General features: G+C 46.0%; 2 protein-coding genes across 4 annotated transcripts; one reads left to right on the plus strand and one right to left on the minus strand.

Annotated features, from left to right (window-relative positions):
* The first annotated feature begins 19,985 nt into the window (after positions 1 to 19,985).
* Positions 19,986 to 46,225, plus strand: LOC141047974 (uncharacterized). The gene is made up of 7 exons (XM_073543348.1): positions 19,986 to 20,062; positions 20,501 to 20,785; positions 21,801 to 21,955; positions 24,055 to 24,337; positions 44,204 to 44,358; positions 44,669 to 44,951; positions 45,886 to 46,225. The coding sequence occupies exons 1-7, from the start codon at positions 19,986 to 19,988 to the stop codon at positions 46,058 to 46,060; spliced, it is 1,413 nt and encodes a 470-aa protein (XP_073399449.1). The 3' UTR covers positions 46,061 to 46,225.
* A 9,387-nt stretch (positions 46,226 to 55,612) lies between these two features.
* LOC141047919 (uncharacterized) lies at positions 55,613 to 61,564 on the minus strand. 3 transcript variants are annotated; one of them, XM_073543240.1, is made up of 2 exons: positions 61,410 to 61,564; positions 55,613 to 57,090 (listed from the first exon to the last, which is right to left on the minus strand). In XM_073543240.1, exon 2 carries the CDS (start codon positions 57,034 to 57,036, stop codon positions 55,840 to 55,842), a length of 1,197 nt encoding a protein of 398 aa, XP_073399341.1. In that variant the 5' UTR covers positions 57,037 to 57,090; positions 61,410 to 61,564; the 3' UTR covers positions 55,613 to 55,839. The 3 variants fall into 3 exon arrangements, with proteins under 3 accessions (XP_073399341.1, XP_073399342.1, XP_073399343.1); XM_073543241.1 differs by having other exon boundaries at positions 61,297 to 61,410; XM_073543242.1 differs by lacking the exon at positions 61,410 to 61,564 and adding an exon at positions 59,640 to 59,661.
* Positions 61,565 to 120,737: the final 59,173 nt, after the last annotated feature.

Below are 120,737 nucleotides of genomic sequence, written 5' to 3' on the forward strand. Positions count from 1 at the left end.
AATCAGAGCAAATACCCTTATAGACACCCTCCACCTTGTCATACACCATCCAATTTCAGCCTGTTACATTGAGGTGTAATCTCTCCTGGGCCTGAGACAATAGTTCTGCGTCCTCAAATCTATAGTGAGATTCAAATTCTCACCAATCCTATAGACACCCTCCACCTTGTCATACACTTCCAATTTCAGCCTGTTACATTGAGGTGTAATCTCCGATGGTGGTGGTGGTGTTGCATCTGTTGGTAGTGGCAAAAGCACAATAGCACCTAAGGCAGGAGGTGTTGAGCCTGTGTCATCGTCTGGCTCCACAAGGCCTCGAAGGCTCTCTTTTCTGGGAGTAGGTAAACCACTAAGCCGGAGCTTCAGGAACAAGTGTTGGCTTACATTGCTGACTCAGCCTCCAGCTCTATCACCTCCTCTTCTGAAGTTTCAAAAAATAAAATCACTGAGTCGTCAGTGGAGGCTCCTGGTCAGTAACAACACCTTTCCTTGTGTCCTTCACCCCTACCAAAAGTGAAGGATGTAGCAGGCCACATTACAGATTACTCCATGGAGCTCTTTTCACATACCACGCCTGGGTTATCAAGTCAAATCGTGAATTCCCCAGTCTAAGCTGAATCTGACATGGAGTGTGGGTGACCAGCCAGGGCAGTGGGGTTAATCAGTACTGGGCCGGTGTCTCAGAGGGATGTGTCATGTTGGTGGTGATGACCCGTTCCGTGGCCTTGGGCGTCCATGCAAAGGGGTGAATAACGTTTATAGGTGAATGATACGTGACGCCACCTGTGGTTTCTGATCAGATTGACCAGCGCTGCAGTTTCGCTTCTCTGGGACAGATGTTGTGGTGCGGCTAAGATGTAGAAGCCCTGCACAGGTAGGGCCGTAGTCGCAGGGCGGATGAAAGAGTTGGTAGATGGTGTGTAGTGCAGGATGTAGCAGAGCCATGCGCCAGGCGCAGGAGAAAGAGGACAGACACAGTCGTGCAATTCCTTTACCTGTACTTGGTAAGTGCCATCCAGGACCCAGAGTACAGATGGAGGAGTTAGTCAGCCTGGAAGCCAATTTGGAATTCTCTCTCTGCAGATAGGTAGTGTGGCCTCCGTTCTAGCGCTTATCTGAGGTACTCGCAGTGCTGAGTTCACTGGAGTTCCCCCTGTTGACTCTCTTTTGGAACTTTCTCGTATGGCAGGCAGCCGTAGCCTTTTCCTTCTGGCTCACACACGTCGCTGCTGGGGCCTCCGAGCCTTAGTTGGGAACAGAGCATTTACAGCTGCTACTTCCTCCGGTTCCTGCTGCAGGACCGTCAGTGTCCCTACAAACTCGGAGACCGGAATACGGACCGTGCGCTCCAGCAGGGAGTGAGCCTTAACTCTGCTCATCCTCCAGCTCCCCTTCTCACTTCCACACACTTCCCCTTTCCTTCACAGAGTGCCCTAACTTACCTCCTCCCGACCACAGAGAGCAGCTCCTCAGCAGTCAGGTTCAGAGGTCTCCCTGCTGGAGTGGGAAATGTGTTGTGTGTTGGTTTAACTGCTAGAGAGATCCTTCGTTGCTCCCAAGTGCACTGATGCCCAGCCACTGCTAGATGATGCTGCTGGTACATTGACCCAGAGCACTACATTCCCCTGGCACGCTACACAGCCTGAATCTGACCCTGATGAAACTCAGGTTACCCTTCCCGCACACTATACCACCATACACGGTGACAAAGAGGAAGCTGCAGATGAACGTGCAGGTTCCTTGAGTAGGTGGGGGGGCATACTCGTGGGTGACGGCACTGGCACAGGGCCTCTCATAGTACGCAAAAGTGTCTCTGCCGGTGGGTGAAGGGCCCTCCCGCCGTCAGAGACAGTGCCGTACTATGAGGGGCCCTGTGCCAGTGCCGTCGCCAATGAGTGCCCCCCCACCTGCTTGCTCAGGATCACAGCACTTGCAAAGTTGAAATACTTACCTCTCCCTGCTCCACCGCCGTGATGTCTTCCGCGTTTCCTGACAGTGACATTCTGTTCAGAGAGCGCAATGACATCACGTCTGTACACCCTCTGCCTAAACAGCCAAGTGCAGTGAGATGGAAGATGGGGACGACGAGGAGTTCAGAGTAGTGCAGGGATTCCCTAGCGAGGAGACTTATTTCATTGTTTTCAATGTTGGGACAGCAATTTTTGGGGAGCACTATACTCTGGAGAATGATAGATGGGGCCCACCATACACTGGAACATTCCAAAGGTGGACATCAGACACTGGAGCAGCATTTACAGGCCCCTTATACACTAGAGCATTAGAAATGGGGCCCATTATATATGTAGCATTATTTGGGCCCATAAGACAGTGGAGCTTCATCCATTTGGACCAACATATACTGTAGCATTATGTGGAGCTCATCATATACTGTATGGAGTAATATACTGTCCGGTTTGGGAGCTATTAAAATGGATATCAGTCATGAGATGTAAGAAGTGAAGTATTTTTCATTGTACTATACCGCTATTTCTCTGCCGTATCGGAGCATCATGAGTTGTGGTATGTGTTAAAGGAGCCCAGTGACACTCTTTGGCCCTGGGCCCACCACAATCTGGAACCTGCCCTACCCCCCCACAACTTTAGCAAAATAACCCCTAGTTTCCAATTATAAAGTAAATTAAGGTTGACAAGCTTCAGTAATAAGAATTGATGTTTTTGGCATTAACATGGGCACTGTAGGTGTGTTTCCTGTCCTCCTCTCACTGCCGACTTTTCTTCCCCATTGACTTACATTGGGTGTTGTGTTTCAGTCGGCCTTCGAATTTTCACGATAATCGGCCGATAGGGATCGACCCGCCTTTTGAGAAAGTCGGGTTTCATGAAACCCGACTCAACCCGAAAAAAGGCAAAGTCGCTCATCTTTTGTTGTCAGCTGTTTACAGGAAAATCCTCCGAGAGCAGCGACTAGTGTTGAGCATTCCGATACCGCAAGTATCGGGTATCGGCCGATACTTGCTGTATCGGAATTCCGATACCGACTTCCGATATTTTTTCAATATCGGAAGTCGGCATCGGAATCGGAAGTTCAAAGTTGATTGACAGCCTGACGTCATCATGATGCGCGGTGTGTGCGCATCATGATGCGCCGTCATTTCGGGCCTTCCTGGGGTCTCTGCCGGCCTGCCGGGGGGCTGTGTGGACTGCCCGGGGTCTGTACCGGCCTGCCGGGGGGCTGTGCCGGCCTGCCGGGGGGCTGTGTGGACTGCCCGGGGTCTGTACCGGCCTGCCGGGGGGCTGTGCACCCTGTGGGGGTCTGTACCGGCCTGCCGGGGGGCTGTGCTGATGTCCGGGGGTCTGTGCAAGCATCGTCCGATGGGACTATAAGTCCCATCTGGCGATGCCTGCTACCATGACAGTGATTGACACATTAGCCAATGATGGGACAGTAGTAGTCCCATCATCCGGCTAATGTGTTAAATGTTAGAAAAAAAAAAAAAAATACTACATACATACTACATACATACTACATGCTACATACATACTACATGCTACATACATACTACATATATACTACATGCATGCTACATACATACTACATGCTACATACATACTACATATATACTACATGCATGCTGCATACATACTGCATGCTACATACATACTACATACATACCACATATATACTACATACATACTACATGCATGCTACATGCATGCTACATACATACTACATGCTACATACATACCACATACATACTACATATATACTACATGCATGCTACATACATACTGCATGCTACATGCATGCTACATACATACTACATACATACTACATGCTACATACATACCACATATATACTACATACATACTAAATACAATACATTCATACAATACATACATAGACATACAGTACATATAACATAGAGTAACATACTTACCAATACTTGTCACATTGTTCCCCGAAGCCATTGTCTTTTACGGAATAAATATTAACATAACAAACCACAAAAATACTCACGATCCGAAGCAGTCCACGAGTGTATCCCACGACGATCTTGGGTAGAGAACTGCAGCATCAGCTGATGCTGCCGTTCTCTACGGGCTGCAGGAATCCAATGACGGAAGGTAGGTATCCTTCCGCACTGTATTCCTCCGCCACTTAAAAAAAAAAAAGTCCCTAGTCTCACTTTATGCCATTGCTGCGTGGGAAATTCCCACACATATGTAGTATGTATGTAGTATATATGTAGTATGTATGTAGCATGTAGTATGTATGTAGTATATATGTAGTATGTATGTAGCATGTAGCATGCATGTAGTATATATGTAGCATATATGTAGTATGTATGTAGCATGTAGTATATATGTAGTATGCATGTTGCATGCATGTAGTATATATGTAGTATGTATGTTGCATGTAGTATATATGTAGTATGTATGTTGCATGTAGTATATATGTAGCATGTATGTAGTATGTAGTATGAATGTAGCATGTATGTAGCATGTAATTTTTTTTTTTTTTTATATTCAACACATTAGCCGGATGATGGGACTACTACTGTCTAGAGTTGAGCGATACCAGCCGATACTTGAAAATATCGGATCGGAATGGATCGGCCGATCTTAAAAAAAAGTATCGGTATCGCCGATTCCGATACCGGGAACCAATGCAAGTCAATGGGGCCAAAATATCGGAATTAAAAAAAACCCTTTCTTTCCTTGTAGGTTAATTCTACATGAAGAAAAACAACTAAGAATAATGTAGAATGTATTGTGGGAGGTGGAGGAGACATTAAAGCCATAGAGGTTTAGCCCAATCAAATGGAATAGCAGGAATTAAACTTTTTTTTTAAAGATGTTAGGAGTTACAAAGATATTGACTATGTTAGCCTCATTTATATTTTGCCAGACATGTATGTCTTCTTCTTCTTTCTTCTTTCTTCTTCTTTCTTATTCTTCTTCCTTTTTTTACCTTCTTCTTCTTCTTCTTATTCCTTTTTTTACATTCTTCTTCTTCTTCTTCCTTTTTTTACATTCTTCTACTTCCTTTTTTTACATTCTTCTTCTTCTTCCTTTTTTTACATTCTTCTTCTTATTCCTTTTTTTACATTCTTCTTCTTCTTCCTTTTTTAAATTCTTCTACTTCCTTTTTTTACATTCTTCTTCTTTCATTATGGGAATGTGGACAGAGCAGGCGACATTGCCGGACACACATCAGGGGATTAACTGACCGGACTGAACACCTGTAACACAGGAACAAGTGTGGATTGTGCAGACGCCACTTCGGAGCTGTAACTGGCAGGGTTGGAGGACAGGGGAAATACGAGAGACAGTGGAGCCACAGGCCTAATTGGAGCACGGTTAAAAATCAGTAGTGGTACGACTGTGTAGGCAGCAGGAGACTTTGCCATCTACACAGCAGGGGATCAGCTGACGTTACTGAACCCCACTGAGACACGGGAGCAAGTATCTCTTTCCGTGTGGAGGGCACTTCCGAACTACAACTGGCTGTGTTGAAGCCCAGGAAATAGGAGGGTGTAGGCAGAGGCCTACTGTATTTTGAATGAGGTGACAGCAGGAGAGACTGCCATCCACACAGCAGGGGATCAGCTGACGTTACTGAACCCCACTGAGACACGGGAGCAAGTATCTCTTTCCGTGTGGACGGCACTTCCGAACTACAACTGGCTGTGTTGAAGCCCAGGAAATAGGAGGGTGTAGGCAGAGGCCTACTGTATTTTGAATGAGGTGACAGCAGGAGAGACTGCCATCCACACAGCAGGGGAACAGCTGGCAGTGCTGAACCCCACTGAGACACGGGAGCAAGTATCTCTTTCCGTGTGGACGGCACTTCCGAACTACAACTGGCTGTGTTGAAGCCCAGGAAATAGGAGGGTGTAGGCAGAGGCCTACTGTATTTTGAATGAGGTGACAGCAGGAGAGACTGCCATCCACACAGCAGGGGATCAGCTGACGTTACTGAACCCCACTGAGACACGGGAGCAAGTATCTCTTTCCGTGTGGACGGCACTTCCGAACTACAACTGGCTGTGTTGAAGCCCAGGAAATAGGAGGGTGTAGGCAGAGGCCTAATGTATTTTGAATGAGGTGACAGCAGGAGAGACTGCCATCCACACAGCAGGGGATCAGCTGACGTTACTGAACCCCACTGAGACACGGGAGCAAGTATCTCTTTCCGTGTGGACTGCACTTCCGAACTACAACTGGCTGTGTTGAAGCCCAGGAAATAGGAGGGTGTAGGCAGAGGCCTACAGTATTTTGAATGAGGTGACAGCAGGAGAGACTGCCATCCACACAGCAGGGGATCAGCTGACGTTACTGAACCCCACTGAGACACGGGAGCAAGTATCTCTTTCCGTGTGGACGGCACTTCCGAACTACAACTGGCTGTGTTGAAGCCCAGGAAATAGGAGGGTGTAGGCAGAGGCCTAATGTATTTTGAATGAGGTGACAGCAGGAGAGACTGCCATCCACACAGCAGGGGATCAGCTGACGTTACTGAACCCCACTGAGACACGGGAGCAAGTGTCTCTTTCCGTGTGGACGGCACTTCCGAACTACAACTGGCTGTGTTGAAGCCCAGGAAATAGGAGGGTGTAGGCAGAGGCCTACTGTATTTTGAATGAGGTGACAGCAGGAGAGACTGCCATCCACACAGCAGGGGATCAGCTGACGTTACTGAACCCCACTGAGACACGGGAGCAAGTATCTCTTTCCGTGTGGACGGCACTTCCGAACTACAACTGGCTGTGTTGAAGCCCAGGAAATAGGAGGGTGTAGGCAGAGGCCTAATGTATTTTGAATGAGGTGACAGCAGGAGAGACTGCCATCAACACAGCAGGGGATCAGCTGACATTACTGAACCCCACTGAGACACGGGAGCAAGTATCTCTTTCCGTGTGGACAGCACTTCCGAATTACAACTGGCTGTGTTGAAGCCCAGGAAATAGGAGGGTGTAGGCAGAGGCCTACTGTATTTTGAATGAGGTGACAGCAGGAGAGACTGCCATCCACACAGCAGGGGATCAGCTGACGTTACTGAACCCCACTGAGACACGGGAGCAAGTATCTCTTTCCGTGTGGACGGCACTTCCGAACTACAACTGGCTGTGTTGAAGCCCAGGAAATAGGAGGGTGTAGGCAGAGGCCTAATGTATTTTGAATGAGGTGACAGCAGGAGAGACTGCCATCCACACAGCAGGGGATCAGCTGACGTTACTGAACCCCACTGAGACACGGGAGCAAGTATCTCTTTCCGTGTGGACGGCACTTCCGAACTACAACTGGCTGTGTTGAAGCCCAGGAAATAGGAGGGTGTAGGCAGAGGCCTACTGTATTTTGAATGAGGTGACAGCAGGAGAGACTGCCATCCACACAGCAGGGGATCAGCTGACGTTACTGAACCCCACTGAGACACGGGAGCAAGTATCTCTTTCCGTGTGGGCGGCACTTCCGAACTACAACTGGCTGTGTTGAAGCCCAGGAAATAGGAGGGTGTAGGCAGAGGCCTACTGTATTTTGAATGAGGTGACAGCAGGAGAGACTGCCATCCACACAGCAGGGGACCAGCTGACGTTACTGAACCCCACTGAGACACGGGAGCAAGTATCTCTTTCCGTGTGGACGGCACTTCCGAACTACAACTGGCTGTGTTGAAGCCCAGGAAATAGGAGGGTGTAGGCAGAGGCCTACTGTATTTTGAATGAGGTGACAGCAGGAGAGACTGCCATCCACACAGCAGGGGATCAGCTGACATTACTGAACCCCACTGAGACACGGGAGCAAGTATCTCTTTCCGTGTGGACGGCACTTCCGAACTACAACTGGCTGTGTTGAAGCCCAGGAAATAGGAGGGTGTAGGCAGAGGCCTACTGTATTTTGAATGAGGTGACAGCAGGAGAGACTGCCATCCACACAGCAGGGGATCAGCTGACATTACTGAACCCCACTGAGACACGGGAGCAAGTATCTCTTTCCGTGTGGACGGCACTTCCGAACTAGAACTGGCTGTGTTGAAGCCCAGGAAATAGGAGGGTGTAGGCAGAGGCCTACTGTATTTTGAATGAGGTGACAGCAGGAGAGACTGCCATCCACACAGCAGGGGATCAGCTGACGTTACTGAACCCCACTGAGACACGGGAGCAAGTATCTCTTTCCGTGTGGACGGCACTTCCGAACTACAACTGGCTGTGTTGAAGCCCAGGAAATAGGAGGGTGTAGGCAGAGGCCTACTGTATTTTGAATGAGGTGACAGCAGGAGAGACTGCCATCCACACAGCAGGGGATCAGCTGACGTTACTGAACCCCACTGAGACACGGGAGCAAGTATCTCTTTCCGTGTGGACGGCACTTCCGAACTACAACTGGCTGTGTTGAAGCCCAGGAAATAGGAGGGTGTAGGCAGAGGCCTACTGTCTTTGGAATGCGGAGACAGCAGGAGAGACTGCCATCTCCACAGCAGGGGATCAGCTGGCAATGATGAACCCCACTAACACTTGAACGAATGTTTTTGGCTCTGTGGAGACGACACTTCTGAACACCAACTGACGCTGTTGGAGCCCAGGATTAGGCGTGGAGCAGGCTGGGGCCTACTGGATTTTGGCAGGTGAAGGCAGCAGGAGACTTGCCATCTCCACAGCAGGGGAACAGCTTGCAGTGCTGAAACCCACTAACACACTAACGAATGTGTTTGGCTCTGTGGAGACGACACTTCTGAACACCAACTGACGCTGTTGGAGCCCAGGATTAGGCGAGGAGCAGGCTGGGGCCTACTGGATTTTGGCAGGTGAAGGCAGCAGGAGACTTGCCATCTCCACAGCAGGGGAACAGCTGGCAGTGCTGAAACCCACTAACACTTGAACGAATGTGTTTGGCTCTGTGGAGACGACACTTCTGAACACCAACTGACGCTGTTGGAGCCCAGGATTAGGCGAGGAGCAGGCTGGGGCCTACTGGATTTTGGCAGGTGAAGGCAGCAGGAGACTTGCCATCTCCACAGCAGGGGAACAGCTGGCAGTGCTGAACCCCACTAACACTCTAACGAATGTGTTTGGCTCTGTGGAGACGACACTTCTGAACACCAACTGACGCTGTTGGAGCCCAGGATTAGGCGAGGAGCAGGCTGGGGCCTACTGGATTTTGGCAGGTGAAGGCAGCAGGAGACTTGCCATCTCCACAGCAGGGGAACAGCTGGCAGTGCTGAACCCCACTAACACTTGAACGAATGTGTTTGGCTCTGTGGAGACGACACTTCTGAACACCAACTGACGCTGTTGGAGCCCAGGATTAGGCGAGGAGCAGGCTGGGGCCTACTGGATTTTGGCAGGTGAAGGCAGCAGGAGACATGCCATCTCCACAGCAGGGGAACAGCTGGCAGTGCTGAAACCCACTAACACTTGAACGAATGTGTTTGGCTCTGTGGAGACGACACTTCTGAACACCAACTGACGCTGTTGGAGCCCAGGATTAGGCGAGGAGCAGGCTGGGGCCTACTGGATTTTGGCAGGTGAAGGCAGCAGGAGACTTGCCATCTCCACAGCAGGGGAACAGCTGGCAGTGCTGAACCCCACTTACACTCTAACTAATGTGTTTGGCTCTGTGGAGACGACACTTCTGAACACCAACTGACGCTGTTGGAGCCCAGGATTAGGCGAGGAGCAGGCTGGGGCCTACTGGATTTTGGCAGGTGAAGGCAGCAGGAGACTTGCCATCTCCACAGCAGGGGAACAGCTGGCAGTGCTGAACCCCACTAACACTCTAACGAATGTGTTTGGCTCTGTGGAGACGACACTTCTGAACACCAACTGACGCTGTTGGAGCCCAGGATTAGGCGAGGAGCAGGCTGGGGCCTACTGGATTTTGGCAGGTGAAGGCAGCAGGAGACTTGCCATCTCCACAGCAGGGGAACAGCTGGCAGTGCTGAAACCCACTAACACTCTAACGAATGTGTTTGGCTCTGTGGAGACGACACTTCTGAACACCAACTGACGCTGTTGGAGCCCAGGATTACGCATGCCGCATGCAGAGGACAATGGGCAGCGGTTTTTATGGAGGTTGTGGACTACTACTGATTCTAACCATGCTCCACTTAGGCCTCTGGCTCCACTGTCTCTACTATTTACCCTGGCCTCCAACCCCGCCAGCTACATCTCTGAAGTGGCGTCAGCACAATCTACACTTGTTCCTGTGTTACTGGTGCTCAGTCCCGTCAGTTGATCCCCTGATGTTTGTCCGGCAAGTTCGCCAGCTCTGTCCTCATTCCCACTACTGGTTATGGGAATGTGGACAGAGCAGGAGACCTTGCCGGACACACATCAGGGGATAAACTGATGGGACTGAGCCACAGGAACACAGGAACAAGTGTAGATTGTGCTGACGCCACTTCAGAGATGTAGATGGCGGGGTTGGAGGTCAGGGGAAATAGTAGAGACAGTGGAGCCAGAGACCTAAGTTGAGCACGGTTAAAAATCAGTAGTGGTTTGAATGTTGATGGAGCTGGTGACTTTGCCGTCCACACAGCAGGGGATCAGCTGGCATTACTGAACCCCACTAACACAGGAGCTAGTGTGTTTCTCTGTGCAGACGACACATCTGAGCGACAACTGGCTGTGTTGAAGCACAGGGATTATAGTTCAGGTGGTAGAAAAATGAACACACCAGCAGACCTGGATACAGTTGCCAACCACTAATTTAGTCTGTAAGAGGAATGGCAAAGTCTTTGGAGATCCAGGCCTTGTTCATTTTCAGAAAAGTCAGCCGGTCAACATTATCGGAAGATAGTCGCGTGCGACGGTCTGTTAGTACACCACCTGCGGCACTAAAGACACGTTCCGATAATACACTGGCAGCAGGGCAAGCCAGCACCTCCAATGCATACTGGCTAAGCTCTGGCCATGTATCCAGCTTAGAGACCCAAAACTTGAAGGGGGAAGAGCCATCTGGGAGTACAGCGACAGGGCAAGACATGTGGTCTGACACCATCTGACGGAAGCGTTGCCTCCTGCTGACTCGAGGCGTCGCTGATGGTGTAGACAATTGTGGTGGACACACAAAACTTTGCCACATTTGGGCCATAGTGGTCTTGCCTTGTGCTGCGGCGCTGCCTCTGCTCCCTCTTTGTGCAGAGTTTCCTCCACTGCCTCGACGCACAGAGCTGCTTTGTAAAGCACTAGCAACAATGCTGTCGGGTGGAATGGAAAACATTATGGACTGCACCAGTGACTCTTCGTACTCCCGCATTTTACGCTCCCGGTTCAACGTTGGTATGAGCCTTTGTACGCTGTCCCGGTAGCGAGGATCTAGGAGGGTGTACACCCAATAATCAGCCGAGACGAGAATGTGGGCGATGCGGCGGTCGTTTCTCAGGCACTGCAGCATGAAATCAACCATGTGCTGCAGACTCCCAACTGCCAAAGAACCGCTGTCCCCTGTTTGAGGCGTGACCTCGGCCTGCTCTGCATCACCCCACCCTCGCTGTACATACTGAGTAGAGGTTTGTGTACCTCCCTCCTCTGGAGAGATGTCTTCCTCCTCCATCGACTCCTCCTCATCCTCCTCACAAAGTGTCCCCTGCCTAGGCCTTTGTGAGGAAACACGTAGCGCAGACTGTCCAGAAGCAGATGGCATTTGGGACTCCTCATCCTCCACCTCTTCTGAAACCTCATCCCTTAGTGCTTGCAGTGTTTGTTGAAGCAGGCAGATAAGGGGGACAGTCATGCTGACTAGTGCATTATCTGCACTCGCCATCCGCGTGGATTCATCGAAGGCACGCAAAACGAGGCAGATGTCCTTCATAGAGGCCCACTCAATGGTGCTGAAGTGTGAACGGCGCACAGTGCGACTTGTTTGCGCCTGATGCAGCTGGTACTCCATGACTGCTGCCTGCTGCTCACACAACCGCTCCAACATATGTAACGTTGAATTCCACCGGGTGGGTAGGTCACATATGATGCGATGTTCCGGAAGGCCAAATCGTCGCTGCAGAGCAGCGAGGCGCGATCTTGCCGTGCTGGAACGTCGCAAGTGAGCGCACTCTATGCGGACCTTGTGCAACAGTGCAGCAAGATCCGGATAGTCCCTCAGAAAGCTCTGCACGACCAAGTTAAGAACATGTGCCAGACATGGGATGTGTGTGAGGTTGCCTAGGCCAAGAGCTGCCACCAGATTTCGGCCATTGTCACACACTACCAAGCCCGGCTGGAGATTCGCTGGCCCAAACCACACATCGCTCTCCAGCTTGATAGCATTCCAGAGCTCCTGCGCTGTGTGGCTTCGATTCCCCAAAGAAATTAATTTGAGTACAGCCTGTTGACGTTTGGCCACGGCTGTGCTCATATCGGTCGTAACAGGCTCCTGCTCTGCTGTTTCTGAGGAACTTGAGTAGGAGGAGGAGTCTATGTGTACAGACTGGAGTCCTGCAATCCGTGGCGTTGGAAGAACACGTACAGCGCCACTCTCCAGATCCGTACCCGGCTCCACAACATTGACCCAGTGGGCAGTGAGGGAAAGGTATCGTCCCTGTCCATGGTTACTGGTCCACGCATCGGTGGTCAGGTGGACCTTGCTACTAACGGCGTTTAGTAGCGCATGTTTTATTTTGCCCTCAACATGTTTCTGCAGGGCAGGGACGGCTCGCCTGCTGAAATAAAAGCGGCTGGGCACGTTGTATTGGGGGACTGCCAATGCCATTAAGTCCCGGAAGGTGTCAGTGTCCACCAGCCTGAATGACAGCATTTCAATTGCCAGAAGTTTGGCAATGCCAGCATTCAGAGACTGTGCTCGGGGATGGTTTGCCGAGTAAGGGCGCCTTTTATCCCATGCCTGTGCTACCGATGGCTGTGATGGATGGGAACGTGCTGCTATGGGTGTAATCTGACAGGGTCTCCGGACAACAGTGGCAGAGGTTCTTCCTTGGCGATCCTGTGAGGAAGCCGAACCAGCAGTGTGTGAGCTGGAGGAAGAGGGCCCAACACGAACTGAAGAGGTGGTAGGTGGTGCTGTACGTTGGCCTACGTCTTCAGGGTGTCTCTGCAACTCCAACTCGTGCTTGGTGCGCACATGTTTCCACATATTTGTGGTATTGAGGTTGCTGACATTTCTCCCTCTTTTGACTCTCTGATGACACAGCTTGCATTTGACAAAGCAAATGTCATCTGCAACTGTGTCAAAAAAGGACCACGCACTGCAACTCTTGTGAGCGCCCGGTTTGCCTTTGGAAGGAGGAATGCTCCTAACGGGTGCCGAAGTGGAGGGTACAGGCAACCAAGTCTTCCCCCTCCCTCTGCCTCCTGTTTTGGCCGGTAGGGGAATCTCTTCCTCCGAGCTGCTCCCACCACCTTCCTGTTGCTCACGCCATGATGGGTCAAGGACCTCATCATCTTCCCTCCCCTCTTCAAACAGCTGCTTCTCCGGGGTTGTCTCGCCAGCACCGTACACACCAGAAAGTGGCAACTGAGTCTCGTCATCATCTGATGCGTACTGAGGTGTGCTGACCATAGGCACTGGCCCACTCGCCTCTTCAGATTCAGAGGGACAAAGAAGTTGCGCATCACTGCATACTCCCTCTTCTTCACATTCAGGAATGCTGCTTGGCTGGCCCCCTCTTTCCAAGCCAACAGATTCCGAGAACAGAAGTAGAGACTGTGATGGCTCCTGTCCATGTCTCTCTGACTGCCTGGGCACTTTGGCAGGTGGTGAAGAGACAGATGGTTGCTCTTCGGTGCTCTGACCCTGAGAGGATGCGGAAGTAATTGAAGTCGATGCGTTAGCTGCCATCCATCCGACAACGGCTTCAATTTGTTCCTCCCGCAGCAGTGGGGTACGTTGAGGTCCTACAAAGCTGCGCATAAAGGACTGTTGCCTGCTAAAACTGGGGGATGCTGATCCACTGGTGCCCGCAGCAGGCCCAGAATCCCCACGTCCTCTACCTGTAGAATCCCCACGTCCTCTCCCTGCAGAATCCCCACGTCCTCTCCCTGCTGAAACTCCACGCCCACGCGCCTTACTCCCTGCCTTCTTCATCTTGCAAGACTGCTTAAGATAGGCAAAAAAGTACAAAGGGGGGCCTTAGTGTGCTTATTCCTGAACAGCTGGTTACAGGTACAAGAAACACTAATTTTATGAAGTGTGTGTGTGTGGACTAGACTTTAATAGGAGCTGATGTGGCCTACACAAGTTCCAAATGTAGTGTTTGGTGAACTTTTTTTGTGGTTTCTTTGTTGGAAACAAACTCAAAGTATGTGAACAAAGAATTGAAACTGATAGTATCACCAACTTTTTGGAGCTATTACAATGCAGGCAGGTAACCTACAATGCAAAAGATGAGGCTCCAAAAAAATTGGGTAATACTAATCTGGCTGCGCCGGCAGGGCACAAGCCAGAAAAAAAGGCTCCTCTATCTACTCCTATATAGTGTTTGCAACCAACCAATGTTGATGGATACGGATGGATGCACACTAATAGGAGAAGAAAAAATGAGCTGCACTCAAAGACAAATATGTGTGAGGCAGTGACGCACGTTGAGCGTCCTACAACCAGACGTAGCTGCAGGACACTCTACTCAGCGTGAGCTGCACTCACACACAGTCAGAGACCTCTCAGACAGCCGTGAACAGTGCAGCTAAGTGGGCACTGGCACTGACAGGCTGCAGAAAGGCTCCGCTGTGTACTCCTATATAGTGTTTGCAACCACCGTAGATGGAGACGGATGGATGCACACTAATAGAAGAAAAAATGAGCTGCACTCAAATAAAAATATGTGTGAGGCACTGACGCACGCTGAGCGTCCTACAGCCAGACGTAGCTGCAGGACACACTACTCAGCGTGAGCTGCACTCACACACAGTCAGAGACCTCTCAGACAGCCGTGAACAGTGCAGCAAAGTGGACACTAGCACTGAAAGGCTGCAGAAAGGCTCCGCTGTCTACTACTAGTGTTTGCAACCAACGTATATGGATACGGATGGAAGCACACTAGATTGAAATTATGTAAAAAATGCAGCTCAAAAAATAAAAGATGTATGAGGCAGCAGTGATCACACTGGGTGGCCTACAGCCTGACGTGGCTGCAGGACCCACTCCACAGCGTGAGCTGCACTCACACAGCCCTTGCAGACAGCTGTGAACACTGCTGCTAGGGCAAAGAAGGCTACAGTGGTGGTTTATGTAGCCTGGGTAAAGCACTAGAAGTTTGGTGGAATCGCTATTTCTAACTGTCCCTCACAGTCTTCTACAGCAGCCTGTCCCTAACTGAATTCACAGCAGAGTGACCAGAAATGGCGGCTGCGGTGGCTTTTATAGTGCATCATGACATCATTTCGCCAGCCAATCACAGCCATGCCAATAGTTAACATGCCTACATGCCTAACAGGATGTGCCCACACTTCGGAGGATTCCCATTGGCTTAATCAAAGCAAGCAGGCTCATAGCATGATGGGAACTTCCGATTCCGATTCCGGAATCCGATATGACAAAAGTATCGGAACTAAGTATCGGAATTCCGATACAGCTAATATCGGCCGATACCCGATACTTGCGGTATCGGAATGCTCAACACTACTACTGTCCCATCATTGGCTAATGTGTCAATCACTGTCATGGTAGCAGGCATCGCCCGATGGGACTTGTAGTCCCATCGGACAATGCCTGCACAGACCCCCGGCAGGCCGGCACAGCCCACCGAAGCCTGCACAGACCACCGGCAGGCCGGCACAGCCCCCCGGCAGGCCGGCACAGCCCACCGGAGCCTGCACAGACCACCGGCAGGCCGGCACAGCCCCCCGGCAGGCCGGCACAGACCACCGGAGCCTGCACAGACCCCCTGGCAGGCCGGCACAGCCCCCCGAAAGGCCCGTACAGACCCCAGAGAGGCTGTACAAGGCAAAAACAGGGTTTTTCTTATTCCGATACCGGAAGTCCCATAGACTTGAATGGGACTTCCGGTATCGGAATCGGCGATACCGATACTTTTTTTTAAGATCGGCCGATCCATTCCGATCCGATACTTTGAAGTATCGGACGGTATCGCTCAACTCTAGCAGCGACACTTTCTCTGGGGTCAATCAGAATTGCTGGAAATGACGGCGGCCGAGTGCTGACTGCTGTGTAACATGGGAGGAAATGTGACCGGCTGATTCTGAGCACAACCACAGGCCGGTTATAGGAGGGTGTGCATACTTATGCAATCATATTATTGTTGTTTTATTTTTATTTCTTCCTCAAAATAATTTCAATTTGTTTCTGTGGGTTTGTGCAGTTTATGTCCAACATTCAGCCTGGGTTCACATCACATTTGCCTTTCTGTTCAGGGCCTCTGTCATGACTTACATCTGGAACCCTGAAAAATGGAATTCCGGAATGTACGCTGTTGGGGCCATTGATTATAATAGCAATGCAGACGGCATCAGTGCGCTTTGCCTTGCATCATTTTCCGATGTATACACCTAGTTGAAGTGGGCAGCAGGACGCAGTGGCACACGTCTTGCTTGCCCCTCTGATAGGCGTTCACACCTGAGCTTGACACACACATGCCTTCTCCTTTGGAGTATGTAGTGCTGTCCGGTACACGGTTCTGGAGGGTGTGCATAGTACAGCACCAGAAGTAATCCGTACTTAGCGTAACTCTATACCGCGGGCACTGTAGTGAGGGTGCGCTGTATCCACGTGGGCACCCCAACACTGACACCACAAACCCTGCTGAGAACATTGCAGAACTGTCTGATATTGGCTACAGATGGGTCAGGAGGATATATGGATAATAATCCCCCAAGGAACGCAGACAGGAAAGTTCCCAGGGCGTTCTTTACCTAGAGATGATTTTCCTTGACTTTCCGCACCCCATGTGATGCCGACATTCTGCACGATTGGGTTTCTGGTGTCTTATTTTGAATTGTTTCTTTTTTTTTCAGCAGTATTGTCGTTGTGATCCACAACTTTCCCTGTAACTTATTGTCTGAGGTTTTTTGTCTTTGTAATGAAAAGATCGTGGAGCTGGACATTCCTTTCTTTTTTGTCTTTGCCCCATTTATTAGAAGAGCGGACATTACGGTCGGGGCCGAGGGCGCGCTTCTCGGACGTCTTGCTTTGTGCTCTTGTGCGTAGCCCTTATCGTTTCTTGTTTGTTTTTGGATGATTTTTTTATGGGGTCGGAGGCTCCTGTGAATGAAGTGACAACATCTGAATAAGAGATGAATCCATAATGATAAAACAGAGCGTGCCCCCGACAGTAACAGTGACACGTCGTGCCTCCATTACTCACCAAACCGCATTTCCATGTTCTGTAGGCTACAACCTTCTCATGACGTGGCCTTACGAGGTGGAGGTGAGCATGATCCAGGAATGTGCCCTGGAAGATCAGGCCACTCTTGGGATAATTGAGGCCCTTCTAGCGTCTGCTTTGTGTCATGAGACGTCGTCAGTCCTGTCTCAGGAATGCTGCTATAGGTCTCCTCAGGTTGGACCATAAATTCATCATCTTACATGCTGGAAAAATCCTGCTCCAAAAATGGCTTCACTGAACCCAGTAGAGAACTGAGCGTGAGGGGTCCCCCAACTGAACGCACATGTGGCCGCACACAATACACCAATGAGACAGTCCCACCATTAAAGATGCCAGTATGGTCAGCACCCTCCCGCTCTCGCCTGATGAAGACCACAGGGTTATGACCTCCCAATAAGAAGATTCCTACAGCAGGCGGACGAGTCTGGTTAGTTTTACAAGTGGTCCAAATTTGCTTTGTCTGTCAATTCACTGGAAAATCCACATTTTAAAGTCAAAGTGGGAGTAGGGGGGACTGGAGCATACTGAGGTATAAATGTCCAGCTCTGAGAGCACTCTGGTCACAGAACCTGAAGGACCTGCTCATGTGAGTATTGTACTGTATATGAATCCTAGAATCCTAGAATGTTAGCGTTGGAAGGGACCTCCACAGTCATCGTGTCCAACCCCCTGCTCAATGCAGGAGTCACTAAACCATCTCAGACAGATGTCTGTCCAGCCTCTGTTTGAAGACTTCCATTGAAGGAGAACTCACCACCTCTCATGGCCACCTGTTCCACTCATTGATCTCCCTGTCAAAAAGTTTTTTCTAATATGAAATCTGTGTCTCCTCCCATTCAGTTTCATCCCATTGCTTCTCGTGTTTCCTTGCGTAATTCAGAACAATGATGATCCTTCTACAATGTGACAGCCCTTGAGATATTTGTAGACAGCTATTAAGTCTCCTCTCAGTCTTCTCTTTTGCAGCTAAAAATTCCCAGATCTTGCAGCCGTTCTTCATAGGACATACTTTGCTTTGCAGTCCACTCACCATCCTGGTAGCTTATCTCTGAATTTGCTCCAGTCAATATCTTTTGTATAATGTGGTGCCCAGAACTGGACACAGTATTCCAGACGAGGCCAGAACAAGGCAGAGCAGAGAGGGATAACGACTTCATGTGATCTAGACTCTATGCTTCTGATAATACATCCTACAACTGTTTGCTTTTCTTGCTGCTGTATCACGCTGTTAACTCCTGTGCAGTCTGTAATCTATTAGTATACCCAAGTCTTTATCACACGTGCTGTTGCTTAGTTCTATTCCTCCCATTCTGTAGATGTAATTTTCATTTTTCTTGCCTAGATGTAGACTCTTACATTTCTCTCTGATAAATACCATTCTATTAGTTGTTGCCCATTGTTACAGCTTATCTAGATCCTCCTGAAACCTCTCTCTCTCTCTCTTCTGTAGTGTCAGCTATCCCTCCTAGCTTTACATCATCTGCAAATTTATTTAGTTTACCTTCACTTCCCTGGAGGAAACAGTGTAGGAATTAGTTGCTGACTGTGAGAAGGTCTCCATCATTCATGGTCATAGGAACTTCCCCTACAATTCACCCCTGTCTAATATATGGGCAAAGAAAAGCTATTATCCTCTGTTATCAGTCACTCCAGACTGAGGGCATGATAACATTACATCAGATGATTGCAGATTATTGCTCCCTGTTATCAGCTGGAGGGGCTAAATGTAAGATGGGGCCACAAGCGGAGACATTATAGGGTTCAGACTCTTTTCTCTCTCTTTCTTGCTGTTTTTGGTCCATAAATCTGATGTAACAGCAACAAAGATGAAATCTCCGTATGACTGAGTAACAAGGAGAATCCTTCACCTTACCTATTACTAGAGCAGAGATAATAGGGGACAGCAGAGATAACAGAGGATGGCAGAGATAATAAAGAACAGCAGAGATAATAAGGGACAGCAGAGATAATAGGGGACAGCAGAGATAATAGGAGACAGCAGATATAATAGAGGGCAGCAGAGATAAGAGGGGACAGCACAGATAATAGGGGAAAGCAGAGATAAGAGGGGACATCAGAGATAATAGGGGACAGCAGATATAATAGGGGAAAACAGAGAAAAGAGAGATAAAAGGGGACAACACAGATAATAGGGAACAACAGAGATAAGAGGGGACAGCAGAGATAATAGAGAACAGCAGAGATAAGAGGGGACAGCAGAGATAATAGAGAACAGCAGAGATAAGAGGGGACAGCAGAGATAATAGGAGACAGCAGATATAATAGAGGGCAGCAGAGATAAGAGGGGACAGCACAGATAATAGGGGAAAGCAGAGATAAGAGGGGACATCAGAGATAATAGGGGACAGCAGATATAATAGGGGAAAACAGAGAAAAGAGAGATAAAAGGGGACAACACAGATAATAGGGAACAACAGAGATAAGAGGGGACAGCAGAGATAATAGAGAACAGCAGAGATAAGAGGGGACAGCAGAGATAATAGAGAACAGCAGAGATAAGAGGGGCTATAACAACTAGTAGAGGTGCACCTGTCATTACATTAGTAACTTATTTTTTGCAACAATTTCTAGCCAAGAAAATGCTGCTCTGGTTGTGACTGGAGTACACAATATAAATCAAGATCAGCAAAAGAAAAGATTTACAAAATGTCTCTTCTCCGGATGTGAGATGACTTTTTCCATGTCTGTTCCTCTTCTTCCCCCAGGATGAATCTTCTGCGGTCTCTGATTCTGCTGGGATCTGTGGCTCTTACTCTGGGTCTGGGATGTGACTCTGCACCTGGAGATGAGATCCTGTCCACACCCCAGACTACAGGTTGGTCATTTATCTGGTCTGAAGGGTTGGATGTAGACACACCATGATGCTGGGCCAGGGTCACCACCACTCTGCATCCACCAAGGGCAAACACTGAAGGACAATACTAATTCTATACCGTTACTATTGGCATTCTAGTAGCGTGAATTGTGCTCTAGATGTTCCCATGAGGACGCGGTTATGTAGACACAATATAGTGTGTTCTTTTAGTTTGGGGAGAGTGAAGGACACAGCAGTAGACACCTTTTCATCTTGGATGAAACACCTCCACCTCTTACATTTCTCTGTCCACATTATTTCTCTTTGTGACTTCTTTTGAGTTTGGAAGGACAGGAGCACCAGAAGGGACAGCAGGACTCACATATCAGCTCCATATGATTGAAACCTCTTCTGTTCTTATTTCCTCAGTCTTCAATATAGCAAAAAAGGGAGAAGCCTCTCAGGTGTCTGACTTCCAACATGAGATAATGGGATATGCCAAAAATGCCATAGATGGTGGCAAAGACACCAATTACTTCATGGGCTCCTGCACTTACACCAATAAAGTGAACGATCCGTGGTGGAAGCTGGACCTGAAACAGGCCTACAAGATATTATATGTCGTTCTAACAAACAGGATGGACTATGGTACAGAGAGGCTTTTGGGGGCTGAAGTCCGAATCGGGAACTCCTCCGACAACAACAACCCTTTGTAAGTTTGTTTTAGATGTCAATAACTCATTTTCCACAATCAAGAAACAATGTCCTATCTTTTGTTCCCCCATAATGCCCCACCTTGTGCTTCTCCACAATATCCTATCTTGTGTTCTTTTATAATGTCCTATGTTATCTTTCTCCACAATGTCCTATCTCGTGTATTTGTACAATGTTTCATCTTGGGTTCTTTCACAATCTCCCATCTTGTATTCCTCCACAATATCCCTTCTTGGGTTCATCCAAAATGTCCCATCTTGTGATTCTCCACAATATCCCATCTTGTGATTCTCCATATTGTCCCATCCTGTGATTCTCCGTATTGTCCCATCCTGTGATTCTCCATAATGTCCCATCTTGTGATTCTCCATAATGTCCCATCTTGTGATTCTCCACAATATCCCATCTTGTGATTCTCCATATTGTCCCATCTTGTGATTCTCCATAATGTCCCATCTTGTGATTCTCCACAATATCCCATCTTGTGATTCTCCACAATGTCCCATCTTGTGATTCTCCACAATGTCCCATCTTGTGATTCTCCACAATGTCCCATCTTGTGATTCTCCATAATGTCCCATCTTGTGATTCTCCATAATGTCCCATCTTGTGATTCTCCACAATATCCCATCTTGTGATTCTCCATAATGTCCCATCTTGTGATTCTCCATAATGTCCCATCTTGTGATTCTCCATAATGTCCCATCTTGTGATTATCCACAATATCCCATCTTGTGATTCTCCATAATGTCCCATCTTGAGATTCTCCATAATGTCCCATCTTGTGATTCTCCATAATGTCCCATCTTGTGTTTGTCTAGAACGTCTCCAGACATTGTTCAAAACCCTCTGTCAAATGTCTTTCCACAGTGTACTTTCCATATTTCACATATGTTTGCATAATGTACATTTTTTTTATGGTCAATTGACTTTTTACTCGTTTTCCTAAGCATGAGAACTGTGGTGGAACGTGCAACTGATCATCACAAGGTTTTGCTGGTTTTCTCCTCCAGATGCGGTACGGTCAGAAATGTTACATCTGCCACCTTGTCCTTTTGCTGTAACGGGATGATAGGTCGATATGTCAGTGTGGTGATCCCCGGACGCTCCGAGTACCTTTCGCTGTGCGAGGTCGAGGTTTATACTGACTTAGACTGCACCCCAACAGGTCTGAACATTGTAATAAAATTATATGTCTTTATCTTTGGACACTACACTGCTGTTGCTTTGGCTCTATGTGTTCTCCGAACGGCACTGTTATGTTGGCATGATTATTATTATTATTTATTATTATAGCGCCATTTATTCCATGTGAGGAGGGGTATACATAATAAAAAACAAGTACAACAATCTTAATACAAGTGATGACTGGCACAGGAGGAGAGAGGACCCTGCCTGCGAGGGCTCCCAATCTACAAGGGATGGGTGAGGATTCAGTAGGCGAGGGTAGAGCTGGTCGTGCAGCGGTTTGGTGGATCGGTGGTTACTGCAGGTTCTAGGCTTGTCGGAAGAGGTAGGTCTTCAGATTCTTTTTGAAGGTTTCCATGGTAGGCGGGAGTCTGATATGTTGGGGTAGAGAGTTCCAGTCTTGTATTCGATTGTGGTAAGAAGAGATAAGAGGGGAGCAGAGAAGGAGATCTTGTGAGGATCGGAGGTTGCGTGCAGGTAAGTACCGGGAGACGAGGTCATAGATGTATGGAGGAGACAGGTTGTGGATGGCTTTGTATGTCATGGTTAGGGTTTTGAACTGGAGTTTTTGGGTAATGGGGAGCCAGTGCAGGATTGACAGAGGGGAGAGGCCGGGGAATAGCGGAGGGACAGGTGGATTAGTCGAGCAGCAGAGTTTAAGATAGATTGGAGGGGCACAAGAGTGTTAGAGGGAAGGCCACAGAGCAGGAGGTAGCAGTAGTGAAGACAGGAGATGATGAGGGCATGGACTAGGGTTTTTGCAGATTCTAGGTTGAGGAATGTATGGATCCGAGAGATGTTTTTGAGTTGAAGTCGGCAGGAAGTGGAAAGGGCTTGGAAATGTGGTTTGAAGGAGACAACAGAGACAAGAATTACACTGAGGCAGCAAGCTTGTGGGCCTGGGGAGAGTGGGCAGCCATTTACTTTAATGGATAGGTTTGTTGGGAGAGTCGAGTGAGATGGGGGAAAGATGATAAATTATGTTTTGTCCGTGTAAAGTTTCAGAAATCTAGCGGAGAAGGATGAAATAACGGACAGACATTGAGGGATTTTGGTTAGTAGGCAGGTGATATCTGGTCCAGAGATGTAGATCTGTGTCATCAGCATAGAGATGATACTGAAAGCTGTGAGATTCTATGAGCTGTCCCAGATCGAAGGTGTAAATGGAGAAGAGCAGGGGCCCTAGGACTGAACCTTGCGGGACTCCAACAGATAGGGGGTGAGGTGAGGAGGTGGTGTGTGAGGGGGAGACGCTGAATGTCCAGTCTGTTAGGTATGATGTGATCCAAGATAGGGCCGTGTCAGTGATACCAAGAGATGAGAGGGTCTGTAGTAATAAGGAATGGTCCACTGGGTCAAAGGCAGAGGACAGGTCCAGGAGGAGGAGGACAGAGTAGTGTCAGTGTCACTTGGCTTTGGCAGTCAGCAGGTCATTGGTGACCTTAGAGCAGTTTCAGTAGAGTCATGCAGCCAGAAGCCAGATTGTAAGGGGTCAAAGAAGGAGCAGGAAAAGAGGTGGGAGGACAGTTTGAAATGGACACGTTGTTCCAGTAGTTTTGAGGCAAAGGGGAGAAGTGATATAGGGCGATAGCTAGATACAAAGGATGGGTCAAGAGAGGGCTTTTTGAGGATGGGTGTCAGGCATGTTTGAAGCATGAGGGGAAAGCACCAGTTGTTAGTGACAGGTTGAAGAGATGGGTTAGAGTTGGGATGAAGACTGTGGTGAGGTTGGAGTTAAAGTGGGATGGGATCGGGTCAAGGGCACAGGTGGTGAGATGTGATCTCGAGAGTAGGGCGGAAAGTTGGTCTCCTATAATGGTGGAGATAGATAGATGATAGATGGTAAGCTTTTTCTTTTTGGTGGAATAAAGGACACAACAGATGGCATCATGAGTTACTGGATCTGAAAGTGGATCCTTACTTTTTATTAAAAAACACCTCTCCCTGTTCATACATCCACTTTTCAGGCCATATGTCTTCTCCTTGTGACTTCTTTTGGGTGTAGATTAAAAACAATGGGCATCATAACTCCCATGTCAGCTCCATATGATTAAGCCTACTCTGGACTTATTTCCGCAGGTTCAAATATAGCAATAAATGGAGAAGCCTCGCAGGAGTCTGACTTACAAAATCCGATAATGGGATACGCCAAAAATGCCATAGATGGCGGCAAAGACACCGATTACCAAAAAGGCTCCTGCACTCACACCAATCAGACCAGAAGTGCCTGGTGGAAGCTGGACCTGAAGCAGATCTACAAGATCTCAAATGTCGTCCTAACAAACAGGATGGACTGTTGTAAAGAGAGGCTGATGGGGGCCGAGGTCCGAATCGGGAACTCCCCCAACAACGTCAACCCGGTGTAAGTTTGTGTTAGGCGCCAGTAATTCACTCTACACAATGAAACAACCAGTATGTTTAGGTTTGTGCTTCTGCAATGTGAGTGTCTCGAGAATTGGCCTGGCCTTTATTTTTTCACTATGTCCTGTCTTCCATTTCAAAAGAATGGCCTGTCTTATTTCTATAGAATACATGCAGTATGTGCCAAGCCGCACACGGGCTGTGATCGGCGTCCTGTACGTTTAGCATTTCACTATTGTTTCCTTGTGCATGAGCTCTATACAGTAGGTCAGTGTTCCTTTATATTCAATGCTCATGCTTGTGTATGTCATCAATGCTGCGCATAAGCGTGGGCCATTTTACAAGAGTGAAATTTAGAGAGGCAATTCTTCTAGGGCTGATATTGACATCCATCCCTTTAAGTATTTCCTTTGCACATGCGTCAACCACAAGTAACCTGTTATTCTTTTGCTCTGCTGGTTTATTATCATGCAGTATATAATGGTATAATCCTCAAAGCTGTGTTTACCCCTGATGAAGCTGCACTGTTTTGCTGTGCCAGTTGTTTCAGAGCACCAGGTTCCTTGTTCTGTCCTCACTGCATAAGGCAGACTTTATTTGCAGCTTATACAGACAGCTAAACCGCTATACCGGGGTCCAATAAGGAGACTGTAGGTTGAGTCTCCACAGTATTCACGGTAGAAAATGAAATGCCGAGAGACAAAGAAAACCCGATATTAAGGGTCACCAATCTAACCCAAGAAGAGGGGCGAAACCGGCTACATAAGATTACAATAGATAAATCTCCGGGTCCGGATGGCATACACCCACGAGTAGTGTTGAGCATTCCGATACTGCAAATATCGGGTATCGGCCGATATTCGCTGTATCGGAATTCCGCTACAGAGTACCGATATTTTTTCTATATCGGATACCGGAATCGGAAGTTCCCATAATGCAATGAGCCCGCTCAATTTGATTCAGCCAATGAGAATCCTCAGAAGTGTGGGCACATCCTGTTAGGCATGTAGGCATGTTGGCATGGCTGTGATTGGCTGCGGAAATGATGTCATCATGATGCGTGGTCTGTGCGGGCCTGCCGGTGGTCTGTACGGGCCTCTCGGGAGCCTGTGCGGGCTGTCGGTGGTCTGTGCCGGCTGCCGGTGGTCTGTGCGGGCCTGCCGGTGGTCTTGTGTGTGTGTGCAGGCATCGTCCGATGGGACTACAAGTCCCATCGGGCGATGCCTGCTGCACTGACAGTGTTTGACACATTAGCCAATGATGGGACAGTAGTAGTCCCATCATCCGGCTAATGTGTTGAATGTAAAAAAAAATATATATATATATATATACATACTTCATATATACTACATACATAACATACATACTACATTCATACAACATACATATATACTACATACTACATACATGCTACATATATACTACATTCATACAACATACATACTACATGCTACATACATACTACATACATACATACTACATATATACTACATTCATACTACATTCATACATACTACATATATACTACATTCATACACCATACATATATACTACATACATACTACATTCATACTACATTCATACATACTACATATATACTACATTCATACACCATACATACATGCTACATACATACTACATTCATACAACATACAATATTCATACAACATACATATATACTACATATATACTACATTCATACATACTACATACATGCTACATACATACTACATACATACTACATACATACTACATACATACATACTACATACATACTACATTCATACTACATTCATACATACTACATATATACTACATTCATACACCATACATACATACTACATACATACTACATTCATACAACATACAATATTCATACAACATACATATATACTACATATATACTACATTCATACATACTACATACATACATACTACATATATACTACATTCATACAACATACATATATACTACATACATACTACATTCATACATACTACATACATACTACATACATACATACTACATACATACTACATTCATACTACATTCATACATACTACATATATACTACATTCATACATACTACATACATACTACATACATACTACATACATACTACATACATACATACTACATACATACTACATTCATACTACATTCATACATACTACATATATACTACATTCATACACCATACATACATACTACATACATACTACATTCATACAACATACAATATTCATACAACATACATATATACTACATATATACTACATTCATACATACTACATACATACTACATACATACATACTACATATATACTACATTCATACAACATACATATATACTACATACATACTACATTCATACTACATTCATACATACTACATATATACTACATTCATACAACATACATATATACTACATACATACTACATTCATACTACATTCATACATACTACATACATACTACATACATACATACTACATATATACTACATTCATACAACATACATATATACTACATACATACTACATTCATACTACATTCATACATACTACATATATACTACATTCATACACCGTACATACATGCTACATACATACTACATTCATACAACATACAATATTCATACAACATACATATATACTACATATATACTACATTCATACATACTACATACATACTACATACATACTACATACATACATACTACATATATACTACATTCATACATACTACATACATACTACATACATACTACATACATACTACATACATACTACATACATACATACTACATTCATACATACTACATATATACTACATTCATACACCATACATACATACTACATACATACTACATTCATACAACATACAATATTCATACAACATACATATATACTACATATATACTACATTCATACATACTACATACATACTACATACATACATACTACATATATACTACATTCATACAACATACATATATACTACATACATACTACATTCATACTACATTCATACATACTACATATATACTACATTCATACACCATACATATATACTACATACATACTACATACATGCTACATACATACTACATACATACATACTACATATATACATTCATACACCATACATACATGCTACATACATACTACATACATACTACATACATACATACATACTACATATATACTACATTCATACAACATACATATATACTACATACATACTACATTCATACTACATTCATACATACTACATACATACAACATACATACATACTACATACATACTACATTCATACAACATACAATATTCATACAACATACATATATACTACATATATACTACACTCATACATACTACATACATACTACATACATACTACATACATACTACATACATACATACTACATATATACTACATTCATACAACATACATATATACTACATACATACTACATTCATACTACATTCATACATACTACATATATACTACATTCATACACCATACATATATACTACATACATACTACATACATACTACATACATACATACTACATACATACTACATTCATACATACTACATATATACTACATTCATACACCATACATACATACTACATACATACTACATTCATACAACATACAATATTCATACAACATACATATATACTACATATATACTACATTCATACATACTACATACATACTACATACATACATACTACATATATACTACATTCATACAACATACATATATACTACATATATACTACACTCATACATACTACATACATACTACATACATACTACATACATACTACATACATACTACATATATACTACATTCATACAACATACATATATACTACATACATACTACATACATACTACATACATACATACTACATATATACTACATTCATACACCATACATATATACTACATACATACTACATACATACTACATACATACATACTACATACATACTACATTCATACTACATTCATACATACTACATATATACTACATTCATACACCATACATACATACTACATACATACTACATTCATACAACATACAATATTCATACAACATACATATATACTACATATATACTACATTCATACATACTACATACATACTACATACATACTACATACATACATACTACATATATACTACATTCATACAACATACATATATACTACATACATACTACATTCATACTACATTCATACATACTACATATATACTACATTCATACACCATACATATATACTACATACATACTACATACATACTACATTCATACATACTACATATATACTACATTCATACACCATACATACATGCTACATACAACATACATACTACATACATACTACATTCATACAACATACAATATTCATACAACATACATATATACTACATATACACTACATTCATAAATACTACATACATACTACATTCATACAACATACAACATTCATACAACATACATATATATACAACATACATATATACTACATACATACAACATTCATACAACATACATATATACAACATACATATATACTACATACATACTACATTCATACAACATACATACTACATACATGCTACATATATACAACATTCATACAGCATATATACAACATTCATACAACATACATGCTACATATATACTACATTCATACAACATACATACTACATATATACAACATTCATACTACATACATACCACATACATGCTACATATATACTACATTCATACAACATACATACTACATACATGCTACATATATACAACATTTATACAGCATACATACTACATACATACTACATACATACTTCATATATACTACATTCATGCAACATATATACAACATTCATACAACATACATACATACTACATATATACTACATTCATACTACATGCATACAACATATATACTACATTCATACAACATACAGTGGGGAAAAAAAGTATTTAGTCAGTCAGCAATAGTGCAAGTTCCACCACTTAAAAAGATGAGAGGCGTCTGTAATTTACATCATAGGTAGACCTCAACTATGGGAGACAAACTGAGAAAAAAAAATCCAGAAAATCACATTGTCTGTTTTTTTTTTCATTTTATTTGCATATTATGGTGGAAAATAAGTATTTGGTCACAAACAAAATTTCATCTCAATACTTTGTGATATATCCTTTGTTGGCAATGACAGAGGTCAAACGTTTTCTGTAAGTCTTCACAAGGTTGCCACACACTGTTGTTGGTATGTTGGCCCATTCCTCCATGCAGATCTCCTCTAGAGCAGTGATGTTTTTGGCTTTTCGCTTGGCAACACGGACTTTCAACTCCCTCCAAAGGTTTTCTATAGGGTTGAGATCTGGAGACTGGCTAGGCCACTCCAGGACCTTGAAATGCTTCTTACGAAGCCACTCCTTCGTTGCCCTGGCGGTGTGCTTTGGATCATTGTCATGTTGAAAGACCCAGCCACGTTTCATCTTCAATGCCCTTGCTGATGGAAGGAGGTTTGCACTCAAAATCTCACGATACATGGCCCCATTCATTCTTTCATGTACCCGGATCAGTCGTCCTGGCCCCTTTGCAGAGAAACAGCCCCAAAGCATGATGTTTCCACCACCATGCTTTACAGTAGGTATGGTGTTTGATGGATGCAACTCAGTATTCTTTTTCCTCCAAACACGACAAGTTGTGTTTCTACCAAACAGTTCCAGTTTGGTTTCATCAGACCATAGGACATTCTCCCAAAACTCCTCTGGATCATCCAAATGCTCTCTAGCAAACTTCAGACGGGCCCGGACATGTACAGGCTTAAGCAGTGGGACAAGTCTGGCACTGCAGGATCTGAGTCCATGGTGGCGTAGTGTGTTACTTATGGTAGGCCTTGTTACATTGGTCCCAGCTCTCTGCAGTTCATTCACTAGGTCCCCCCGCGTGGTTCTGGGATTTTTGCTCACCGTTCTTGTGATCATTCTGACCCCACGGGGTGGGATTTTGCGTGGAGCACCAGATCGAGGGAGATTATCAGTGGTCTTGTATGTCTTCCATTTTCTAATTATTGCTCCCACAGTTGATTTCTTCACTCCAAGCTGGTTGGCTATTGCAGATTCAGTCTTCCCAGCCTGGTGCAGGGCTACAATTTTGTTTCTGGAGTCCTTTGACAGCTCTTTGGTCTTCACCATAGTGGAGTTTGGAGTCAGACTGTTTGAGGGTGTGCACAGGTGTCTTTTTATACTGATAACAAGTTTAAACAGGTGCCATTACTACAGGTAATGAGTGGAGGAAAGAGGAGACTCTTAAAGAAGAAGTTACAGGTCTGTGAGAGCCAGAAATCTTGATTGCTTGTTTCTGACCAAATACTTATTTTCCACAATAATATGCAAATAAAATGAAAAAAAAACAGACAATGTGATTTTCTGGATTTTTTTTTCTCAGTTTGTCTCCCATAGTTGAGGTCTACCTATGATGTAAATTACAGACCCCTCTCATCTTTTTAAGTGGTGGAACTTGCACTATTGCTGACTGACTAAATACTTTTTTTCCCCACTGTACATATATACTGCATACATACTACATAAATACTGCATACAATACATTCATACAATATATATAGACATACAGTACATATCACAGAGTACATACTCACCATTACTTGTCACATTGTTCCCCGAAGTCAGTGTCATATATGAAAGAAATTAGAAAAAAACAAACCACCAAATACTCCCTGATCCGCAGATATCCACGAGTGAGTGTCCCACGCCGATTTCCCGTGGAGAACAGCAGCATCAGCTGATGCGACCGCTGTCTAGGGGCTTCAGTAATCCAATGACGGGAGGTAGGTATCCTTCCGCACTGTATTCCTCCGCCACTTTAAAAAAAATAGTCCCTAGTCTCACTTTATGGCAAAAGCTGCCTGGAAACTTTCTCACACAGCTTTTGCCATAAAGTAAGACTAGGGACTATTTTTTTTACAGTGGCGGAAAAATACAGTGCGGAAGGATACCTACCTTCCGACATTGGATTATTGAAGCCCCTAGAGAGCGGTTGCATCAGCTGATGCTGCTGTTCCCCACGGGAGATCGTCGTGGGACACTCACGGATTTCTGTGGATCAGGGAGTATATGGCTTGTTTGTTATTTTCATATTTTCTCATAGATGACACTGGCTGCGGGGAACAATGTGACAAGTGATGGTGAGTATGTACTCTGTTATATGTACTGTACGTCTATATGTATGTATTGTATGAATGTATTGTATGCAGTATATATGTATGCTGTATGAATGTAGTATACATGTAGTATGTAGTATATATGTATGTATGTTGTAAGAATGTAGTATATATGTAGCATGTATGTTGTATGTATGTATGTTGTATGAATGTAGTATATATGTAGCATGTATGTTGTATGAATGTAGTATATATGAAGTATGCAGCATGTATGTATGTTGTATGAATGTAGTATATATGTAGCATGTATGTTGTATGTAGTATGTATGTATGTTGTATGAATGTAGTATATATGTAGTATGTATGTTGTATGTATGTATGAATGTAGTATATATGTAGCATGTATGTATGTAGTATGTATGTATGTTGTATGAATGTAGTATGTATGTAGTATGTATGTTGTATGAATGTAGTATGTAGCATGTATGTTGTATGTAGTATGTATGTATGTAGTATATATGTAGTATGTATGTAGTATGTATGTATGTTGTATGAATGTAGTATGTAGCATGTATGTTGTATGTAGTATATATGTAGTATGTATGTTGTATGTATGTATGTATGAATGTAGTATATATGTAGCATGTATGTAGTATGTATGTTGTATGAATGTAGTATATATGAAGTATGCAGCATGTATGTATGTTGTATGAATGTAGTATATATGTAGCATGTATGTATGTTGTATGAATGTAGTATATATGTAGCATGTACAGTGGGGAAAAAAGTATTTAGTCAGTCAGCAATAGTGCAAGTTCCACCACTTAAAAAGATGAGAGGCGTCTGTAATTTACATCATAGGTAGACCTCAACTATGGGAGACAAACTGAGAAAAAAAATCCAGAAAATCACATTGTCTGTTTTTTTTTCATTTTATTTGCATATTATGGTGGAAAATAAGTATTTGGTCAGAAACAAAATTTCATCTCAATACTTTGTGATATATCCTTTGTTGGCAATGACAGAGGTCAAACGTTTTCTGTAAGTCTTCACAAGGTTGCCACACACTGTTGTTGGTATGTTGGCCCATTCCTCCATGCAGATCTCCTCTAGAGCAGTGATGTTTTTGGCTTTTCGCTTGGCAACACGGACTTTCAACTCCCTCCAAAGGTTTTCTATAGGGTTGAGATCTGGAGACTGGCTAGGCCACTCCAGGACCTTGAAATGCTTCTTACGAAGCCACTCCTTCGTTGCCCTGGCGGTGTGCTTTGGATTATTGTCATGTTAAAAGACCCAGCCACGTTTCATCTTCAATGCCCTTGCTGATGGAAGGAGGTTTGCACTCAAAATCTCACGATACATGGCCCCATTCATTCTTTCATATACCCCGATCAGTCGTCCTGGCCCCTTGGCAGAGAAACAGCCCCAAAGCATGATGTTTCCACCACCATGCTTTACAGTAGGTATGGTGTTTGATGGATGCAACTCAGTATTCTTTTTCCTCCAAACACGACAAGTTGTGTTTCTACCAAACAGTTCCAGTTTGGTTTCATCAGACCATAGGACATTCTCCCAAAACTCCTCTGGATCATCCAAATGCTCTCTAGCAAACTTCAGACGGGCCCGGACATGTACAGGCTTAAGCAGTGGGACACGTCTGGCAGTGCAGGATCTGAGTCCTTGGTGGCGTAGTGTGTTGCTTATGGTAGGCCTTGTTACATTGGTCCCAGCTCTCTGCAGTTCATTCACTAGGTCCCCCCGCGTGGTTCTGGGATTTTTGCTCACCGTTCTTGTGATCATTCTGACCCCACGGGGTGGGATTTTGCGTGGAGCACCAGATCGAGGGAGATTATCAGTGGTCTTGTATGTCTTCCATTTTCTAATTATTGCTCCCACAGTTGATTTCTTCACTCCAAGCTGGTTAGCTATTGCAGATTCAGTCTTCCCAGCCTGGTGCAGGGCTACAATTTTGTTTCTGGTGTCCTTTGACAGCTCTTTGGTCTTCACCATAGTGGAGTTTGGAGTCAGACTGTTTGAGGGTGTGCACAGGTGTCTTTTTATACTGATAACAAGTTTAAACAGGTGCCATTACTACAGGTAATGAGTGGAGGAAAGAGGAGACTCTTAAAGAAGAAGTTACAGGTCTGTGAGAGCCAGAAATCTTGATTGCTTGTTTCTGACCAAATACTTATTTTCCACCATAATATGCAAATAAAATGAAAAAAAAACAGACAATGTGATTTTCTGGATTTTTTTTTCTCAGTTTGTCTCCCATAGTTGTGGTCTACCTATGATGTAAATTACAGACGCCTCTCATCTTTTTAAGTGGTGGAACTTGCACTATTGCTGACTGACTAAATACTTTTTTTCCCCACTGTATGTAGTATGTATGTGTGTTGTATGAATTGTAGGGATTTGACTCGCTTAGGTGCAGCGGGAGACAAACATGAGGCACGTTCCTTTAAAATTTCACCAGGTTTATTACTCCATAAACCATAGACAGCATAACACTGAAATGTAAGCTTCACTTCAGGCAAAGGAACAGAAATGTCCGTGGCTTCAGACTCGGACTGAGAGTCTCAGCACATGCTGGGAGCTGTAGTCCTCCCCATATACACTCTCTGTAGTGTCCCACCTGGACACATGGAAGTCTGTCCACACTCAGACAGACTCCCTCCACTCTCTCACATGTGCCAAACACCTCAATTACATAGCCCTGTAACCACACCCACAGGTGATCACATGGCTATGACATCACTAAAGGTTGTATTGACACACAGGTTTCCCTGACACAGTGTAACAGAAAGATCAGCAGTACCTCTGCTGATCAATACACCCTGGAGCCTGCATCCCAAGGCCACCCACCTTGAGACCCATAATGGTCATTTAGGACCCTGCTCCTGTTACCACACTGAATGTGCCTGTACACCCGTCCTGGGACACCCACACAGCGCCCCCTAGCCGACACAGTGGTAACTACACCACAGAATGTAGTATATATGTAGTATGTATGTTGTATGTAGTATGTATGTATGAATGTAGTATATATGTAGTATGTATGTAGTATTTATGAATGTTGTATGTAGCATGTATGGTGTATGTAGCATGTATGTAGTATGTATGTTGTATGAATGTAGTATCTATGTAGCATGTATGTAGTATGTAGTATGTATGTATGAATGTAGTATATATGTAGTATGTATGTATGTAGTATGTAGCATGTATGTTGTATGTAGTATGTATGTATGTTGTATGAATGTAGTATATATGTAGTATGTATGTTGTATGTATGAATGTAGTATGTATGTATGTTGTATGAATGTAGTATGTAGTATGTTGTATGAATGTAGTATATATGTAGTATGTATGTATGTATGTATGAATGTAGTATATATGTAGTATGTATGTAGTATGTATGAATGTAGTATGTAGCATGTATGTTGTATGTAGCATGTATGTATGTTGTATGAATGTAGTATATATGTAGCATGTATGGTGTATGTTGTATGAATGTAGTATGTAGCATGTATGTATGTTGTATGAATGTAGTATATATGTAGCATGTATGTTGTATGTAGTATGTATGTTGTATGAATGTAGTATATATGTAGCATGTATGTAGTATGTATGTATGAATGTAGTATGTAGCATGTATGTTGTATGTAGTATGTATGCATGTTATATGAATGTAGTATATATGTAGCATGTATGTTGTATGTAGTATGTATGTTGTATGAATGTAGTATATATGTAGCATGTATGGTGTATGTTGTATGAATGTAGTATGTAGCATGTATGTATGTTGTATGAATGTAGTATATATGTAGCATGTATGTTGTATGTAGTATGTATGTTGTATGAATGTAGTATATATGTAGCATGTATGTAGTATGTATGTATGAATGTAGTATGTAGCATGTATGTTGTATGTAGTATGTATGCATGTTGTATGAATGTAGTATATATGTAGCATGTATGTTGTATGTAGTATGTATGTTGTATGAATGTAGTATATATGTAGCATGTATGTAGTATGTATGTATGTATGTAATATGTATGTATGAATGTAGTATATATGTAGTATGTATGTATGTATGAATGTAGTATATATGTAGTATGTATGTATGTAGTATGTAGCATGTATGTTGTATGTAGTATGTATGTATGTTGTATGAATGTAGTATGTAGTATGTTGTATGAATGTAGTATATATGTTGTATGTATGAATGTAGTATATATGTATGTTGTATGAATGTAGTATATATGTAGTATGTATGTTGTATGTAGTATGTATGTATGTAGTATGTAGCATGTATGTTGTATGTAATATGTATGTATGTTGTATGAATGTAGTATGTAGTATGAATGTAGTATATATGTAGTATGTATGTATGTTGTATGAATGTAGTATATATGTAGTATGTATGTTGTATGTAGTATGTATGTATGTTGTATGAATGTAGTATGTAGCATGTATGTTGTATGTAGTATGTATGTATGTTGTATGAATGTAGTATATATGTAGTATGTAAGTAGTATGTATGTATGAATGTAGTATGTAGCATGTATGTTGTATGTAGTATGTATGTATGTTGTATGAATGTAGTATATATGTAGTATGTCTGTAGTATGTATGTATGTTGTATGAATGTAGTATATATGTAGCATGTATGTTGTATGTATGTATGAATGTAGCATATATGTAGCATGTATGTAGTATGTATGTTGCATGAATGTAGTATATATGAAGTATGCAGCATGTATGTATGTTGTATGAATGTAGTATATATGTAGTATGTATGTTGTATGTAGTATGTATGCATGTTGTATGAATGTAGTATATATGTAGCATGTATGTAGTATGCATGTATGTTGTATGAATGTAGTATGTAGCATGTATGTTGTATGTAGTATGTATGTTGTATGAATGTAGTATATATGTAGCATGTATGTAGTATGTATGTATGAATTTAGTATGTAGCATGTATGTTGTATGTATTATGTATGTATGTTGTATGAATGTAGTATATATGTAGTATGTATGTTGTATGTAGTATGTATGTATGTTGTATGAATGTAGTATATATGTAGTATGTATGTTGTATGTAGTATATATGTATGTATGAATGTAGTATATATGTAGTATGTATGTAGTATGTATGTATGAATGTAGTATGTAGCATGTATGTTGTATGTAGTATGAATGTATGTTGTATGAATGTAGTATATATGTAGTATGTATGTATGTTGTATGAATGTAGTATGTAGTATGAATGTAGTATATATGTAGTATGTATGTATGTTGTATGAATGTAGTATATATGTAGTATGTATGTTGTATGTAGTATGTATGTATGTTGTATGAATGTAGTATGTAGCATGTATGTTGTATGTAGTATGTATGTATGTTGTATGAATGTAGTATATATGTAGTATGTATGTTGTATGTAGTATGAATGTAGTATATATGTAGTATGTAAGTAGTATGTATGTATGAATGTAGTATGTAGCATGTATGTTGTATGTAGTATGTATGTATGTTGTATGAATGTAGTATATATGTAGTATGTCTGTAGTATGTATGTATGTTGTATGAATGTAGTATATATGTAGCATGTATGTTGTATGTATGTATGAATGTAGCATATATGTAGCATGTATGTAGTATGTATGTTGCATGAATGTAGTATATATGAAGTATGCAGCATGTATGTATGTTGTATGAATGTAGTATATATGTAGTATGTATGTTGTATGTAGTATGTATGCATGTTGTATGAATGTAGTATATATGTAGCATGTATGTAGTATGCATGTATGTTGTATGAATGTAGTATGTAGCATGTATGTTGTATGTAGTATGTATGTTGTATGAATGTAGTATATATGTAGCATGTATGTAGTATGTATGTATGAATTTAGTATGTAGCATGTATGTTGTATGTATTATGTATGTATGTTGTATGAATGTAGTATATATGTAGTATGTATGTTGTATGTAGTATGTATGTATGTTGTATGAATGTAGTATATATGTAGTATGTATGTTGTATGTAGTATATATGTATGTATGAATGTAGTATATATGTAGTATGTATGTAGTATGTATGTATGAATGTGGTATGTAGCATGTATGTTGTATGTAGTATGTATGTATGAATGTAGTATATATGTAGTATGTCTGTAGTATGTATGTTGTATGAATGTAGTATATATGTAGCATGTATGTTGTATGTATGTATGAATGTAGTATATATGTAGCATGTTTGTAGTATGTATGTTGTATGAATGTAGTATATATGAAGTATGCAGCATGTATGTATGTTGTATGAATGTAGTATATATGTAGTATGCATGTTGTATGAATGTAGTATATATGTAGTATGTATGTAGCATGTAGTATGTATGTTGTATGAATGTAGTATGTATGTAGCATGTATGTTGTATGTAGTATGTATGTATGTTGTATGAATGTAGTATATATGTAGTATGTATGTTGTATGTAGTATGTATGTATGAATGTAGTATATATGTAGTATGTATGTAGTATGTATGAATGTAGTATGTAGAATGTATGTTGTATGTAGCATGTATGTATGTTGTATGAATGTAGTATATATGTAGCATGTATGTTGTATGTTGTATGAATGTAGTATGTAGCATGTATGTATGTTGTATGAATGTAGTATATATGTAGCATGTATGTTGTATGTAGTATGTATGTTGTATGAATGTAGTATATATGTAGCATGTATGTAGTATGTATGAATGTAGTATATATGTAGTATGTATGTAGTATGTATGAATGTAGTATGTAGCATGTATGTTGTATGTAGTATGTATGCATGTTGTATGAATGTAGTATATATGTAGCATGTATGTTGTATGTAGTATGTATGTTGTATGAATGTAGTATATATGTAGCATGTATGTAGTATGTAGTATGTATGTATGTATGAATGTAGTATATATGTAGTATGTATGTATGTAGTATGTAGCATGTAGTATGTATGTATGTTGTATGAATGTAGTATGTAGTATGTTGTATGAATGTAGTATATATGTAGTATGTATGTTGTATGTAGGTATGTATGTATGAATGTAGTATATATGTAGTATGTATGTATGTATGAATGTAGTATGTATGTTGTATGAATGTAGTATATATGTAGTATGTATGTTGTATGTAGTATGTATGTTGTATGAATGTAGTATGTAGCATGTATGTTGTATGTAGTATGTATGCATGTTGTATGAATGTAGTATATATGTAGTATGTATGTTGTATGTAGTATGTATGTAGTATGTATGTATGAATGTAGTATGTAGCATGTATGTTGTATGTAGTATGTATGTATGTTGTATGAATGTAGTATATATGTAGTATGTCTGTAGTATGTATGTATGTTGTATGAATGTAGTATATATGTAGCATGTATGTTGTATGTATGTATGAATGTAGTATATATGTAGCATGTATGTAGTATGTATGTTGCATGAATGTAGTATATATGAAGTATGCAGCATGTATGTATGTTGTATGAATGTAGTATATATGTAGTATGTATGTTGTATGTATGTATGTTGTATGAATGTAGTATATATGTAGCATGTATGTTGTATGTATGTATGAATGTAGTATATATGTAGCATGTATGTAGTATGTATGTTGCATGAATGTAGTATATATGAAGTATGCAGCATGTATGCATGTTGTATGAATGTAGTATATATGTAGCATGTATGTAGTATGTATGTATGAATTTAGTATGTAGCATGTATGTTGTATGTAGTATGTATGTTGTATGAATGTAGTATATATGTAGTATGTATGTTGTATGTAGTATGTATGTATGTTGTATGAATGTAGTATATATGTAGTATGTATGTTGTATGTAGTATGTATGTATGAATGTAGTATATATGTAGTATGTATGTAGTATGTATGTATGAATGTAGTATGTAGCATGTATGTTGTATGTAGTATGAATGTAGTATATATGTAGTATGTATGTTGTATGTAGTATGTATGTATGAATGTAGTATATATGTAGTATGTATGTAGTATGTATGTATGAATGTGGTATGTAGCATGTATGTTGTATGTAGTATGTATGTATGAATGTAGTATATATGTAGTATGTCTGTAGTATGTATGTATGTTGTATGAATGTAGTATATATGTAGCATGTATGTTGTATGTATGTATGAATGTAGTATATATGTAGCATGTATGTAGTATGTATGTTGTATGAATGTAGTATATATGAAGTATGCAGCATGTATGTATGTTGTATGAATGTAGTATATATGTAGTATGTATGTTGTATGTAGTATGTATGCATGTTGTATGAATGTAGTATATATGTAGCATGTATGTAGTATGTATGTATGTATGTTGTATGAATGTAGTATGTAGTATGTGTGTTGTATGTAGTATGTATGTATGTTGTATGAATGTAGTATATATGTAGCATGTATGTAGTATGTAGTATGTATGTAATATGTATGTATTATGTATGTTGTATGTAGTATGTATGTTGTATGAATGTAGTATATATGTAGCATGTATGTAGTATGTATGTATGTTGTATGAATGTAGTATGTAGTATGTGTGTTGTATGTAGTATGTATGCATGTTGTATGAATGTAGTATATATGTAGCATGTATGTAGTATGTATGTATGTTGTATGAATGTAGTATGTAGTATGTGTGTTGTATGTAGTATGTATGTATGTTGTATTAATGTAGTATATATGTAGCATGTATGTAGTATGTAGTATGTATGTAATATGTATGTAGTATGTATGTTGTATGTAGTATGTATGTTGTATGAATGTAGTATATATGTAGCATGTATGCAGTATGTATGTATGTTGTATGAATGTAGTATATATGTAGCATGTATGTAGTATGTAGTATGTATGTAATATGTATGTAGTATGTATGTTGTATGTAGTATGTATGTTGTATGAATGTAGTATATATGTAGCATGTATGTAGTATGTATGTATGTTGTATGAATGTAGGATGTAGTATGTGTGTTGTATGTAGTATGTATGCATGTTGTATGAATGTAGTATATATGTAGCATGTATGTAGTATGTAGTATGTATGTAATATGTATGTAGCATGTATGTTGTATGTAGTATGTATGTTGTATGAATGTAGTATATATGTAGCATGTATGTAGTATGTAGTATGTATGTATGAATGTAGTATATATGTAGCATGTATGTAGTATTTATGTATGTATGAATGTAGTATATATGTAGCATGTATGTAGTATGTATGTATGTATGAATGTAGTATATATGTAGCATGTATGTAGTATGTATGTATGTTGTATGAATGTAGTATGTAGTATGTGTGTTGTATGTAGTATGTATGTATGTTGTATGAATGTAGTATATATGTAGCATGTATGTAGTATGTAGTATGTATGTATGTATGAATGTAGTATATATGTAATATGTATGTAGTATGTATGTATGTATGAATGTAGTATGTAGCATGTATGTTGTATGTAGTATGTATGTAGTATATATGTATGTTGTATGAATGTAGTATATATGTAGTATGTTGTATGTAGTATGTATGTATGTATGAATGTAGTATATATGTAATATGTATGTAGTATGTATGTATGTATGAATGTAGTATATATGTAGCATGTATGTAGTATGTATGTATGTATGAATGTAGTATATATGTAATATGTATGTAGTATGTATGTATGAATGTAGTATATATGTAGCATGTATGTAGTATGTATGTATGTTGTATGAATGTAGTATGTAGTATGTGTGTTGTATGTAGTATGTATGTATGTTGTATGAATGTAGTATATATGTAGCATGTATGTAGTATGTAGTATGTATGTAATATGTATGTAGCATGTATGTTGTATGTAGTATGTATGTTGTATGAATGTAGTATATATGTAGCATGTATGTAGTATGTAGTATGTATGTATGTATGAATGTAGTATATATGTAATATGTATGTAGTATGTATGTATGTATGAATGTAGTATGTAGCATGTATGTTGTATGTAGTATGTTGTATGAATGTAGTATATATGTAGTATGTTGTATGTAGTATGTATGTATGTATGAATGTAGTATATATGTAGTATGTATGTAGTATGTATGTATGAATGTAGTATGTAGCATGTATGTTGTATGTAGTATGAATGTAGTATATATGTAGTATGTATGTTGTATGTAGTATGTATGTATGTTGTATGAATGTAGTATGTAGCATGTATGTTGTATGTAGTATATATGTATATTGTATGAATGTAGTATCTATGTAGCATGTATGTAGTATATATGTATGTTGTATGAATGTAGTATGTCTGTAGTATGTATATATATTTTTTTTTTTACATTCAACACATTAGCCGGATGATGGGACTACTACTGTCCCATCATTCGCTAATGTGTCAATCACTGTCAGTGTAGCAGGCATCGCCCGATGGGACTTGTAGTCCCATCGGACGATGCCTGCACAGACACAAGACCCCTGGCAGGCCCATACAGACCGCCGGCAGCCGGCACAGGCCCCCAGCTGGCCGGCACAGACCACCGGCAGCCGGCACAGGCCCCCGAGAGGCCCGTACAGACCCACGGCAGCCGGCACAGACCACCGGCAGCCGGCACAGGCCCCCGGCAGGCCGGCACAGACCCCCGGCAGGCCGGCACAGACCACCGGCAGCTGACACAGGCCCCCGAGAGGCCCGTACAGACCACCGGCAGCCGGCACAAGCCCCGCGCCACACAAGAGGTTGGTACACAGAATGAGAATGCCGGGTCTGGGGGAAATGTGTGTAATGGGTAACTGTCTGAGTGATAGAAAGCAGAGGGGGGTTATAAATGGTATATTCTCTAACTGGGTCGCTGTGACCAGTGGGGACCGCAGGGGTCGGTGCTGGGACCTCTTCTCTTCAACATATTTATTAATGATCTGGTAGAAGGTTTACACAGTAAAATATCGATATTTGCAGATGATACAAAACTATGTAAAGCCGTCAATACAAGAGAAGATAGTATTCTGCTACAGATGGATCTGGATAAGTTGGGAACTTGGGCCGAAAGGTGACAGATGGGGTGTAACAATGATAAATGTAAGGTTATACACATGGGAAGAAGGAATCAATACCACCATCACACACTGAACGGGAAACCACTGGGTAAATCTGACATGGAGAAGGACTTGGGGATCCTATTTAATGATAAACTTACCTGGAGCAGCCAGTGCCAGGCAGCGGCTGCCAAGGGAAACAGGATCATGGGGTGCATTAAAAGAGGTCTGGGTACACATGAGAGCATTATACTGCCTCTGTACAAATCCCTGGTTACACCACACATGGAGCACTGTGTACAGTTTTGGGCACCGGTGCTCAGGAAGGATATAATGGAACTAGAGTGGGTACAAAGGAAGGCAACAAAATTAATAAAGGGGATGGGGGAACTACAATACCCAGAGAAGTTAGCAAAATTAGGATTATTGAGTCTAGAAAAAAGATGACTGAGGGGCGATCTAATAACCATGTATAAGTATATAAGGGGACAATACAAATATCTCTCCGAGGATCTGTTTATACCAAGGAAGGTGACGGTCACAAGGAGGCATTCTCTGCGTCTGGAGGAGAGAAGGTTTCTCCACCAACATAGAAGAGGATTCTTTACTGTTAGGGCAGTGGGAATCTGGAATTCCCTGCCTGAGGAGGTGGTGATGGCGAACTCAGTCGAAGGGTTCAGGAGAGGCCTGGATGTCTTCCTGGAGCGTAACAATATTGTATCTTACAGTTATTGTTAGGTTCTTTAGAAGGACGGAGATCTGGGGATTTATTCTGACAGAATTTTATAGGCTGAACTGGATGGACTAATGTCTTTATTCGGACTTACTAACTATGTTACTATCAGTCTGTGCTTTTATTGAACTTGATATATTGGCGTGATGAAACTGAAAACAATACGATATACATACAATCAGTACAGGGGCAGTAGAATACATATTATGCCTAGTACACTGTGAATGAACATTGCACACTAATGGCTGACCGGGGCGCAGGACGGATTAAACCAGGCTAAATAAGACAGGAATTCGCTACAGAATGCATGATTACGTACCAGCAATGCTATCACAATGGGAGAGGAAAAGGTGAGATACTTCCTAGATGCAGGCTGAAGGAAAATGGATGAACTGGAGGGAGAGCTAACCATAATGCTTTGCAAAGGCTACCATAATGCACTGCAAAAGGAGGGCAAGATTCAGGCATTCAAAGTGAAGGTAAAATAACCCTGTGATTATGACTCTGGTCTCTAGAGGGAGGCAAACACTGAGCACAAATACAGTATATATAAATTGCAGAAAACATTAACAACAAATAATCAGAGATTATAAATGGAATGTTGGAGACAGAGCATTCCTCTTCCCATTACATTTTACTCTTATGCACCATGTGCGATTACTTGTTTTTTGAAGCAATCGTTTCTTGTGACTGTCATCTTTACTCCTTAATGTATTACGTATAACTTTGCAATTTTTTTAGTATTATGCGTATGCGTCACCAAAACATGATAAATGTGGAAGAATCCGAAGCGGATCATGACAAAGCTTTGTTGGTTTCCTCCTCCAGGTGCGGCAAAGTTACGAATGTTACCTCTGCCACCTTGTCCTTCTGCTGTAACGACATGGAGGGTCGGTACGTCAGCGTAGTGATCCCCGGACGTGCGGAGTACCTGACACTGTGCGAGGTCGAGGTTTTTGGATACCCGGTCTGCATTCCAACAGGTCTGGACTTTGCATTAAAACAGTAATTATGTGCAGTTTTTATTGCCACTATGTGTTCACTTTTGTGCAGACGGGTTATATAGTAATCTGGTCGTTCTTGTTACCAGGTGGCACCATTTCCTCTTAGGTCTTAAAGAAGACAATGTTTTATGTTAAACCCCCTGCAGCTTTTTACGTTAATTTTTCAGCAACTTCGTCTTCTCTTCTGACATATTTTAGGCTAAAAAGGAAAATGAACATCAACAAGGGAGGTCAGGACTCACATTTATGCCTCTCACAACAGAAAGCTCTTCTGGTTTTATTTCCACAGGCCCCAATATAGCAATAAATGGAGAAGCCTCCCAGGTGTCTGTGTATTCGCATGCGATACTGGGATACGCCGCAAATGCCATAGATGGCAATAAAAACACTAATTTCTACAACAGAACCTGCACTCACACCAATAATCCGAAAAATCCCTGGTGGAAGCTGGACCTGAAACAGGCCTACAACATATGGAATGTCGTCCTGACCAACAGGATGGACTGTTGTCCGGAGCGCCTTCTGGGGGCCGAGGTCCGAATTGGGAACTCCCCCAACAACAGCAACCCGGTGTAAGTTCAGTTTAGGAGCCAATAATTCACTTTCCACTCTCATATATAAAATAACCACAAAGTCGCATTGTGTGTATTTCCAAGGTGTCCTCTGCTTTCTTGTGTTTCTCCAGAAAGTCCTCACTTGTTTCCCCACAACTTCCCATCTCACATTTTTCCAGAATCTGCCATCTTGTTCTTTCTTGCTGTCTCTCTACAATCTCCCATCTTGCGTTTCTAATGGATATCTCTTGGCTGGGGGAGTGGATGAGAGAACCCACTGACCCTCATGTCTACACAAAGGGTCACCTCCAGGATGTGTCCACAGTCCTGAGTCTGTGTTCTTCCACTATGTCTATTCTTTGTGCATTTTTTGTGTCCTTTACATTCATTAATGTAATTGCCATTTTCAGGGGGGGGGGGGTTATATTAAGACTTGACCTGGTGGAACTTGTAGTTGATCATCACAAAGTTTTCTTGGTTTTCTCCTCCAGGTGCGGTAAGATCTGTGCTTCCACATCTCTATTCTTGGTGTATGTGTTTTTGTGCCTGTAAGGCTGGGGTCACATTGCGTTATGGCAGTCAGTTAGATGGACTGCGTTACACTGCAGCATTACGTGGTGTAGCGCAGTCCGTTAATGCTGCCATTGACTCCCATTGTCGGGCGCATTCGCGATGTGCCGTCATTCAGTGACGGAGCCTCGGACGCGGGCTGCAGCGTCTGAGGCTCCGTCACCGCTAGCGCAGATGAATCATCTGTGCTAGTGGGTATAGAATAACGCGATCGCGTGATGCTATACAGTTAACGCAGCCCGTCAACGCTATGGATTGAACGGGCTGGGTAAACGCAATGTGAACCTAGACTTACAGTCTTTTTTAGGGGGGTTACATTAAGACTTGACCTGGTGGAATCTGATCTTGATCTTCACAAGGTTTTCTTGGTTTTCTCCTCCAGGTGCGGTAAGGTCGTAAACGTGATATCTGACACCTTGTCCTTCTGCTGTAATGGCATGGAGGGTCGGTACGTCAGCGTGGTGATCCCCGGACGCGCCGAGTACCTGACACTGTGCGAGGTCGAGGTTTATGGAGACCCGGTCAGTGACACTGAGAAGTATGAAGTCTGCTGGTAGCTGCCGAGTCCCAAGAACTTCAAAAGTTTCCGATTTGTTTCTTTATTAGTGTCGAGGTCTACAGAAATGACTGATCTTATTACTTGGGGCGTTTCCCGTTGTGCAAACACTTTTTCCTTCTAATCCCCAAACTTGTTACACAGTGAGGCTTCTACTGTTGGTGCGACAAAGCGAAAATAAACACATTTTCTTTCACAAATCCTCCATGTCTGTAATTTGTAGTCAGCAACCGAAGAGAAGGAGAAAATCCAGCAGCACTGCCTATGTCACGAGTAGTTCTACTATAATGTATCTAAACTGTGTCACAGCAGTTCCGTCACAAGGTGCTCACACTAAAGTCGCCACATATACAGTATGTAACATGTGTTGGTGGCACTTTATCTACACAAACTGCACATAAGTCGTCATTGTGGCATTGCCGAGCTACTAGTGATCAGAAGCCTATCTGTGCAGCAGTAGTAAAGTGAGATCCCTGTGCTCTGCTGACATCTAGTGGTCAATGTGAAAACTGCACTGTCATATAAGGACATGGCTATTCATCCTTTGCTGGCTGCGTAAACTGTAATAAGACAATGTGGATTAAGAGGCTCCAGTTCTTTGCCTATATGTAAAGGCGCGCCTTTTGCTGGGAGTTCAGCTCTCGTAACCAAAGGAATTTTTCACACTTTTCACATCAGCAATTAGAATATGAATTGTAATGCTGAGTTCACACTGGGAGTTTTTGTTGCATTTGCTTTCTGGAGCAAAACCTGAGTACTTAGCAGGAAATAATCTGCGGCAAAAATACAGGTTTTGCTTCCTTTTTCGCAGCATTTTTGGTGCCTTTTTTTCATTCAATTCGATGGGTGAAAAATGCTGAAAAAACACTGAAAGAAGTGACTATGTCCAAAAACACAAGCAAAGCACTAAATACTAATGACAAAAACAAACAAACAAACAATGTGTGTGCATGAGATTTCCAAAACCTGAGACATTGCTGGTAAAAAGCAGCAGAAAATTAGCATTAAAAAAACGCAGCAAAAGCGCCCAATGTGAACTTAGCCTATAAACGAAACAATTCATAATATTCCCTCAATGCCCACATATTTCCTTATAGTCAGCTGAGTAGACAGAAATCATGGGGCCCCGTAGCAAAAGCCCTAATTGAGCCTCTACACACACAAAAATATTATTCGTAGGGGTCACAGAAGAACATTTCTCACTACCTTTGAAGCCCTAACAAAAAAATTAGCCCCTATTGAAGGACCAAGACACTTTATGGAGACCATGAATGGGGTATAAAGTGACCCTCAAATACAATGTGATGCCCCCACAGGGATTTCCTTCATAGTACCCTCCATATACACAGTATGACGACCGTACAGAAGGCGCCCGAGATATCATACCCCCAAAGAGACCCCAACACAGTATAATGGCCCTACACAGCTCTCCATGCAGTATGATGGACCTCATATAACCCAGCATATAGTATAGCGGCAGTTAGCCTCCATGCAACATACAACTGCTTAACAAGCAATGCCATACACCAGGGACAACTGCTTAATAAGGATGGAAGTTCCCATGGATGTTCAGGTCGGTCGGGTTATTTTGGGAAGGGGGGCAATGAACATGGAGCTTGCCAGCCCATTTATATTAGCTCTCAGCTGTCTGCTTAGCCTTTACTGGTTATTAAAAAGGGTTGTCCCCCCAACAAATGACTTGGGGTCCCCTCTATTTTTACTAACCTGCAAAGGCAAGCCAGACAGCTGCATGCTGATATTAATAGGCTGGTAAGGGGCCATTGATATTAAATCTAATAACAGCTCTCAGCCACCCCAGAAATGGCGCATCCATTAGATGAACCAATTCTGGCGCTTAGCCTATGCTCTTCTCAATTACCCTGGTGCATTGACAAGCAGGTTAATGGATTTGGGGTTGATATCGGCTCTGTAATGTCTTCTGACATCAAGCCCAGGGGTTAGTAATGGAGAGGCATCTAATAATAATAAGAAACCTGCATTACTAACCCCGTAGTCAAAAGTAATAGAACACACAGTGAGAAGTTCTTTATTTGCACAAAACACTGTACGGCTCTCTTTTACCCATTTATTACCTTTAAAAATTAAAATAATTCAAAGGATCCAGAGTAAATCCATCCCACGTCCCACGACAATCCACAACTCTGCTACATCCTGATGGTGTGTTGAGCATTGACATTAGTAATGTGACCACTCAGCGCGCCAGCTGGAACACACTGACAGTAGCATGTGAATCCAGTGTCACGGGTGTGCCAAAGGCTGAAGACCGTTGCACTGCATCTGTCTGCAGAAGGTCTCAGCAGTTTGCTTTGCAGACTATTAGCCACCTCCCCCGGCTAATGGTCACACCTGGACCTGGGCGTTTATAACTCCCAACTTCCTGTTGGGAGTTGAGGGTGATATTTTCTATTTGCATTTCCCTGTTGAGGCTTGGAGCTGTAGCAGTCTGCTAGCTCCTCTTTGGAGATTGGAGGGCGTCGGTGTTTCTCTCTGAGTCTACTTAAGCTAAGTGTTCCCCTTTGTTTGTGTATTCCACCTGTCTTTAGAGGTAGTGGGGATTGACTAGCGCTTATCCTGTCCTTCTAGGTGCAGGGCTAATCACCAGGGTCAGGCAGGGATTAGGTATCCTGCTCGGCGATAGGTGCAGAATTTATATAGGAACGATAGACAGATGTAACGTCACCCTGTCTGCCCTAGGGGTTCCACTCCCCCTTCCCTAGTGTTTGGTTCCCTTATCCCTTTGAATTGCACTTAGCCTTTCCTACACTGTGTGTGACATCCGGCAGCTGCAACGAGTGCTGATGTCAGTAAGGTTATTGTAGTTCATAGCCGATGAACTGCGGTAACCTTACTGACATCACAGCTCGCAGCGTGAGCTGGGATAACCTGACTGACGTCTGCACTTGTCACAGCAGCCAAAAAACACATTAGAAAGTAAGTAAACACGTAATAATTACCACAATAAACCCTGTGAAATTTTGCATCAACGCTTACTCTTCAGATCTGCCGGACTCTTTGTGTGCCGTGACCTGTCACTCCGTGGGGTAACACCCGGGCACATTAGGCACTGTATCGGCCCACATGGCCCCATCTCCAGAAACCACAACCTCCCGCCCCAGAGACCAGCCAATCTCTAATCAGAACTTACAAAATTTGACAAAGTTTCCAAGAAAATTTGATTCACAGCAAATGGAAAGTTCTACAAAGTCTCCATCTTGCCCAGAAAAATGTGATAGCCACACACTAATCCTTTCCACTGCGGTGCTGTCACACACTATATCTGTACTGTTTATTCAGTGTATTATGACATTCTCTCCCAGCCTCAAAACGGCTGCTGCATTCCTGTCCTCAGCTTTTATACAGGTTGCGACAGTCCCTCCTGATTGGCTGCATTATACTATGTGATGTTATAGTTGCAATGCATTATCATAGAATCGTAGAGTTGGAATGGACCTCCTGGGCCATCTGGTCCAACCCCCTGCTCAAAGCAGGATTTACTAAATCATCCCAGACAGATGTCTGTCCAGCCTCTGTTTGAAGACTTCTATTGAAGGAGAACTCACCACCTCTCGTGGCCGCCTGTTCCACTCATTGATCACCCTGTCAAAAAGTTTTTTCTAATATCTAATCTGTGTCTCCTCCCATTCAGTTTCATCCCATTGCTTCTAGTCTTTCCTTGTGCAAATGAGAATAAAGTTGATCCTTCTACAATGTGACAGCCCTTTAGATATTTGTAGACAGCTATTAAGTCTCCTCTCAGTCTTCTCTTTTGCAAGCTAAACATTCCCAAATCCTACAACCTTTCCTCATAAGACAGGGTTTGCAGACCGGTCACCATTCTGGTCACTCTTTTCTGAACTTGCTCCAGTTTGTTGATGTCTTTTTTAAAATGTGGCGCCCAAAACTGGACACAATATTCCAGATGAGGTCTGACCAAAGAGGAGTAGAGGGCAATAATGACTTCACGTGATCTAGACTGTATGCTTCTGTTAATACATCCCAGAAATGCAATTGCCTTTTTTGCTGCTGCATCACACTGTTGACTCATATTCAGTCTGTGATCTATTAGTATACCCAAGTCTTTTTCACATGTGCTGTTGCTTAGCCCTATTCCTCCCATTCTGTATATGCTTTTTTCATTTTTAATGCCCAGATGTAGTACTTTGCATTTTTCCCTGTTAAAAACCATTCTGTTAGTTGCTGCCCACTTCTCCAGTTTATTTATATCTTTTTGAATCCTCTCTCTCTCTAGTATTAACTATGCCTCCTAGCTTTGTGTCATCAGCAAATTAAATCAGCTTACCCTCAATTCCTTCATCTAAATCGTTGATAAAGATGTTGAACAATACAGGGCCCAGGACAGAGCCCTGTGGTACCCCACTTGAGATATTCTTCCAACTGGATGTGCAGCCATTTACGACCTCTCTTTGGGTCCTATCACAAGCCAGTTATGATTCCATCTAACAGTTGCCTTGTCCATTCCATACTTAGTCATTTTTTCAATAAGGATTGTGTGAGATACTTTGTCAAATGCATTGCCGAGGTCAAGATATACTATATCTACAGCATTTCCTTGATCCACCCAGTCAGTGATTCTGTCATAGAAGGAAATTAAGTTAGTCTGACATGACTTATTAGCTACAAACCCATGCTGACTCTGTTTAATCACTTCATTCTTATCCTGGTGCTTGAATACATGTTGTTTAATAATTTGTTCAAAGATCTTTCCTGGTATAGAAGTCAGACTCACCGGCCTATAGTTGCCTGGGTCCACCTTCTTCCCCTTTTTGAAGATAGGAACATTTGCTCTTCTCCAGTCTTCTGGGACTTCTGTTCTCCAAGAATTTTCAAAGATTATGGAGAGGGGTTCAAAAATTTCTTCTGCTATCTTCTTCAGAACTCTGGGGTGTAATTCATCTGGACCTGGAGACTTGAATTCATTTAGGTTAGCTAAGTGTTTCCTCACTATATTTGTTTATAAATATCCTGGATTCTTCTATTCCCTTAATGGGACAGTGAATAACAGTTGATGTTACATTTCTTTTCTGAGTGAAAACAGATGCAAAATAGGAATTTAAAAGTTCTAAATACCCTGCAATGCTTATGTACTGCAGGGTATCACACGGATAGGAGGCCCGCTAGTGCCACTGATGGCAGAGCCTAACAGGCCACCGTAGCTGGCTAACCATCAGGCTCTTACTTGGACTGGGTTTATCATGGCCTCCAAAAGAACCTCATGGCTGCAGGATGACTATGGGACACAAAAGGAGCCCCCTCCATTATAAAAAAAGGTGTATGCTGTGGTCACTACTAACAAGAACATCTAGGGGGTTAAATGACTCTGATGGCAGCCCTTGTAGTAAACAGCTGACATCGGTTGCAGATAATTCCAACCTCGCTTATTAATGTTGTACCATACATACATGGAAACACACTGCCCTGCTCCAATATACAGCAGGAAAGGGTTTGTATGTAACATTATAAAAGGACAACCAAGTAACTGATATGAAGGATTCACCACGTCCTAGCATCCACTGACCCTGGCGACCATATCTACCTACCAGGTCAGTGGAATTTTTAAGAGATTCCCACACTTCACAGGCCTATGATTCCTCACCATGATATAATCAAGATGCCGTCGTAAAACAGTGGTTTTTGGTTCAGAGAACCTAGCTTGTACCCCTTCACTGGAAGACATTACGTTGACTGAAAACTACAAAATAAGGTGACAACTTTAATCTCATTTAATGGTGTTTCTCCCCGACCGTTCAATGACCTCAGAGCGATCCTACGGACTCTACTAGACCATCAGTGGGGCCAGGACTGGAAAAAGCAAAATGATGACAAGCTCCTTCACATGGATGGACACGTGTGAAGGTCAGGACTTTTTCAATGATCCATCAATAGGAGACACCATAGACACTTGTGATGTGCGGATACTGGTGAATACCTGGTTGAGTTATACATAGCACTCTTCTGTCCGCTACCTTGGACCACTCACATGTAATGGATGTACAGGCTTTGCCAATGTTTTGTGTATCCATATTGCTTTATGTCATCGTGTATGAGCTGGGAGTGTATTAGAGATGGGTACCCGTGTCCTTGCCGTGGCGCACATGGACTTCACCCATGATGCTGTGCCGGAGACCCGGTGTGTTCCAGGTTGGAGCGCACAATAGCCCTTCACATCCAAATGAATGTACGGCTTCAATATGTAGGGGTGGTAGAGGAAGCCATATAGCGGCACTTTCCGGTTTACATTACATTATGGGTACACTACTCTATTCACTCCTGATATTGGATGGATACTAAAAGCCAACAGACTTTATTAACTGGTATGGCAGTGACATCTGCTTCCTGTAGCATATATCACCCATCCAGCAGGCCTCCCGATGAGCAGAATGGATGGGGAAACGCATTGAGGTGCTGTACTTTCACGATAAGTACTCCTTTGCTAACTATCACCCCTTGTGTTTTTTCCGGGGCTATTGTGGCCGTGTTCTATGTATAGTTGTAATATAAAATGTCTATAAAGTATGATGTTTCTAGAACCTTCTAGAAATCTCCCACTTCACTCTGATGAGAAATTCAGCCTGTAAGCTCCTACAGCTTCCCTCCTTCCCCCTCCTTAACAGCCTGTGTCCACACTGGTAATAGGACACTTCCCCTATAGCATTTGGCCCATCTCCACAGAAAGGAATGTTAATTAGTTAAGCTAAAGGAAGTCCTTTGTTTTCTGGGACATGTGTCTGAAATAAAACTATGAGAGATATTAAAATAGGCTAGAATGGGCACCGATTGCGACAGAAAAACGAAACGGACATTTCTGTGATATGCACGGACCCAGCTTCCCTACGGTAGCTCTTGCAAAGTTTTATCACCGCCAGAACCTGAGATATGGATTGCTCCCAAACGGAGTGTCCTAAGTATGGCATGTCTGATGTTGCTTTATTACATTCGATGAACTACCACCTATGAGGCCCTCAGTGTGTTGATACGAGCTTCCCTCATTAAATCATAGAATCGTAGAGTTGGAAGGGACCTCCTAGGCCATCTAGTCCATCCCCTTGCTCAAAGCAGGATTCGCTAAATCATCCCAGTCAGATGTCTGTCCAGCCTGTTTGAAGACTTCCATTGAAGGAGAACTCACCACTTCTCGTGGCAGCTTGTTCCACTCATTGATCACTCTGTCAAGGTTTTTTCTAATATCTAATCTGTGTCTCCTCCCATTCAGTTTCATCCCATTACTTCTAGTCTTTCCTTGTGCAAATGAGAATAAAGTTGATCCTTCTACAATGTGACAGCCCGTTAGATATTTGTAGACAGCTGAGATATGTTGAGACAGTTGAGATATGGTTATCATAAGTTTTTTAGTTAATTGGCAACTTGGAGAAAGGGGGGGATGAACTTCTTCAGACTGCCCCTTTCGTGATGTCCCAGACCCTAGGCTATAAGGCACCCCTCCCTTACAATGAGTCAGTAGGAGCTACAGCATCCGTGCCGACCAGAACCCAGATGAGTGGAGACGTGTGGCTCCGCCTTCTCTCCCCAGCCACATGGTCTGCCTGATACCGACTAAGCACATGTGAGTGTTACTATGTCTTTTTAATCCCCTTTATGTTATATTTGTATTGTACATATGTAATGTCTCAACTTTATAGCAACTTTTATCTATGTAATCACTGCCCGCATTCTAGTGGGAATAAATGATAAAATCTATTAGCTGTCTCCATGCTCTAGGAAACAAACTATGCACCTTTTTTAGATAATCGCTACTAATTTGGGGTTTGCCACGGACCCTCTTAATTAACACTTTAAGTAAAGTGTGGCTGGTGGCAGCATGGTGTGCGCGGCTGGCGAGGCTAGCTGGCAGTACAGAAGGGTCTTATATTGCTGAATGAGTGGTTGAGGCCACAGCATTAATTCCCTTACTGCAGTAGTCTAATTGCCTGTGCACAACAGGCAGCCCGTCCGGCGACTAATTATCCTAGGTGCAGTTCCCTGACTGACCTGAGGGTAAGGGGGGCGCCGGAGAGCTGCGAGTTCCAAAGTGGAACTGAGAAAGCGGGATATACATAAATCCCCGCAGTTCTTGGAAGGTTGTTAGCAGTGGTGGGGCAACCAAAATACCCCCCTGCAATAAATTGTTAGAGCAAGATTAGCTTGCTGTGTTTTTGTCACGTGGTGCCAGTGGTGGGATAACCAAGATAAGCCCCCACTGTGCCTGTGATAGCCGTGTGCCGGCAGTGCGTCACATCCCTCCGTCCGCTGACAAACCAGTGTCGGTGGTGGGATCGTGACCTATTGGTGGCACAGGGTCCGCTGTCCGTCACAATTTGGTGGCAGCGGCCCGCCCGTTCCTCACAATAGTGGGGGTCTACTGATATGACATTTAACAGCTAAATTTCTTTATCTGCCTATTTCACCTATTCTCCGATCTACTATTAATGCCTTCAACGAGTCTAGTAGGGAAAGGCAGAGAACAGCCGATGAGTGAGGGCACCACTTCATGTATCTTTTAGGGTGCCAACCTCCGCCGTTAGGTAGATTAGTAAGGGACTTTGTAGGTATTTACAGGCTGTTATCATATCTGGATATTAATAGTTACTTTATTATGTGGAATTATGCATGGTCTGATTTTAGATGTTTCAATATCTGATAGATTGTTAAATGTTTGTTACACTGGGTTACTGGTGTTTTTTTTTAAAAAATCATTAAAAAGATTATTTTAAGGGACTATATTGTTCACGCCCGTCAATTTATTCCCTTGTACAAATCTATTTAAAAAAATGATGAGTGAACATGCTGGGATATCCATGCGTGCTCACCGAATGTCTTATGCGTGCTCAAAAAAATATGCTTGAGTCCTCGAAGTTGAATGTCTCGTGGCTGCTAGGCAATCCTTGCATGTGCTGTGTCTCTCTAACAAAGCGAGACATGCATGCTTATCTAAACAGGTTCCCTCATCACTAATAGAAGAAAATCTGAAGAGTTGAGCTACCAGGGCGAGTGTCTACGTGCATCGATAACATCATCAGGGACTTTTCAGGTCTCGATCTTTTGAACCTTAACCTACAAACCGAAACCAGCTCAAACTGTCATGAATTAGGAGTGCAAAAAAGTTGTGTTGTATCCTGCGAGATCAGTCTAATGTGTACAGTCTGGGCTTCTTCTAGACTCGATGGAGTTCCTCGGCCCCTCTCCGCACAAGGAAAGGTCACATCTATCTCGTCTCTCCTCAACCACAAACCAGCATACAGGTCACTCGAGTTCACATTTCACAACTTCTTGGCTAAATGATTGGAAACCTAAAGTTCAAAGGTGAGTGTCTCATCCCCATCATCGCTGCATCTTTTACACAAGTCCACACCCCTATACTTTCCATTACAAGAGCCCAAAGACAGCACATTTGCATCACCTAAAAAAGAAAAGTCATAAGTTGTCCTCAACACATAGGGGGATCCTGATCAGGCAAGTACTGAATTTTTAAGAATGAACAAACCCAAAAAACAGAAACCGATAAGAAAAAACTGAACAGTTTTTAAAAAGCATATAATTTACTGGGGCGTTATTGATTTTGGAGTAGAAATGACTTCACACCCTCAGGCAAAATAGTATGTACTCGAGAGTTAGAATATAATGGATGTCTCTTTCACGTAACACAATGTTGCCCGTAAGGACCATGAGCGTATAAGATGAGGAGAGTCCTGTGATGAGTTCCTGAGATGTATGACTAGAGTGCAGGTTGGCAGATGGTTCGGCTCAGAGCAACCACGTGTCTGTGTGCTGGATGCAGTAACAACACTGCAGTAGGACTTCACTCAGCTCCAGGTAAGTCTGTGTCTGCCAGTTTGGAAGCAACGTGTGTGAGTTGAACACCTCGAGCTTTGGCGTGCCCACCTTGATTAAGTCGTATAAACATGTCCATCGGGTTTGAAGTGCGACCCGAGTTCTACGATTTAAGATGATGCCCCTGATGGTTTTCTTTATCTTAAGTTCTCTTAAGGATGGCAAATCAAGGTAACTGAATACCAGTCCACGACTTTGAGACACATCCAAAAACTCGAGAGACTTAGACTCCATAGGGTATGAGACGCCCAAGTCCTTTACAGGAACGAGAACCTGAAGAATCAAAGTCTTCAGCTTGGGAAGGGATCTCGTAAGCTGTTGCATTATTTCTGGACGAACACTCTTAAAAACCCAGAAATAGTTCAGTTCTAATGTGCTGAGATTTTGGAAGTTTGTGAGAAGCGATACTGAATGCTCTGACCAATCAAATGGCAGCTTTATGCGGCTCAGCTTGGGGGATGTACGGGTGAGGCGCTCAAAAAGAGTCTGAAAGCTGTTGAACTGGTCAGTCTTGGCCAAACATATTTGTGCCATGCTACCTGGTGGATAAATATCGAGAGGCTCCAGATGTGTCAACGTCCAATTCAACTCTAACTCCTGAAGGTCTCCGCAGTGAACGCCATCAAGAAACTGAAGAAGGAAGTCGGCCCACTTGGTCCTTTGATCTCCCAAATCAAAACTAGCCCGAAGGACCGATAAGCATGCTCCGCGGGACGTCAGATGGTACGCGTACTGGTGCACCCACTCCTTCCACCTCTCAAACTCCCTCACCGACACCAGCACCCCATCCATACCAGAGAGGACAGCCCCAAGCCTCATAAAGTCTGCCACTCTCCATAGTCGCGGCGTACGCATTAGTTTACTCCAGTCTGAGCAAACCAAAGCCGCCGTGCACTTCTCGATTTCAGAGAGGAATGAAAACACATGGAGCTGACAGTCAACAGGTAAGAAGCTGAAGGGGAAATGACCCTGGCTCCTAGTCCGGGGACCTCTTAGTGCTGGTTTAGCAGAAGTGGAGGAACCTTCCTGTGAGGATGTGCTGCTCGAGTCTGAGAAACCTTCTGGACCGGGAGACAGGTCCTGGCGAAAGAGCTTTCTTTCTCGAGACATGTTTCAAGGTCCTTCTATAACGGTAGAAATGGACCCAAAATCCTGCAGTCACTCCTGAAATATAACAAACATTTCTGAGACAATTTACAAGAAAATCCTAAATCTACTCAGAGGGTCTGATCTGTGAGAAACAATAGCACATGGATATATCTGTACTGCAGGGAGGAAAAGACAGGTTGACCTGTAAGACATGCTGATGTACATACTGATTACACTCCTAATGTATATATGCCCTGACCGTACTCTATATACAGCTCTGGTAAAAATTAAGAGACCACTTTCAAATGTTCAGTCTGTCGGATTTTTCTCTTTATATTTTTGAGTAAAATGTAAATTGCTCTTTTATTCTATAAACTCCTGACAATGTCTCCGAATCTCCAAGCACTAAATTTTGTATTTATTTTCTCAAAATGAGAAATGGTCAAAATAACAAAAAAAATGCCGACCTCAAATAATGCTAAAAAAACCAGTCCGTAATCATGTAGAAACAACAATACTAATGTTTTATCTCAGGAAGAGTTCAGATATTCTGTGGAATCCCCATGATTGTTAACCCCAGCTTTCCTGCGTTTCGGCTGCTTTGCTCCAGTCTCTCACACGGCTTCTGGGTGACCTTATGCCGCTCCTGGGACACACATGTCAGCAGTTCTTCTTTGTCTGATGGCTTGTGACTCTCCATCTTCCTCCTGATTACATTCCAGAGGTTTTCAAATGGGTTCAGGTCTGGAGACTGGGCGGCCATGACAGGGATTTGATGTGGTGGCCTCTTAATTTGTGCCAGAGCTTTATATACACAGAGAAGAGGGGGACAGTATATCATATATATACACACACACACATATATATACATATATCTAAATATATACTCCTTCCTGTGACTGTCCTCCCCTCCTATGTATGTGTATATATATATATTATACTCCTTCCTGTGTTCCTGTGACTGTCCTCCTCTCCACTGTATATATATATACACACACACTCCTTCCTGAGCCTGTCCTCTCCTCTGTGTATATATATACTCCATCCTGTGCCTGTGACTGTCCTCCTCTCCAGTATGTATGTGTGTACATATATATATATATATATAGATACACACACATACTCCTTCCTGTGACTGTCCTCCTCTCCACTGTGTATGTGTGCATATATACATACGTATATATACATACACTCTTTGCTGTCACTGTCCTCCTCCCCTCCCGTGTTATATATACCCCCGGCCCATGCACATGCCATGTACAGAGCGCTGTCTCCTCTCATCCCCTCCATACAGGACACTCACCTACCCCCATATCCCCTCCATACAGGACACTCACCTACCCCCATACCCCCTCCATACAGGACACTCACCCACCCCCATATCCCCTCCATACAGGACACTCACCCACCCCCATATCCCCTCCATACAGGACACTCACCCACCCCCATATCCCCTCCATACAGGACACTCACCCACCCCCATATCCCCTCCATACAGGACACTCACCCACCCCCATATCCCCTCCATACAGGACACTCACCCACCCCCATATCCCCTCCATACAGGACACTCACCTCCCCCCATATCCCCTCCATACAGGACACTCACCCACCCCCATATCCCCTCCATACAGGACACTCACCCACCCCCATATCCCCTCCATACAGGACACTCACCCACCCCCATATCCCCTCCATACAGGACACTCACCTCCCCCCATATCCCCTCCATACAGGACACTCACCTCCCCCCATATCCCCTCCATACAGGACACTCACCTACCCCCATATCCCCTCCATACAGGACACTCACCTTCCCCCATATCCCCTCCATACAGGACACTCACCTACCCCCATATCCCCTCCATACAGGACACTCACCTACCCCCATATCCCCTCCATACAGGACACTCACCCACCCCCATATCCCCTCCATACAGGACACTCACCCACCCCCATATCCCCTCCATACAGGACACTCACCTACCCCCATATCCCCTCCATACAGGACACTCACCCACCCCCATATCCTCTCCATACAGGACACTCACCTCCCCCCATATCCCCTCCATACAGGACACTCACCTCCCCCCATATCCCCTCCATACAGGACACTCACCTCCCCCATATCCCCTCAATACAGGACACTCACCTCCCCCCATATCCCCTCAATACAGGACACTCACCTCCCCCCATATCCCCCTCCATACAGGACACTCACCTCCCACCATATCCCCCCATACAGAACACTCACCTCCCACCATATCCCCCCATACAGAACACTCACCTCCCACCATATCCCCCCATACAGGACACTCACCTCCCCCCATATCCCCTCCACAGGACACTCACCTACCCCCATATCCCCTCCATACAGGACACTCACCTCTCCCCATATTCCCTCCATACAGGGCACTCACCTCCCACCATATCCCCTCCATACAGGACACTCACCTACCCCCATATCCCCTCCATACAGGACACTCACCTACCCCCATATCCCCTCCATACAGGTCACTCACCTCCCCCCATATCCCCTCCATACAGGACACTCACCTCCCCCCATATCCCCTCCATACAGGACACTCACCTCCCACCATATCCCCTTCATACGGGACACTCACCTCCCACCATATCCCCTTCATACAGGACACTCACCCACCCCCATATCCCCTCCATACAGGACACTCACCCACCCCCATATCCTCTCCATACAGGACACTCACCTCCCCCCATATCCCCTCCATACAGGACACTCACCTCCCCCCATATCCCCTCAATACAGGACACTCACCTCCCCCCATATCCCCCTCCATACAGGACACTCACCTCCCACCATATCCCCCATACAGAACACTCACCTCCCACCATATCCCCCCATACAGGACACTCACCTCCCCCCATATCCCCTCCACAGGACACTCACCTACCCCCATATCCCCTCCATACAGGACACTCACCTCTCCCCATATTCCCTCCATACAGGGCACTCATCTCCCACCATATCCCCTCCATACAGGACACTCACCTACCCCCATATCCCCTCCATACAGGTCACTCACCTCCCCCCATATCCCCTCCATACAGGACACTCACCTCCCCCCATATCCCCTCCATACAGGACACTCACCTCCCACCATATCCCCTTCATACGGGACACTCACCTCCCACCATATCCCCTTCATACAGGACACTCACCCACCCCCATATCCCCTCCATACAGGACACTCACCCACCCCCATATCCTCTCCATACAGGACACTCACCTACCCCCATATCCCCTCCATACAGGACACTCACCTCCCCCCATATCCCCTCCATACAGGACACTCACCTACCCCCATATCCCCTCCATACAGGACACTCACCTACCCCCATATCCCCTCCATACAGGACACTCACCTACCCCCATATCCCCTCCATACAGGACACTCAGCTCCCCCCATATCCCCTCCATACAGGACACTCACCTCCCACCATATCCCCTTCATACAGGACACTCACCTCCCACCATATCCCCTCAATACAGGACACTCACCTCCCCCCATATCCCCCTCCATACAGGACACTCACCTCCCACCATATCCCCCATACAGAACACTCACCTCCCACCATATCCCCTTCATACAGGACACTCACCTCCCCCCATATCCCCTCCATACAGGACACTCACCTCCCACCATATCCCCCATACAGAACACTCACCTCCCACCATATCCCCCATACAGAACACTCACCTCCCACCATATCCCCTCCATACAGGACACTCACCTCCCCCCATATCCCCTCCATACAGGACACTCACCTCCCACCATATCCCCTTCATACAGGACACTCACCTCCCACCATATCCCCTTCATACAGGACACTCACCTCCCACCATATCCCCTCCATACAGGACACTCACCTCCCACCATATCCCCTCCATACAGGACACTCACCTCCCACCATATCCCCTTCATACAGGACACTCACCTCCCACCATATCCCCTCCATACAGGACACTCACCTCCCACCATATCCCCTTCATACAGGTCACTCACCTCCCACCATATCCCCTCCATACAGGACACTCACCTCCCACCATATCCTCTCCATACAGGACACTCACCTCCCACCATATCCTCTCCATACAGGACACTCACCTCCCACCATATCCCCTTCATACAGGACACTCACCTCCCACCATATCCCCTCCATACAGGACACTCACCTCCCACCATATCCCCTTCATACAGGACACTCACCTCCCACCATATCCCCTCCATACAGGACACTCACCTCCCCCCATATCTCCCCAGTGTACACACACATATATATATCTCGGCCTCTCAGCTGTCGGCGCTGTCTTTCTTGCACGCTTGTTCACTGCCAATAAAGTTTAGTGAAATTACCGAATACATGGTCTGCGCAGCACGAGAGTTGCTCTGTGTACACATCGAAGAGACCACAGCGGCCATGTTAGCACACCCGGAAGTCAGCTGAAGCCGCCGGAAGTGGCCGGTGCGCCTTGTTGGGACTCCCTTCCTGTGGTGACGGAGGACAGTGCGGGGACGAGCGGTAGTGTATGTATCAGTTCACATCCTGCGGTAACTCAGCCGCACATTGGCCAGCAATACTGCCTGATATGTCTAACAGAGGAGCCTGCGCCATGTGCGGAGAACAGAGGGATTACTGCGGGTACAATGTGACCCCTGACATAACAGAAGCCAGGAGAGCGCCCCACACAGGCGACTCGGGGTAAACACTCCCTCCTACCCCCACATCCATACCCCGCCATCATAACGAGGGTCCGTCAGCTAATCAGTGACGTATCACGGCCCCGGGGCTCACGTTTCGCTGCGTGCAGCAGCTTCATCAGGTGTTATCTCAGTGACATACACGGACGTTGTTCTAAGCCGCCACTCACTGACCTGCAGCTCCTGAAGAAGCTGCGAAACACGGCGAAACACAGGCACGGTGACCCCTCCACAGTCATCCGGGGGGCTGAGCGATCCTAGCAATGTTTAGGAGGGGGCAGTGTCCTGCAGGGGGCAGACTGCTGTATTCATCTGTCATTGATCCCCTGTCCTGTACATACATTACTGCTGCACAGAGAGGATCAGCTGTGTAGCGGGGCTGATGGCGGAGTACAGGAACACGGCCTCGTGCTGCCGGACAGCGGATGCAGCTGGGCGCCCACACCTTGTTCATCACATAGTAACTATGTATCACCTACAGTTGTGGCCAAAAGTATTGACACCCCTGCAATTCTGTCAGATAATACTCAGTTTCTTCCTGAAAATGATTGCAAACACAAATTCTTTGGTATTATTATCTTCATTTAATTTGTCTTAAATGAAAAAACACAAAAGAGAATGAAGCAAAAAGCAAAACATTGATCATTTCACACAAAACTCCAAAAATGGGACAGACAAAAGTATTGGCACCCTCAGCCTAATACTTGGTTGCACAACCTTTAGCCAAAATAACTGCGACCAACTGCTTCCGGTAACCATCAATGAGTTTCTTACAATGCTCTGCTGGAATTTTAGACCATTCTTCTTTGGCAAACTGCTCCAGGTCCCTGATATTAGAAGGGTGCCTTCTCCAAACTGCCATTTTTAGATCTCTCCACAGGTGTTCTATGGGATTCAGGTCTGGATTCATTGCTGGCCACCTTAGAAGTCTCCAGTGCTTTCTCTCAATCCATTTTCTAGTGCTTTCTGAAGTGTGTTTTGGGTCATTGTCCTGCTGGAAGACCCATGACCTCTGAGGGAGACCCAGCTTTCTCACATTGGGCCGTACATTATGCTGCAAAATTTGTTGGTAGTCTTCAGACTTCATATGCCATGCACACGGTCAAGCAGTCCAGTGCCAGAGGCAGCAAAGCAACCCCAAAACTTCAGGGAACCTCCGTCATGTTTGACTGTAGGGACCGTGTTTTTTTCTTTGCCTCTTTTTTTCTCCTGTAAACTCTATGTTGATGCCTTTGCCCAAAAAGCTCTACTTTTGACTCATCTGACCAGAGAACATTCTTCCAAAACGTTTTAGGCTTTTTCAGGTAAGTTTTGGCAAACTCCAGCCTGGCTTTTTTATGTCTCGGGGTAAGAAGTGGGGTCTTCCTGGGTCTCCTACCATACAGTCCCTTTTCATTCAGACGCCGACGGATAGTACGGGTTGACACCGTTGTACCCTCAGACTGCAGGGCAGCTTGAACTTGTTTGGATGTTAGTCGAGGTTCTTTATCCAACATCCGCACAATCTTGCGTTGAAATCTCTTGTCAATTTTTCTTTTCCGTCCACATCTAGGGAGGTTAGCCACAGTGCCATGGGCTTTACACTTCTTGATGACACTGCGCACGGTAGACACAGGAACATTCTGGTCTTTGGAGATGGACTTGTAGCCTTGAGATTGCTCATGCTTCCTCACAATTTGGTTTCTCAAGTCCTCAGACAGTTCTTTGGTCTTCTTTCTTTTCTCCATGCTCAATGTGGTACACACAAGGACACAGGACAGAGGTTGAGTCAACTTTAATCCATGTCAACTGGCTGCAAGTGTGATTTAGTTATTGCCAACACCTGTTAGGTGCCACAGGTAAGTTACAGGTGCTGTTACACAAATTAGAGAAGCATCACATGATTTTTACAACAGTGCCAATACTTTTGTCCACCCTCTTTGTTTTGTTTGGTGTGGAATTATATCCAATTTGGCTTTAGGACAATTCTTTTTGTGTTTTTTCATTTAAGACAAATTAAATGAAGATAATAATAACAAAGAATTTGTGTTTGCAATCATTTTCAGGAAGAAACTGAGAATTATCTGACAGAATTGCAGGGGTGTCAATACTTTTGGCCACAACTGTACATTGACATACTCTGTTGCACAATGCACATGAACTTTTGAGCTGACCTCTTTGTTTACAATAGTTTAATTAGTCTGTGTTTCTTTTTGGGGTTTTTTCTGTGGTGCACACTATTGTCATCTCCCTGTTTTTACCTTATGCTTCCATATTGTGTTTTATTGTTATTTCCATAAAGTCTTTTTACTTTTATTATTCTAGTTTCCACTGGTGCTTTCTTTTTTATATGATTATCTCAATTCTTGAACTGAACCTGTTTCATATATCCTCACATCCTTGCATGTTGGTTTATTGATTTGTATTACTGATAACGGGTGTTGGCTTGGTACGTTTGCCTTTATAAGCCAGGAGATGCCCGTGTAGTGTGCGAAGATCCTTCAATCTTCCCCCTGTCTCCCATTCCTGGAAGAAAAGCTGAAACCATCTCTTGCAGGAAAATACCCACAGAGGAGCCCTCTCTTTCCAGAGGTTTGCCACGTTAACCTTCAAAAATGTGTTCAATAGGAACACCACGGGGTTCACCATATTCAACCCCCCTAGTCTCCTCGTGTGGTAGGTGACCTCCCGCATGACTAGGTTCTGTCTATCCCCCCATAACATCTGGAAAAATAGACTATAGACCCCTGTCCGGAGAGGCTATGGAAGACACAGACACTACCCAGGTATATTTGCAAGGGGAGCAGGAAAGCCTTGCACAGGCCAACACTTTCTCTCAGGGTCAAAAACCAACCCTTCCATTGGTCCACTCTTTGGGTGACACCTTTGATTCTGCCTTCCCAGTTTTTCGAGGAGTAATCACCCTGGCTAAATTCGATCCCTAGGACTTTGGCATGTTCTTGGGGTTTGGGGAGGGTGTCCACAAGATCAAACCTGGGATCCCTGCCTCCCAGCCTGCGACTCACGCTTGTCCTGGTTGACCTTGGTCCCAGAAGCCTCCAAGTAGCTCTCCACTTCTGACCACCACTGTTCCCTCCTCTTATGAAGAAACAAAGATGGTGGCATCGTCTGTGTAGGATACTACCCTCAGGATAGCCTGTGGCGTCACCCCGCCAAGCCTCACCCCCGCCAACGGTCCACAATCGACCGTTCTGAGGAATGGATCGATTGCAAATGCGTAAAGCAAAGGGCTAAGAGGGCAGCCCTGGTGGTCACCAGATCCTACCCCAAAAGATTATCCAATCCACTCGTTTACCAGAAAGAAAGTCTCAGCCCCTGCGTACAAGGTCTTAAGCCAGTCCACAAACCTTCTAGGCAGACAATACCTCAAAAGAGTGGACCAGAGGTAATCGTGGTTGACCAGATCAAAGGCTTTTGCCTGATCCAGGGTCAACCCCTGTCTTGCTCCATGGCCTCTCGGACACCTAGAAAAGCACTGAAAGTGCTACGGCTAGGAACGCAACAGTGCTGAGCCTCCAAAAGGAGCCGTGGTGCAAACTTCACAAGCCTGTTGAAAAGAATCTTAGCCAAAACCTTCCTGTCCACATTGAGAAATGCTATGGGACGCCAATTCTCAATGTGTCGCAGATCCTTACCCTTTGACAAAATGACCAAAGCTGACCTCCTTAATGATCTTAGAGTGTCCTAGGAGAGACACTCTTAAAACACTTGAGTCAAGAGGGGGACCAAGGAGTCCCTAAACGTCCTAAAGAACTCGGATGTTAAGCCATCCAGACCTGGCGATTTTTTGGGGGGCCTGAGCCCATCAATCGCCAGTCTCACTTCCTTTTCTTTGATCACTTCTGCCAAAACTCCCAGCAAGAGGTCAGACCCTGGCTCAGTAACAGCTTCAGCCAGGAAAGCCAACATCCTGTCATGATTCAGTTCCCTCCTTCCCAAGAGGTGCGAGTAGTATGAACTGACGATGTCCAAAATCCCTGATCTGGACCTACTCAGGGATCCCTGTCACTATCTTACTATTCACTGACATCTTGCAGCTTCTCTAAGGGTCAGGTGAGTAGTCCCTCTCAAAAAGCAAAGATGCGTGCCTATCGTGCTGACACCTCTTCAGCAAGGACTTCGCACCGGAGATCTCCTCGCGACTACCTCCAGTCGACACAAGATGCTCGAGTTTTCTCCTCAGGCTCTGATACAGGCGATCCCTGTTCAGGCTTCTGAGGTTTGAGAGTTGCCGGAAGAATCTTACCACCCGTTGTTTGAACATCTCCCACCAATCTGACTTAGGCTGTTTTCACATTTGTGGTTGTGTCCGCAGCGTTTCTGCCGCATACATGTGTCGTGTTTTCCTATCTTTAACGTTGTGGATGAAGGTACATGTGTTTCTATGCTTTCGGCCGCATTTGACTATGCATGCATCATTTTGGTTTTTCGGCGGGGAGCGGCTAACGCAACATGTTCCTATTTTGGAGGCGGCAATTTGCCGCCGCCATACGCATGCAGACGCTTGCGGAAGGAATACAGAAAGCATAAAGAAGGAGCAGCATCCGTTCCAGCTGAAGAAGAATCTTTTGCTTTTATTCTGCCATCAATAGATACAACGTTTCGACCATAACATGGTCTTTATCAAGTACCATGTTATGGTCGAAACGTTGTATCTATTGATTGCAGAATAAAAGCAAAAGATTCTTCTTCACCTGGAACGGATGCTGCTCCTTCTTTGTTTTCTGTGAGCCGTTGATCCTGTTGGGCCCTGGGATCTTTGGAGTGTGCTTTCTACTTATTCATCTGTGTGCTGTTGGCTGCAACTACTCGTTCTACTGCTTGCGGAAGGAATGTCTCGAAACAATGCATTACAGTCTATGAGAACGCATGCGTACGCAAGCACGCGCGTTCGTTAGCATTTTTGTACGCATGTGTTTTTCCAGGGTAAACCTGTCTAGACACTGATTAGCCACTCCCACACAAAGATAGATACAAAGAGGGTGTGGGCACTCATTGTCCATTACTCTCAAGCCACTGGAGACTGCAAGACAAGAGAAGACATCTGTGAAGACACTGAATTCAAGCCAAACGTGAGTATACAACCTAATGTATGTGTGTCTTTTTTTTTCTCCCTGCAGTCTGTAATCATTTCTGTCTCTTTCTTGCAGCATTCTTCACCATGGCCTCTAGCCCTGAGCTCACAGGACAGGATTCTGAAGGGAGTACCTTTGCAACTGATTGGTAAGTATCAATGTACATATGTGCCAAAATCATGTTTTTTCTTTTATAGAACGCTTCATCAAGTGCACAGGAACAGGAGCAGAAGGAGGTACAAGCGCCGGTGGCAAGATGGAGTGTAATTTTTTTTTCTTTGAACGTTAATATTTTTTCTTCCTTTTTTGTGTGGGGGTGGGGGGGTTGTTTTTTCCTTGTTTATCTTTCCAGCATTAATGTTTTTATTTCATTTCTAGGTTCCAAAATGGGAGGAGGACTACATCGACCACGACCTCCTGATCTCACTTGTTCAGGAGAGAGTGGACATCCGGGAGAGAGACCACTCGGACATGTTGGTGCTTCGGCGGCAGTGGAATGAGGTGGACCAAGAGCCGATGGATGAGTGGGACAATGCTACGCCTCGAGCCAGAAAGGACTTTCGTAAGTATTGCAATGTTGTGCAGTGAACCCTTAAAGGCCGGGATCACACAACCATGTGTGACGCGATAAACTCCTGTGAGTTTCTCGCATCACACACGGTTGTGTGATCCTGGCCTAAAGTGCATTGTTTAACCCTTTTTTCCCCTTTCTTTGTGAACAAAGTCAGAATCCGTTGTCGTTCAGTGAAGGACCTCGGACTCGCAGTAGTGGTGCAGCAAGGATCCGTAAACATAAATACCACCGTATGCTGGCTCTACTGAGGCCTGTCCTTTCTCAGAGAATGTAAGTATTATTGTGTTGTATTCCATTGTGTTGTGTTCCGTAATTTGAATATTTCTGTTCCACCGGAGTTGGCACTTGTACAATAGTTTTTTGTGGTAGTAATGTTTTTCATTTCACAGAACCTGGAGCAGCACCCTGGAACCTGGTTCGTCCTCTGGAGCGGTCCTTCAGCGAACAGCCTCTGAGCAGTCCCAGCCATCAACCAACGAAGCAGCAAGTAGGTCGGTGTTACAGGCTGGAGAAACAGGCAGCTGGTCCGTCAGGTCTTCCCCTATCCCAGGCCTCCTCCGCCTCTTTTTATGTTGGGTCTTCCCAACAGCGGCAGAAGGCCTCGAACAGGACACTCATCCCCGAGTTTCTACACTTGAACTCGGTTTTCCAGCATGGCATGAAGTCGATGGTAGATAGACTGGATAGTGGTTTGAACCAATTTTCCAGTCCACCAGCGCCTTGACCGTCTGGAAGCCGACATCCAGAGACCAGCACACCATTTTTTTACGGCCATTTAACGGGGCATGGCGGAAAACCTTACACTTGAACTTCAGCTGAATGTGACGCAGGCCTGCAATGCTGCATACGTTTAGGCTATGTAGCAGACTCGGTTATACCCGCAGGCGCATGTAACCTTTCCAACCGTGCCACCATTTACCCGGTTTATATCTCCGCCGAGTTGTGCTGCATACTCCTGTATGGCCACCACCATGCCCAGTACTGCAGCACTCCACTACAGTGCCACCACCATGCCGAGTGCAGTTTTGAAAGCCACTCCACCACCACGCCGAGTCCTGCTCCTGCACGGATGCCCAACGCCACCTTCACGCAGAGTCCTGCTCCTGACCAGCCGTCCACCGCCACCAGCATGCAGGTTCCTGCTCCTTCACGGCCGTCCACCAGCACACAGATTCCGGATCCTGCAGGCTTATCCACTGCCACCACGCCTTCTGAACTCACCACTCCCACCCTTCCAAGGAGAAGAAGAAGCAGCCAGCAACCTCATGGAAGGCAGAAAAAGAGAAAAAAGGAAACAGAGGCGGGAAAGTACAGTGGTGCTCCCTCCAGCACACTCACCTCCCATTGTGTCTGTTATGTCCAATTTGTCCCTCCCTTCTAATGTGTCTCTCCCGTCCCGTTTCCATGTGTCAACCTCGATCCTTGATCTCCCAAACCCCACACATCTATTAACCCCTTCACCTGGAACCCCTTCAGTGTCCACCCCAAGCCAATCCTCCCGTTTCCACACCCCCCGGTCCGTAACATTTCCCCAATAATTTTGAAAATAAAATATATTTTTTTTCGTAAATAAAATTGTGTTGTTTTCCCCATATCACTGCTTGTTCTTTGTCTTGTTCGTCGCCGAATACTGCAGTGCGCAGGTGCCAGACCTTTCTCGACGCCTGTGCACTGCAGGACTCTGCTCTGCCCTCAACAGGGCAGAGCAGTACGCCTGCGCCGGAGCCACAACAGGAAGGGAAGAAGAGGACGGCATTGCTGCAAGATGGGAGGCACTGGACCGCGACACCTATCGGACCGGACCGCCCCCTCCGGTGATTATAATCTAACGTGTTTTTCTTATCTTTCAGGTTACATCAGAGGCTTATCTACAGCATTACAGAATGCATTACAGAATGCTGTAGATAAGCCCCTGATGTCAATGCCGGCAGCTGATAGTCCAAAAAAAGGGTGACAGATTCCCTTTAATGGTTGTCAGCGTTAACAGTGTGGGTGCCGCCAGCGTCAACGTGGTGGGTGCCACCATCATGATTGATTGAATTAGATAGCCTTTTTCTTCCAACCCCTGACAGTTTTACCCACTTTCGCTGACAATGATGAGCTTTTAGTGCACTTAAGACAAACAGACTCATCCATTATCTCCTTAAATACACTCTGGCCCTTGCCTGGGGGTCCTGAGGTAGTCTTCCCCCCAGAGGGCATTTTATTTTCCCCCCAAGAAGACGACCCAGGGACCTCCTGAGACCCAACAACCCTGTCCGCAACCTGCGGCCCCGGTTCCCCGTCCTACCCCACTGGAGGGGAGTCCTGGAGGGCCTGGAACTGGTTGGAGAGATCCACCAGTGGGCAGGCGGCTGGACCTTCCAATGGCACCTGGATTAGGGCTAGAGAGTCAGAGGGGTCGCAATCCAAGGAGGAGGCTCAAGACCTGGACCCCCTCTTATCCTTGGTTGTTTTCCTGTTACCATTCCCTCTCCTCTCCCTCATCCAGACTGTCACCGGATGAAGGTTCCTGGGAAGGCATGGCGTCCTTTTGCTCCTCCCTTTCAAGTCTCTTGACTTCCTTGCTCAATTCACTGTCCTTAGAGGATCCACAGCTGCGAGTTTAGGGTCATTACTCCCTGCCACCTGCTCTCATGGTGCTGCTCCTGCCACCTGATGTTGGATGGCGGCAGCTTGCTCTTCACCGGTTCCCTGCCTCCTCCGCCCCTGCTGGTCCCTTCACTGGCAAGATTAGTCCCGGCTTTCGCCTGTCCCTCACCGCTTTCAGGACCGATGTTGTGAGTTCATTTTCCCCTTCACTACTGAGGCCCGAGGAACTCCCTCTTCTGGTGAAGAAAGGTAGTGAGCCTGATTGTCAAACACCTGGGGCTGATTATGATGACTGGCTGAGTGGAGTTAATGACTGGATATAAAGCTGCCGACGCCCTTCTGGCCTGCGGGTGATTTCTCTGTGAACTTCTAGGAAACCAGTCTGATTCCTGCTCATCTAAAGCTAAGATTTCTGCTTTGCCTTTTTGCATTAGTGTTTTGTTTTCCTTGCTTTTCTGGATTCTGCCATTCCCTGCTGGGGTGAGCTGAATCTCCTTTTGCCTGTTGCTCTGTCTTCAGAATATTCCTGAGTACTGACATAGCTTTTTTGAAGCCTAGCGTCTTCAGGGCCTTTTTTACTGTCAGTTTGTTGGCTCTTATTTTCATAGGGTTTTTTCACGGATTGCAGACAGCAGCCTTCCTGTCCTTTCCTATCTAAGCTAGCGTGGGCCCCATCTTTGCTCAGTCTATCTTTCTGTCTGTGTTTTGTTCTTTCTTCTTGCTTCACCGTCATTATATGTGGGGGGCTGCCTTTTGCTTTGGGGTCTGCTCTGGGGCAGTTTAGATTTCCCTTTGATAAGAACTGAATGAGTTAAATGAATTCTGCTGAACTTTATCTTTTCTTCGAGGAGATGTCTCAGACATCTCCCTTGTGAACCAAGGTCAAATATTTCCTGCTTACATGGCAAAGCTGTTGTAGAAGTAACTATTTTTCTTTTCTTTATTGCGCATGTCTGTAAATATCTAAATTCCTTATCATAAAAGGGGAAAGCTTGACTGAGGGGGGCAGAGGCGCTCAGCAGGCATCCCGAGTTGTATCATACAGCTTGTGTCTGTGTAATTCTTCTCGACGGGGCAATCAATTAGAGACATATGGTGCCCTACACCCAAGAACATCGGTCCTTCAGATGAAAGAAGTATCTGAGGGATCCCGACAGTTTCCTGGCGCCCGAACAGGGACCTGAAATAGGCACCTCTCCGAGACTACCCGACCTACGGACCACTCCGGTTACTGATGAAATTGTGAACAGCAGACCTAAACACCTGGCCAGGTAAGAGATCATTCTTCTCTTCTCTGCTCTTCATAATATATCATTTTAACTAAGGTCCGTATCAAGGGGAATCTAGTAGAGGAGGGGGCCATAAAATCAGGTCCATATAAGAACTCTGAGGAAATAGGGTGTGACATACATATGTAACTTCTGCTTGAATGAGAGGTTATTGTAGATTCTGCCTGTATACTGCCATCTTTAGGAGAAGAGCTGATGCAAATCAAAATGGGTATGGTGCATGGACGTTTGCGGGAACAGTCCCAGGGTTGAATATACAAAAATTTCACCACGTACGTAAGGGAGATGAATGGTGGATATTACTAGCATTAAATACACATATCCCATTGAATGATACGTTGAGAGGTCTAACATTACGGAATCTAAGGCTGGGTGAACAGTTCATACTGCGCAGCCCGGACGGACAAGTTTTTCACAATAGACGATTCCGCGTTAGGAATCAAGGAGGTTGTTGAGTGGCTGCTTTGATCTGAAAGATTGTGGAAAGTAGAAAAATAAGCTGCACAGTAGGTATTCGTTCAAAGAGTGGTGATATTGCCTAACTGGGTTATGTGACAGCGTCCTTTCGGGGAGGTCACCGCCTAAGCTTAAATCAACACCCTTTACGAATAAACCTTGTGACAGATAAGAGTGTGATTGAATGAGCACAGGACCGCGAAATGAGCCTGTGACAGGATATGACTGAAGAACCCCCGACAGATGGATACTTTGTTTACAATCCTGTGTGTTGTGGGAGTGTTTCTGTTCGGATGTTATATAGCATATAGGTACAGGAAACACGTAGTACAAGGAGGAACAGACACCCCATTTAGCCTGTTAGCACCTTAGGAAGAAGGTAACGAGGTATAGTAGAGCCTAGTCTTGAGCTTACCCAATACACCACCTAAGGCAGGGGACTAACAGGAAGAAACGAGAAACAGGATAGAAAGATGGGGAACAGTCAGGGAAAGACACCTGAAGAGGGAAATTGGTTATGTGATATAATTGAGGATAGATATGGAAGAAGTGCAGCAAGGGACTTAGAAAAGGTATTAAAAAAATTCAAGGTAGAAGGGAAAGAGGCTTTGAATGAGGACAAATGGAAGGAGATAAAAGACACGAAATCAGGAAAAATTGCAGATGCAGGATGGGGAGAACAGGTTGAAGCATGTTTAAAGTGTTCACAAGTTGCTCAGAGGGAAAAGTGGGCATATAACGAGAAGACAGGGAAATGGATACGTCCAAAGAAGGTCAGAATGACAGATGACCCAGTGGAGAAAATGCATGAGCCTCCACCCTATCCAGCCCCGTTGTCAGTGCCACCACCAGTACCTATGGCTCCTCCACCACCGGCTAAACTGTACCCAGAAACACCAATAGCTGTTAAGCCACCTAGTGGCAGCAATGAACTTGGATGGGTCTGCAGTAATTGTGGTCAACAAAATCCCAATTGGAGGGAGGATTGCTTTTCCTGTGGTGCCCCTCGACACCATGTACCCAATTTATTAGCCCCGGTTAGAACCTCCACCAGACCTTTTAGAGAGGTTGGACCAAATGGGGACCCTGTAACAAGGCATATACTCACTAACTATTATCAGCCTTGGACGGCAACTGAATGTATGGCTTTGTTGTCCAACGCCCCTGACCCGATTATCAATCCAGCCCGATTTGCTGCATATTTGAGACAGGTATTAATAGTACACAGGGGTACTTGGAATGATGGAGAAGACATGCTTAGATTGAAGTTATCTTTGCCACTTCAACACAAGCTCTGGCAAGTTTTGACACCTAGAAAACCAGCAGAAAATGCAGAAAACAACCCCCGTACACAAGCATCAGTAGAGATATTTTTAGAGGTTCTTGATACTTTTATGGGAGGTAAACAGAGACAGCGAGGTTCGCAGACAGCTGTTTCACAGCAACCAGGACAAACAGTAGCTGACTTTTATCAGACATTGGAAATGGGATTTAGCGATGAAGGACTAGATCTAACCAGCCCGGGGGTACAGAGATTGCTTGCTAAGTCCTTTGTAGATGGATTAACATCAGAAGTAAAATTAAAGTTGAAAAATTGTACTCCTGATTGGAGGTCAGCAGATGACGCCCATGGTCTGAGGCAGAGAGCCATGGGAATAGAAATGGACTTACGAGAGAACAAAAGAGAAAGAGGGAAAGTATTTTTCACACAAAATTCAGAGTCAGAGGGCCCAGTAGGGGGAGTAAGGAGAAGGACTTTTACTTGCCATTACTGTAAAAAGCCCGGTCATTTCCAGAGAGATTGCCGCAAGAGAAAAGCAGATAGGGAATCTCAGTCTAGAAGGGAGGAAACAACTGACTGACTAGGTGCAATTAGAATGCAACTTGACTCTAAGGAACCAGTAGTTAAAATTCAAGTCAATGGAAAAAAGGTGCCCTTTCTAGTAGACACCGGAGCAACCTCTTCGGTGGTCAATGACAAGGTAATAACTCCAGATCTACTTTCAGAATACTCAACCTTTGTCTCAGGATTCAGTGGACAATCTAGCCTAATTCCTTTTAGTAAACCTTTGCCGATTAAGATAGGACCTAAAATGTTCCTGAATAAGTTTTTATTTGTCAAAAGAGCACCAATTTGCTTATTGGGAGTAGATGTACTAAAGAAACTACATGCAGATATCAAATTTGCTGAAGATGGTACAGTACACCTTACTATCCCAGATGGGGACGAGGACACTCTTGAGGCTTGTATGATAATTCAAGCTCTCGAGCCACAAGGTCCTGATGACACCACATCACAACCGTGGGACCCAGCCCTAGACAAATTACCTAATACCTTATGGGCAAAAGGGAATGCGGATATTGGCCTACTTCCCGTATCCCCAGTTGTGGTAGAGGTGCCTATGGATACAAGGTTGCCACAGCTGCGGCAGTATCCCATTAGTGCCCAACAAGAGGCTGCTATTGAGGCACAAGTCACTGATCTTGTAAGCAATGGAGCATTGGTGTCAATTAAATCACAAGCTAATACGCCATTGTTTCCTGTCAAAAAGAAAGGAGGACCAGGTGATGCCCCGAAATATTGCATGGTACATGATCTGAGAGAGATAAATAAGGTCCTTGTTCCTTTGACACCAGTAGTACCTAACCCACACACGCTATTGGCAAAAATCCCTAGTCAATCGAAATGTTTTTCGGTGATTGATTTGTCGAACGCATTTTTCTCAGTGCCCCTCCACAAAAGCTGTTGGCATCTGTTCGCTTTTACATTTAAGGGCAAACAATATGCCTGGACCAGACTGCCACAGGGCATGCAGCATTCACCCACACTGTACACGCAGGCATTACAGTCTGTGTTGGCCGGCTGGCCACATCCACCTGATGTTGTGCTCTTACAATATGTGGATGACCTGTTGCTTTGTGCACCTGATGAGACTAACTGTAAAATACATACATTATCACTATTGATGTTTCTATCAGATAACGGATGTAAGGTCAACAGAGAGAAATTACAGTTCTGTCAACCAAAAGTTATATTTTTAGGGCATTGTCTATCTCATGGTACCCGACACCTAACTAATGACAGAATCACAATTGTACAACAAATGAAGGAACCAACAACCCATAAGCAGTTGAGAGCATTTTTGGGTTTAGTTTCGTCTTGCCGCCAATGGGTCATACATGCTAGTGAACACATGCAGCCACTGTATGATTGCATCAACACAATACCTTTCCAATTGACTGATATCACACGCACCTCATTTCAGTACCTAAAGAAGGCCATAGTGTCAGCTCCAGCATTAGGTATACCCAACTATGATATACCTTTTCAACTAATGGCCGCTGAAATCAGAGGGCATGCTACTGGCATTTTGACACAGAAACATGACAAAAAGAATAGACCCCTTGCATACTATTCTGCCAAATTAGACTCAGTAGCACAGGGAACACCATCCTGTGTCAGAGCAGTTTCTGCAATCGCATTGCTACTTGACAAAGTTTCTGATATTGTACTGGATAACCCACTAACTGTCTGTACCACACATGACATATACGGTATCCTGAATCAGGTTTCTGCTAAACATATTTCTATGGCAAGACAACTCAGATTGCAATGTGCCTTGCTTATGCCTCCTAATGTTACGTTTACCAAAACTCAGAATTTGAATCTGGCTACACTGTTGCCAATTGCAGATTCTGAAGGGGGGGATATAGATGAGAACACATTATCGCTTTCTTTTGAGCCTTCATACGAGGTTGAACATGATTGCATAGAACTGATGCAGCAAGAAGTTGTTGGCTTGCCCAATGTCACAGACACACCATTGTCAAATCCAGATTTTGTACTTTTTGTGGATGGCAGCAGATATGCCGATGAGAGTGGAAAATTCCTCACAGGATATGCGGTAGTGTCACCACATGAGACTATTGTGGCAAAGGCACTTCCACCCCATATGTCCGCACAAGAGGCTGAGCTGACAGCTCTGAATGAGGCATTAAAATTTTCCAAAGGAAAAACAGCAAATATCTACACTGACTCAAGATATACCTTTGGGATAGTACATGATTTTGGGGTTTTGTGGCGCACAAGGGGTTTCATGACAGCAGCAGGAACACCCATAAAACATGCCACACTGATCAGAGAAATCCTCGAGAATGTGGCCCAGACACAGGGGGTGGCCGTTATGAGGTTGCCAGCACACACCAGAAAAGACAATATGGAAGCAAAAGGCAATGAAAAAGCAGACCAGGCGGCGAAACAAGCTGCCTTGGGGACTCCAGAAAAGGTAAACATAGTGCACAAGGATGCATCAGAATTGTTTACAGACTTACAAAAGTTCCAAGAAGATTCCGCTCAGACGGACAAGGAAACTTGGGAGAAGATGGATGCCGAAAAAACGAACGGAATATGGAAGAAAGATCAGAAGTACTGTTTGCCTAGGGTTTTGTACCCAAGGATGGCAGAAGCAGTTCATCTTCCAACTCACATGTCCGCCAATGGAATGACACGCCTAGTCACAAAAGTTTGGATTGCTCCTGGGTTTGGGAAGGTGGCGCAGCTACACTGTACCACCTGTCCCATATGCCTAGCACACAATCCTGGACAAGTGGTGAAGACTCCACGGAAACACAGTCCTAGGCCGTTATATCCTTTCCAGAGACTGCAAATCGACTACATTCAACTCCCCAGAAGTGGACCATATGAGTATGTTCTGGTGTGTGTTGACATGTTCTCCGGATGGCCAGAAGCCTACCCGGTGAAAACGGCTACAGCTCGAGCCACTGCAAAGAAACTAGTGATGGAACTGATACCACGATTCGGTGTCCCTGAGACAATTGAATCAGACAGAGGCACACACTTTACTGCTGAGGTAATGCAAAATGTAATGCAAATGATAGGTGTAGAACAGGCATTTCATACACCCTACCACCCACAGAGTTCAGGGAAGGTAGAAAGAATGAATGGGACACTAAAATTAAAAATACAGAAAACCATGGAACAGACCCGTAGACCATGGCCAGAGTGTCTCCCATTAGCATTATTCTCAGTAAGGTACACACCCCTGGGGAAAACTAAACTGTCACCCTTCGAGATATTGTTTGGAAGACCACCAAACACAGGGTTGTACTACCCACAGGTCTTAACACTTAATGTGGATAATTTGACGAATTATGTGATCCAGTTGCAAAAGCATTTAACTCAAATGCATTCTCTAGTTTTCTCTTCCATTCCAGATCCAGATAGTGTGGAAGGAACTCACTGCTTGCAACCCGGTGATTACGTATATGTCAAGAAACACTCCAGAAAAACGCTTGAACCCCGATACCAAGTACTCCTAACAACGCCTACTTCTGTTAAGTTGGAAGGACGACCAACCTGGATCCACGCATCACATTGCAAACTAGCCACAGGAGTTAGCAATACATAAGAGTGCATAATGCTTTGGTTTGGTTTTTCTGCATTGTCTATATTAATGATAGTAGCTGCGTGAGACAGTTCAGGTCATCGGACCCGCTTGCTGTCATTATATAGATCCCAACAGTACTATAAAGTTAAAATTAAAAATAGAGGATGTTCAAAGACTTAGAGATCAGTATGATAAAGACAATGATCGTACTAAGGATAGTTGGTGGTCAGACACCTTCTCCTTTCTTAATCCAGCCAATTGGTTTAAGGGTATTGGAGGCTGGATAGCTGGGATTATACTAAGTTTATTATGTATTGCCGTTTGTCTCCTTATAATATATGTGCTATTGAAACTTGTTTTTTGGTGTATCTCTGTATGCAAGAAAAGATGTAGAAATAGATAAGGAAGTTTGACTGTAAACAACAAGAATTTAACTATTATTCCTTTGAGTCCTAGGTTGACATCTCATTTCTGGCATGAAGGAGCGTACTCTTGCAATGATGGACGTGGCTTCAGTATCTGGGGGATGGAGAAGGTAGAAGACCTGTCTCCCTTGGGCAACCCGTCGGCCTGGGATAGTACCTGGTGAACGAGCCACTATCCGCTGTTGTTGCAGGATCCAGTGTTCCAGATTGTGGAAAGTGAAGATGTCAAAGGGGGGAATGATAAGAACTGAATGAGTTAAATGAATTCTGCTGAACTTTATCTTTTCTTCGAGGAGATGTCTCAGACATCTCCCTTGTGAACCAAGGTCAAATATTTCCTGCTTACATGGCAAAGCTGTTGTAGAAGTAACTATTTTTCTTTTCTTTATTGCGCATGTCTGTAAATATCTAAATTCCTTATCATAAAAGGGGAAAGCTTGACTGAGGGGGGCAGAGGCGCTCAGCAGGCATCCCAAGTTGTATCATACAGCTTGTGTCTGTGTAATTCTTCTCGACGGGGCAATCAATTAGAGACATATGGTGCCCTACACCCAAGAACATCGGTCCTTCAGATGAAAGAAGTATCTGAGGGATCCCGACACCTTTCTGTCTTTAGGCTATGTAGTCCTCCGGCTGTGATCGAGGGGCCTAGGGCATAGTAGGAGCCCCCCATGGCTACTGCTAGTTGTGTTGATAGGTTCAGGGTTCTGCAATCCGATAGCTGCCAACTTCTCTGGTTTTCTGGACTTAGCTAGCATTTCTATTTTTGCCTCCTACGGTGACTCAATCATAACAGACCGCATTGACAAAGGAACGCGGACAGTGACTGGGTGACAGAGGTCACCACACAAATTACACCTAATCCTGCTACAGGTAGCAGCGAGATGGCCGAGGTCCCCACACAGTGCGCATTTCTGGGTAATAAAGTGTGTGGGGCTGCCGCACCTGTGACAGACTTTAGACTGTCCCCGGTAGAGAATCAAGATCCTGTCCCTCCCCAAAAATGTTGAGGAAGGGATATGGATAACAGTGTTTCCTAAAACTTTCAATTTCACCATGAAGGTCCAGGCACCTGACCAGATACCATGGTCGTCGCGGTCTTCTCAGCAATACCAAAGATGTTGCTGTATCGACCAACCCAGGTGGAGATGTCCATACAGGAAAGTGCCTCATTACTGGTCAAAACGGTCACCTTCCTGAGTTCTGGCGGGATATCGTGACAGGAAAGAAACCTTGCCATCCGGGGTGATCCCGAGCCAGTTCATGGTGAGATCAGAAAAGTTCAAGGCCCTCCGGTCTCACAGAGCTGACATCGAAGTAGGAGGTCTCAGGGGTGGATCAAGGCGAAGATGTCATATGCCAAGTAGCCCATCCCCAGCAGGAGCTTAGCAACCTTCGACCGATCAGGAGAGGCATCCTGGCTTACCCACTGGAGACGGGCCACGTTCCTACGATTACTCCTCTGCCTCGGTGTCGGCAGAGACCAGACAGTCTCTGCCCACCTATCTAGGAAGGCAGACAAACCGTGTCTCTCTATCCAGAAAGACAGATCAACCTCACTCCCCTATACGTTGATGGAACTCTCCCCTTTCATCAGGGCGTCTGAGCGGCACTGCTGCAAGTCACCGTCCCTAGGGTCACCAGTAGAGTTGAGCGACTTTTGGTTTTTTAGGGTCGCGTTTCGTTTCGTGAAACCCGACTTTTCCAAAAGTCGGGTCGAGCAACATCGTCCGATTATAAGGAAAAGTTGGGGTCGTCCCGAAACACGAAACCCAATGTAAGTCAATGGGGAATAAAAGTCGGAAGTGAGAGGAGGACAGGAAACACACCTACAGTGCCCATTTGAATGCCAAAAGCATCAATTCTTCTTACTTAAGCTTGTCAACCTTAATTAACTTCATAATACAAGTTACGCACTGAAAAATGGGGGTTATTTGGCTAAAGTTGTGGGGGGGGAGGGCTGGCTGCAGGTTTTCATGTGCCCTGGGTGAAAGAGCGCCCCTTTAACACATACAGTGGGGAAAAAAAGTATTTAGTCAGTCAGCAATAGTGCAAGTTCCACCACTTAAAAAGATGAGAGGCGTCTGTAATTTACATCATAGGTAGACCTCAACTATGGGAGACAAACTGAGAAAAAAAAATCCAGAAAATCACATTGTCTGTTTTTTTTTCATTTTATTTGCATATTATGGTGGAAAATAAGTATTTGGTCAGAAACAAAATTTCATCTCAATACTTTGTGATATATCCTTTGTTGGCAATGACAGAGGTCAAACGTTTTCTGTAAGTCTTCATAAGGTTGCCACACACTGTTGTTGGTATGTTGGCCCATTCCTCCATGCAGATCTCCTCTAGAGCAGTGATGTTTTTGGTTTTTCGCTTGGCAACACGGACTTTCAACTCCCTCCAAAGGTTTTCTATAGGGTTGAGATCTGGAGACTGGCTAGGCCACTCCAGGACCTTGAAATGCTTCTTACGAAGCCACTCCTTCGTTGCCCTGGCGATGTGCTTTGGATCATTGTCATGTTGAAAGACCCAGCCACGTTTCATCTTCAATGCCCTTGCTGATGGAAGGAGGTTTGCACTCAAAATCTCACGATACATGGCCCCATTCATTCTTTCATGTACCCGGATCAGTTGTCCTGGCCCCTTTGCAGAGAAACAGCCCCAAAGCATGATGTTTCCACCACCATGCTTTACAGTAGGTATGGTGTTTGATGGATGCAACTCAGTATTCTTTTTCCTCCAAACACGACAAGTTGTATTTCTACCAAACAGTTCCAGTTTGGTTTCATTAGACCATAGGACATTCTCCCAAAACTCCTCTGGATCATCCAAATGCTCTCTAGCAAACTTCAGATGGGCCCGGACATGTACAGGCTTAAGCAGTGGGACACGTCTGGCACTGCAGGATCTGAGTCCATGGTGGCGTAGTGTGTTACTTATGGTAGGCCTTGTTACATTGGTCCCAGCTCTCTGCAGTTCATTCACTAGGTCCCCCCGCGTGGTTCTGGGATTTTTGCTCACCGTTCTTGTGATCATTCTGACCCCACGGGGTGGGATTTTGCGTGGAGCACCAGATTGAGGGAGATTATCAGTGGTCTTGTATGTCTTCCATTTTCTAATTATTGCTCCCACAGTTGATTTCTTCACTCCAAGCTGGTTGGCTATTGCAGATTCAGTCTTCCCAGCCTGGTGCAGGGCTACAATTTTGTTTCTGGTGTCCTTTGACAGCTCTTTGGTCTTCACCATAGTGGAGTTTGGAGTCAGACTGTTTGAGGGTGTGCACAGGTGTCTTTTTATACTGATAACAAGTTTAAACAGGTGCCATTACTACAGGTAATGAGTGGAGGAAAGAGGAGACTCTTAAAGAAGAAGTTACAGGTCTGTGAGAGCCAGAAATCTTGATTGTTTGTTTCTGACCAAATACTTATTTTCCACCATAATATGCAAATAAAATGAAAAAAAAACAGACAATGTGATTTTCTGGATTTTTTTTCTCAGTTTGTCTCCCATAGTTGAGGTCTACCTATGATGTAAATTACAGACGCCTCTCATCTTTTTAAGTGGTGGAACTTGCACTATTGCTGACTGACTAAATACTTTTTTTCCCCACTGTACCACAACTCATCATGCTCCGATACGGCAGAGAAATAGCGGTATAGTACAATGAAAAATACCTCACTTTTTACATCTCATGACGAGGCCCATCTATTTCTCCATACAGAATCATTGGTCCCATATAATTTTGAAACAGTATATGATGAGCTCCACATAATGCTACAGTATATGTTGGTCCCCATGGATGAAGCTCCACTGTCTTATGGGCCCAAATAATGCTCCAAACATAATGGGCCCCATTTCTAATGCTCTAGTGTATAATGGGCCCTGTAAATGCTGCTCCAGTGTCTGATGTCCACCTTTGGAATGTTCCAGTGTATGGTGGGCCCCATCTATCATTCTCCAGAGTATAGTGCTCCCCAAAAATTGCTGTCCCAACATTGAAAACAATCAAATAAGTCTCCTCGCTAGGGAATCCCTGTACTTGTCTGGACAGGTGCTATAGCTTGCTTAACAGCTCGCCAGCCGTTCTCACGCCCAGTATGGATTGCACGTGATTGCACAAAGGTTAGAAAGGGTACCGTATCCCTGGATAACATGTATGGATAGCGTACACATTCAAAATATATGTCTCAGGAGGCAGGCTCAGACGGTGTTAGGCCCAGTATGGATTGCACGTGATTGCACAAAGGTTAGAAAGGGTACCGTATCCCTGGATAACATGTATGGATAGCGTACACATTCAAAATATATGTCTCAGGAGGCAGGCTCAGACGGTGTTAGGCCCAGTATGGATTGCACGTGATTGCACAAAGGTTAGAAAGGGTACCGTATCCCTGGATAACATGTATGGATAGCGTACACATTCAAAATATATGTCTCAGGAGGCAGGCTCAGACGGTGTTAGGCCCAGTATGGATTTGACGGCCCAGATTACACAGCGGAGGAGCAGGGAGAGGTAAAGATTGCAAATGCAGGGGCCCTGCCCAAGCAAGGGGGGCCCACTCGTGGGCGTCGGTACTGGCACTGGGCCCCTCATAGTACAGCGGTGTGTCTGACAGCGGGTGTGCACCACCACCGTCAGAGACACTTGATTGCACTATGAGGGACCCTGTGCCAGTGCCCGCGCCCAAGAGTCGGCCTACCCACCTGTCCAGGGCAACGGCACTCGCACGGTGTCGTGCGCTAGGTGTTGACCCCGGCCATGGGGGGGGAGGCAGCACAGTTAGGGAGTTTTAGAAAGTGGCATATGTTGATGTTGGACATTCAGCTGATGCAAAAGGCGAAATAAGTGAAGTCCCAGGAAGAGGTGGACCAAAGCAAGCCATTTTTCTGTCACCCTATGTGTCATCAGGGGAAGGTGGGACAAAATCCTTGGAAACCCATGCGTGGTTCATTTTAATGAAGGTTAGATCATCCACATTTTGGGTTGACAGACGGGTCCTTTTTTCTGTCAGGATTGATCCAGCTGCACTGAAGACTCTTTCCGATAGCACACTTGCAGCTGGGCAAGCGAGCTCCTGTAAGGCATATTGGGCCAATTCAGGCCAGGTGTCCAGTTTAGCGGCCCAATAGTCAAAGGGGAATGACCTGTGTGGGAGAACATCGATATGGGAGGAAAAGTAGTTTGTAACCATAGTTGACAACTGCTGTCTCCTGTCACTTTCCATCGATGCAGTATTACCAGTTGTGTGAGCGGTATTTGAAAGATCAGTCCACAACATTGTCATGAAACCCCTGTCTCCAACGCCACTTCTGCTGTGTGCACCACGAACACCTCTGCCAAGCTGCCCCCGGCCCGTACGGCTCGTGTGAGAACCATCACCGCTGCTGTGTGCTGGGAATGCCTCAAGCAACCGATTTACCAGAGTTGCTTGTTTATTAGCCAATATTAGGTCAAGGTTCTCCTGTGGCATGATGTTTTGTAATTTGCCTTTATAGCGTGGATCCAGGATGCTGGCCAACCAGTAGTCGTCATCGTTCATCATTTTGGCAATGCGGGGGTCCCTTTTTAGGATCCGCAAGGCATAATCTGACATTTGGGCCAATGTTCCCGGTGTCAATGATGCACTGCGAGTGCTGGGTGGAGGAGCACTTTCTGGCAAATCCACATCCCTCCAGTCATGCACAAACCCTGTACCAGACCTTGCCACGCCAACATTTTCACTTGCCCCACGAGATGCATCCTCCTCCCCTAAGTAATCATCCCCATCATCCTCCTCCTCCTCCTCCTCTTCTTCCTCCACCTCGTCCAGGAGAGGTCCCTGAGCAGACAATGGCTGAATATCATCAAGGATTCCCTCCTCCTCTTCCTCCTCATCAACATTGGCTGCAGACGCCTGCTCCTTAAGGTGCATCAAAGTTTGCATGAGCAGACGCATAAGTGGGATGCTCATGCTTAGGATGGCGTCGTCTGCGCTTACCAGCCGTGTGCATTCCTCAAAACACTGAAGGACTTTACAGAGGTCTTTCAGCTTCGACCACTGCACGCCTGTCAACTCCATGTCTGCTCTCAAAGTGCCTGGCCGTGTATCCTCCCACAAATGCATTATGGCCTGCCTCTGCTCGCACAGCCACTCCACCATGTGCAGGGTGGAGTTCCACCTTGTTGCAATGTCGATAATGAGGCGGTGGTTGGGAAGGTGGAGCAATCGCTGCAGCTTCTGCATACGAACGGAGTGTACAGGCGACCGGCGGATGTGCGCGCACAGTCTTCGCACCTTCTGGAGCAGGGCTGTTAACTCCGGATAATTTTTGAGGAAGCACTGCACCACCAGGTTCAAGGTGTGAGCCAAGCAAGGTATGTGGCTGAGTTTTGAAAGGGCTATGGCTGCCACAAAATTACGGCCGTTATCACTAACTACCTTGCCTGCCTCAAGATGTACACTGCCCAGCCATGACTCAGTTTGTCGCTTCAAGTACTCGGCCAGCACCTCGGCGGTGTGTCTGTCGCCCAAACACATCATCTGCAACACAGCCTGCTGACGCTTTCCACTAGCTGCTCGATAGGGGGACACATCGTGTGCAACAGTGGCAGCTGCAGATGGAGTGCTTGTACGACTGCGCTCTGTGGACGAGCTTTCGCTTCTGGAGGAGGAGGAGGAGGAGGAGGGTCGAACGCCTACAGCCAACTGTTTCCTATACCGTGGGCTAGGCAGCACTGTCCCACCACAACTGTCCCCTGTGGACCCTGCATCCACCACATTAACCCAGTGCGCAGTGATGGACACGTAACGGCCCTGGCCATGCTGACTGGACCATGCATCAGTTGTGAGGTGCACCATTCCGCTCACTGACTGCTTGAGTGCATGGACAATGCGGTCTTTCACATGATGGTGGAGGGCTGGGATGGCTTTGCGAGAGAAGAAGTGGCGACTGGGTAGGTCATAGCGTGGTACTGCATAGGCCATGAGTTCGCGGAAAGCTGTGCTTTCCACCAACCGAAAGGGCATCATGTCAAACGAGATTAGTTTGGCAATGTGGGCGTTCAAACCCAGTGTACGCGGATGAGAGACTGAGTACTTTCTTGACCTACTCATAGTGTCTGGGAGGGTGAGCTGGACTTGAGAGCTGCATATGGTGGAAGTAGCGGTGGACAGGGCGGACTGAGAGAGGGTTGATAATGGTGATGGAGTTGGTGTTCTTTCTGATGGCCTAGAATCAGTCTTTCGTTGATATAACAGTGTGATTCCCTGACTGCTGTGGTCTTGCAACGACACCTCAACATTTGCTGATGTGCTAACCGGTGGGCTTACAGTGGGGGAAACAATGTAGCGTTGCTGACTACCTTCGTTGTGATCAGTTGCACATGTGGCACTTGAGGTTTGGTGTTGTGTCCACGCTTGCAAGTGCATGCTGGTTAAATGTCTAAGCATGCAACTGGTATTCAAATTTTTCAGATTTTTCCCTCAGCTAAAGGTCTTTGCGCACTTCTTACAGATAACCTTGGCCTGATCATGAGGATTTTGTTCAAAAAAGTGCCACACTGCACTCTTCCTACTTTGGCAGACATTTTGCGGCCTAGCACGCTGTGATCTTTTGACCCTCTGGACAAGCTGTCCAGCAACTCTTTTGATGTTTGGAACCTGTCTTTGGAGTGCTCCGGGCCTGCCAGATAACAGCTGTTGCGATGTCGATGTCTGCTGTGGATGATCCTCATCTGAGCTATTGGAAGCAGCACCCTCTTCCCCCAATGGATGCCAATCTGGGTCAACAACTGGGTCATCCATCACCTCCTCTTCTATCTCATGTGCACCTTCCTCTGTGTCACCGTGTATGGTGGTATAGTGTGCGGGAAGGGGCACCTGAGTCTCATCAGGGTCAGAATCTGGCTCTGTACACTGCGAGGACAATGTAGTGCTCTGAGTGAATGTACCAGCAGAATCATCCATCAGCGGCTGTGCATCAGTGCACTCCATGTCAGATTCATCTTGGCCTGGGTAATTCACCATTTCACCTGATAATCCAGGCATGGTATGTGAAAACAGCTCCATGGAGTAATCAGTAGTATGGCCTGCGTCATCCTTCAATCTTGGTTGGGGTGAAGGACACAAGGAAAGGTGTGGTTCATGAACATGAGCCTCCAATGACGACTCAGTGCTTTTACTTTTTACAACTGAAGAAGAGGAGGCGATAGAGCTGGAGGCTGAGTCAGCAATGTAAGACAAAACTTTTTCCTGATGCTCTGGCTTTAAAAGCGGTTTGCCAACTCCTAGAAAACTAAGCGTTCGAGGCCTTATGTAGCCAGACGATGACGCAGGGTCAGCACCTCCTGCATTCGGTCCTATTTTGCTCTTGCCACTACCATCAGATCCACCACCAACACCATCATTACCAGCTGCCAACCCCCGCCCAATTCCACGGCCTCTTCCACCAGCCTTCCTCATTTTTGGTAGAAATGTAGACAAAATCCAACAAACTATATAGTAATGTAAAACAAGGTACAAGGTGTCTATAGGACAGGGGAGATTTAGAATTTCTGCACACACTTGTGGACAGTGGACACTTTTGGATTGTGTGAGGCCCACTGATATCTGAGCGCTATGTGACAGGCTCGATGGCACAGCTGTGACCAAAGTGACGAGAGGATAAGTGAGATTTTGAATCTCTCCGCACACTTTTGGACACTGGACACTTGTGGATTGTGTGAGGCCCACTGATATCTGAGCGCTATGTGACAGGCTCGATGGCACAGCTGCCTGTGACAAAAGTGACGAGAGGATAATGGAGATTTTGAATCTCTGCGCACACTTTTGGACACTGGACACTTGTGGATTGTGTGAGGCCCACTGATATCTGAGCGCTATGTGACAGGCTCGATGGCACAGCTGCCTGTGACAAAAGTGACGAGAGGATAATGGAGATTTTGAATCTCTGCGCACACTTTTGGACACTGGACACTTGTGGATTGTGTGAAGCCCACTGATATCTGAGCGCTATGTGACAGGCTCGATGGCACAGCTGCCTGTGACAAAAGTGACGAGAGGATAATGGAGATTTTGAATCTCTGCGCACACTTTTGGACACTGGACACTTGTGGATTGTGTGAGGCCCACTGATATCTGAGCGCTATGTGACAGGCTCGATGGCACAGCTGCCTGTGACAAAAGTGACGAGAGGATAATGGAGATTTTGAATCTCTGCGCACACTTTTGGACACTGGACACTTGTGGATTGTGTGAGGCCCACTGATATCTGAGCGCTATGTGACAGGCTCGATGGCACAGCTGCCTGTGACAAAAGTGACGAGAGGATAATGGAGATTTTGAATCTCTGCGCACACTTTTGGACACTGGACACTTGTGGATTGTGTGAGGCCCACTGATATCTGAGCGCTATGTGACAGGCTCGATGGCACAGCTGTGACAAAAGTGACTAGAGGATAAGGGAGATTGGATTGCTTTTAAAAAAGCAGTTTGCGGAGCAGTGGGTAAACAGCAATGCCAGCCTGTCAGGAAGCCTTAAAAGGCAGCCCAACAACCAACACCACTGATACACCACTATATAGCCTCCCCTTGCACTGCACACACAGTGACTTGTGTGTTGTGCAGGCCAAATCGCTAGCAGCAGAAGCAGTTTTTTTGTCTTCTTCCCTGCCTAACGCTCTCCCTACAGAATCAGCAGCAACCTCTCCCTATACTAAGATCGGCAGAAGTAAGATGGCGGTCGGCGTGCACGCCCTTTTATACCCCCTGTGACGCCCACCAAAGCAAGCCAATCACTTGCATGCCCTTCTGAAAGATGGTGGTGACCCGTGCCTAGGTCATCACGTTGCCCACAGTGTCCGTGGATCCTGATTGGCTGAAAAAGAGCGCAAAACAAACTTTTGAAACGCGACTTTGGCGCGTAAGTCGCCGACCTCGTGGCCGACCTCATCCTAGGGTCGGGTTTCGTTTCATGAAACCCGACTTTGCCAAAAGCCGGCGACTTTTGAATTTTTTCGACCCGTTTCGCTCAAATCTAGTCACCAGACAAGGGCACACTAGTACCCCCAGCAGTGACAGCTCCAGAATAGCTTGAGGCTGAAGCCCTTACAACCATTGGGGGGCAGTGGGACAACTACCTACTTCCCCTCCACCACCACCAATGCTGCTCTCCTCATTCACTCCACTACTACTCCCATCATTTCTGCACTGCTCCTTTCACTTCCCTTACCATTACTACCACCACCGGTCACCCCATAACCACTATTCTCTCCTCCATTTGTTCCACTGTTCTCTGCACCTTCCACAGTCACATCCATTCCGTCCTCCCTTGTGTTTGGCGTCTCTGCACTCACCTGCTGGACCGGGGAAGGGGTTCAGCACCACACCCGCTTTAATTAGTTCAGTGCTGACTTTATGCTGTGCTTTTGGAGCACCATGCCCCTTATTGTCCTGGGCAGAGTGCTTGTCAGCCGCCTGCCTTGTAGCCAGAGACTTCGAGGGTTTAGTGTTTTTTTTTTGTCGCCGGGGCACACTGCCCACCTGTCGCCGCAGTGCGCCCAGTATTCTTGGCAGTTTTAGTTTTTCTTTGCTGCTTTTCTGCAGGAACATTCCTCACACGTGGTTCCCCTGTTCCAGCTGCACACCTCTTCTCTGTTGAGGTGCAGTGTGCCCCCTTTTTGCTGTGACACGCTCCTCAGCCCTGCCCCCCACCACCACAGGCCCATTGTCGGCCAGCTCAGCTGCAGAGAGCAGGGATGGAGTCTGCTCAAATGTCCCCCTTTTGCAACGTCGTGAACATCACTCTTGCCCTCCCTGACCTGGTGATAACCGGCTTAGCCGCAGAGGGCAGGGAGGGTAACTCCACGGGGTTCTCTATGTCCGACGCTGTGAGTATCGCCACAGCCTCGCCCCCTGCACTGTTCCCCGCACAGACGGCAGCATCACTGGACATCCTCTTCCTCTCCCCACCTTGTCTATACCCCTGACCCACCGCAGAGCTCATGCCTTTAGGTTTGGTGGGGTTTACACATGAGGCGGTAGGTGTAACATCAGACATTGGTACATGTCGGTAACTCACCACCTCCAATGCAGTCTCCTTCGTCTTCTTCCTCTTTTTTGTCTCCTTCACTGGTTCATCCTCACCAAAGGAAAAATGATTCAGGTCCACAGGAGACTCTAGCTCTTGGATCTCCTTTAGCAGACCATACTCTTCCTCCGCTGATACTCCAGCCTGTATTGTCGGAGACCTCTGCGATGCCGCCACTTGTTTTTGGCTCTGCCCCTAACTTTCCCGGCTTGTTCCAGTACAAGATGGGAGAGCCGGGACTCCAGTCACGATTTCTTCGTCATCCTCCTTGCTTAGGACTCCGGCGGTTCTCCTGAGGTCTTTAACCCCTTCATTTCTGAGAACTGCTGCTGGTTTTTAAACCTCTCTAGGAAGGGACCTGCGCTTTTATCAATCCCCTCCTGGATGCGCACTAACCAGACCACCTAATCTCTGAGGGCTTAAAGGGAATCGGTCACCCATTTTTTGAGATATAATTATCATTCAATTGTGTGTGACATAAGGATTCTCTTAGTACTTTTGCTTCCCCTGACCCTGCACCTTTCATGCATAAATACCTTTTTTATATCAGTTCAAATGTATGTAAATTGCCGCGGTCCAGTCCGATGGGCGGGGTTTATTCGCCTGCTCCCCCCCTCCCTACGCATTTCTTCTTTCTTCTTCCTCCATTCACGTATTGTTTCAGCGCTTGCGCCTTGCAAAAGCCTCCGGTGCTTGCGCAGTATGCTTTGCCAAACTGTGGGCAAAGCATATAATCGTTACTGCGCATGTGCCGGTATTTTTCCCGCGTCTATGACCCTGGGTCATAGACACAGGGAAAAATACCGGCGCATGCGCAGTAACGATTATATGCTTTGCCCACAGTTTGGCAATGCATACTGCGTGTCACGATCCCACCGCTGACACGGGCATGTCAGCGGACGGAGGGACGCGACGCACTATCGGCACACGGCTATCACAGGTGTAGTGGGGGCTTATCTTAGCTATCCCACCACTGGCACCATGTGACAAAAATACAAAAAGCTAGTCTTGCCCTGACAATTTATCGCAGGGGGGTTATTTTGGACGCCCCACCACTGCTAACAACCTTGTACGAACTGCGGGGATTTATGGATATCCCACTTTCTCAGTTCCACTTTGGAACTCGCAGCTCTCTGGCACCCCCTTTATCCTCAGGCCAGTCAGGGAACTACACCTAAGATAATTGGTCACCAGCCAGCTGGTTCAATGAGGTCTGGCCACCCAGCTTGCTGCAGTGAGGGAAATATCAATGCTCTGGCCGCAGCCACCCAATTAGCTTATCAAATCCCTTTCCGTCACAGCCAGCAGTACCCGGGGCCCAAATCACATTTCGCCACCACCAGCTACGATTTACTTAATCAATGAGTTAATTGAGGGCCCGTAGCCAACCCCCAAATTAGTGGCGATTATCTAAAGGCACGAGTTCATTTCTTAGAGCATGGAGACAGAGCTAATAAGTTTACAATTTATTCCCCAAAGTGATTACATAGGTAAAAAGTTGTCACAAAATTGAGACATTAGATACGTACATTGCAAATATAAATTAACAAGGATGAAAAAGGAGAAATGAAAACTTACAGTTGCTTAATTGTCTTTAGGCAGCCATGTGGTCAGGGAGATAGGCAGTCATGTGGTCGGGGAGTTAGGCCGCTTAGCCAGACATCCCCAGACATCTGATGGGTCCTTTCAGCATGAAAACTCCAGCTTAACTGGGCTGTTTGTCCACTAGCATCCCTTATGGCCTCTGCTGTGTGACATCACAAAAGGGGCCGGCTGGAGAGGGTCTGCCCCCCTACTCTCTAAGTTGCAATTTAACTAAAAACTTATACTAACTATATCTCAACGAGGCAAACTCGTATGAACACGCAGATGGTATCATTTTTCCCCGTTTATTAAGTACAATAAAACAAGATCAAACATACAGTAGTTATGACACACCGTTTGGGAGTAATCCATATCTCAGTTTCTGGAGGTGTTAGAACTTCGCAAGAACCACCGTAGGGAAGCCGGGTCGGCACAGATCACAGAAATGTCAGTTTCATTTTTCTGTTGTGACCAGAGCCCGTGCTAAGCGTATTTTAATATCTCTCATTCATATGCTTTCCCCGCATGGTGCAAAAAAAGCCATTCTTTCACTTAGCTAATCAACATTCCTTAGCTACTCAGGAAATGGCCCGTGTTCTATTACCAGCATGCAGAGGACACATACACACAGCTGCTAGGGAGGGGGGAGAGGAGGATCACATTTGCAGCTGTGACAGGCTGATTTTCTCATAGAATGGAAGATTCTGGAAGGTTCCAGCAAAATCATACTTTACAGACTTATCTTACATTACATCTCCCCCTTTTAGAGTGCGCTACGGAGGCATAACCTGACAGTAATCCGCCATGCGCACCTCAGCGGGTTCGCCCCGGCAGGGCAACCCATCGGCATTACCATGTTTGCTGCCCTTTTTGTGTTGTACTGTAAAGTCATACTGTTGAAGGGCCAGGCTCCAGCAGAGGGTTGTGGTTGGTTACCACCGGTACAGGTAGGGCTGCAAATGTTGCAGTGCCCACACCATGGCCAGGCATTCTCGATGGTGAAGTATGCCACTTCCCTCGGCAAAAGTTTCTGGCTCAGGTATAACACGGGGTGCTCCTGGTTCCCCGAGTCGACCTGGCTGAGCACAGTACTGAGGCCAAACTCGCTGGCGTCGGTCTGTACCAGAAACGGGAGACTGCTGTCGACTGCTTTCAACACTGGAGAGTTGCAAAGGGCTGTTTTCAAAGCTTGGAAGGCCGCCTCACAGTCATCTGTCCAGTTGACTGTTTGGGGTAGCCTCTGCTTGGTGAGGTCAGTCAAGGATTTTGCAAGGGCGCTATAGTCCTGTACGAACCGCCTATAGTACCCTGCAGTGCCCAAGAAGGACTTCACTTGCTTCTTGGTCCTGGGGGTGGGCCAGGACACGATTGCGTCCACCTTTTCCAGCTCTGGACTCATGGAACCCCGCCTACCCAGTGCCCCACCTGATGCCCCAGGTAGTGGACCTCGCTCATGCCCATCTGGCACTTTCCCGGCTTGATAGTCAGGCCTGCCTGGTGGAGACGCTTGAGCACCTCCTGGAGGTGCTGAAGGTGTTCCTCCCTGGTGGAAATGAAGATGGCAATGTCATCCAAGTACGCCACCGCGTACTCCTTCAGTCCCCGGAGCAGGTGGTTGACCATCCTCTGGAAAGTGGCAGGGGCATTTTTCATGCCAAAGGGCATGACTGTGGACTCTTACAGTCCAAAGGAGGTGATAAGGGTGGATTTCTCCTGCACCTCAGGGCTCACGGACATCTGCCAGTATCCCCGACTCAGATCCATGATGGATATGTATTTTGCTTTTGCCAACCGCTCAAGAAGATCCTCGATGCGTGGCATCGGGTGTGCATCAGAGGTTGCGATGGTGTTGAGCCCCCTGTAGTCCACGCAGAACCGGGTGGTTTGATCCTTTTTAGGCACGAGGACTACAGGTGAGGCCCACGCACTTTTGGACCGTTGCAACTCCTCAGAGATCCGATAAGGTGTTCGCCGTAGTGGGGCGTGATTCCCGGTGTCTACCTCATGAACCGCTAACTCTGTTCTCCCAGTTCGGTTACTGAACACGGCCTGGAAGAGGTCCAGGGTGGCCAACAACTGCGACCGCTGGGTTACGGTTAACAAATCACTTATCGCCATATCCTCAATGGACCCATTGGCTTTGGCTTGAGCCAGCATGTCCAGGAGGGGATCCCTATCCCCATCCTTGGTCAGATTGCAGACCGGTAGGACGCAAGCTTCACGTTCGTGGTGAGCCTTCAGCATATTGATGTGAAAGGCCTTGCGCCTACCCCAAGCGTGGTCAAGCGTGACCACGTAGGTGACCAAGTTGAGCTGTTGGTGGACGACGTATGGGCCTTCCCAGGCTGCCTGAAGCTTATCCGTTGGTACGGGACCAGCACCCACACCTTTTGACCCACCTGGTAGGTCCGCTCCCAGGCATTCTGGTTGTACCAGTGCTTCTGGTCAGCCTGAGCCTGCGTCATGTTGTCATGCACCAACTGCGTCAAGGTCTGCATCTTGTCACGGAAGCGCATGACATAACCCACTATGGACACTTCTGTGGGGTTTGGCTCATCTTCCCAAGATTCTCTTATCAACCCAAGGGGTCCCCGGACTCGCCTGTCATACAGGAGCTCGAAGGGGGAGAACCCCGTCGAGGCCTGCGGAACTTCTCTGTAAGTGAATAGCAGGTGCGGGAGGAACCGCTCCCAGTCACGCCCTTGGGTCTCAACCAGCATGCAGAGCATCTGCTTGAGGGTACCTTTGAAGCATTCACACAAACCACTGGTCTGTGGGTGATACGCACTTGATACCAGGTGCTGCACCTGTATTTTCTTACAGAGAGCCTCCATTAGGCGAGACATGAATTGGGTCCCTTGATCGGTAAGCATCTCCCTGGGAAATCCTACCCTTGAAAAGATGGTCACCACTGCATCAGCCACCTTATCTGCCCTGGTTGAAGACAGAGCTACTGCCTCTGGGTACCGGGTAGCATAGTCTACCACGGTGAGAATGTATTGCTTTCCAGAGCTGCTGGGGACAGCCAGCGGGCCTACAATGTCCACCGCGATTCTCTGGAAAAGCTCCTCTATCACTGGCAAAGGGATAAGGGGAGCCTTAAGAGCAGTCCCCGTCTTACCCACTTTTTGACAGGTGGCACAGGAGCAGCAGTATTTTGTGACGTCTGTCCCCATCTTGGGCCCATAGAAGTGTTGAGACAGCCGTGCCTTTGTTTTGCTGATCCCCAAGTGTCCAGCGAGTGGAATCTCATGGGCAATCCGCAACAACTCAGTTCTGAACCGATAGGGGACGACCAGCTGTCTTTCCCTCAACCACTCCTTTTGGGATTCTCCGGGTACTGTCTCCCGGTACAACCTTACTCGTTCCCAGAACACCCTCTCCTCATCAGACTTGGAGGTGGGCGTCTCAGCGAGATCTCTCAATTTCTCCAGGCTCGCATCAGAGTGCAGAGCAGCCTGGAACTCCTGGCTGGAGGCAGCCAGAAGTGACGTCACGGTTCCTTCCTTACTGGGATCCTCTCGATCCTGCTCTGGGTTCACCTCTGGTTCAGTCTCTCGTAGCAGAAGAGGGTCCAGAAGGCAGGGCGCTACCTGCGATCTGGGCACTCTGACTGCGTGTGACAGCTGCTGTGTATGCTGTTTCCTCGGGGATTTCTACAGACCCACAAGCCGGCGCTGCCATGGGCTCTACCTCCCCATCCACCCCCAACACTTCAGGAGCAGTGCTACTTATGGGCCAGTTACCTTCCCCAGTGGCACTGGTCAGTTACATGGCATTACCTTCCTCATGGTTCCCATGCACCTCCCCATTTCCTTGAGCACCGTTGCTTGCTCCTGCCAGGGGTTCCTCAGCCGTCTCACTCCGCAGAGTGACGTGGCTGAGCATTTCGGTACCTGTGGACACATCTACCGTTTCAAAGAAATGGTTAGCAGGTTCAGTCGGCACAGATACATCATCATCATCATTCCTAGGAAAAGAATGGTTATCCGATTTCTTTGGTACAGTTTCATCATCATCATCATCATCATCATCATTCCTGGGGAGAGAATGGTTGCTAGTTGCATAATGACTCATCAAGGCATTAGCAGGTAACACATTCAGTTTCACGTCATCATCATCATCATCATCATTATCATCATCATCATCATCAGGGCTAACAATACCCTTATTATCAGATTGGGGAGGGGTGTCAGGGACATAGTATGCAACCATCCTCCCCAAGTCAGTCCCCAATAAAACATCAGTCCAGGACAGATGAGGGTTCGTTCAGCCCCGGTGTCCTTGAGGCCTTTAGCAAGACTGGCCCCCACCTGGACGGGTTGAACGTTGTCATCAATCCTCCCAACCATACCTCCCACCAAAAGAACAGAGGCATTGGGCTCAGAGGCCTTGGCTGGGGGTTCTTCGGCCTTTCCGGATAGGTGATACTGATGTGACCAGTCCGCTGGCAGTTGAAACACTGGCGACTGTCAGTAGTAGGCCTGGTTTTGGCAACAGGGACAGGGCCTCTGGAGGAACGGCTAGATGGGGCACTGGGGTTGGTTGCAGGCTTACCCCCTCTCCAGCTGGTGGTGACTGGCCTCCGCATCTCTGGCTTCCGGTTGGCCTCATAGTTGTCGGCGATATGCGCTGCTTTGTCCGCATTCGTTGGTTCGCAGTCCAGGATGAACTGTCGGACCTCAGCTGGGCAAAGGTGCAGGAACTGGTCTTTGATCATCAGGTCCCGTAACAGCTCAAAGGAATAAACGGACAGTCCATGGATCCACTGGTCAAAGTGGGTCCTGAGTCCTTGCACCACATCGCTATAACTGTCGTATGGGCCACATTGGAGGTTCCGGAACTTCTTTCGGTATACCTTAGATGTCAGCCGGTATTTGGCGATCAGAGCCTGCTTTATGGAGTCATAGTTCTTGTCTTCTTCCTGCGGAAGAGAAGCAAACGCCTCCAGAGCTTTGCCTTTTAGCCCTGGGGTCAAGTACCTGGCCCATTGTCCTCCAGGCAGCTGGTACTGTCGGCAGGCTTTCTCAAAGGCCCGCAGAAATGTGTCCAAGTCCCCGTCCTTTTCCATCACGGGAAAATGCTTTGGCCGGGGTTAGGACTCTGGGCACTGCTGGGCTTGCTGCTCCAGGCTGTGGGGACATTCCCCCCCGCTGGAGCACCTCCAGTTCATGGGGCCTCTGCGCTTGGCGCTTGGCTCTCTCAGCCTCCCGCTCAGCTCGGGCCTCCTGCCGATATAGCTGGATGAGCCTCACCCTTCCCTCACAGTCTTTGGCGGGGAGTTCGTCCAAGGCCGCTTGCAGGTTAAGGTCCAATCTGTCCGGATTGTATATGGAGCCAGCGCTCAGGAGTGGAGCCTCTGCTGCAACACCATTGTCGCTTGGGCCAGGTTCTGCGCCCGCGGGGCTCTGGGTGTTGTCCAACTGCACGAGAGCAGCGATTAGTTGGTCTCTGGTTTTGTTTGTGGCGTCAATGCCTCGGTACGTGCATACTCCAGCAAGAACTTCCTTTTTCTGCTGTGTGTACCAGCATTCTCCTTTTGCCGCCATGGTTGCCAAATAAAAGATAGAATAGAAAAACAAAGAGGAGGGAGGGAATACTCTCACGTACACACAAATGTCTCAGGACTAGTAACCACTGAGTCTGTTCTCCAAAACTTATGACGCAGGATTCCCGCAGGAATCGTGCAGGTTTTTAGTGAGAGGAATGATTGCTCAAACCAAAAACTAATGCTCTATGATCATCCCACCGCTCTGCCACCAATATGTCACGATCCCACCGCTGACACGGTTATGTCAGTGGACAGAGGGACGCGATGCACTGCCGGCACACGGCTATCACAGGCGCAGTGGGGGCCTATCTTAGCTATCCCACCACTGGCACCATGTAACAAAAATACAGCAAGCTAGTATTGCCCTGACAATTTATTGCAGGAGGATTATTTTGGATGCCCCACCGCTGCTAACAACCTTCTACGAACTGTGGGGATTTATGGATATCCCACTTTCTCAGTTCCACTTTGGAACTCGCAGGTCTCTGGCGCCCCCCTTATCCTCAGGTCAGTCAGGGAACTACGCCTAGGATAATTGGTCACCGGCCGGCTGCTTCAATGAGGTCTGGCCACCCGGCACGCTGCAGTGAGGGAAATATCAATGCTCTGGCCGCAGCCACCCAATTAGCTTATCAAATCCCTTTCCGTCACAGCCAGCAGTACCCAGGGCCCAAATCACATTTCGCCACCACCAGCTACGATTTACTTAATCAATGAGTTAATTAAGAGGGTCTGTAGCCAACCCCCAAATTAGTGGCGATTATCTAAAGGCACATGTTCATTTCTTAGAGCATGGAGACAGAGCTAATAAGTTTGATTTATTCCCCAAAGTCGGGCAGTGATTACATAGGTAAAAAGTTGTCACAAAGTTGAGACATTAGATATGTATATTGCAAATATAAAATAACAGGGATGAAAAAGCAGAAATTAAAACTTACAGTTGCTTAATTGTCTTTAGGCAGCCATGTGGTCGGGGAGATGGGCCGCTTAGCCAGACGTCCCAAGACATCTGATGGGTCCTTTCAGCATGAAAACTCCAGCTTAACTCGGCTGTTTGTCCACTAGCATCCCTTATGGCCTCTGCTGTGTGACATCACAAAAGGGGCTGGCTGGAGAGGGTCTGCTCCCCTACTCTCTAAGTTGCAATTTATCTAAAAACTTATACTAACTATATCTCAACGAGGCAAACTCGTTTGAACACGCAGATGGTATAATTTTTCCCCGTTTATCGAGTACAATAAAACAAGATCAAACATACAGTAGTTATGACACACCGTTTGGGAGTAATCCATATCTCAGTTTCTGGAGGTGTTAGAACTTCGCAATAGCCACCGTAGCGAAGCCGGGTCGGCGTAGATAACAGAAATGTCAGTTTCATTTTTCTGTTGCGACGGGAGCCCGTGCTAGGCGTATTTTAATGTCTCTCATTCATATGCTTGCCCCCACATTGTTCAAACAAAGCCATTCTTTCACTTAGCTAATCACCATTTCTTAGCTACTCAGGAAATGGCCTATTACCAGCATGCAGAGGACACATAGCATGCAGAGGACGCTAGGGAAGGGGGAGAGGAGGATCACATTTGCAGCTGTGACAGGCTGATTTTCTCATAGAATGGAAGATTCAGGAAGGTTCCAGCAAAATCATATTTTACAGACATATCTTACATTACACTGCGCAAGCGCTGAAACAATACGTGAACACAGGAAGAAGAAATAAGAAATGCGTAGAGCAAGACAGGGAGGGGGGAGAAGTCCAATAAGCCCCACCCATCGGATCAGACCGTGGCAATTTACATACATCTGAACCGATATGAAAAAGGTATTTATGCATGAAAGGTGCGGGGTCAGGGGGAGGCAAAAGTACTAAGAGAATCCTTATGTGACACACAATTGAATGATATCATTATATGATATCTCTAAAAAGGGTGACAGATTCCCTTTAAAACCTCTGGGACATCAGGGGTCTTTCTTTGCTGGAGGCACGGATGTTCAGGATCCGAGCCACCCACAGTTCCTCCTTCAGCCCAGTTAGTGCTTTGCCGACGTTCTCGTACTCCCGCAACTTGACCACTCGGGAGAAGGAACTCGTGGACTCGCCAGAGCTCATCTCCCCCCAGGATGTTGCTGGGCACTTCTTCCTGGGGCCTGGGGTGCCCCCCTGTCTCCCTATCTGATTGGACGATGAGCCTTCTCGGGGTTGGAGTAGGCCTTCCTCACCCGTCCTGACCTCCTCACTCCTTCCCTGTCCCCCACCGGCACAGACCAGGGAACAGAAGCCCGCGAAGTCATGCTGGCCTCCCAGGAAGTCTGCCTCTCCCTGGGGACAAGAGAGGCAGACTCTGGTCCTCCTCCTGGAAGTGCTGGAGCTCGCATGACAGGTGCTACTCCTAGCAGGGTGTGACTGATTGTGGGCGCCTGTCCTACAGTCACCTCCCCCAGTAATGGCTGATAAAAGATTGAAATCAGCATCAGGCTGCAGGGTTAGTCTCTGAGCTGCTGCAGCATCTCTCCTTGCCATCAGGTGGCACTGTGGTTCTTCTTGCATCAGGATGAGTAAATGGAGTAATCCAAATAGTTCAGTGAGTGGGGAGCTGTAGTATCTGAAGCGACAGGTGGATAGATGGGGGATTAGATATGCTGCAGGTGAGAATTGGGTCTAAGCTGATTACTTTCTTCATGTCCTAAAAATGAGAGCTGAGATCTGACTGGTTGTTATAGACAACTACTCCCATCCTCTCTGGCCCTAGGATTCTCACACTGCATGTGATCCTCACATTCAGTGTTGTCACATATAGAGTTGAGCGAAACGGGTCGAAAAAATTCAAAAGTAGCCGACTTTTGGCAAAGTCGGGTTTCATGAAACGAAACCCGACCCTAGGATGAGGTCGGCCACGAGGTCGGCGACTTACGCGCCAAAGTCGCGTTTCAAAAGTTTGTTTTGCGCTCTTTTTCAGCCAATCAGGATCCACGGACACTGTGGGCAACGTGATGACATAGGCACGGGTCACCACCATCTTTCAGAAGGGCATGCAAGTGATTGGCTTGCTTTGGTGGGCGTCACAGGGGGTATAAAAGGGCGTGCACGCCGACCGCCATCTTACTTCTGCCGATCTTAGCATAGGGAGAGGTTGCTGCTGATTCTGTAGGGAGAGCGTTAGGCAGGGAAGAAGACCAAAAAACTGCTTCTGCTGCTAGCGATTTGGCCTGCACAACACACCAGTCACTGTGTGTGCAGTGCAAGGGGAGGCTATATAGTGGTGTATCAGTGGTGTTGGTTGTTGGGCTGCCTTCTAAGGCTTCCTGACAGGCTGGCATTGCTGTTTACCCACTGCTCCGCAAACTGCTTTTTTAAAAGCAATCCAATCTCCCTTATCCTCTAGTCACTTTGGTCACAGCTGTGCCATCGAGCTTGTCACATAGCGCTCAGATATTCATTGGGCCTCACACAATCCAAAAGTGTCCAGTGTCCAAAAGTGTGTGCAGAGATTCAAACTCTCACTTATCCTCTAGTCACTTAGGTCACAGCTGTGCCATCGAGCCTGTCACATAGCGCTCAGATATTCATTGGGCCTCACACAATCCAAAAGTGTCCAGTGTCCAAAAGTGTGTGCAGAGATTCAAACTCTCACTTATCCTCTAGTCACTTAGGTCACAGCTGTGCCATCGAGCCTGTCACATAGCGCTCAGATATTCATTGGGCCTCACACAATCCAAAAGTGTCCAGTGTCCAAAAGTGTGTGCAGAGATTCAAACTCTCACTTATCCTCTAGTCACTTAGGTCACAGCTGTGCCATCGAGCCTGTCACATAGCGCTCAGATATTCATTGGGCCTCACACAATCCAAAAGTGTCCAGTGTCCAAAAGTGTGTGCAGAGATTCAAACTCTCACTTATCCTCTAGTCACTTAGGTCACAGCTGTGCCATCGAGCCTGTCACATAGCGCTCAGATATTCATTGGGCCTCACACAATCCAAAAGTGTCCAGTGTCCAAAAGTGTGTGCAGAGATTCAAACTCTCACTTATCCTCTAGTCACTTAGGTCACAGCTGTGCCATCGAGCCTGTCACATAGTGCTCAGATATTCATTGGGCCTCACACAATCCAAAAGTGTCCAGTGTCCAAAAGTGTGTGCAGAGATTCAAAATCTCACTTATTCTCTAGTCACTTAGGTCACAGCTGTGCCATCGAGCCTGTCACATAGCGCTCAGATATCAGTGGGCCTCACACAATCCAAAAGTGTCCAGTGTCCAAAAGTTTGTGCAGAAATTCAAAATCTCCCCTGTCCTATAGACACCTTGTTTTACATACTATATTTGTTGGATTTTGTCTACATTTCTACCAAAAATGAGGAAGGCTGGTGGAAGAGGCCGTGGAATTGGGCGGGGGTTGGCAGCTGGTAATGATGGTGTTGGTGGTGGATCTGATGGTAGTGGCAAGAGCAAAATAGGACCGAATGCAGGAGGTGTTGAGCCTGCGTCATCGTCTGGCTACATAAGGCCTCGAACGCTTAGTTTTCTAGGAGTTGGCAAACCGCTTTTAAAGCCAGAGCATCAGGAAAAAGTTTTGTCTTACATTGCTGACTCAGCCTCCAGCTCTATCGCCTCCTCTTCTTCAGTTGTAAAAAGTAAAGTCGTCATTGGAGGCTCATGTTCATTAACCACACCTTTCCTTGTGTCCTTCACCCCAACCAAGATTGAAGGATGACGCAGGCCATACTACTGATTACTCCATGGAGCTGTTTTCACATACCATGCCTGGATTATCAAGTGAAATGGTGAATTACCCAGGCCAAGATGAATCTGACATGGAGTGCACTGATGCACAGCCGCTGATGGATGATTCTGCTGGTACATTCACTCAGAGCACTACATTGTCCTCGCAGTGTACAGAGCCAGATTCTGACCCTGATGAGACTCAGGTGCCCCTTCCCGCACACTATACCACCATACACGGTGACACAGAGGAAGGTGCACATGACATAGAAGAGGAGGTGATGGATGACCCAGTTGTTGACCCAGATTGGCATCCATTGGGGGAAGAGGGTGCTGCTTCCAATAGCTCAGATGAGGAGCATCCACAGCAGACATCGACATCGCAACAGCTGTTATCTGGCAGGCCCGGAGCACTCCAAAGACAGGTTCCAAACATCAAAAGAGTTGCTGGACAGCTTGTCCAGAGGGTCAAAAGATCACAGAGTGCTAGGCCGCAAAATGTCTGCCAAAGTAGGAAGAGTGCAGTGTGGCACTTTTTTGAACAAAATCCTCATGATCAGGCCAAGGTTATCTGTAAGAAGTGCGCAAAGACCTTTAGCCGAGGGAAAAATCTGAAAAATTTGAATACCAGTTGCATGCTTAGACATTTAACCAGCATGCACTTGCAAGCGTGGACACAACACCAAACCTCAAGTGCCACATGTGCAACTGATCACAATGAAGGTAGTCATCAACGCTACATTGTTTCCCCCACTGTAAACCCACCGGTTAGCACAGCAGCAAATGTTGAGGTGTCGTTGCAAGGCCACAGCGGTCAGGGAATCCCACTGTTATATCAACGAAAGACTGATTCTAGGCCATCAGAAAGAACACCAACTCCATCACCATCATCAACCCTCTCTCAGTCCGCCCTGTCCACCGCTACTTCCACCATATGCAGCTCTCAAGTCCAGCTCACCCTCCCAGACGCTATGAGTAGGTCAAGAAAGTACTCAGTCTCTCATCCGCGTACACTGGGTTTGAACGCCCACATTGCCAAACTAATCTCGTTTGAGATGATGCCCTTTCGGTTGGTGGAAAGCACAGCTTTCCGCGAACTCATGGCTTATGCAGTACCACGCTATGACCTACCCAGTCGCCACTTCTTCTCTCGCAAAGCCATCCCAGCCCTCCACCATCATGTGAAAGACCGCATTGTCCATGCACTCAAGCAGTCAGTGAGCGGAAAGGTGCACCTCACAACTGATGCATGGTCCAGTCGGCATGGCCAGGGCCGTTACGTGTCCATCACTGCGCACTGGGTTAATGTGGTGGATGCAGGGTCCACAGGGGACAGCGGTGGTGGGACAGTGCTGCCTAGCCCACGGTATAGGAAACAGTTGGCTGTAGGCGTTCCACCCTCCTCCTCCTCCTCCTCCTCCTCCTCCTCCAGAAGCGAAAGCTCGTCCACAGAGCGCAGTCGTACGAGCACTCCATCTGCAGCTGCCACTGTTGCACACGATGTGTCCCCCTATCGAGCAGCTAGTGGAAAGCGTCAGCAGGCTGTGTTGCAGATGATGTGTTTGGGCGACAGACATACCGCCGAGGTTCTGGCCGAGTACTTGAAGCGACAAACTGAGTCATGGCTGGGCAGTGTACATCTTGAGGCAGGCAAGGTAGTTAGTGATAACGGCCGTAATTTTGTGGCAGCCATAGCCCTTTCAAAACTCAGCCACATACCTTGCTTGGCTCATACCTTGAACCTGGTGGTGCAGTGCTTCCTCAAAAATTATCCGGAGTTAACAGCCCTGCTCCAGAAGGTGCGAAGACTGTGCGCGCACATCCGCCGGTCGCCTGTACACTCCGTTCGTATGCAGAAGCTGCAGCGATTGCTCCACCTTCCCAACCACCGCCTCATTATCGACATTGCAACAAGGTGGAACTCCACCCTGCACATGGTGGAGCGGCTGTGCGAGCAGAGGCAGGCCATAATGCATTTGTGGGAAGATACACGGCCAGGCACTTTGAGAGCAGACATGGAGTTGACAGGTGTGCAGTGGTCGAAGCTGAAAGACCTCTGTAAAGTCCTTCAGTGTTTTGAGGAATGCACACGGCTGGTAAGCGCAGACGACGCCATCCTAAGCATGAGCATCCCACTTATGCGTCTGCTCATGCAAACTTTGACGCACCTTAAGGAGCAGGCGTCTGCAGCCAATGTTGATGAGGAGGAAGAGGAGGAGGGAATCCTTGATGACATTCAGCCATTGTCTGCTCAGGGACCTCTCCTGGACGAGGAGGAAGAAGAGGAGGAGGAGGATGATGATGGGGATGATTACTTAGGGGAGGAGGATGCATCTCGTGGGGCAAGTGTTAATGTTGGCGTGGCAAGGTCTGGTACAGGGTTTGTGCGTGACTGGAGGGATGTGGATTTGCCAGAAAGTGCTCCTCCAACCAGCACTCGCAGTGCATCATTGACACCGGGAACATTGGCCCACATGTCAGATTATGCCTTGCGGATCCTAAAAAGGGACCCCCGCATTGCCAAAATGATGAACGATGACGACTACTGGTTGGCCAGCATCCTGGATCCACGCTATAAAGGCAAATTACAAAACATCATGCCACAGGAGAACCTTGACCTAATATTGGCTAATAAACAAGCAACTCTGGTAAATCGGTTGCTTGAGGCATTCCCAGCACACAGCAGCGGTGATGGTTCTCACACGAGCCGTACGGGCCGGGGGCAGCTTGGCAGAGGTGTTCGTGGTGCACACAGCAGAAGTGGCGTTGGAGACAGAGGTTTCATGACAATGTTGTGGACTGATTTTTCAAATACCGCTCACACAACTGGTAATACTGCATCGATGGAAAGTGACAGGAGACAGCAGTTGTCAACTATGGTTACAAACTACTTTTCCTCCCATATCGATGTTCTCCCACACAGGTCATTCCCCTTTGACTATTGGGCCGCTAAACTGGACACCTGGCCTGAATTGGCACAATATGCCTTACAGGAGCTCGCTTGCCCAGCTGCAAGTGTGCTATCGGAAAGAGTCTTCAGTGCAGCTGGATCAATCCTGACAGAAAAAAGGACCCGTCTGTCAACCCAAAATGTGGATGATCTAACCTTCATTAAAATGAACCACGCATGGGTTTCCAAGGATTTTGTCCCACCTTCCCCTGATGACACATAGGGTGACAGAAAAATGGCTTGCTTTGGTCCACCTCTTCCTGGGACTTGACCTATTTCGCCTTTTGCATCAGCTGAATGTCCAACATCAACATATGCCACTTTCTAAAACTCCCTAACTGTGCTGCCTCCCCCCCCATGGTCGGGGTCACCACCTAGCGCACAACACCGTGCGAGTGCCGTTGCCCTGGACAGGTGGGTAGGCCGACTCTTGGGCGCGGGCACTGGCACAGGGTCCCTCATAGTGCAATCAAGTGTCTCTGACGGTGGTGGTGCACACCCGCCGTCAGACACACCGCTGTACTATGAGGGGCCCAGTGCCAGTACCGACGCCCACGAGTGGGCCCCCCTTGCTTGGGCAGGGCCCCAGCATTTGCAATCTTTACTTCTCCCTGCTCCTCCGCTGTGTAATCTGGGCCGTCAAATCCATACTGTGCCTGACACCGTCTGAGCCTGCCTCCTGAGACATATATTTTGAATGTGTACGCTATCCATACATGTTATCCGGGGATACGGTACCCTTTCTAACCTTTGTGCAATCACGTGCAATCCATACTGGGCCTAACACCATCTGAGCCTGCCTCCTGAGACATATATTTTGAATGTGTACGCTATCCATACATGTTATCCGGGGATACGGTACCCTTTCTAACCTTTGTGCAATCACGTGCAATCCATACTGGGCCTAACACCGTCTGAGCCTGCCTCCTGAGACATATATTTTGAATGTGTACGCTATCCATACATGTTATCCGGGGATACGGTACCCTTTCTAACCTTTGTGCAATCACGTGCAATCCATACTGGGCCTAACACCGTCTGAGCCTGCCTCCTGAGACATATATTTTGAATGTGTACACTATCCATACATGTTATCTGGGGATACGGTACCCTTTCTCACCTTTGTGCAATCACGTGCAATCCATAATGGGCCTAACACCGTCTGAGAATGATAGATGGGGCCCACCATACACTGGAACATTCCAAAAGTGGACATCAGACACTGGAGCAGCATTTACAGGGCCCATTATACACTAGAGCATTAGAAATGTGGCCCATTATGTTTGGAGCATTATTTGGGCCCATAAGACAGCGGAGCTTCATCCATGGGGACCAACATATACTGTAGCATTATGTGGAGCTCATCATATACTGTTTCAAACATTATATGGGACCAATGATTCTGTATGGAGAAATAGATGGGCCTCGTCATGAGATGTAAAAAGTGAAGTATTTTTCATTGTACTATACCGCTATTTCTCTGCCGTATCGGAGCATGATGAGTTGTGGTATGTGTTAAAGGGGCGCTCTTTCGCCCAGGGCACATGAAAACCTGGAGCCAGCCCTCCCCCCCCACAACTTTAGCCAAATAACCCCCATTTTTCAGTGCGTAACTTGTATTATGAAGTTAATTAAGGTTGACAAGCTTAAGTAAGAAGAATTGATGCTTTTGGCATTCAAATGGGCACTGTAGGTGTGTTTCCTGTCCTCCTCTCACTGCCGACTTTTATTCCCCATTGACTTACATTGGGTTTCGTGTTTCGGGACGACCCCGACTTTTCCCTATAATCGGACGATCTTGCTCGACCCGACTTTTGGAAAAGTCGGGTTTCACGAAACGAAACGCGACCCTAAAAAACCAAAAGTCGCTCAACTCTAGTGATGATCACTGTATCCCCTCCATGCTTTACTTTGTTAAGATGTATAAAGAATGTAGTATGATCTCAGCATGCCTGACTCTTGTGTAGGAGACCGATCTCACATTGTAACCTCTGGAGCTGCGCTCCAACTTCTGTCCCATCATACCTTCGGGCAGACGCTTCATATTAGCTCCGAGGTCAATCGGATTATAGGAGTTGGAAAAGATGTAGATGTGGTCGCTTACCTGGAGAGGAGTGGAGCTTCGGGGCAGGCAGCAGTGGCACCAGGTATGACTGGTTATAGAGGATCCCTGACTGCACCCCGTGATATCCTGGTCAGAGGGGAAAATACAAAGAATTGGCTTAAGTGGATGGTAGATGAGTGACCATGACTGGAACTCCTGAAAGCCAAGAACACCTCACGAGACTCGGTTCCCCTGAGCACTGGATACCAACATTGCCCAGAGGAGTCATGTCTCATGGATATTGTGGGTGGTCCTTGTATATGGCAGGTTTCGTAGGGTGTTCCTGGTATAAGTCAATTCTTGTGAGGAGTTCTCAGTATAAAACAGGTCTTGTGGGGTGGTCCCAGAGTTCGGTGTTCGGTGGATCTTGTGAAAAGTATCTGGTATACGGCATGTCTTGTGAAGGGGGCTCCATTAATTAGTGGATCTGATGGGGTGCTTGCAGTATACGCTGGCTCTTGGGAAAGTTTCCACAGGATTCGGCGGGTCTAGCAGGGTGTCTCCTGTATAAGTCAAGTCTTGTGGATGTTCCCAGTATGCAGCATGTCTCGTAGGGTGTTCCTGGTATACGGTGGATCTTAGTATATGTCTCGTGAGGTGATCCCATTAATCGGTGAGTCTCATGGTGTGTTCCCGGTATGAGGTGGCTCTTGGGAGGGAGTACACAGGATTCGGCGGGTCTCGCAGGGTGTCGCCTGTATAAGGCAGGTCTTGTGGGTGGTCCCGGTATAAAGTAAGCCTTGGGAAGTGTTCTCGGTATACAGTGGCTCCTGGGGGGGTGTTTCCAGTATGTGGTAGGTCTCGTGGGGTGTTCCTGGTATACAACAGAAAATCCAAAGATATCTGAGGTATCAAAAGAGATCCTTAGAAAATCCAGTCTTTATTAAAAAATGGTTAAAACATCACAACAGTGAAAAGACCAAGTAAGGTAATGTTTCGGCCATACAGAAATGACTTTATTTTAGGCTTGCGAAAGGCTGTGTGGACGAAACATTGCCTCATTTTGCCCCTCACTGTTGTGATATTTTAACCATTTTAAAGACTGGATTTTCTAAGGATCTCTTATGATGTCTCAGATTTCTTTGGATTTTCTACTGCTTCTGACCTGTTGGGAGGCCCTGCCGAGTAGCTCATTCTTATCAATTCTATATAACTGAGTGTTCCCAGTATAAGCTTGTTCTGGAGCAGTGTCCCCGGTATACGCTGGTTCTGGGGCAGTGTTCCCGGTATACACTGGTTCTGGGGCAGTGTTCCCGGTACACGCTGGGTCTGGAGCAGTGTTACCAGTATACGCTGGATCTGGGGCAATGTTCCCGGTACACACTGGTTCTGGGACAGTGTTCCCGGTATACACTGGTTCTGGGGCAGTGTTCCTGGTATACGCTGGTCTGGAGCAGTGTTCCCGGTATACGCTAAATCTGGTGCAATGTTCCCGGTACACACTGGTTCTGGGGCAGTGTTCCTGGTATATGCTGGTTCTGGGGCAGTGTTCCCGGTATATGCTGGTTCTGGGGTAGTGTTCCCTGTATACTGTGGGTCTGGGGAAGTGTTCCCTGTATACGCTGTGTCTGGGGCAGTGTTCCCGGTATACACTGGTTTTGGCGCAGTGTTCCCGGTGTACACTGGTTCTGGGGCAGTGTTCCCGGTATATGCTGGTTCTGGGGCAGTGTTCCCGGTATACACTGGTTCTGGGGCAGTGTTCCCGGTATACACTGGTTCTGGGGCAGTGTTCCCGTTATACGCTGGTTCTGGGGCAGTGTTCCCTGTATACGCTGGTTCTGGGGCAGTGTTCCCTGTATACGCTGGGTCTGGAGCAGTGATCCTGGTATACTCTGGTTCTGGGGCAGTGTTCCGGTATACACTGGTTCTGGGGCAGTTGCCATGATCCAGGTTGGATTATGACAGATAAATGCACATTAACCTTTTCTTCCTTAAGCTGTGTGCTTAAAGATAGTTTTTGCCCCCGGTGGCCATTAGGGTCATTGCACTGTGGTGATTTCAGTTCTAGTTTTGCCTCCGGTGGCCCTTAGGGTCATTGCACTCTGGTTACTTTAGTTTAGTGCACGTGATTATGAAGCAGGTGTGATTGCTGGCTCTTACCTATAAAAGTGTCAGGTGGTTGCCATCACTGTTGGTGATATTGCTCATTTCCAACCAAGACTGGTGAAAGAAGGAACTACAGAGAGCAGCTCAGGGGAGCTCTGGTGTAAAGTCTGGTGAAGGAAGGAATTACAGAGAGGTGTTCCGTGCAGCTCTGTCAAGCTTGGAGAAGTAGCAGCTATTCTGGAGGAAAGCTGCATTCTGGTGGTGGACTCTGTTGCTGGGAGCAATAGCAACAGAGCAAAGCTAAGTGGTGTTATCCCTGTTTTGTAACTTTCCTTTTGTGTGCCTCAGTGCAGTGGTGGGATTAGTTTCTGCACCGTCCATTTCATTACAAAAGGGCTAGATGCAGGGCGAGCTAGGGTTCTTAGGTTCCAGCTCGGCCACAGGTGCGGAGCCTGTATAGGGACTGTTAGGAGTGTAGAGACTGGCTCAGGGGAGTGCAGGAGGTCTCCACATCCCCGTTCCCTATCTCAGGGCCCTCCATTGTATTGGTTTCCTTGGTGTTTTCCCTTATTATTTAAATTCGCCCTGCTGGAGGCGGCATATCCAGTTATACGTGTAATACTGAAATTCGCCTGCTGGAGGCGGTGTATCCGGCTGCACGTTATATTATTTAAATTCACCCTACTGGAGGCGGTGTACCCAGGGTCACATGTGCCATAGAAATTCGCCATGCTGGAGGCGACGTATCCAGTTATAAGTGTAATACTGAAATGTGCCTGCTGGAGGCGGTGTATCCGGCTGCATGTTATATTATTTAAATTCGCCCTACTGGAGGCGGTGTGTGCAGTCACATGTTGACCTTGACAGCAGTGTTCCCGGTATACTCTGGTTCTGGGGTAGTGTTCCCTGTATACGCTGGCTCTGGGGCAGTGTTCCCTGTATACTGTGGGTCTGGGGAAGTGTTCCCTGTATGCGCTGAGTCTGGAGCAGTGTTCCAGGTATACACTGGTTCTAGGGCAGTGTTTCCGGTACTCGCTGGTTCTGGGGCAGTGTTCCCGGTATACACTGGTTCTGGGGCAGTGTTCCCGGTATACGCTGGTTCTAGGGCAATGTTGTCGGTATACGCTGGGTCTCGAGCAGTGTTCCCGGTATACGCTGGTTCTGGGGTAGTGTTCCCAGTATAGGCTGGGTCTGGGGCAGTGCTCATGGTATAGGCTGGATCTGGGGCAGTGTTTCCAGTATTCGCTGGTTCTGGGGCAGTGTTCCCGTCAGTGTTCCTGACTACGCTAGTTCTGGGGCAGTGTTCTCAGTATATGCTGGTTCTGGGGCAGTGTTCCCGGTATACGCTGGTTCTGGGGCAGTGTTCTCGGTATACGCTGGTTCTGGAGCAGTGTTCCCGGTATATGCTGGTTCTGGGGGCAGTGTTCCTGGTATAGGCTGGGTCTTTGGCAGTGCTCCCGGTATAGACTGGGTCTGGGGCGGTGTTTCCAGTATTCGCTGGATCTGGGGCAGTGTTCCCGGTATACACTGGTTCTGTGGCAGCGTTCCCGCCTACGCTAGTTCTGGGGCAGTGTTATCGTTATACGCTGGTTCTGAGGCAGTGTTCCCGGTATACGCTGGTTCTGGGGCAGTGTTCCCGCTATACGCTGGTTCTGTGGCAGTGTTCTCAGAATAAGCTGGTTCTGGGGCAGTGTTCCCGGTATACGCTGGTTATGGGTCAGTGTTCTCTGCATACACTGGGTCTGGGGCAGTGTTCCCGGTATGTGCTGGGTCTGGGGCAGTGTTTTCGGTATACGCTTGTTCAGGGGCAGTGTTTCCGGTATACCCTGGTTCTGTGGCAGTGTTCCCGGTATACGCTGGTTCTGGGGCAGTGTTCCCGGTTCCCGGTACATGCTGGTTCTGGGGTAGTGTTCCAGGTTTACACTGGTTCTGGGGCAGTGTTCCTGGTATACGCTGGTTCTGGAGTAGTGTTCAAAGTATACTCTGGTTCTAGGGCAGTGTTCCCGGTATACGCTGGTTCTGGGGCAGTGTTCTCAGTATACGCTGGGTCTGGGGCAGTGTTCTCAGTATACGCTGGGTCTGGGGCAGTGTTCTCAGTACACGTTGGGTCTGGGGAAGTGTTCTCAGTATATGCTGGGTCTGGGGCAGTGTTCCCGGTATTCATTGGGCCTCAGGTGTTCTCGTATAGGGCAGGCCCCTGGGTGGTCCTAGTATACTGTAAGGTGAGACTTGGGTGTGTTGCCGGTATACGGCAGTTCATGGGTGGTGAGCGTTCTATTATTTTTTTCTTCACCATCTAGTAAGGACTGTGTAGCAAGATGACTTCTCACGAGTTGCCCACCCCAGCAGCACAGAGTATTTCAGGAAAGGAGTGTGCAGACCATATTAAAGGGGCAAAAAGGCATTGGCATTGGTTTATCGCACATCCCTGCGGCTGGAGGCTTGTGCCTTGTGTCATCTGCAGCAGCATTCATCCTCCTGCAGTCGCCACCTTTCTGCCACAGCTGCGCTCACATGCGGATCATGCAGACAGCCGGCACAGTGGGGCCTCGCGGAGTCTGATGCTGGAGAGCTTGTCGGGGGAGACGTAGAGAGGAATGTACCGTGTAGTCATTCACCGTCTCATCTGCAGAATAAATCTTTGCACCATTTTTAGACAGCAGATTTTACTGCGCGTTTCATGCGCGGGTGGAGATCCGCTCTTAGGCCGGGATCTCACATGCGAGAAACACAGCCGAGTCTCGCTTGCTAATTCCCGGCAGTGCCGCCGGCACTTGGATCGGAGCGTGCGGCCACATGTATAGCTTAATGCCGCCTGATCGGCCGTTACATTAGCTGAGTGTTATCGTTATCGGAGATCAAAGGCAGCTCTGCGGGAGGAGGAGGCCGCACACGCCGGCGACATTCAATTCACATTGAAATCATCCCGTGTACACCGCCCCGCAGTTACCGTCATTTACCTCTACAAGAGCAAAAGAGCCGCTCTAAAAGGGACAGTTCAATCTGCTAATGAAACCTGATTTCCTGCACCTTTCTAATATTTTGTGTTTCAGTCCCTCACTGATTACAAGATGTCCACTTGCTGTAAGTGAATTGGAATATTTTTGATCACATCCAGATGCTGAAAACTGGTGAAGACCGAATTCTTCTCACAGCTGGCAGTTTGTTACAATAGACAATCCAGCCACCAGATAAAGGTACACACACAGAGTACGGATGATGGGTGTGGTAATCCTGGGATTAGGGGTGTATTTGTGTGGAGCCGCACACCACGGGATGCTGGTAATGAGGGGCCTGATGGCTGCTGAGTATGCATTAAGTTAGGGGCAGCATACACCATTACAACTGAGCTTTACTATCATCTTTATGTCCTGGATGTGAGAAAAAAAAAGCGATGCAGGATTTATCACATAGAAAAGTCATTGCAAACCTTTATTTCCCAAATAAAACTTATGACCGTGGCAGTAAGAAAATCATTTACAGAGAGGATAATTGTACACCTCCCATCAACTGACTGTACATCTGTCCTACTAATGTACTCCTTTTCTCTTCTCCCTACCGGTGCACCCTAACTGTACACCTCTCCTGTCCTACTAGTGCACTGTTTTCCATGTGCTCCTGTCCTACTACTGCTCTCCTCTCCTCCCTGCCGGTGCACCCCTCCCGTCAACTAACTGTACACCACTCCTGTCCTACTACTGCACTCTTCTCCTGCTCTCCTGTCATACTTTCTACTCTTTTCCTGCTCTCCTTTCCTACTACTGTACTCTTTTCCTGCTCTCCTGTCCTATTACTGTACTCTTTTCCTGCTCTCCTTTCCTACTACTGCACTCTTCTCCTGCTCTCCTTTCCTAGTACTGCACTCTTCTCCTGCTCTCCTGTCCTACTACTGTACTCTTCTCCTGCTCTCCTGTCCTACTACTGTACTCTTCTCCTGCTCTCCTGTCCTACTACTGTACTCTTCTCCTGCTCTCCTGTCCTACTACTGTATTCTTCTGCTCTCCTGTCCTACTACTGTACTCTTCTCCTACTCTCCTGTCCTACTACTGTACTCTTCTCCTGCTCTCCTGTCCTACTACTGTATTCTTCTGCTCTCCTTTCCTACTTCTGTACTCTTCTCCTGCTCTCCTTTCCTACTACTGCACTCTTCTCCTGCTCTCCTTTCCTAGTACTGCACTCTTCTCCTGCTCTCCTGTCCTACTACTGTACTCTTCTCCTGCTCTCCTGTCCTACTACTGTACTCTTCTCCTACTCTCCTGTCCTACTACTGTACTCTTCTCCTGCTCTCCTGTCCTACTACTGTATTCTTCTGCTCTCCTGTCCTACTACTGTACTCTTCTCCTACTCTCCTGTCCTACTACTGTACTCTTCTCCTGCTCTCCTGTCCTACTACTGTATTCTTCTGCTCTCCTTTCCTACTTCTGTACTCTTCTCCTGCTCTCCTGTCCTACTACTGTATTCTTCTGCTCTCCTGTCCTACTACTGTACTCTTCTCCTACTTTCCTGTCCTACTACTGTACTCTTCTCCTGCTCTCCTGTCCTACTACTGTACTCCTCTTCTGCTATCCTGGCCTACTACTGTATTCTCCTGCTCTCCTGTCCTACTACTGTATTCTTCTGCTCTCCTGTCCTACTACTGCACTCTTCTCCTGCTCTCCTTTCCTACTACTGTACTCTTCTCCTGCTCTCCTGTCCTACTACTGTACTCTTCTCCTGCTTTCCTGTCCTACTACTGTATTCTTCTGCTCTCCTGTCCTACTACTGTACTCCTTCTGCTATCCTGGCCTACTACTGTACTCTTCTCCTGCTCTCCTGTCCTACTACTGTACTCTTCTCCTGCTCTCCTGTTCTACTACTGTACTCTTCTCCTGCTCTCCTGTCCTACTACTGTATTCTTCTGCTCTCCTGTCCTACTACTGTACTCTTCTTCTGCTATCCTGGCCTACTACTGTACTCTTCTCCTGCTCTCCTGTCCTACTACTGTACTCTTCTCCTGCTCTCCTGTCCTACTACTGTACTCTTCTCCTGCTCTCCTGTCCTACTACTGTACTCTTCTCCTGCTCTCCTGTCCTACTACTGTACTCCTTCTGCTATCCTGGCCTACTACTGTACTCTTCTCCTGCTCTCCTGTCCTACTACTGTACTCTTCTCCTGCTCTCCTGTTCTACTACTGTACTCTTCTCCTGCTCTCCTGTCCTACTACTGTATTCTTCTGCTCTCCTGTCCTACTACTGTACTCTTCTTCTGCTATCCTGGCCTACTACTGTACTCTTCTCCTGCTCTCCTGTCCTACTACTGTACTCTTCTCCTGCTCTCCTGTCCTACTACTGTACTCTTCTCCTGCTCTCCTGTCCTACTACTGTACTCTTCTGCTCTCCTCTCCTACTACTGTACTCTTCTCCTGCTCTCCTGTCCTACTACTGTACTCTTCTCCTGCTCTCCTGTCCTACTACTGTACTCTTCTCCTACTCTCCTGTCCTACTACTGTACTCTTCTCCTGCTCTTCTGTCCTACTACTGTATTCTCCTGCTCTCCTGTCCTACTACTGTACTCCTCTTCTGCTATCCTGGCCTACTACTGTACTCTTCTCCTGCTCTCCTGTCCTACTACTGTACTCTTCTCCTGCTCTCCTGTCCTACTACTGTATTCTTCTGCTCTCCTGTCCTACTACTGTACTCTTCTTCTGCTATCCTGGCCTACCACTGTACTCTTCTCCTACTCTCCTGTCCTACTACTGTACTCTTCTCCTACTCTCCTGTCCTACTACTGTACTCTTCTCCTGCTCTCCTGTCCTACTACTGCACTCTTCTCCTGTTCTCCTGTCCTACTACTGTATTCTTCTGCTCTCCTTTCCTACTTCTGTACTCTTCTCCTGCTCTCCTGTCTTACTACTGTACTCCTCTTCTGCTATCCTGGCCTACTATTGTACTCTTCTGCTCTCCTGTCCTACTACTGTACTCTTCTCCTACTTTCCTGTCCTACTACTGTACTCTTCTCCTGCTCTCCTGTCTTACTACTGTACTCCTCTTCTGCTATCCTGGCCTACTATTGTACTCTTCTACTCTCCTGTCCTACTACTGTACTCATCTCCTGCTCTCCTGTCCTACTACCGTACTCTTCTCCTGCTCTCCTGTCCTACTACTGTACTCTTCTCCTGCTCTGCTGTCCTACTACTGTATTCTTCTGCTCTCCTGTCCTACTACTGTACTCTTCTCCTACTCTCCTGTCCTACTATTGTACTCTTCTCCTGCTCTCCTGTCCTACTACTGTACTCTTCTCCTGCTCTCCTGTCCTACTACTGTATTCTTCTGCTCTCCTTTCCTACTACTGTACTCTTCTGCTCCCCTGTCCTACTACTGTACTCTTCTGCAGCTGTGTGTGCAGGGTGTCCGGGAGATCAAAACCAGGATCGCCTCCTCCCAGCCAGAGACTCTCACACTTATCCCGATTGATCTTGGACCCATATGCCTCCGAGTAGCGATCTACCTCTGACATCGGCCACCCTGCCTCTTCGAGAGAGGAAACAAAAACAGACATCATCGGCATACGCCACCACCCTCAGAGTGTCTTCCGGTGCTGCCCGGTCCATCCCTGTCCCGGCCAATGGTCCACGCTCTACCCTCCTAAGAAGTGGGTCAATCGCAAACAAGTACAGTATCGGGCTCAAAGGACAACCCTGATGAACACCAGATCCAACCTCAAAAGAGCTGCTAATCCAACCGTTCACAAGCAGGAAACTCTCTGCCCCACCGTACAAGGTCTTAAGCCAATCAACTACCCCCCCCCCGCAGGCCATATCTCAGAAGGACAAATCAGAGGTACTTGTGATTAACCCAATCAAACACTTTTGCCTGGTCCAGTGACAGCATGTACCCCTTCCAGTGACCAGCCCTACTCTGCTCCACTGCCTCTCGGACACAGAGCACAGCACTAAATGTGCAGCGGCCTGGAACAGAGCAATGCTGGGCCTCCGAAAGGAGTCGGGGTGCAAATTTCACCAGCCATTTAAGCAGCACCTTTGCCAGAACCTTCCTGTCTGCATTAGGAAGTGCTATGGGACGCCAATTCTCACTGCAAGATGGGTAATTATCCTTTGACAAGATGATCAGAGAAGACCTCCTCATTGACTTTGGCAGAGTGCCCAAGAAAAGACACTCATGGAATAGCTCAGTCAAGAGGGGAACCAAAGCGTCCTTAAAGGTCTTATAGATCTCAGATGTTAAGCCATTTGGACCGGGCAATTTTTTTTTTTGGGCAAGTACTTCAATTGCCAACTTAACTTCCTCTTCCCTGATCATCTCTGTCAAAACGTCAAGAGAGGGATCTACCCCTGGATCAGGGATGGTTTCAGCCAGGAAAGCCAACATCTCATCCCAATTAAGATCCCTTTTCCCTAAGAGGTGTGAGTAGAAGGATCTGACAACCTCCAGGATCCCTGATCTGGATCGCCTCAGTGACCCCGTAGTGTCAACCAGTCCTGTAACCACTTTACTATTCACTGACATCTTCCAGTTTCTGTAAGGGTTGGGTGAGCGGTACTTCTCGTAATCCCTCTCAAAAACCAAAGATGCGTGTCTATCGTACTGACACCTCATGAGCAAAGATTTCACTCTGGAGATCTCCTCGCGTCTACCTCCAGTTGAAACAAGATGCTCGAGATTCCTCCTCAGACCCTGATACAGGCGGTACCTGTTCAGACTCCTGAGGCTCGAGAGCTGGAGGAAGAATCTCACCAGCCTTTCCTTGAACATCTCCCACCACTCTGACTTACTACTATAAAGATCCAGTAAGGGTACCTGGCTCTGAAGAAAATCCTCAAAGGACTGTCTTATCTCCGCTTCTTCCAAGAGAGATGAATTGAGCCTCCAAAAGCCTCTTCGCATCCGGAGGGTCTCTGTAACATTCAGAGAAAACAAAATTAAACAGTGGTCGGAGAACTCCACCTCAACAACAGACACTGCTGTAGAGACAGCTTCCTCCTTTAAATAAAACCTATCTATTCTGGACCTACAGTTACCTCTATGAGAGGCAAACCCCTCGTGGCCTGGGGTGTGCCGAATGTGGACATCTACCAGACAAGCCTCACTAGCTATACTATTAAGAGCGACGCTATCATAAGTCAGCTTGTCTCTTGTACCTCCTCTATTTTGGGGCCTCGTGACAGTATTGAAGTCCCATCCAAAGACAACCTGCCGACTTGTAAAAAGGTAGGGCTTGATCCTCATAAAGAGACACTTCCGGTCCCACTTAGATTGGGGACCATAGATGTTAATGAGCCGGAGCTCTTGTCCCTTCATGAGGACATCTATGATCAGGCACCTCCCCATTTCTAATTCAATAACCAGTCAGCATTCCACCGATGCGGTAAAAAGGACCGCCACTCCGCTATAAGGCTCGGCCGCAAGAGACCAATAGGAGGGCCCAAGTCTCCACTCGCTCTTAGCTTTAAACACGTCTGCCATGTTTGGCAGCCTGGTCTCTTTCAAAAAGAAAATGTCAGCTTCAACACGGCTGAGAAAATCAAAGGCCGCAAATCTAGCTGTATTTGACTTTATGCTGGCGACATTAATGGACGCCAGCGTCAACGGAGTGGGTACCGCCATCATTGGTGATTGAGTTAGATGGCTTTCCTCTTCCCACTCCCCTTATCCTCTGCCTCAGAGGAGGAATCCTTCCCCCTCTTTAATGACACAGAGGTGTCCATTCCCACAAGCTTTTTTTTTTTAATCGTCCTTGTCTCCAGACTCTGGGCCAGTACCTCCCTCCAAGGACCTTACATTCCAAGGAGACTCAGCACCCCCTGTAAGCCCCTGCCGAAGCTGGAACCTCACCCACAGCTTTCTTCATAGAGGAAGAGATGTTCTCAAGGGCTTGGAACCGGTTAGAAAGATCAACCAAAGGGGAGTCAATTTTTCTTCATTAGGTACCTTGGTCAGAGCGGGAGAAGATGTTTTATCTCCCTTCCTTCTCTACTTTTTGGTGCCGAGCTTACGCTTGTTCTCTAGCCACTGCCTATTATCCTCATTCATACTTTCATAATGGGAGGATTCGGAGGCAGTGGCAGTTTCCTCCCTGTGGATCCTCCTGACCTCCTCATCCAACTCATCATCCCTTGGGGCGTCAGCAGCAAGACTGGCATCCAGGACAGGGGTCACCTCAGTAGCCTGGGGCTCGCCCAGCTCCCTCTCCTGTCTGCACGTGTCTAGACGCCTCAGCTGGGCAGGCGTCTTTTTATTGCTTTTCCTCCTTGGCCCCTTTGCTCTCTCACTCCTTCTAGTCCCTTCCCCAGCAGAGTCAGGCTCATGGCTTTCTCTTACCGGGGTCACGACTATATTAGCGAAGGAGCGAGGACAACGGCTGAATGGGTGACCTAAGTCACCACACAGGTGGCACCTAATCTCCACACAAGATGCAGCAAGATGGCCGATATTCCCACACAATGCACATTTCTGCACAGTGCTGTTTGCACTGAAGTGTGTGGGGTTGCCGCACTTATGACAAAGCTTTGGTTGCCCATGGTAGAAGACCAGGATACAATCTGTACCCAGGAAGACAGATGATGGAATGTGGGAAACTGTACCACCTGAACGCATAAGTTTTACCATAAACGTCCAGGCCCCTGACCAGATACCATACTCATCACAGTTTTTCTTTGGCATCTCCACCACTTTTCCATATCTGCCAAGCCACGTCATGATGTCATAACAAGAAAGTGACTCGTTACAGGTCATCACGGTCACTTTCTTGACTTGATTTTGGCGAGACACCGCCTGGATGGCAAAGTCTCGCCAGCCGGGCTCATTTTTTTCCCAACTCATAATTCGACCAGAAGAGCTCAAGCCCCTCTGGCCGAACAAAGCTGACATCAAACTCAGGCTTGGAATAGGGATGTATCAAGGCGTAGATGTCAATAGCCTTAAAGCCCATCTTCAGCAGGAGCTCCACAACCTTAGACCTTGGAGGACACGCATCATTGCCCCTCCACCGAAGACGGACCACATTCCTACACACACTACCTGGCCTGGCTGTCGGAAGGGAACACACTGTGTTTCCCCATTTTGCTCTTGGAAGGCCCCGAGGCCATGCCTCTCTATCCAGATATCCAAGAAGTATCTGTCATGATCTCAGTGCGGGTTTGACTCGCACACGTGGGGTTAATGTTTGGAACCAGTGCTGATGACTGGCATTTCTGGGGTTAAAGGTTGTGATCCCGATGCAGGCTTACCTGCACACCTGGGGCTATGATTGTGGCCTCTCCCTGGTTCTGGGGGAGGCTTCTTATAGCCTCAGGACGCTCCCATCCCTGTCAGTTATACTTTCGCCCTTGGCATTGTGTGGTGACCCCTGAGTGTGTGTGTGCTGTGTTCTGGTTACTTGATTCTCTGTGTACGACTCGGTCTGTTCTCTGGATATCGCTTTGGATTCTGCCTGGTACCTCCTATGTCTGTTTGGTTTTGATCTCTGCTTGGCCCTGATTATCCGCTCTGTCTCCTCCCTGGTACTGTACTGTGATCCTGTGTCTGACCTTTGGCTTTGTCTGACCTCCCGTCTGTTTATCCCTCCTGTACCTCGTTTAGCACGGCTTCTGTACTCAGGACACGCGCACTGGCTCTATGAGCAAGTGTAGTGCGGTGTCTCTGACAGTATCATTTCTCCTTGCGGAGAATGACATGCTAAGCATGTCGAGGTGAGGAGACTTAAAGCCGCAATGCTCCTCTGGGAAATATGCTAATTATGCAAATTATAAAAAAGAGGGAGACAGAAGCGCACAATAGGGTCTTATCCAATGATATAAACGTTTCACAGATATGGATCCACTCACTTGGTTCAGTTGTGTGGAACACAACAACCATAAGCACAAATGGGTAGGATCCGATGAACTGCAGCAATCAGCCGGTCACTAGAATTGCATATATAGGAAGGAGAGAAGTCCGGCTTTCAGGATCGCGCTGTTCCAGTCCAAAGTTCACAAGGAGTTAATCCAAGGACCAAGCAGTGATTATAACTTTCTTTTTATTCCATAAACTCTACGCGTTTCGTGTACACTGTACACTTCCTCAGGAGCATCACATTCCATTCTCCTTATATACTACCTCCCCCAGGAAGTGAGGTAGGTGATCATTGCACTTAAAAAAATTCACACATAACTATCAACAGAATGTAAAATCACAAAAATCACTAAAATTCATCTATAAAACACACTTCTATAAAAACACATATGTAAAACTTCACACTAGAAAAAATGTAAAACATTATAATAAAATTATGATTATACTCAATAAAAATCTAAAATTCTTGGCACATCATATCAATTAGCAGAACAACATTCACAAATCTCTTATATAACCGCACTTATATTTTCCTTTCAGTATTAACCCTTCATTCAACATATTATACTTTTCCTTTCCTTATATTTCAGGCAGATGATCGTATACTAATTAATGGATGTGCTCCTATGCGGATTCGATCCTGCGCAGCAGACCCATGCTCTGCACTCAAGAAGCTTTTCTGTTCTCTCAGCCAAAGGCTCCACATCTCCAGAGCTGTCAGGTCCTTTTCAAGGCACCAGCCAACTATTCCAATCATAGTAAAATGCCGCCGATTGTATCTCTTTATATGTTAGCGATATGATCATTCCCTTGCTGTAATGTTATAGCATGGACATCACACAATTATCAGATGCCAATACTACTCCAATCCTTAGCAGACAAATATGCAGAGCACCAAAATTATTTAAAGATGTCAGATATTTCATTTAAACCGTGTGGTTGCAGAGTCTGCAACCTATGAATCCAGTAAATTTCCTTTCTCATCAGAATGACCCTCCTGTTCACAGAGTCTTCTGAAACATAATCAATTGGGGCCACTTTAATACATGGTTTCTTCCCATGTTTTAAAGTGCAATGTTTTGATACTCCATGGAACATAAAACCTTCAATTATATTGTGTCTGTGCAAATTCATGCGGTTATGCAAATTGTCTCTTCAGAGAGGAAGAGGACTAGAACTCTAGTGCCACCTACTGGAGGTAGCAATCCTAAAAGTCAATGTTGACCCTTTAACGAGCCTTGCGGAGAATGACATGCTAAGCATGTCGAGGTGAGGAGACTTAAAGCCGCAATGCTCCTCTTGCTTAGCATGTCATTCTCCGCAAGGAGAAATGATACTTCTTGGATATCGGTCAGACGCCTCTCTCACAGCCAAACCAGATCTCCCACTTTGCACTGATGAGGGGCAGTACCCCGAAACAGAGTGTCTGCAAATGGAGATTCTGGCTTGGCTTTTATCCTAAGTCATGTAACTATCCTCGTTAAAGGGTCAACATTGACTTTTAGGATTGCTACCTCCAATAGGTGGCACTAGAGTACAATTTTCTATCCAGAAGAATAGATCAACTTCTTGACCCTCTACCAGTAGTGATCTCTCCCCCTTCATTAGAGCCTCCAGGAGACGCCGCTGCAACATGCCATCCCCAGAGCCCGGAGACGAGGAGGACACCCTATATCCCCCAGAGGTGACAGCAGCATAACTAATAACGGGTACTGCCACCTCCGGGGGGTAACCGGACCAGTGACCACATCAACACCAACAGTACCACTATTACCCACCTCCATAACACCCTCACTCTCCACCAAACCAGCAACCACACCACTAGACAAAGAAATTTCCTTATCCACACCTCCCACCACATTCTCTCCTGCTGGACCAGTGACAACAGGGGGTGACATTTTGACCTCCGCATCATTAGGCACAAGGGGCTCTGTCTCCTCCACAGAACTGGAGGCGACTTCACCCGACTTATGGGTGCCCTCCGCATCATCAGTTGGTATTTTTCTTTGCTTCACTAGGCGCCGCTGATCTTTTGCCACTGTGAGGCGCCGCTGATCCCTTACATCAGGATCTTGCTGACCAGCAGCGCCAACGCAGAACAGGATCTTGGGAGGATCGGTACGCCCAGACCCGACAGCCCCCTCACACTGCGGCCGCTTCTCAACTAAGTGATCAGCGGCAACAGCATTCAGGGACGCTGAGGCTACCGGAGCTGCCCCTGACACTGGGTCGCTCCCCCCTCCCACTGAGGAGCGCACCACAGCTTTGTGACCTAACCATATACCCGCCGCCGGGCCGCCCTCACTGTCCAGCCTC

Source organism: Dendrobates tinctorius, unplaced genomic scaffold (assembly GCF_039654945.1).
Source record: "Dendrobates tinctorius isolate UK_male_01 unplaced genomic scaffold, ASM3965494v1 ptg000130l, whole genome shotgun sequence".
Classification (NCBI taxonomy): Eukaryota; Metazoa; Chordata; class Amphibia; order Anura; family Dendrobatidae; genus Dendrobates; species Dendrobates tinctorius.

Bases quoted from the DNA above. Each gene is read 5' to 3' on its own strand.
- LOC141047974 (XM_073543348.1), top strand. From the start codon at position 19,986: ATGAATCTTCTGCGGTCTCTGATTCTGCTGGGATCTGTGGCTCTTACT. The intron at 20,786-21,800 runs GTAAGTTTGTTT...TTTCTCCTCCAG, and splicing joins TCCGACAACAACAACCCTTT to ATGCGGTACGGTCAGAAATG. The intron at 21,956-24,054 runs GTCTGAACATTG...TTATTTCCGCAG, and splicing joins CTTAGACTGCACCCCAACAG to GTTCAAATATAGCAATAAAT.
- LOC141047919 (XM_073543240.1), bottom strand. From the start codon at position 57,036: ATGTCTCGAGAAAGAAAGCTCTTTCGCCAGGACCTGTCTCCCGGTCCA.